The 112,734-nt window shown below is 34.7% G+C and overlaps 1 protein-coding gene across 21 annotated transcripts; it reads left to right on the top strand.

Moving 5' to 3' along the window:
• Positions 1–18,493: 18,493 nt before the first annotated feature.
• Positions 18,494–110,945, top strand: PCM1 (pericentriolar material 1). 21 transcript variants are annotated; one of them, XM_063077395.1, is made up of 44 exons: positions 18,494–18,836; positions 19,770–19,932; positions 20,568–20,645; positions 27,405–27,496; positions 28,818–28,934; positions 30,687–30,929; positions 32,241–32,510; positions 33,406–33,576; positions 33,761–33,877; positions 40,324–40,501; positions 40,666–40,755; positions 43,381–43,490; positions 45,056–45,272; positions 47,238–47,439; positions 48,374–48,547; positions 49,112–49,269; positions 49,400–49,635; positions 51,596–51,747; positions 51,890–52,019; positions 53,299–53,439; positions 53,979–54,169; positions 55,431–55,634; positions 57,294–57,513; positions 57,624–57,769; positions 58,280–58,470; positions 60,467–60,638; positions 63,132–63,490; positions 69,031–69,195; positions 71,532–71,588; positions 73,997–74,169; positions 74,527–74,658; positions 78,409–78,529; positions 80,004–80,159; positions 80,404–80,540; positions 86,098–86,232; positions 88,629–88,826; positions 90,537–90,596; positions 90,867–91,002; positions 91,298–91,455; positions 95,682–95,754; positions 96,427–96,683; positions 107,287–107,379; positions 107,470–107,584; positions 108,943–110,945. In XM_063077395.1, exons 5-44 carry the CDS (start codon positions 28,839–28,841, stop codon positions 108,966–108,968), a joined length of 6,360 nt encoding a protein of 2,119 aa, XP_062933465.1. In that variant the 5' UTR covers positions 18,494–18,836; positions 19,770–19,932; positions 20,568–20,645; positions 27,405–27,496; positions 28,818–28,838; the 3' UTR covers positions 108,969–110,945. The 21 variants fall into 21 exon arrangements, with proteins under 21 accessions (XP_062933465.1, XP_062933458.1, XP_062933460.1 ...); XM_063077388.1 differs by having other exon boundaries at positions 107,470–107,590; XM_063077393.1 differs by lacking the exon at positions 18,494–18,836 and adding an exon at positions 19,013–19,075 and having other exon boundaries at positions 107,470–107,590.
• Positions 110,946–112,734: the final 1,789 nt, after the last annotated feature.

Below are 112,734 nucleotides of genomic sequence, written 5' to 3'. Positions count from 1 at the left end.
TAAGGGTACTGCAAAATGTTCATGGAAAGATTCGTATCTTTTTTTATTACTATATAATTAATTAATTATTGTTAAGTACTATCTTTTAATTTTATGTTTCTACAAAATTTTGAAGTACCTGTGTACTATTACTACAAGGAGGAGGTGGGGTAAAGAGAGATTTTTTGTTGTTGTTTTTTGTTTTTTAAAGGAGAGATATTGGCAGAAGAAAACTCCCCCCAAACTATACTTAGTAGTTATATCAGAGAAAAAAGAGATAAGAATAAAATGCTATTTTTTTAAAGGAAAATTAGTGGAGAAAAAAGAGCTCAAAGAAATTAAATACAATAGTTGAAATTTAAAAAAAAACTTCGCTGAATGGATTGGAATATATATTCAAGGAAACCTCCCAGAAAGTACAATAAAACAGCAAAGATATGAAAAATAAGAGAGAAAAGATAAGAAAATTACAGATTTAATTCAGGAAATCAAGCATCCACCTGACAGAATTCTCAAAGAGAAGACAGAAAACGATGGAGAGTGAATTATCAAAGTAATAGAAAAATAATTCCCAGAACTGAAGGAGATGGAGTTGAAAGTGCCTATTTAGTACCCAGTGCAATTAATTAAAGAAAGAAAAACAAAACACCCACCCCTTGGGCACATCATGATGAAATTTTGGACAACAGTGAGTGAAAAGATGCAAAAAGTTTTTAGAAGGAGTAAAATCACATAAAAAGGGCTGAGACTGAAAATGGCAGCAGCTTTCTTCACAGGAAGAAAGTCTTAAAAATTTGGAGGGAATTTACATTTTCCTAATGAGTACTCTACACAACCTAACTGTCAAACAAATGTAAAGATGGAGTAAACACATTTCAGACACACAGGAACTAAAAACAGCTCCTGCAATTGCATTAAGTCAAATCCCTTACATATCCTAGAGGTTCTGTTTCTCTACAACTCTATTACACTGAGGCTCCCAAACAGGAAAGCTGAATGCCAGACAAGGAATTTTCTTAATGCCCTTTTGTTTCCTGGAAACCTGCCTCCCAGAACTTTCTGTTCTTTTGCTCAAATCCAGATTCTTTCCCTCTAGGCCTGCTACATGATGCATATAATAAAAGTAATATTGACAGACTTTTGACAGATGCTCCAAAATGTATAAACCTGTATCCTCCCCAGCATACCAGTTAAGATAAAATGAAGTGCTCATTCATGACTCTTCTTTTCAAAGGTTTCTCACCTGTTTGGAATTTTTGTTTCCTGATCATCTAACCAAGTTGAAATTGGTTCATTAACAGGAAAAGTGCAAAAAAGATGTTTTCTTACTTAATTTTGTTTTCCTTACAAAGAATAAAAAGAGCTCTGGCCAAGGAACATGCTTGTTTTTCTTTCGATGTGTATGCAAAAACTTCGGAATTGCGTATATTTTATGCTTCTGAACAGTAACATCTTTCTTATTAAAGAAGAATCTCTCCACATGATCACATCATTAAAAAAAAAACAATTTCAACCAAATAAATGTTAAATTCTAACAGAAAACATTTTTTGCACTTAACACATGAAGAATAAATTCAGCTATATTGTGTAAAAATATGTGGGAGAAAAAGAAAACAAGGGCCCATGTTAAGTAAAACCACATTTTAAAACACGCCTTCAGAAACAAGGAAGATGGGAGATAATAAAAGATATTTGCTTTCGTTCTACTTCTCAGTAATGATGTGTCTCCTTTTTTTTTTGTTAAATTTGCTATAAATCCTTTTCAGCCAGATACTGAAAACCAATCTCTATATATGCCTCTTTGCTCCAGTTTTTAGATTCTTAAAACATTATCTCTTCAGGAAACATTATTCAACTAATTGGAAAACACAGGATGATTCATACTGTTATAACCGTATCTGAAAGTAGAATCCCTAGGGTTGTTAGGTATTCTGACAAAATTTCCAGACTAACACAAAATTTTAAAAGTATACATATGACACAAATGTATTTGCACATTTGAATTTAAAATTTGCCCTTACATTTTATTCAGCTTTTATTATTTTTATTTCTTAGACAAAATAAGACAGACTAAATATAATGCCTGAAGGTATAGTTTCTTGCTTTCACTTCAAAATAACTGTACATGATGTTGAAAAAGAGAAAAGTTTATTATATACAATTACACACACATCCTGATTAATTTATTAGTTGGCCAATATGTGGTTAATTACAAACAACTTACCTTGTTTCATGTGTATCTGAGACAAGAACCCGGCATTTTACATTATAAAATTTTATATTTGCACTTGGATGACTTTACCAATAATTAGAACTCCCTCAAAAAGTAAGGCTAGCTACCAGACTCACGCATGCATGACCTAGAGTATACATCAAAGCGATTCCTCTAAGATTAAAGTGTTTTTTCTTATTCCCCCTTTAGAGTCGTTGAGAAAAATTCTAGAACATTTAGAATAGACATTTTTGCCTGCCTTCAGCAAGCAAAGATTCTGAAATATTAATGTCCAATCTCAGAGTCATCCAATTATACTGGTTTTTTTTGGTGGTTTGCTTTGTTTGTTTATAAGCTAAAAAAATAAACTTCATACAGCCATCTGGAGCAAAAAAATAATTGGATTTGTTGGAGGGATACTGAAGTAAATAACAGAATCAATGACAGACTGATGCAAACAAGCCAAAGGAAGGCAGAAATAAGGACAGCTCCGAAAACCTCATCAAGAGGAGTTCTTAGACTTATTCTGTAGTATTCAGCCCTTAAAATGGTTTTGTTTCAGTGGAATTTTAGCCTCTGTGTCTTTCCACACAAATTCCAAATCCCTGGGAGAGGAAATCCAATTAGCTCAGCCACCTGTATTTCAGTGCACTCTTACGTATATGAAACCTACGTATCAGGGCCCACCCCTGCTCCTGACAAATGAGGCTACTAGAGGAACTGTTGGGAGCCAGGAGGATTCCCTAGTATGTGCCGTTCTCCTACTACATAATTGGGAAATTTAAGGAAAAAAGAAAGGGGAATTTATCCAGTTTAATGGAAGATTGCCTGTTTTAGTAAAGATACCTGGCAAGTCTAACATCTTATCTCCCATGACAATTTTTACCAATGAATCAACCATATGTGCTCTTTTGCTATTGCTGCAATGTGTATATTCCAGTCACCTTTTTGTTTGCCTTTTCCAATAATTTCTATGTACCCTGAGTGAAATAAACTTTCCTTGGTCACCAGCCCTTCCTCCTGCCCATACCCTTAGGCTAGATGTTCTCCTGTGAATTTACTTCTTTTAACATCACACATCACTGTATTCTGTACTGGAGTTCCTGTACTCACTAAAGGAAGTTTGAGGCTTGTTTTTCTTATTTCTATATTCACAACATTCAGCATATACATAGCATAAAATAGGAGCTCAGAAATATTTATTGTCCATGTGACAATAAAATTTTATATCTATCAGCAGCATATAATATAGGATTCAAACTTGATAACTTACATGAAGTGGTTGCTCCAAGAACAGAAACACAGAAGATATGCAATAAATTTTTATTCCTTTGTCTTGAAACAAGGTTAGGACTGTTTAATTTGGTCTGTAGAGAGTGAGGCAGCAATATATAGATTTTTAATAATACAGAGTCATTTTTGAGATGTGGAAACAGTGAATATTGATGCTCCTAAAATCATTTGACTAACATTCCTGAATTTATTTGTGCTTTAATACAACAAAATATTTATATTCCGATAGAGAAAGGTTAGAGAAACTTCTGCAATAATCTATAATGGAAGATGTGTTAGTCTGCTTTGTGTTGCTTTAACAGAACACCTGAGACTGGGTAATTTATAAGGAACAGGAGTTTATTTGGCTCATGATTCTGGGGCAGCTGCGTCTGATGTGGGCCTCAGGCTGCTTCTACTCATGGCAGAAAGTGGCAGGCAGCCAGTAGGTATAAGCAGATCACATGGCAGAAGGAAGCAAGAGAGAGAGAGGGGAGGTGCCAGGGTCTTTTAAACAACCAGCTCTCGCAGGAACTAACGGAGTGAAACTCACTCAGGACCCCCACCCCACTAGAGAGGGCATTAATCCATTCATGAGGGATCCACCTCTACGGCTCAAACAGCTTCCAACACTGCCACATTGGGGATCAGATTTCCACGAGTTTTGGTGGGGACAATACGTCCAAACTCTATCAGAAGATCTTGTAGCAGAACAAAATTGTTACAAAGAAAAAGTTGAAAAGGTGATAAAATATGTTTTAAAATCATCTGTATGAAAGCATCAGGGAGTTACCGAGGGAGCCAGAGCTCAAGGAACCAGATTATGAAGAGAAAAAAAAGTTCATTGAAGCATTTAGTAACCAAGCTGCACAAGACAAGACACTAAGAATGTAATAAAGCAAATAGAAAGCAGAGTAGAGTTTCAGCAGCCCTTGATGGTGAGAAGAGAGAAGTTAGACCTTAGGATCCTTCAAGGAAGAGGAACCACATGAAATATCCCAGACTGTTGGGACAACTGAAGGGCCACATTTAGGATAAATGGGATAAACCAGAAGTAGAGTGAGCCTTACAAACCAGCCTCAAATTACTTCAGTCCTTGATTGGACCAAGGTTCTCTGTCCTAAGCTGCCTGCTAGAGGATAGGCATTCAATCAGAAATTATTAGGCATAATAAGAAATAGGACCAAGAAAAAAGAAACAAACCTGTATGTAACCTAGTTATTGGTATCAATGGGCAATTTTCAGATTTTAGAAAAACTGTGATTAATATGTTCAAAGATAAAACAAAACAGCAATAATGTCTTTTGCCACTCATAGTATATAGAAATAAAATGCACGACAACAGTAACCCAGTAACTGAGGGATGTAAATGGAGTTAAGGTGTTCTAAGGTTCTAACAATGTTTAGGAAAAATTGGCAAAAATACTAGTTTATATTAGACTGTAGTACGTCAAGGATTCATGTAACAATCCCTGTGGTCATCACTTAAGAATAGTTAATAGAGGGAAAAAATGGGGTAATAACAAAAAATTACCCCAAAGAAGAAAAGTAGAAAAAAAGAAACATAAAAAGTGAGACAAATAGAAAATAAACAGTAAGAATGTGAGGATTTTGTGCTGTGTCAACTTGGCTAACCTAGAACTGTTTGCTAGAATCTTCTTCCTTATATTGTTCTGAGTTAAAAGAGTAATTTATGTGACATTTGGAAGGCAGAAGTGAAGCAGCAGCCATTATTTCCTGGTAGTCTTCAGGGTTGGCCTCTGTGACAATGTGGTGCCAGTAGATTCCTGCTGGTCCTTACTCCTTTCCTCCACATTTACCTCTCCTTCCTGACTTCCAGCTCTGCAGACCAACAGAGTGACTCCAGGTCTTCCAGTAGACACAGATTTCTCCAGTCCCCTTAGTGGTCCTGCTCAGAATAGCTGAACATGCCCGGCTTTCCATATTTTCCTGCAAGCTCTGACCTCTCCGCCTGTGCCAATGCTTCAAGAGAGTGGATTAGTCATTGCTGTGGTTTGAATGTGTCCCCTCCAATATTCAACTGTTGCCAATGTGATAGTATTAAGAGGTGGAACCTTTAAGGGTGATTAGGCCATGAGAGCTCTTCCCTCAAGTATGGGATTAGGTATCCTTATAAAAGGGCTTGGTGCAGGGAGTTTGTCCCTCTTGCCCTTCTGCCTTCTGCCACGTGAGGACACAGCCTTCCTCCTCTCTGAAGAATGCAGGCCTCATCAGACACCAAATGCCAGTTCCTTGATCTTGGATGTCCAGCCTCCAGAACTGTGAGAAATGAATTTCTCTCCTTTATAAATTACTCAGTCTGTGATATTCTGTTATAGCAGCACAAATGGACTAAGTTAGTGATTTTTTGTTGATTCCCCAACCTCCCTTTTCTAATCTGTTTCCCCAGATCTTCCCATACAAATGGGAATACTCATAGCTCCCAGTTACGTTTACATGTAACAGTTACGTTACAGGTAAATTGCCTAAATATGCCAATTAAAAACAATGCTGCTAAAATGATCCTGAACAGGAGCAAAGTTAGAGGATTCACACTTCTGGACTTCAAACCTTACTGCAGAACCATAATAGTGAAGGCACTGTGGTATTGGCATAGGATAGATAGACATGGAGATCAGTGGAATAGAATTAAGAGTCTAGAAACAACCCTCACATTTATGGTCAATTGATTTGTGACAGGGGTGCCAGGACAATTCAACAGGGAAAAAGTAGTCTTGTCAACAAATGGGGCTGTGACAACTGGATATTCACATGCAAGAGAATAAAGCTGGACCCTACCTCATGCTATATACAAAAACTAAAAATGGATCAAAGATCCAATGTAAGAGCTAAAACTATAAGACTCTTAGAAGAAAACATATGCATGACTAGTTGTGACCTTGGATTAGGCAATGTTTCCTTAGATATGACACCAAATCAACATAACAAAAAATAATAAACTGGTCATGACCAAAATTAAAAACTTGTGCTTTAAAGAACACCATCAAGAAAGTGAAAAAACAATCCACAAAACAGGAGAAAATATTTGCAATTCATGTATAATAAGGAAGTTGTACCTAGGTTACATAATGAACTTTCATGACTTGATAATAGAAAGACAAATAACCCAATCTAAAAATGAACAAAAAGAATCTCAGTAGATATTTCTCCAAGGAAAATGAATAAATGGCCAGTAAGTACATGAAAATATGCTCGATGTCATTAGCCATCAGAGAAAGGCATATCAAAATCACAATGAGATATCACTACACACCCACCAACACAGCTATAATCAAAAAGACAGATAAAAGCAGGAAAAAAAAGTGTTGGCGAGGATGTAGAGAAATTGGAACCCTCATACACTGCTGGTGGAAATATAAAATGACACAGCCACTTTGGAAAATAGCCTGGCAGTCCCTCAAATGGTTAAAGACAATTACCATCTGATCTAGCAATTTTACTGTTAGGTGTATAGCCAAGATAATCGAAAACATGTCCACACAAAACTTTTTAAGCAAATGTTCATAGGAGCATTATTCAGAATAGCCCCAAATCAGAAGCAACCCCCAAATCCATTAACAGATGAATAGATAAATAAAATGTGATGTATCTATTCGATGGAATGTTATTTGGCAAGGAGAAGAAATTATGTACTGATACATGCTACCACATGGATGAACCTGGAAAACATTATGCTAAGTGAGAGAAGCCAGTCACAAAGGACAGCATATTGTGTGATTCCATTTATATCGAATGTCCAGAATCAGCAAATTTACATAAAGAGAAAGTAGCTTAGTGGTTGCTTAGGGTTGAGGGGGTGGAATGATGGTGGGGTTTCTTTTTGTGGTGATTAAAATGTCCTAAAATTGATTGTGGTGATGAATGCAAAACTCTGTGAATATACAAACAGCCATTAAGTACACACTTTAGATGAATGAATTGCGTGACATGACATGTTTACTATACATCAATAAAGCTGTTTTTAAAAAATATTTTAAAAACCAATACTGCTTATGCATCATGTGTAATTTTAAGTACTTAGAGAGGCTGAAAGTAAAAAGATGGAAAAGATGTAGTGTTAAAGCATTCAGTCTCTAAGTTCCTCTTCCAAACAAAAAAACCCCCAAACAACAAAAAGCTGGTATGATAGACTTTAAGGAAAGAAGCATTACTGTAGATTAAAGAGGATAAGGGATATATTCTATAGGGATAAAGCCATCATAAGATAAAAGTAGTCTAAATTTGCATGTGTACTCATAACATTACTCCAAATATATATAAAGCAAAAATAGGCAGAAATCCAAAGTCATAGTCAGATTACGTAACATACATCTTTCAGTAATTGATAGAAAAATGTTCTGCATGGCACAAACTAATACCTACAAATATCGTTCACTTACATTGGCTGTATATCCTCCCTTTCTTAATATTTCAAAATATTCCTCATAAAATAACCATCCTGCAAAGTAATGAAATGGCATTTTCTTCTACTGTTAATTTCTCCCTTGATCTAACATTAATTATCTTAGAACTTGAAGTGTTTTCTGTGCTATGTCAGAGGTCAGCAAATCTATTGCTCACAGGCTAATAAGTTGAACCCACTGCCCGTTTTATATTTTTAAATAGTTAAAAAAAATCAAAAGAAGATTAATGTTTTTTGATATGAAAATAATATAAAATTCAAATTTCAGTGTTCATAAATAGTTTTATTGGAACATAGTCACGCTCATTCATTTACATATTGTCTATGGCTGCTTTCATTCTGCAACCATAGTTGAGGTAGTTGCAACAGAGACTGTATGGCCCACAATGCCAAAAACACTTAATATCTGGCCTTTTACAGAAAAAGTTTGTCAATCCCTGTCTTACACTGTTCTGTTTCACCTATTGTTAGGGTTTTACTTCTTTACTTATCTAGATCAGGGGTAGAGTCTTGGATAGCCCTCCCTGCCATGCAACATTCCCAATTTTTAACCCTGGATATTTTTAGTACTCTTCTGATAAAGAGAGCATTCTGACCTCTCTTAACTGGTTAATCTGAGTTCACGCATATTTTGTCAGTTCTCCTGTGACCTTAGAATGTTTCTCATGGAAGGAGAAATGCAGTGTGGGAAGGCTTTTTGTATAAAAGAGCAAAAATTACAGCATATACAGCTGTAGATACTCTACATAACACAGTGAATTTAATGTGTATTAATTTAACCCCAATCACATTGAATACTCCTTTTCTAGCCCACACTCATTTGCATGCATATGCCAAATCTAGTTATCACCTGCAAATCCCCTTATATCTGTGAGAAAAGACACTTTTCTGGCCCAGAGTTCATATTTCATAAAGTCATTCCAGATTCTCCCTTATAATCATGGCAATTATGAGTCCTTATTTTATATAATTTCAAACAGGGTTTTAAAAGTAAAGGCTGAGGTTTAATATTAATGCCTTTCTAACATTTTTCATGTGAATTAGGAAACAAAATCTATATCAGTCCATATTTCCATATTTTTGGAACCTTCCCATCTAATTACCTGATTTTTCTCTTAATTAACAACCTACATCTAGTTATACTTAATACTTTTCTGATGTAAGAGTTGTGGGAGGCTAGGAAAAAAGATATAAATTATTTTCATTGCAAGATGGGGGAATAGACGGTCCACAGTGTTACCCTCTCCCACAAATCAAACAATTTACAACTATTAAAAAGCAACGACAGCCAAACTGGTACCGGTAGAACTCAGGGGAAGAAGAGCAGAGAACTACGGAGTTCATGAAGTCAAGAGAAGCCACAATAAGGGAAAGAAAGGACCACTGACACCATTTTGAGCCCTGACAGCTTCAAGCCTGGCTCTAGTGAGCACACGGAGTGAAAGCTGGAAAAAGCCTCAGCTGTGCCTTTCCTATGAAGTTGCTTGGAGGTGGCAGGGGAGAAGAGGGCCTTGGTGGCCTCCAGGCCAGCAAGACCAGTAACAGAGTTCCCATGGACCTACATAGGAGCAAGGAGCCACAGACAACAGAAAAAAGGAGTCACTCAGAGGCCATCGCAAGGGACTAGTTCATGGCCCATCCCATGGGAAGTGTTTGGAGTATGGGCGGTGTGGGAAATGGGTCCACTGAAGGAACATTGGGGCACAGCATGGACAGCTGATCTGCCCTCCAGTCAGCACAGGACCACTCAATGGAAATGGGTCAGGAATATAGAACTTCAGGGGGTGCAGTTTGCTGAAAAGACTCAGGCCCAGACCAGAGTTTCTACACAACCCAGGTGTGCCAGAATTCACAAAACCCAGAAGTACCTATGAAGTCAACCATTAAAACCTGAGCTGCACAAAAAGCCTTCCCCAGGGAATCAGCAGTAAAGCAGCAATTTAGCTCAACCACGGCTCAAGTGCTGGTCCGCACAGGAAGTTTCTCCATTTTAGAAGTAAGCAAAGGACAACAAATTAGTTCCAGTACAGAGTTTAAGTGGTGATAACAGTGAATAGTCCAACACAGAACTGAAAGAAAAAATGAATTACCCATAAATCAAGACAAAGTTTGATATTAACTAGTAAAGGTCTAACACCACCAAAGAACACATATTAAACCTAGGACTGGAACCCCCCCCCCCGGGGCTCTCAAGCCAGGGAGGGGGAAAGGCCAAGGTCCTCAGCCATGCCCCGTGACACTCACAACCATCCCAGTGACAACCACTGAGCTGCCACAGGAATCACCCTGGCTCCCAAGCTGGGGTGGTGGGGGGCTGATAGCCTCAGCCATGCCCCACCAACATCCTCAACCAGCCCAGCAACAACCACTGAGCCACCATAGGAAGTGCCTCGCGTCACAAGGACCTCAGTAATGCCTCCCCGACATCCACAACCAGCCCAGCAATGACCACCAAGCTGTTGCAGGAACTGTCCCAGGCTCCCAAGCTGGGGCAATGGGGGGCAGAGGGCTTCAGCCACACCTCTGACATCTGCATCCAAGCCAGCAACAACCTAGCAGCTGCTGGAAGCCCCCTTGTTTCCCCTGCCGGAATGAGGGTGGCCACGGGCCTCGATCAAGTTCCCCTTCCTTCCCCCTCTTCTCACCCTATTTTCCCTCCCCTTTCTCTTCGCCTTCTCCCCACCAACTGCTCCGCAACAACATCTTAGAATGAGGCATGGAGCCAGGGGAAGCCAAACCCAGCTGCAATTAGGCAAGCTGCTACCACCACCCCAGGGCCCTGCCAGGACCTGAGGCATGGAGTCAGTGGAAGCTGAACCCTGCTGCAACCAGGTAAAGAGCACACCAAAAACACCATTTTCATATGTAGCCCTCCATAGCCACCACAATTGCCATGGCTGCCACAAAAGTGGCTAGTTTCTATAATAGCAGTCACAGTCACTGTGCAGATGACATGCCAGACTCTCAACTTCATTGACACAAGGAAAGGCACCAGCAGAGACCAAAAAAAACAAAAAAGAAGAGGTCCTCTCTCTCCACAAAGCACACTCCAGAGTAATAGAAGAAGCATCTGGCTTATGATAATAGGGGAGGACTTGATCCCACCTGTCTCAGCGCTGGACAGATCATCTAGGCAACAAACCAGCAGAGGAACAGTTAATCTATCAGATGGAGAGAACAAATCTATAGCTATTAGAGTGGGGAGGGGGAACGGGGAAGGGGAGCTGGAAGGAGGGAGAGGTAAGAAGAGGGGGAAGGGGAGAGATTGGATAAGGGGCATAAAGAATAAGTATGATTAGGGCTGGCCTGAGGCTTACTTGGGAGAGTGTGGTGCTGATGGCACCAAGACCAAGGGTTCAGATCCCTATATAGGGATGGCCGGTTAGCTCACTTGGGAGAGGGTGGTGCTGACACCACCAAGTCAAGGGTGGAGATCCCCTTACCGGTCATCTTTAAAAAAAAAAAAAAAAAAAAAAAAAAAAGAATAAGTATGATTTGTAACAATGAATATACTAATAAAAATAAAAAATTAAAAAATAAGTTATTTTCATTGTAGGTTTTTTTCTGGTTATTCTATATCTTTCTTTAACCTCCTCCAACTTTGTATGTTCTAAAATACATTCATTCCACACAGATCTATACTATTGCAGCTCTAACCAGATTTGCAATGAATACAGGAGATAACATTTACTCCCTAAGAATACATACATATTCTTAGAAAATATAGAAAGAAGTATATAGAAACTACAGCTCTGCAGAATTAAGGCCACATAAAGATGGATAAAATGCAAATATGGATGGAATTATCAGAATCACAAGGATTACATTTATTGAACTAGTGATTTTTGAAAGGAAAACACATAAATTGGTTATGAAGGAAAGGGCAGATCAGACTGGTGTAAACATTAATATTGGGGCTGGCCAGTTAGCTCAATTGGTTAGAGCGTGGTGCTGATAAAACCAAGGTCCAGAGTTTGATCTCTGTACCAACCAGCTTCCAAAAAACAATCAAAACTTAGAACACTAATATTATATGTTGAGAGGACTAATTAGATATTTTTAAATCTAGTAATAATGAGTCTGAACTAGGCAGTAATGAGAGATGTAATGGCAATTAGATTTAGGGAAAATGGAGCAAGGTGGGAAGAGCCTTGAAACATTATTTATGCATGTGGATTGATTTGATGTAATTATATAATCATTAATAGATTTAATTATGTATGTTAACTTCAGGGTTTTTAGCAAAAGAGGTACATAAGAAAAATCATAATTAATATGGTTTTCTCAATGCAAAGACTAGATCAGTGTTTCTCAACTGGGAGTGACTTTCCCCTCCCCCTGACCCTCAAGCCCCGGGGGATACTTGGCAATCAAAGTCAGGAGACATTTTTGGTTTTTACAACTGGGGAGGGGAGTACTATAGGCATCTAGTGGGAAGGGGCCAGGGATGCTGCTAAAAATCTTGCAATGCACAGAACAGCCCCCCCCCTAACAAGAATCACCCTGCACAAAATGTAAATAGCACCAAGGTTAAGAAATTGTGCACTAAATTAAGGCAGATAAGTAACAGTGCTTAAATTTAACCAAAAGGTGTTAGAACTAGGGCAGAGGTCTCCAATTAGAGCTTATTTGGCATGACCAATCTGTTCTATCAAGTTACCCACAAAGCTAAGTTAAAATCAGTTATATTCTTTTAGGAACGTGTCAAAATTATTTTTTACATTCTTTGCTTAATGGGGTTTGTGTTTACACCCATCAATGTGGATGAATCTCAGAAAAAAGCACGTCAAACAAGAATATATTCAGTATATCATTTATATAAAGTTTGAAAACAAGCAAAACTAAACAATATATTATTTAGAAATATACATAGTTACATGAAGAAAATGAGGGAATGATAACACTAAATTCAGGATGGTATTTATGTCTGCAAAGAAAGAGAAATGAGTTTGGAGAAAAGCATGGGAGATCCAAAATATTGATTATATTTTACTTTTCAGGTTAGGTGGTGGGTTCTTGAGCATTTCTTTTATTATTGTACTTTATACGTTACATATATATCATATTCTTTTGGGTGTATCTAAAATCACATAATAAAAAACAATTATAAAATTCCATTATAATAGTAGGATAGTCTGGGCCGGCCCGTGGCTCACTCGGGAGAGTGCGGTGCTAATAACACCAAGGCCCCGGGTTCGGATCCCATATACGGATGGCCGGTTCGCTCACTGGGTGAGCGTGGTGCTGACCACACCAAGTCAAGGGTTAAGATCCCCTTACCGGTCATCTTTAAAAAAAAAAAAAAAAAAAAAAAAAAATAATAGTAGGATAGTCACTGGAGATTTTTCCTTTAAGTTCTACTACCATCTGCAGATTAAAACTAGGTATTGCAGAAAATTGCTTTTTCAGAGATCAAATTAGTGAACAACAAAATAATTGAACTCTGCAAGGCATTGAGGATATAAAGAAATACAAATGGCAGGGTTTCTCCTATATCCATGCTTACACTACGTTTTTGGATAAAAAAATATACAGAGCACATTAAAAAGATAAACAATATACTTGTAGCACAAAATGTTATACTGTAAGTACTATCTAATGTGTCCTACTAAACATCAAAAAAGAGAAACAAATAGTATTTTACACATCATGACAACTGATTTACTTTACATTAATCAAAATCCAAGTTCCTTACTTTATTCATTATGCTATTACCTTAGGCCAGGCCTTAGTTACTTCACGCCAGTGACCATCTTATCTCCTTGTCTCTCCCTTCTCTTCTCTTCCTAGTCTGTACTAAACATTGCCATTAGATTCAAGTCTTAAAATAACCATTTCATTATATAATTGCCCGCTTTCAAAATCTCAGATGGTTTCACACTACCTACAGAACAAAGCCCAAACTCTTCAGATCAGCAAAGGCTTTCTACAGCTTAACCCAACCTGTTAATCAGTCTTGCCTTCTCTCACCTCCCCACCCTGAGATGGGAGGTGCTCAGTTCCCCTGGGTTCAGGTTTCAAGACAAGGCCTCTGGGTTTCAAACCCTTCCCCAAGGTTTCAAGCCCCTCCTTTAGGCCCTCCCCTAGAGGAAAGTTATTGTTGCTTGTTAAACCTATTTTTGGCACCAATACAGGGGAATTGAGACTGCAATGGACTGGCTTATGTAAATCCAGTGACTGGGCATGCTCATTAGAGAGGCGTTATATAATACTAGTAGCCAAGCATGCTCATTAAAGTGGAATTTATCCTTTGAATGACCTTCCACTAGAGGTGCTAAAGAGCACAGAATATTCTTGAATATGTCTGTGCATGTGATAGAATCTGACCAATGAACATGCTCTAAAAAGAGATAACTGAGCATGTGCAAGACTGTTACATAACAGGGAACCACCCCCTTAGCTGAATATTTATTAGATAGTATGAATGTGTATTAGCTAGTGAAACTATAAAAGCTGAATCCTGGCAGAAGGCAGGGTTATTGCTCACTTTTCTGGGGCCAGCCTGTACTTTGCTGGCTGAGGTGTTAAGTTTACTTTTAGCAGATGCTCACTCTCTTGATCCAGCCTGCAGTCTGTACTGAACTCTAAGTGTGTAATTTTTTCTTTTGTGTTAAATTTGGTGTGGGCCCTGTTTAGTTCCTGGAGCTAGGCGGCACTCTCTCTGTGGAACCTCTGTTTCTTATCTGTTACATTAAACCTGTTCTCACTCTCTACTGTGACTCTGCTCTTGAATTCTCTCCTGTGGTGGAGTCAAGAACTTGGTAAAAGGATGGGGGGTGTTGAGACCAGCTATTGGGCCTCCGCAGTCCCTTCCTCTGACATCAACCCCTCACCCTGCATGAATCCTTACTTCAACCTGTCTGGTTTCTTAATTGTCCATTGCTTATTCCATTGCAGATGTATTGTCTATATTTCTGGTGTGCCGTGTTTCCTTGAAACATCATTCTTCCATTTAGACCCTCTCTACATTTTTAATACATATGTTAAGTTGTTCTCTCAAATGTGGAAAACTGAAACGCAGTTTCAACGTAGATCTCTTAGAGTCACTCTTCTGTTTCCTGTCTACATTTCCATGCATTGCTGTAAATGTAGAAAAATCCCCACACTCGTGTATACACTATAGAACTTTGTTATCCCTTTATAGCACGCCCTTAATGATTAAGATTGTACCAAAAGCAGACATCCTATTTTGCCCAATACATCTCTCAACATAGGAAGCGGCTGTCCATTAATAACAGCTCTCGAAGCATCCTGTTTCACCCCATACATTTACCTATATAAACCCCAGCCCTCGGTCGACTGGGAGGCAGTTGGAACATTACCCTCTGTCTCCCAGTCCACATCTTCTGAAATAAAAAGGCTTTCCTTTAAGTTTTGTCTGGCAAGTGCTATTGGTAATCCTATAACATCAAGCACTTGGACCCACACAGGTCAGGGATTTCCTCCACTAAGTCTGCCTTTCACGTGTTAACATTGGCCTCTCACATGTCTGACAGTGAAGGGGAATACTAAAGGACTCGTTCGTTGCCATTGCTGCTCCTAATTTCATCCTACATAGAAATCCCTGGAGCTATCATTACCTCTGAGACAATACAGCCTTATTTTTTTCTCTTAATGACTAAACCATTTACTGTCTGTATCTTTTATTTGGCATAGTCATACACTACTGATACTAAACTGATTCATTTACATAATGTTTGTTTTCCAAATTAGATATTAAATTTTTGGATGCCAAGGATAATTTTACACTTTTTCATTTTTTTATTTCCTCTTTTTCCTGCTAAGATCAGTAACGCCCATATTTGAGTTTGAGGACCCTTTTTTAATGTAAATTTTTTTCAAATTCCTCCCACCACCAGACATAATAGTATTGAAATTTTTAGGGTCTATAAATTCAGAAAATTACCAATAGCTACTATAATTTCACTAATGCTTTTAAATTCATTTGAATTGTTTTAATAACGGCTTCTACATGCATTAAAAAAATACACATATAAAATAAAATGATGATGATACCGAATATTTTGGGGACTTATAGCATGATACCGCTTTTTTCTATGCATTTTCTAATTAAAAAAAAATTTTTTTTAAATTTTTTGGTGGCTGGCCAGTATGGGGGTCTGAACCCTTGACCTCAGTGTTATCAGCACCACACTCTACCAAGTGAGCTAACCAGCCAGGGTGCATTTTCTATTTAATAAATTTTTAAAAATTCATCCCCAAATCAGGTAGACCTCAATTTAAATTTAGTCTTTACCATTTGGAGCTGCTAGAACTTTAACCTCATTTGTAAAATGGGTTGGATGCAGAACCAACCTTTTCAGGATAGTTGTAAGAATTAAGAAAATCATAATAGATGAAGTGCTAAACACCGCACCTGGTGTGAAATAAACACTAAGAAAAATTTCAAATAAATCTCTTTAAGTTAGGCAATATTATTATTCCCTTCCTCTCGTTTCATAGATGGAGCAATTGAGGCTCAGAAAGGTTAAGTAACTTGTCTAAAGATCTCACAGTGGTGGAATTTGGATAAGTCATTCCAGACTGCAATAAACACCTAACTGGTTAGTTGCTCTGTGCTCTGAGCCCACACGACATCTTTCTTACAATACAGAATTTATTTACAACACACCATATTTCCCAATCCTTCTCTGAAATATGAGCTCTTCAAGGGTAGGGACTATGTTTTTGTTACCTCAGTACTTAGCAGTATTAGACACCCAGAACATACTAAAAAATGTATGACAAATGAATAGTGTCAACTGGGTACAGTAGCAAATTGCAGTTGGCTGGAAGGGCTTTGTTTATTTGAATTGTGTAGTGAGATGCAGTTCTACTAATTGGTTATGTGAACAATTTCTCTTGGTAATTGAGAACGATTTGTTGCTGTTATTGGAACACAGAAGCCCATTCATCATTCCTCCCTACCTTTATTTTGCTTAAAATTTTTTTTAATTCCATGATTATAAACTGTCTAAAAGTAGAATGACCTTGCCCTCCACTAAAATCCACTGGTGTTTTAACTCTTCTGCTAGGCACATTGAAGGTCTTAATTGTCACTTTATCAAAATTTTTTGCTTTTGTTTTAAAGAGAGAACCTGTCCATTTACTAATCTTAATAGAGCTGCTGACAGAAGATTAAAAATAAAAGGAGAATTCAGAGACTAGAGGTTCAGAGAAAAATTTCCCAAGATTACATTGATTAAAATCATCTGGTTCTTGTTTTAAAACTAAGAAATTAGTTCATGTAATTTATTCCATTAATAGCTCAAAGAAGAATAGTGGTCATCTTGATTAACCAGAAGAAGCAATTCTTTATGAAAACTCATAGTAAAATATTAATATTTTTTATTAATGTTAAACAACATCTTTCTGAAACCAACTGCTAACATCACACTACACAATGAAACACTAGAAAATTAACATTAAACATTATAACGCCTATTAACATTGAAGACAAAGCAAGATAACCACTATTACCATTATTGTAGCCATCGTATTTCTTCACAACTTCAACCAAAAAAGTCAAAATACTTGAAATATATTTGAAGAAAACTGAAAACTTCTACTGTGAAATACCAAAGACATACATAAAAGGAAAGGTATTTTTTGTTCCTTGAAGACAAAGTTTAACATAGGACATATACATCTTCCACCAAATTTACCTAAATATAAAAAATAACTTCAATAAAAGTCCTAATAATGTTTGTTATAAATTTGATCAAGTATTTCTAAATGGATCTTCCTCTATGAGGCATTAACATATATTCACTACATGCCAAGCACTATATCAGGCAGAGCGATTGCCAGTGAAGACTATGCAGTTTGTATACTTGGGTCCCACTTTCAAAAACATACATCCATACACAAATAGAAGGAGATACAATTAACTGTTAGTAGTAGTTATCTCGGGGTGCTAGAAATTTTGGTGATAATTTTGTTTTGCTTATTTTTACTTTCATTTTTATACTGAAAAAATTACCTGTGTAATTTTTGTTAAAATAATCGCTTAAAAAAAGAGAAAAATAAAATCATCTAGTTTTTCTAGGAGTAAAGTAGAAAATTAATCCAAAACGGCATTATTTAACAATATTTACAATCCTCCCACTGATTAGTTATACTCGTATATGACGTCTGACAAATTATTGAATTCCTGTGGATTTATCTCCTCACGTGTAAAATTAGGGGGTTGGACATAGATTGTCAGGGACCTTTTGTTTCTATCCCTTCGTGACAGGGATGGGGGTAGGCATGGAAAAGAAGAGCGACCCAGGCCGTCTCCTCCTTCCAGCATCACCGGGAGCCCACAAGCCCACCGAGAACCAGAAGGCGCCTCCGCTCTTTCCCAGCGGCCTGGGAGGGGGAGGGGAACCAACCCACTTCCGCACAGGCCTCGAGCCCCTCATTCGGCGATTTTCGCTGGGAAGCGCATAGCATGCTGGGATTTGTAGTCCTGCACATGGTAGCGGGCGGGCGTTTATAACCCGAGGTGGATTTGGCATTCTGGGGTCTGTAGTCTCTGGTTGGTGGTTTGTGTAATCCGTTCCTGCCTAGAAAGCCCGAAGTGACACCACAGACTCCGGCGGGTCACATGACTCCAGACTAGAGCGTAGGTCGCACAGCGGCTCCCGCCCAGCGAGTTTCGCCCCCGCGCGGCCGTTGCCGAGGAGACGGCGCACGTCTCGCTGTGCGTTGCCCCCTCTGCAGTCCCCCCGCCTCTTCTCCCACCACAATGAGATCCTAAGATGGCGGTGGCTGCGGCGGTTGCCGCTGAGTAGCTGCGGCGGTTGCCGCTGAGTAGCTGAGGTAGAAAAGGCGGCCATTGGGCCTTAGGCAGCCGGGGAACTTGTGGACCTTCCTCTTGCCGTCTCTTAAGAGAGGACCGCTGCTGGTGGCCGTGGGGGCTGACCGCCACTTTGCCCTTAGCAGGAGAGGCTGCTTCGTTTACAGGTAATGCCCGCGAGTCTCCAGCCCTTGGCAACCGAGGGCAGCGCGCCATAGGGGCGGGAGAGCAGCGACTCCGGTACCCTTGACGCTGTTGGGCCTGGCCTCGGGCCTACGCCTGCTCTGTCAGCTTCTGGGTCTTGCCGCCTGCTTCACGTTCTCTAGGCGGACGGTCCACCCCTCTCCTGGCACCAACCGGCGCGATTTCCCGGGCCGAGCATCTCGGGCGCGTTGGCGACTGTAGAGTCAGTCCCCTTCCTGCCTCCCCGCTCCTCTCCGTGGTCCTGGGGAGGAGGCCGCCCTGCGTCCCGGTGCTTCAGGAAGGCCCTGCGGGGTGGGGGTGGGGAGGGGGTGGAAGCTGAGCGGGGCTGGGGTTTGGGTTCCGGGGCACGGCCTCGTGTTCTCGAAGAAACAGGCCTTGGTGGACGTAAACCCCTTACTGTGCTTGCGCCCCGCCACCCGCATACTGTGGGGCTGTTGACGTCCATAATTTCGGGTGCAGAAGGGCGGGTGAGGAGCAGCGCGACTCTTCGAGTTTCGGTTGAGCTGTGAGCAGCGGGATTTCTGCTGTCTGTATTTTTAGAGCAGAAGGGCCGGTGGAGGCGTTCCTTACGTTAGCTAAAAGGAGGGTTTATGCTTGTGAAGGGAGTGTTCGTAGCGCTGCCCCCACTCCTCTCCCATTGCCCCTTTTCCTTCCCATACTGCAGATCTAGTTAGAATCAGGGAAAACTAAATGCCAAGTGGGACTTGGGAACGTTGCTTGCGTTGCAGAAACTGGTGTTTGAGGATTAGGTATTAGGCCCCACTAGGGAGGCTGGTCGTGCGAACTTTTCATCCCGCGGCCCACTCTTAAGGAGCTCACTTTGTCTCTGTTTTTTTTTTGTTTGTTTGTTTGTCTTTGGCCGGTTTGGGTCCTTGTCATGTGTCCTACGGATGAAGGATCGTGTTTTGGCGCTGGAAGAAGCGGGCTTTCTGGGCGTCTGTACCACCCCCGCCCCATAACTGCTTTCCAGACTCCGCCTTCTTGTGTTCTCTGGTTACCGGAGTGGGTGTTGTAGAGCTTCGGGTGCACCTGCTCCTTTCTTTCCCTATCACCTTCCTGGTGAGGACCGTTGGACACCATTAAAATATTGAGTTTTTGAACGGCAGATTTATATAGTAACAAGGTTATTTTATAATGTAGTAGCTAGCTTATAAGTGAACAAACAATTTTTTCATTATTGGATATGCAAAGTTCTTAAATTGACAGGAGTTTAGTGATTTGATCAATCAGAAGAATAAACTTTGGCACGGATTTTTTTTATTTTTTTATTTTTAAATTAAAACATTTTTATTTTATTTTTTTGCGGCTGGCTGGTGCGGAGAACCGAACTCAACCTTCGTGTTTTTACACCATGCTCTAACCAGCTGATGGTGTGGATCTTTAAATGGCTGTTTGGTAGGATCTTAGCAGGTTTAAGGGAGTTAAACATTTACATATATCATATTGTTTTTCAAAAGGATTAAGGTAACGAGTTTAAAGTATTGATAAATTGTAATTTCCCTTTTTCGTTGGTTTTCTTTTTTTGTTTTTGGTGGCTGGCCAGTCTGGGGATCTGAACCCTTGACCCTGGCGGGCTCTAATCAGCTGAGCTAATCGGCTTCTAAACGTATTTTAGATGATGAATATCGTATTTGTCATTCTATACTTCATAGTCTAAATAAAGAATTTACTGAAGTGATACATTTTTTTATAAGTCATAAGCAGGCAACAGCTTTGAAGTGTGGAGCAGGAAAAGAACTGTTTCTTAGCTGCAAAAGCGAGTTTCTAAACAGGTAATTTGACATTGTACATATTATTGTCCTTTGTATGATAGTTGAAGAAGACTGTATCAAAATAACAGTGCATGGTTGAGGGCCCTCTGCCTAAGTAAATAAATGTTCTAGATCTGCTGCCCTGTTTGTCATACTTTTTGGTGTGCCACTTTGGTCTTCTTTCATACTTTTGTGGGAAAACAGCCTCGTAATTCCTAATTATTAAATACTGGAATGGTTTATGCGATACCTTTTGAAATTTCTTTGTTTTCACAGAATTTCTTCAGCTGATTTGAGTTTGAATTTGTTCTGTAACAACTGTTTGAATAGCCTCTGTTTCAAAATCCATTTTATCTCAAGTTATTTTTTTCTACAACATTTCTATTAATTGGCTGTTTATTTTTTTCATGATCTCCTCTACTTGTTATATCTATGATTGAAGTTCTTTTAGTTGTCTAGAGTGACTTTAAACATTTGTTTTTGTGCATAGTGCATTGTCACATGCTGGTTTTATAGAGGTATTCTCTGACAAGCAGAGAAAAAGTGCTGGGGAATGTAAGTTCACTGAGGGAAAGTTAAGTGATTGTTTGCTAAGGACAGTTTTGAAATTAAATGACTAAAGGATGAGAATTAGAAGAAATTTTGAAAAAGCATTTAGATGTAATTGCTCTTTTACAATAAAATCTCAGAAAGAAATAGTCTGAATTTAATTCTACTGTTAAAATTTTTAAAAAGCCCATTTCTAAAATTTGTTTAATACAGCCATCCCTCACTATTAGTGGGGGATTGGTTCCAGGACCTTCTAAGGATACCAAAATCTGGGATGCTCAAGTCCCTTATGTAAAATGGCCTAGTACTGAATTTGAATATATCCTATGCATTTCTTCCCGTATACTTAAATCATCTCTAGATTACTTACAGTACCTAGTGTAATGCTTATACATCAGTTCATTTGTGTGGATTCAGTGTAGTACTCGGCATGCAGAAAATTCAAGTTTGCTTTTTGGAACTGTGTGGAATTTTTTTTCCCGAATATTTTTGATCCTTGGTTGGTTGAACCCACAGATGCAGAACCTGTGGATATGGAAGGCCAATTGTATTTTCTCTGTGAGGCCTGAAATGAGACTGTCATGAGAAAATACAAATTGGTAGTTGATTTATATCTTAATTATAATTCTCAGTGTTTTAACTAGGAGACTATAACAAAATAGGACAAGAAAAATGGAACTCGGGGAAAGGTCAAACCTGAGTGTGTGTATTAGAATTTTTAACACTAAAGTGATTGCTGTATAGTAGGTGTTTAGTAAAGTAAAAAGAATTATACAGTCAGTTATAAAATATCTTTTTAGCACATTAGGAAAGATAGATAAGAGGAATAAAAATATAGAATAATTCAATTCACTCACATTGGAAGACCTTGCTTTTCTCACTAGGGGGTTTCAAGAGACGTATAACAATATAGTTATTTTACCAATTTGATTGAGTGCCTACAGTGCGCTACATAATGATTGTAAAATACTGGAGATATGGCAGTGAGCAAAGTAAACAATGTGCCTTGCCTCATGGAGTAAACTTGTAAATTTACTTACTTGGAACTTATTGAAAGTGTTTGTGTGTGTAGTATAGAATCGTATACCTTAGTAGTGTACACAACCAGTGCCATTTGATGACTATTTCCCCACTGTTTGTCAGTTTGAGAGTAGAAGTAGAGAAAGCAGGTAGAGGGGTTTATCCAGAATTGAGCTGACAGAATGGTCAAAGAGTGAAGGAGCTGACGAAAAGATCCTGTATGATTTTTTTTTTTTTTTTTTTTTTAAAGATGACCGGTAAGGGGATCTTAACCCTTAACTTGGTGTGGTCAGCACCACGCTCTCCAAAGTGATCTAACTGGCCATCCCTATTAGGGATCCGAACCCGTGGCCTTGGTGTTATCAGCACCACACTCTTCCAAGTGAGCCACGGGCCCGGTCCCTTGTATGATTTTTTAGGTATGATTTTTTTTGACCATCTAAAGAGGAGAAATTGAGAAATTTCTCAAACGAAACTGTGGCTAAAGGACACATAATAATAGCTACTTATGCGTTTTCTCAGTTTTCATTAGAAGTGCTTAGTTATACACTGTAGCAAGGCTTTCAAAGCAATGTACTGGCTGTTTTATAGTTAGTAAAGGAAATACCCCAATAATGCAACCCTTAGAAAACTTGTACAGATATATAGAATACCAGCTTTGGTTATTTTGTTTCTCTAGTATTTAGAAAAAAAAGTAACTTTTTATTTTCTACATGAATTTATTTGGATAATGAGAATTTCTAAAATCTTGATTTACAGCTGTCAGTTGAAAAATAAGTATTTCCAGAGACAGTTGTAAGTAATTTAATGCTATTCAAGAAATAATATCTTAACTTTAAAGATTTTCAGGAAAATAATCTTTTTTTTCTTGATTTGTTTGAATTTCTTCTTTATCTTATATTCTTATTTCAGAGGTAAACCTTAGTCATACAGTTTCATGGTAATGAACTCTGTGGTATTCTGCGTAGACATATGTAACGTTTCTCCATAGTAAGAATCCTGCAGCAGGATTTCTTCAAAATGATCAGTCACTGAAAATAGCTTAAAATTGCCATAGTATATTTTTATTTTGTATCTTTGTAAGTAAGACAAGGAAGCCAAATAAGTCTGTTAACAATAGCTAGTTTAGTAGGGCATAATATGGGTTGAAGTGTTTGTTTGAAGTAGAATAATTTTATTTTTATCTCCATTCAGCTGCCCATACTGTAATCCATCACCCAGCACCAATTGTTTTTTGACGCTTCAACTTTCTCATCTCATTGTTTTTCTAATAAACCTACCTGGTAAAATGATAAACCTAGATGGATTCAAGGGAGTGCTTATATAGAAGCTGATGAGTACTGCTGGAAAAAAAAAATTGCAGTGCATATTAGTGGTATTGATGAATGGTCTCTGGTTTGAACTGAGTCCTTAGTACTGCCCACCGTCATTTTCAATTCCCTGTTCTTCTCACATCTCTCAGACACTGCCATCTCACTCTCTCACATTTAATGTACAGTCCTTCCTACTTCACATCACTTATGAACTCCTTTGACTTCCTACCACCAAATCTGCTAACCAACCTCCAGCCAATTCCATCCTTTCCTCCTTTCCTTTTGTTTCAATGAAAGAGGTGTTCCTCTGCCTGTCTAAAGCTAATCATTTTTCTTTTGCCCTGGATCCTAATCGCTCTCACTTTCTCAGAGACCACACACTATTTGCTTGTCTCTGTTTTCTTCTGCATCTTCAGCATCCCTCCCACTGTGTGCTCTTTCCCAACAAATTTTAAACATGCTCAAGATTTTTATAAAACTTTCTTCATGACCATCTCTGCTTGCTTCCCTTCATAGACTGATTCCTTAAAAATATTACCTTATGGCTTTATTTTTTCCCCTTCCCCTCAATAATGTGTTTCAGTTTGAGAATTGATCCTCACCACCCTGCTGAAATTTCTTACCAAGGTCTTAACAAGCAGTAACCTCCTTGTTGCTAAATCCAAGTGGAAACTTCTTAGTACTTCTCTAATTTGACAAAGTAACATTTGGCTTCTTATCACATCCTTCTCCTTGATATACTTTTCCCTTTTTGTCACATTCTCCTGGTTTCTCTCTTTCTTTTCTGTACTTTCTCAATGTCTTTTTCCTCTACCTGTCTCTTAAATATGAGTGTCCTTTAAGGTTTGGTCTACTTCTCTTATTCATCATCTCCCTGAGCCCTCTGTTTCACCTCAAGTACTTTTATGAGCGGATGATTTGCAGATCTCTCTCAGCTCAGATTTCTCTGAGAGATCAGTATTTGTCTACTAGACAGATTTAATTGGGTGTACCATCAGCACCTCAGACCCACCATTTCTAGAACTGAACTCATCATCCTCTTCTCTCAACAACTAAAACTTGTTCTTTTTCTCATCACTTTGACTGTATCATCACATACCTAGTTGCTCCAGCTAGAAATCTAGAGTTGGTCTTTTAACTCTTTCCTCACTTCATCATCTCTCACATAATAGTCACCAAGTTCTATTTGATTATTGAAAGTCTTTCTGTTCTTCTAAATATTAATTATTAATAATAATATTAATGTGTTTACAGAGTAAAATTTAGAAGGTAGAGATCTTATATTTGTAATGGTGACTTTGAGGTAGTTAGAGAGGTTGGCATGAAGAGAGAATGCCATGCTATTATTTGTCACCTTTTATAGGGAGAGATGTCTACTCTTTGAGAAATCTTCTGAATGTTAATGTATTGAAAATTGGTCCACATGTATTTTTTTCTGTAGCTTCATACTAATAATTTAACTTCTCTGATAGTATGCCTTTTAAACACATTTGGTATCATTATTATTAAATTATTAAATATTCTATCTTGATGGTAATCAAAATATAATGGACCAAATTTTTTATTTTATTAGTTTAATAGACAAGACTTTTTTTAGTAAATGCTCTTTTTAAAAGACTTTAAAGATATTTGATCTGTTTTTCCCAAATTAATTATAATGTACGGTTTTAAAATTATTTTAGAAACTTATTTTAATAGGGTTCAAAGTCATTGGTCTATAAGTAGATCTTTAGAACAACTGCATTTTAGGGGGAATTTATTGTAATGTTAAAATAGAATAAAATATCTCTCAAAATATATTAATAAATTCATCTTAAAGTAAACTTACTTTATTATTCTACTGATAGAAAGTATAATATACTCTATTTTAATATAAAATTGATATGTAAGATCATTTTTAAGTATCTTAATTTTAAAAAATATTTTAATAATTTTTAAATATCGTAATAATTTCCTCTTGTAATTTATGTTTTAAAACAATTTGCTTTTAGTACTTTTAAATTGGTTGTCATCTCTATTGTGTGTCTATTTCTTAAGCTCCTGTTCTTTAATAATATAGATTATGCCAGTACATCTAGAAAACAGTAGTTGTGAAATGTTTCATTTAAATGAGTTGTTTCAGTTCACCAGACATACCTCTCCATGGGTATTGATTATTTTTAGAAGTTCTTAAATATATTTCTAGTATAAAAAATAATGTAAACTATTACTGAAATATATAAGACAGAGAAAAGAGGAAAAATTGTCACATTTCTGTCCTGTCACCAATAATTGCTTTCATGAAAGCATTTTAGTATAATTTCTTAGTTTTTTGTTTAAAAAAATCTATATACAGTCATAAACCACATAATGATGTTTCAGTCAATGCCATACTATGTATATATGTACGACGGTGGTCCCATAAGATTTTAATGGCTATATTATATAGTCTTGGTGTGTAGTAGGCAATAACATCTTGGTTTGTGTAAGTACACTCTATGATGTTCACACAGTGATGAAATTGCCAAATGATGGGTCTGAGAATGTTTCCCCGTCTTTAAGTGATCCATGACTGTACAGTTTTCCATATTGCTTTAAAAATATTTTATAACTTTTTTCATGTTGTAAAGACAGGCTATATTGTGCAGGCTTCATTATTATGTATTTTGAAGGATACTTAGTATTCTATCCAGTGTATGTAGGACGATTTGCGTAATAGCATTTATTCTGTTTTCTTAGATTAGATATGGAGAAGTAGAGTTACTGGATCAAAAACTCAGTTTTAGTTATTGATGGAGAGTATTACCAAAATGCTTTCTACAAAGATTATACTAGTTTACAATCTCACCATAGTATCTGAGAATTCCAGTTTCCCTTTATTGTCATCAGGATTAGGTAATATGTAATTTATATGAAATTTAGCTAGTTTAATAGTTCTTTAATTTGGACATTATTAATATTCTTATTATTTTACGTTTACTAATTTATTTTGTAAATTGCCTATTCATTCTTATTTTTCCTGTTTTTTAAAAAGTTATTTATATAATAAGGGTATATTTCATATTTCTTTCAGATTTTTTTCCCAGTTTCTTATTTGCTATTTATTCTCAGCATACTTAGAATTCACTTTTATGTGAATAAAGTATGTTGAACTTTTTCTTTTTTCTTTATGTTCTAAATTTATAAGATTTCTGTTTTTCAAGTTCATTCTATTTTCTTGTTTGTCTTTTTTTAATCTTATTTATTTGATTTTCTTAATTTTGTCTATTTTTAGTCTACTATTTTGGTGTTATGGTATAAGGCAGCCTTTCTCAATTGGGAGAGAATTAAGCTCTAAATGCCTAAGGCACATAATGTTTAATGTGAATTAACTGTTATTTGTCTGGAATGGTACTGGGTATATATCATCCTTGGGAGATTGAGAAAATAGTAATGCAAATCATTTTTCTGTGTTCTGAGATTGAGATGAAGCTAAGAAAAGTTGTTAAAGCTCTATATAAACTTTTTTTCAAAAATGTTAGCAAATTGTCCCATCTATCGAATACTTCTACATATAATTATTGTGAGGATTAAGTGATGTAATGGACATAAAGTATTTAGTGTGGTGCTTGGCATATACTAAGCAAAGTAAATGTTACTGTGATTAATTTTTCTTATTAAATTTTTCTAATTGGTATATTTGAGAATTTTTGTTTTGAGGCTGGCACTAATTTAACTATGTATGAGGGTACTTCAGAAAGTTCATGGAAAAATAGAATTAAAAGATAATAAGACTGTTTCTACAAACTTTTTGAAAATTCCTCGTAGACGCTAGGAATGGTTGAAATCATGGATTAGTTTTTTACCCTCCTGACCTTTGTCATTACTCTTTTATTTTTTCAGATATTAAAATTTTTTTCTGACTTATTTATTCTTCCAGGTGAATTTAAGAATTATTTTTTCAAGTTCCAAGAAGAATCCTAGTGGAATTTTTATTGGAATTACATTAAGCCCCATACATTTTAGAAAATGGTATGTTTGCAATATTTAGTTTTCCCACCAGGGAAGATAGTTTTTCTGCTTACTCAAATTTTCTCTTTTATTGTTTTATAGAGTTTAATAATGCTTCCTCACATTTGGCCAAAATTATATTATTCCTAGATAGTTTATATGTTTATCACTATTATAAGTGGCATTATTTTTCCCCATTATATTTTCTGTGGTTATTGGTGATATTTCAAAGTACTCTTGATTTTTTTTTTTTTTAATGCTTATTCTTTATGAGGTTACAAGGCTGCACTCTAACCAACCGAGCTGACCGGCCAGCCCATGCATGTTCTTTATGAATAGCACCTTTTCTCTTTTCAGTATTAATATTTCTGTTTTATATTTTTCACTTTGATAGAACATTTGAAACAGTGCTAAGTTACTGATATGTGGCATTCTTGTTTTGTTGTTTATTTTAGTAGGGTTGTCCTTCATGTTTTGTTTTAAGTATACTGTTTACTATCGGTTCAGTATATACAATACTTCTTTTCAACTCTTTAGAGAATTATTAAAGGAATATACAGTCATTAAAAAAACTGTAAAAAGAAGTATAACTGTAGGAAGTATCAGTGTATTTGTACTTTGTAAGATTTCTCAAATTATCATATCACTTTTTATTTTGAAATGATAAAATCTAACCTATGTAGTCTGTTAGTGTATTATATTATTCTAATAGATATTCTAACATTAAAACACTCATGGGATAAATTCTACTTTTTCATGGATGAGAATTCTTTCAATATTATGCTGTAGTGAATGGATGAGTTAGGATCTTAGAATAAAAACAAGTTGGATTTGTGTTCTTGGCAAAATTATCTAATTCTTTTGAATATTAGTGTTTTTGTTTGTAGTCTAATGGCCTTTCCCTGCCCTTGAATTTTAAATAAAATTATCTCAAGCTCTCCTCTTTTTTTTTTTTTTTTTTTTTAAGCAGCCGGTCAGTACAGGGATCCAAACCCTTGACCTGGTGCCTGGTGTTATCAGCACTATGTCAGCCTCTCCTCTTTTACCTAGTCCCACTTTAACCTGTACAATTCCATACCTAGAGGAAATCTAAAGTCCTACTTAGGTTAATAATAATATGCCTATAGCAGCTAAATCTATTTGTTTGTGATGCGTGGTTGACAGAGCTTCTTTTCATTTCATAAAAATCAGTGTTTCAGTACTGGCTATCCATCAACAAACAAACAAATCACACTAATCAGCGTTTCAGTGATAACTTTATATTGCTGAGTTTCATGGAATGATTTAAAAATTGAGGTTTGTTTTTATGTGTTAAAAAGCTTAGCTTTTACTTGTTTTGCAGAAAATTAATTGTTAAAGCAGTATGGCCACAGGAGGAGGTCCTTTTGAAGAAGGTATGAATGATCAGGATTTACCAAACTGGGGCACTGAGAGTGTTGATGATCGACTCAACAATATGGTATGATATTTTAGTATTGATGGTGTTTTGTTGACTACTAATGTTAAAATGCAACTTTACTCTGACCACATCTAACTCACTAACTCTTTGTTAACACTTGCAGGCCAAGATATTAAGGGATCTTGGGCTATTTATTATATTAGTTGAACACACTGGTTGCAGGTTACAAAAATTAATTTGAGTTAGCTAAAACCAAAAAGGAGATTTATAAGGATGTAAAGGTGTTTTATGGAAACCATATTAAAGATACACAGCTGGGTTTTAGGAGAGGACTGGAAAAAGGAACTAGAAAGTTGTCAAGAATTTCTTTTTTACTATGCTGACTCTGCTTCTTAGTGCCTCTGCTTAACACTACTTTTTTTTTTAATAGACCAGCTTTCTCTTTTCTTTTTCACATTGTATACTCTGGCTGCTCGCTCCATCATTGTAAAGTTTTTAGTTGTGGCTGCAATTATATACTGACTAGGTATCTCTTAGTCCCAATTTGAAATTTTAAAGTATTATCATTCCAATTTGGATTAGGTACACATTTCTTTTCCAGTCTTCTTTGGCCAGGAATGGGTGGGCTAAGTAGTACAACAGGTTGGTAGGAAACCCACACATAGCTTGGGGTGGAGGGGCAGTTTATAGAGAAGGGAGTTTTGTTATAAATGAGGAAAATATCCCAAGTAGTTTTACTATAGTAGTAACTAAAAGATACTTCCACTATAGATAAGGTGGGAATTTTAGACCTTTTTGTTGAGTGAAGTAGGTTATATAAGTATAACTAAGTAAATAAAAGTGTTTTCTAGTTCAAACATTAAACATCTAAAAAACTTTTTGTCATTCCATATCAGATATTATCGTGTGGTATATTTTTGCCTATAAAGGTAATAATAGCTATATTTATTGCTTCCTAAGTGCTAGGTATTGTACTATTTTATGTGTGTTATTTTTTTAATTTAAAAAATTCTTTTTCTCACCACTGCATGTTTTGCACTATTTATATTATATTTAATCCTATTTTAAAGGTGACACTATTTTAGAGATTAGGAAATGGGGACTATGGGAAATTAAATATATTGCCTAGGGTCACACAGTGGAGCATTTCTTCAGACCAGTAATTACTTTAAAAACTAGGTCAATTTATCTTTTTCTTTTTTTTCTCTTTTTACCATATGTACAGACTTTAAAGGCCAGTAAAGGTATCTATAATTTATTTATCTGTTCAGTTTATAAGTAGAAAAGAACAATTTTTAAAAATGCTTTTGAAAATATTCAGATTGACTCCAGGGTTGGGATTTAGGGATTTGTATTTGTTAATGAACTATGATAGGAAAATACAGTTGACCCTTGAACAGCACTGGTTTGAGTTGCTTGGGTCCATTCTATTTGCAGATTTTTGAACCAACCGCAGGTTGAAAATACAGTATTTGAGTGATAGGGAGGGCTGACTTTTCATATCTGTGGGTTTTGTAGGGCTGACTGCAGGACTTGAGTATCTGCAGATTTTGGTACATGTGGGGTACTGAAACCAATCTCCTGTGGATACTGAGGGATGACTACTATATTTTCTAAAGGATAGGCTGTGAAATTAGGATAGATAATGAGGAAAAAATGGGTTAATAGAAATAAAAAATTGTCTCTAAGAGTATATGTTTATGTGAAAAATATTTTGTCATTTTTAAGTCTGACCAAAGTTTTTCAAGCATACCAAATTATTTTCCTGGTTTGATAGAGGCCAGATTAACTTTTACTTTTACTTTTTTAAAGGATTGGGGTGGCCAACAGAAGAAGGCAAATAGATCATCAGAAAAGAATAAGAAAAAGTTTGTAGAAAGTGATAAAAGGGTAACTAATGATATTTCTCCGGAGTCATCACCAGGAGTTGGAAGGCGAAGAACAAAGACTCCACATACCTTTCCACACAGTAGATACATGACTCAGATGTCTGTCCCAGAGCAGGCAGAATTAGAGAAACTTAAACAGCGGATAAACTTCAGTGATTTAGATCAGGTTTGTGAATTATTTTAAAAATTAAGTTATGACTATGGGAAATACTTGAAGTGGATTAAATAATTTGTCTTAAGAATAAAAAATTGAACTGTTTATTTACTTTTTTTTTTTTTCAGTTTCTGTGCATATGGAAAGAATTTTAATCAGTGGTGATAGTACTGTGTTCTTTGGAGGGAAACAAAGCCTTCTAAACTTGCTAAAGACAAGTTTTTCTGGACTCTCTTACTATGTTGTATGACTAACTTAAATGATTTCATTAAGAAACTATATTTTGAATTTTAGTAACTGAATAAAATTGCTATTAAGTGGAAAGACCCAGTTAAGTATAATTATCATTGGCTAAGTTTGGGGTGTGCTGGATTACCTCAATTTAGCATAAAATGTTTTGTACTTAAAATCACTGAAATAAAGTTTAGACCTAAAAGCAAGTAGAAATGATAAACTCTTGACAAATATTTTACTGTCACATCAGTACTTTGCAGAGATAAGCAGGTTTCCAAATATGCATAAAGGTAGATTCAAGTCTGATACGATGATAGTGATGATCATATATTATTTATATTTATTTCCTAATTATTGAACACTTACTGTATGCCAGGCACTGAGCTGAATACTTTTTCAGACAATGCTTCATATAGAGGCATCTTTAGACTGATATGCTGATGTTCATATTAACATTGATTCATTGGTTCCAAAGCCTATAAAAACCCTATAAGGAAGTAACAAATGGCAGTATGAGTTATAAATGTGGTCCATAATCCTTATATTCCATTTAGACTAATCTTGTTCGTATTCATCAATCGAGTAGTCTCAGCAAAATGAAGACTTATGAAGTGCTAATTAAAGTTTGGTATTTTAGGGAAGAAGATATAACAACCACAATTACTTGAAGTTGATACAAGCAAACAGAAAGGACATTGTTGCGGGGGAGGGAGGAGAGGGAGGAGGGAGGAGGGAGGGAGGTTTTGGTAAGGGACAACAGTAATCAACCACAATGTATATCGACAAAATAAAAGTTAAAAAAAAAAAAATGTTAAAGTTAAAAAAAAAATAAAGAAAGAGAGAACTTGGAATTATATCAAATTAAAAAGTTACAGAAAATGAAATTAAAAAGAGTAAAAAAAAAAATGAAGTTTAGTATTTTATTAAAAGAATTTTGTAGATCTGAAGCTCTTTCAAATCTTGCTACAAAGCAGTTTATGCATACCTCCTGAATCCGTGTCTGATGGTGAAACAAAGAACATGATAATTTTTAAAACAAATTGTTGAAAAGTTAATGTCTGTGTGATTTGATTTCTTTTTCACATATAGAGAAGCATTGGAAGTGATTCTCAAGGTAGAGCGACAGCTGCTAACAACAAACGTCAGCTTAGTGAAAACCGAAAGCCCTTCAACTTTTTGCCTATGCAGATTAATACTAACAAAAGCAAAGATGCTGCTACAAGTCCTCAAAAGAGAGAATTGAGTGGATCAGCACAATGTAAAGAGTTGCTTGCTTCTGCTTTAAGTAATGACCTCTTGCAAAACTGTCAAGTCTCTGAAGAAGATGGAAGAGGAGAACCTGCAATGGAGAGCAGCCAGGTGATAAAATTTCTTTTGCTTTTTGTTTTCACAAACCTCAGAGTATAAACACCAAGATTTAAAAAATTGTATTAGGTTACGCACATAGGAATTTTAGGTGGAATTAAAGTAATTCCCTGGTCCTCCTCATTAATCTAGTAGATTTATTTAAAACAAAATAAATTTCTTTTTATCCTAAATGATTGTAGAAATAGCATATTCAGGTTAATTAAGGCTTTTGTTTATATGCCAAATACTGTATTTCCAATTTGTAGTAAAGGGGGTTGGGAACAATGTCATTAACAGTTTTTTGTAAGAATTTTTTTATTTTTTATTTTATTTATTTATTTTTTAAAAAGATGACCGGTAAAGGGATCTTAACCCTTGACTTTGTGTTGTCGGCACCACACTCTCCCAAGTGAGCTAACCGGCCATCCCTATATGGGGATCTGAATCTAAGGCCTTGGTTTTATCGGCACCACACTTTCCCAAGTGAGCTACGGGCTGGCCCAGAATTTTTTTTAAATAGTGATATTATTGTTTTGAAAAGTATTTTCAAAAGTATTTTTAATACTTTATAAATAAATGTTACGTGAATATTAGAATGTTTACATGAATAAGTTTTGTGTGCAGTTTTGTTGTATAAATAAAATTTTTCAGATAATGTAGATTAAAATAATTTTGAAAGTTATTTTTGAATTGACGGCGATTGGAGATCTTAATATTGTCAATTATGTTTTGATTAAAATCTAGGTTGCATTCACATTTTTTGTGTGTATGAATTCACATAATACTAGAAGTATCTTTGGTTCTTATCTTTGAAATAAAATCTGTAAAATTGTTGCTATTGAATTATTCTCAATTTTAGATGTTATGTACTTTCATGCAAATAAGCTGTACAACATTTCCCCTGCAGATTGTAAGCAGGCTTGTTCAAATTCGTGACTATATTACTAAAGCTAGTTCCATGCGGGAAGATCTTGTGGAAAAAAATGAAAGATCTGCTAATGTTGAGCGTCTTACTCATCTAATAGATCATCTTAAAGAGCAAGAAAAGTCATATATGAAGTTTCTCCAAAAAATCCTTGTAAGTTTTGGACCTTTTTAATAATGTATTGAATTATTTTTGTAGTGTGTCAGTGTACATGTACTAATGACATTCCAATGCCAACCCAGAGGAGTTAACATATTTTCAAAAATCGTGCCATCCATTATAACATTTTATTGCCCTTTTTAATAGTTGTATGATTTATACCACTAAAATATTTCAGGCTAGAGAAAATGAGGAGGAGGATGTTCGGACTATAGATTCAGCTGTGGGATCTGGTTCTGTAGCTGAGAGCACATCGCTAAACATAGATGTGCAGTCTGAGGCTTCAGATACCACGGTAAGCGGCTTTTTGGTAATTAAAGTGCTGGAAGTGAAGATTTAAATTTTACCCCAGTTTTCAAGATGATATTTTACAGGTGTGCCTTAATGAAAAGTGTATTCCGGGGAAGAAACCCTCAAATTGTTACTGCTGTATATATTTTTCTATGCTTAAACAGGGAACTTTTAGAGTTTTATTTATTAACATTAAAAGTAGTTTTAATGGTTGATTTGAAAGTTAGTAATTTCTGATTTTCAGCTTATAGAAACATTGTTTTTCCAGTTTGTTTTGTTAAGCACAGCTTTACTAATTTCAGGAAGCATTGAGAAAGTTAAAATTCTTCCTTGCTGTAAAGGCTATAAGTACAGAGTATCATTAGTAATTACGTAGTATATAATCTATTGGAAAAGTTTTCAAGTTCATTTACCTGTGAAGAATCATTTTAAGGGTATTAGGATTTTTCATTTCTCAGGCTTTAGCCTAGTACTGTGCAAAACCAGATGACTGAAAAATTGATATGAACACTAAGTAAATGGGGCAGGATAGAGTTTACATTGTGATTCATTCACAGGGAGAAAAATACTATAGTTTCTGACTCTGAAAAAGAAATTTATCAAAATACTGCCTTTTGGAAAAATAATCAGGAATTTACAGAACTTCGAGGAAAGATTTGTAAAATAAACAGTTCATAGAAGTGTGTTTTGAAACTAGTGTACTTTTAAACATTTTTATTTTAACAGATGTGCCTATGATTATGCAGTAGTAAACTTTATTAAAACCGATTACCAATAAAGCTTTTCTTTTGAGAGGAAAACCATGTATATCTTTTGTTTTTGAGGTATGTTCCAAAACACCAGTCAGCATTAGGAATTTGAGGGTTTGTTTCCTTTTAGTATTGATGTGCATATTTTCTTATCTGCCTCCTTTCTCTTCCCTGCCCTTCCTAATTTGAAGAGGAAATTTGGATTTCCTTTCTTTACATGATTTTAAATGGGAGATACATTTGGAGGGCTTGAAAGGATCTTGCTGTGGGGAAATTGTTTATTTACAGTGGTTCTGGGAATAATTTCTTCCTTACAGCAGAAATGGAAGGGTTATGGCAGTGTGGATTAAAGGAATTCTGTTGGGGAGGGATAGGAAATGGTATAGTTGATAATTATAATTAAATACTAGCATCTAAAGTGTTCACCATGATGAGACTTTCTTTCAAAATAAGTAACATCATGACATTGTGAAAGTCGATTAATATCATGTAGCAGATTAAATACTAAAATGCCCTTTAGCAGTTGTATAACTTGGAAATTGCATAGAATTTGATAATTATACTAAGCAAGAGTATAGTCTACAGAAACTTTAAAGTTTATGTTTACTGCCACTTGGGGGAGGTGAATTGATTTTTTTTAAAAAAGATGGACGGGTAAATTTTCTGTGTTTACAAGCTGGCTTGTATGTTAAACAGGAGTTTGTGTTAAGAAATTAATATGCTACACTATTTAATAAAGGAGGCGTCTTTTAGTCTGAGAATTCAGCTGTGCATTGAGGACAAACTAGGGAATTCACCTTCACAAGAACAGGTTTCAGACATTGACGTTACCACAAATCCAAAAGGGAAAGTTGACAGACCTCCTCAGAATGACAGGGAACTGAGGCCTAATAAGAAATATAGCCGAAAACATGGATTTCCCTCAAAGGTATACTTCACAATATTAATTTGGAAAGTCTCTAAGGACCATCTCTTTTGTTCATGTTTCCTTTTCCTTATTTGTTTTTCTGTTGTTGCAGTTACTCTTACATAGATAAATTATTCACATGATTATTACACTGTAATTTGCTTTAGTAAAATGCTTACCCTTAGTGTTTTTCTTTCTGCTTTCTTCTCTGGATTATATGCTGTCCTCTTTATAGATCGTATGTGGCAGCTGTTTTTAATTTACATTCGCAAAGGATTTGAAATGTAATTCGCTTCATTTTTTTTTCTATTTGGGGCTCAAAATATAATGCATTCTTAAACCTTGACTGTCAGTCAGTTGCCTTTTGTTTTTGATATTTGTGTTCATTAATTAAGGTGGTACTTTTAATTTTTGTCGCATTTCCTCTAGTCATTCATTAAAGAAAAAGAAAATAGAGCAAAGCTATTAACTTTCCTGTCTTTGTAAGAGTGAAATGCTTTTATGTAGTTTTTTTGCTTTATATTTTTGTTGCCTTTAGAAGTCCCTTTCATTCTTTTTTTTAGAAAAATATTTAATTATCTAATTGACTTGTTTGCTGATGTTTTTACATGTTTATTTTAAGTGTTCTTTTAATTTTCCGTGATTTGCATAAAGGCATTCAATTTAGGTTTAAACACAACTATTTGTGCAGTTCCACTTAAAACGGTTTGAATAAAAATAGTATTTGTAAAAGCGCTCATATCCTTTTGGTAAGAACAAAGTATTTTACTAATTGCATGTAGACAAGACTAATTTTATATGTTTTATTACTAGTTTATTACCCTAGGATTAATCTTTCTTTTCTGTTTTGTAGCTATTCTTTGTTTTCTTTTTGTGGCTGTTTAAAAATGACAAAACTTAACCTTAAGGTATTTTGCAGTTTTGTTTTTTGTTTTTTGTTTTTCGGACTTCCACAGAGGACACAGTTTGAAATAAGTTATGAGGATCTTTTATATAAAGTGTTAAGCAAAAGGTGTCCCAGTTCAACAGAAGAGTAAATAAAGTAGCTGATTATTTTAAAAACTAGTTGCATTGGAGAAGAGAAAGTGAATGTGAAATACAATAGGTATCCTTTGGAATTTTTTGTTTTTCTCTTTAAGCTTTCTGAATAATAGTTGACAATAACTACAACATAGTATCTACTAGTTCCCCTTTTTCCCCTAAGATGTTATATTTACTTTTAAAAACCACTTTTCTGTTTTTAAGTTTATTTGAATAATGTCCTTATAAATAAATATTATTCTTTTTGCACTTGTTTTCTGGAGTTTATTCCATTTTTACTGTTTATTCTGGATTGTTAAGGCCATCCTAGTGTAGTTCTGTTAGTACTGTATTCATAAAATTTTAATTTCTTTGGAAAAAAATCTTAATTCTCACCATCTGATTTTTTTTTTTTTCCCACTCTGCTGGGCAGAATCTGTCATTCTCACCATCTCACTCCCATTTCCTCCTTAGAATTCTGTTAGAAGAGTAAGAAAAAACAGTTGAGGTCTTACCTGAGATTCAGTGCTGAAAACAGTCTTGTAAGTTGCAGCTTGATATGAAATGATTGGGCAGATTCCATTTTATGGAGTATTTTATAGACATGACATTTTTGCATAATTTTACAAAAGAAGCCTTCGATTAGTACCCATGCCCTCATTGTTTTCCCACACTCAGCTCTTAGAGAACTTTTAGGCTTTCTTTATACCATGTACCTTTGTTTTGCTGTTATTTTCATCATTTCTAGTTATTTCATGTGAGCTAGCCTTGTGTCCAGAATCAGCTATGCTTCTTCAGAGACTGTGTTTTATACTTCTGTATTTAGAACCCAAGCACATAATTTTGGGGCAGGTGATATGATGTAAAGAACACTAAACTAATGCCCCAGGAACCTGACTTCTAACTGTGACATTGGATAAATCATAGCTTTATCTTCTCTGGACTTATAAGCCCTCACCTTTTATATGAAAAAATTGAAGTACATAATTGTCTGAAGCTGAAAAAGTATATTTAAACCCATGAATAATTATTAGGGGAACCTCAGTTGAATAGAGGAAAGGAAGATGTAGGGTTTCCTGAAATTGGACTGTTATGTATATGCAACTCAGGATTTCGTGCCTAAATTGTTATTTATTTATTCTGTAAACTAAAAATGTAATTGGTGAAAGTGCCTGAAAAAATGTTTAAATAAAAATATATGTTTGAAGAATGAATATAGTCCTAGCTTCCTTTTTGGATTTTTGTTCTAAGCACCCTGTTCTTGGCCTCCTCATATTCCAAGATATTTTTATTTCCATTTTCTTATCGTTTCTTACTTTATATTTCATCGTAGTCCCCACCCCTCTCCCTTGGCTCAGCTTTTTAAAGTATCAGTTTGAAATATTATTTATATGGATACAAAAGATTAAGCAGTACTAAAACTTCACTAATTTTGAAAATTTTTGGGAATTCATTTTTGTATTAGTGAAAAATCTGAAGATAATTGTGCTTACTTTAATAAATAGAATTTTTTTATAGTTAGGGTATCATAGTTTTGCGAAGAAATGCTGCTAACAAGGATTAGAGAATTTTTTGAAAAGTTTGCATTTTAAAGAGTAGAAGTCTATAATATTAAATTGTCTAAGTAAACCCTTTAAAATTAGGTAGTTTTAGGGTAAGCCTAGTCGAAACTATTTTGGGGAGGTAAGATTATAAATTAGGTGGAAATATGCATTCTTGAGGGTTTTATTTCCCCTTACATGACTTTTTTCTTATTTGCATTGTTTCTTTAACTGCCATTTATACTTTGCTAGAGGAGTATTTAATTGATTGTTATCAACCTGGAGAGATTTCTGTGAGTCATTCTATTGAGATCTGTACTTATTTTGATTTGCTTTTACATTTAATCAATGATTTTGATGAAATAACTATGAAATTATTTCGGAACAAATCTGAGAGGGCTAACTGTTGATAGTTATCCTACCCCTTCACATTTTTTTTTTCCCTGAGATGTAAACAATCTTGAAATAAGCCAGAACTAAGAAGATGAATTTTGACAGAAATGAATGTAAATGTTAACAAAATAACTTCACTTATAAAGGATGGCAGAAAACTGAGTAAACAGTAGTTAATTTGAAAAGGGCTTTAGTTTATTAGAAATTCAAGACAATAGAAAAACCTCCAGTAAATTGTGGCTTTGCCAAGATACAGGTAGGTTATTTCTCTCCCATGTTAATGAAATCTAGAGATAGTTCACAATATATATGGCATTGACCATGCTCCTCTGATGTGTACATCAAATAGGCTAACCATAGTCTACTTTCTATTTGATCTTAACTTTCTTTGAGTACTTAACTCTTTGCCATGTACTTTTTTCACTTATTTTACTTATTTACAAGTAACTGTAAAATGTTTTCACAGTTGCTCATCCTTATTCACAGTACTGATAAGGAGTTGCATTTGGGGAGGTAAAGAGAAGAGAGGTTTTGTGCAGTATTGGTAAGGGATTTCTCTTGAGCCGTCTGTATTCTCCACAATGTCTGCAGGAATCATGTTGCATAGGGAAAGTAGGTCGGTGTGTTTTTACTTTCCAAAGAAATCACTGAACTTCCTTATTCTCCTTAGTAACTTTGGAGAAGGAGGGTGGGAATCATTCATTTAAAATTTACATAACTCCAGCAAGAATTTCCTAACAATGCGAATTTAAAATTGGTTATGTGTAACAAAGGTGGAATATTTTATGTAAATATTAGGTAAAATCATTGAACTTTTAAAATATGAGATTTTCTTAAAGGTAAATAAATGATGAAAAATACCATTATGCTATACATTTCATGCTTAATTTAGCTAATAGCTAAATTATACAGCTTATAGCTTAAGCTAAGTTAATTTAGCTTAATTTAGCTTATTGTTTCTGGGTTATATTTGAATTTGTCCCTTCTTTTTTCTTATTGGGTTGGTTACATTTTGAGTAGTTTTAAGATTAACTTTTAAAATTTGATTGTTCCTTACAAGTGATACCTGTTTAATCTGTTCTACTTTTAGATAAGAGGATAATCTCCTAGCATTTTGGGAGAATTTGGAAGTATTTACTTCTATTTTATTTCCTCAGACTCAGCTGAATGGGCATAATTTAAGAGAAAAAAATAGTAATAACATCTTTAATACAAAATATAAAATTTTGTTTTGTTATTTACCTAATAATGTGTTACAATTAAATTAAAACCTTTTCATGTATGATTATTAAGTAAACTATTTTTAAAATTTCCATCTTCCATTAGGAACTAGGAGGTTGGTTTGTTTTCTGGGTTAGTGGTGGTTTTTAAATACCACTTCTAGGAGAGGGGCAGAAAGTCTCTCAGTCTTGTCTTTTTTTAAAAAGATACTTTCAGGGCATTGACCAAGTCTAATCTGCTCCTTTTTTTAAGGGTCTGGATCCTTCATTCTTTTGCTCACTGGTGTGTGTGTGTGTGTGTGCGCGTGTGTGCGTGTGTCCTTTTGCCCTCTTGGCCTTTCCATCTTTTGTATGCCTTGTTCTTTCCTTTTGTTAATTCCTCTTCATGCTAAGTCATTTCTTATACAGTGTTTTACCATGAGAAATTACCTCTCTCTCAACATGGCAGGCTATCTTTATGTCATCATTCTGTTCTTATTTTTTTTAAGTCTATTAAAACTGTATCTAGGGTTATATATTTAATACTAATTTATTATCTGTACATATTTTGCCATTGGTAGTTGAAACACGAACATGAGTTTTAATAGTTGGGTATAAGTGTTGTTGGTCTTATTTTCTAGGCCAGAGATCCTCAGCAGGAATCTATGGAAGAGATAGAAAGTTTGAAAAAACAACATGACTTATTAAAAAGGATGTTGCAACAGCAGGAACAACTGAGAGCTCTGCAGGGACGACAAGCTGCTCTTCTAGCTCTGCAGCATAAAGCAGAGCAAGCTATTGTTGTGATGGATGATTCTGGTATGCTACAGTATTAGAATGTTGTTTTTATAAGCAAGGCTCAATAAATCAATTGTATTGCAAGGTGGATACTTGTTATTATATAGTCAGATCTTGATTGTTGACTAGTTTAGAAACTTTCATGTGAGGCTTACCCTGTCCTGTGCTTTTCTCTGGTTATGCAGAAAAGGTTGCAGGGACAACTCCTGGCCATCATACTGTACCGTGCAGACAGCCAGCTCGCTCTCCTTTTCATCAGAGAGTACCCTTAAGAGGTAAAAGGGACAGGCTGTAGTCTGTTTTTGTACTTCAGACTGATAGGGCTCTTGATGTTTGTATTTTATTAACTAGGATTGTTGTTCTTTGCTTGCTTCCCAAGGAAGGGTTAAAACCTTAAGTGAGGCACTGAATAAATTTATAGAGCATCTTTAGTATTCAAAGTAAGTAGTAGCTCTGTTATTTCAATTAGGTGTCCAGTCATATACACTAGCTACTTTGAACTATATATTCTTCCTGAGACTCAGAAGTGTTCTTTTCTTTCTTCCTTCTTCCCTTATAAAATTATATTGAATTCTTTAGTGTATTGAGTCTAATTTTGAAGTTTGTTTCATCACCTTCAAACCTAAATGTTTTAATTTCTCATAAAGTTGAAAAGATTGTTACTTATTAAAACTTAATAAAACTTAGTTATGTTTTCTAATAGACAGTCCCCACCATCCCATTCTAATAATAATTTATATCCATTGGGCACTCCTTTTTACTAGTGAGTTTAGGTCCTCACTGAGGCTACTCTGCTGTTAATCTGTTTGTCCTGCTGTCCAAACCCAGCCCACTGACTCAGTTGTCTGATCACTGTTATACCTAATTTAATTTTGCATTTTCATAAGGAACTTTGACTTTCAAGTAATTTACTCTTTTTTAATAATTATATAGTTGTGGTGGTCCAAATGCAGTGGGGTTTACAACTAATTGATCACAACCACTTACAGATTTCTTTGTACCTTTTCCAGTCTCATTGCTTCACTTGACTCACCTAAAAATAAGTAAATAAATAAATAGTTGTACGTAGTATAGTGTATAGTAATAATTTCACAGATTTTTGTCACCATTTTTCCCTTGTAAAATCCAAAGTATCGTTAGCTTTTATATTTCTGTTTAGAAAAATAATTTAGGAAATATAATTATCATATTTTAACATAATGACTAAAAGTTTGGTTAGTGACTAGCCTATTAAATATTTTTCAAGTTTTGAGTGTCAGATTTCAAAGACTCACCTGTGATGGTTATATTAATCTCATATATTTACATTTACATCATCTCATTTGATCATCACAGAATTGTAGGTTAGTAGTCAGAGCTTTTATTCGTATTTCCGTTTCACAGAGAAGGAACTCTGACACAGTTTGTGACTTGCCTAGGCTTATACAGAATTTTAGTAGTATCAAATCTCTTGAATTTCTAGGTCAAGGGTCTTCTTTCTGTTTCTGAATATGAACTTTTTTCTTTTAAATAAGCAGGTAATTTCTTTTTAAACAGGAGTTTGAATTTGAAGAATTTCAGCTTAGTAATTTTAAAATAATTTTGCTCCTGTATTTATGAGATTTTGCAGGGGAATACTGAAGAAAACTCAAAATTATAGTATTTTATCTTCTGGTATGTAAGAGAGGGAACACAGTTATGGAAAAGAGTGGTCCTTTCACCATTTAACTAGCAAGTTGTGTATTAGTGATCTGGACTGTAATTTATTTTCAGTGTAGAATTTTGCTAGATACATGGGGTTTCATCCAGCCTTGAAATTCTAATTTCTGAGTGGAAAAGCTGGTATTTACCTTTAAAATAGAAGCAGTTTATAGCCACTGTCTCTTTTAGAGCAGGAGAGTGTAGAAAGCAGTAACTACTATCAAAATTGTTACCAGAAAACTGCTTTAGGAATATGAGGTCATTTTTTTTTAAATTAAGATAACCACAGTCTTTTAGTAAAGGTTGAATATTCCTTATCCAAAATGCTTGGGACTAGGAGTGTTTTGGATTTCAGATATTTTTAGACTTTGGAATATTTACATTATACTTACTGGTTCAGCATCCCTAACCTGAAAATCTGAAACCCAGAATGCTCCAATGAACATTTCCTTTGAGTGTCTTCTCAGTGCTCAAAGTCTCAGATTTTGGAGCATCTCAGATTTCAGATTTTCCTATTAGTGATAAGCCTGTATGACTTGTATCACAAGCAACTACTTCAGTAAATTTAACTATTTTACTGCAGGGGTGAACAAACTATGGCCAGCTGGAATTGGCCCACTGCCTGAAATAAAGTTTGATGGAACACAGCCATGCCCCCCTTTTTTTGTATTGTCTATGATTGCTTTTGCCCTATAACAGCAGAGTTGGGTAGGTGAGACAAAAACTGTTTCTCACAAAGCCTAACATTTACTGTCTGAACCTTTAAGGAAAATTTGCCAGCCCCTGTACAAAATCAGAGTGTGCCAGCATTGATTCTATTAGAAGACATGGAGATTGAGACCTGTCAGAATCAGCTGTGCTTTTTCAGACTACCACTTTTCCCTTCCACTCCCTCAACCTAAACTAACTGATAGAACTGCCCCATCCCCACTACATTGAGTCACTGTTATTAATTGGAATGTAATAGTATCCCTTCTAGAATGTTGGAATAGAAAAGGAACACTATCGTAGAGTTTTGTGATTGTCTGTTTTTAGGTTAGATGGAAACATCTAATAAAATAATTGTTTGCAGATAAATATGAGGGTTACTAGTTTCAAAATATGTTAGGTGAGATTTTTTAATTCTTTCGTTTTTTCAAAATTTATTTTTGGCTTCCCAGAAATTAAAAAAGGTATTTGATTTATTTATATTAATGAATAGTTTTTAATTTTCTTTCCAGCTGTTGCAGAAACTACAGGTAGCGTGTCTGGAGTCAGTATCACATCTGAACTAAATGAAGAATTAAATGATTTAATTCAGCGTTTTCATAATCAGCTTCGTGATTCTCAGGTAACTTTTTTTTTTTTTTTTAAGTATTGTTTTGTTTAAAATCACGTTAATTAGAACAGTGGTTCTCAAACTTTAGTGAGTGTAAATACCACTTGGCATACTTGTTAAGAAATATAGGTTTCTGGTCAGTAGGGTCCACCTGCCTCCAGGATAATTCATAGACTTGGGGTAGGCTTCTCCCCATGTGATTCCAAGTGCTGGTGTTTTGGGGACTATACTTTGAGAGACAATAAATTAGAGGAAAATATACCTTGAATGAAGTGATTAGTGAAATTTTCCCGTTCTATGCTACTAGATGACACATTTTTTCCTCTTAAAGACTGTTAATGGTTATAACCTTTAAGATTTATGTTAGGTTTAAATTTATGTCCTTGAAATATTTTACTATCAATTTTAAGAAAGTTCTTAAATTTAATTTGAGAGTTAATAAGTGTTACAATTTGATGAACTTTTAAAATAATGGTGTAAATGCAAATTTTCAATATGTGGGACTTGGATAGTAAGAAAGGGTGAATTAGTACCTCTCCACTGGAAATGAGTATGATTGAAGATAAAGTGTTTCCTGTCTTCTTGCTGATTAAGTGAAAATAAAAATATGGCCCAACCATCTTGGGGAGTTATTTAGCAATATCTAATCATTTATTTCTAGTAACCCTATTGTGGTCTACTTTAGAGAAAAAAGAGACAGGTATAAGAATGTTCATGGAAGTATTTTGATAATAGCAAAAGACCAGAAATAACCTAAATATTCATGAACAGGAAAATAGATTAATAAATTATATATGTGGGTTAAATTCTACACAACAGTTACAGTAAATGAACCAGAGCAGATGAATAAAGAGTGGAAGCTTAAGGATACTGCTTACCTTGTGTTTAAAAATATGTAAAGAATTACATTTTTTAATGGATACATACATGGGTATTACAAAGTAAAAACATGTATAAGAATGGTAGATATCTAATTTCAGATTGTGGTTACATCTGTAGAGGGTAATGGGATTGGGGAAGGATACATATAGAGCTATAGCTGTATCTGTAATGTTATATTTCTCTTAAAAATATGGGAAAATGTTAAAATTTGACTAAGCTTAAGGGGAGGCATTTATTATATGATTCCCTAAGCCTTAGTTGATTCTTGAAATGTTTCATAATTTTTTTTTTAAATAGAGGAAAATTAGAAGTAATAGGAAAAATTGATAGGTTAAGAAGTTAAAGTTGATGGTGGTAGTTCTAAAAAGATGGCAAGAGAGAGAATGAGATTTTTGAGGGTTTATTCTATATAACATGTGGCATTGATATCACTTAATTTAGTTCCAATTTAATATGTCCAGTGAATATAAGATCACTGTGGGATCATGTGTGTGTATGAAACCATGTGTATGTTATAATAGCACATTAGGAAATAATATGTAATTTGGAAATAGGAAGGGCATATACTTATCCACCAGTACAACGTAGGTACATATTTCTCTTTCTTTATAAAGAATATTTATGCATTTTAAAAGTGAGAATTCAACCTTTAACCTTGCCTTAGTTTTAATTTTTCTTCTTTGTTTTTTTATAAGCCTCCAGCTGTTCCAGACAATAGAAGACAGGCGGAAAGTCTTTCATTAACTAGAGAGGTTTCCCAGGGCAGGAATCCATCAGTTTCAGAACATTTACCTGATGAGAAAGTCCAACTTTTTAGCAAAATGAGAGTGCTACAGGAAAAGAAACAAAAAATGGACAAATTGCTTGGAGAACTTCATATACTTCGAGATCAGCATCTGAACAATTCATCATGTAAGTAAATCTGGTTTAGTAGTATTAGGTAGAGGACACTTAAGTATATATGCCAGCGCGTAATAGTTTTTTAGTAAGTATTTAATGATGAATGAACATATAGTTCCTCAAGAAAATTAAAAATTTTGTAGGGAGATAAGGCTTGTGAAAAGTTTTTAAATAACAAGCCAGTATATGATAAAAGCCAAATAGATGGTAAATCTGTTTTATAATTCAGAAAAGGGAAAGAATAAAGTTGGGCATTGAAAAATTGGTAGGATTTTAAAAAGGGAAAGGTTGCACAGAAGGTAACTATTTGATATTTGGACCTAATAATGTATTTTTTAACATATTCAAAATTTTCCCTTAAGGAAAAACTAATTCAATTAATATTTTTATTTAAAAACCCTGGAACTGTGAAACAGACTTAGGGAATGTTTATAGAAAAAACAAATGTGAGATATGAAAAACTTCTATAGTACATATAGTTGAGTGTAGAAAGTACGCAACTTAGAACCACTGGGCCTATAATATATTTTTTAAAATACATCAATAGTCATCTTAAGCAGCTATTACTATAGGAACTATTTTTTTCTGCTCCAACGGTGTTTTACTTGCTCTGTCTTCACATGTAGTTACTACTGTTCAATTGCTATCCTGATATGTTCTCAAGCCTGGTTCCTGCCTCTTGTCCAAATAGTAATTGGGGCTTGCATTGGAAATTAGAGTCAGTAGGTCAGCCCTAACTGGTCATTGTTCTTCAACAATTCAGCTGCTGTCTTACTTAAAGAAAAGACAAGGGATAAAAATGTCATTTCTGGAGTCCTTGTTCCTTATTATCCACCCATCTCCTGTTTCTGTGCCACTCCCAGAAGAACTGTACTACACCTGCCCTGAAACATACTCCTTTCTTTTTTCTTACCCATGTGAATTTCCTCCTCTTCTAGAGTATAATCCCAGTCATTATCCTTTACAAACATAAGCACAACTAAGAAAAACTTAAAATTCAAAAGTTGTGCTTAACGTGTTGTGGTCAGTTTTATACACGTGAAGAAAGTAGCACTCTGCCCTGATGACTCTGAAAGGTCATTTTTTTCTTAATGGAAAACTGAAAACAAAGCAAAAGATAGAATAGTCAAGGAATATAGTGCAGAAACTACTGGAAACTAGCTACAGTAATTATGGTATTAAAGTAAGGAACAAATAATGGTCCCTCCCTGTGAAAAAGAGATAAGTGACAATAGCTTTGAAGTAGGAGACAGGTAAGTGCAAAGATTCTTAATCTTCATAGATTGCCCTTGAAGGCATATATGATACCTTTGTTTGGTGTATGTAGACAGAAAAGTAATTAAAGTTTAGTTCTAGGACTGTAGAGAATTAGCCATCATCTAACTAGAAAATTTTATTGTCTTGTAATATTTCATGGTGTGGATGTACCACAGTTACTTTTAACACTTTTGCTTTGTCTCCTGGAACAAGAAACTCTTCGTCTTGATGGCCAAATGTAACTCTTCTGGGCTGTAGGTTTGAAAAACAAAGACCTTATCAGATAGGGCTACTCTATTAAAATTTGCAGATTGTGTACTGCACATCGTACACAGTGTCCTTATTTAACTTAACCTAGCGTTTATCAGAATACTTCTCTAGTTATTTTTCCAAGGTAGAATATCATAATTTTCGTCAATTTCCTTTTTGTTTTTTCTTTCTGTTTTAACCAAGTGACTATAATGTAAAAGTGATAGAATCTCTGGAAGAAAGAAGTAAAAATGTGTCTTCTGTGTGCATTTTGATGTGTTTAGTTGTGGAGTATGTTAACAAACAAGTGGCTTAGGTGTAGCCTTAAGTTTCTAAAATTTAAATTTATAGAAATTATTAATGATTCTTACTTTTTTTTTTTTTTAATATCTAAGCAAACTGTGAATAAGTGTTGCCTGATAACCATGTTTGTTTATTTGTGGTAACTGGTAACTTTTTTCTTTCCTGTAGTTGTGCCTTCTTCAGCCTCTCCTCAAAGAAGTGTGGATCAGAGAAGTACAACTTCGGCTGTCTCTGCTCCTGTAGGCTTAGCACCGGTTGTCAATGGAGAATCCAATAGCTTCACATCATCTGTTCCTTATCCTATGGCTTCTCTAATCTCTCAGAATGAATGTGAAAATGAAGGCCATCTAAATCCAACTGAAAAACTCCAGTAAAACATTTTTTACAATTGTTTACATAGCTTAGAACTAAATAATAGGGGTAAATTCTGGGTTTTTTCCTTTGTTGAAAATTCTGGCAAAACTGAATTTATTATGAATGATAAACATTGGTGTGTGTTAAATGTGCCTTCTTTGAGTTGGCCAAGAGAAATGTAACATTGTAACACAGGTAATTTCTGTGAACTGATGTTATTTTCTTGTTTTTCAAATAAAGAATCAAAAGTAGCTAGGATTACAGTTAAAATATTTCTATATGCAAATGGTTTAGAGCCCAGACTCTAGAGTCAGACAGCACTGAAAATTGTATCACACAAGGTTATGCAACTGTGGACAAATAACTTAGCCCTGCTAAGCCTGTTTCCTCATCTGCAAAAGGGATAATAATATGTCTGTTCTGTTCATAAAGGTGTTTTTAGGGTTAAAAAACATTGGCACTGTTCTTGGCATTTAGTAAGATCTCAGTAAACTTAATTGTTATTTTTGGTAAACGTATTACATATATATACTTTATAGGTCTCTATAATTGTAGACAAATTGAGAAACTTCTGTAAATGCTCAATAATGTCTGTATACCTGATTTGCCTGAGAGGTAGTATTTAAACTGAATACTTTACACTTTGATACTTAAGAAACCTAGAAGTATTTTTAATATTGCATTTTCTGCTGTTAACATTTATACCTGCTTCAAGTAAACAGTTAAATTGAAATTGGTTTGCTTATGCTTTTGTCACGAACATAATGCAAGAAAGTAAAGTAATGAGATTTTGAGTATGCCTTATTTGACATTAAATTCATTACTTTACAGTCACACCCTCTGGATATTTGATTAGCTCTAAATTTTGTGCTGGCTACTTATATGAAAATAATGTATGCTTTATTTTGCTATAATGGGTGTTAATATTATATATATATTCTGTTTATCAGGAAGTTAAATGAAGTTCGAAAGAGATTGAATGAACTAAGAGAATTAGTTCATTATTATGAACAAACATCAGATATGATGACAGATGCTGTAAATGAAAACACAAAAGATGAAGAAACTGAAGAGTCAGAATATGATTCTGACCATGAAAATTCTGAACCTGTTACTAACATTCGGTGGGAACTGTTCTTTGTTTTTTTCCCAACATATTTATCCTAACCTAATATTTTATTAGTGTGCTCACTATTTGCCTTTTATTTTAGCTTTTCTCTTGTAAGTCTACTATGAGTGTACTTCAGAAAGTTCACGGAAAAATTTGTGTTATCTTTCAATTCTATTTTTCTGTGAATTTTTTGAAGTACCCTTGTATTTTGGTCTGTGTAATCATCCTTGCCCTGTTTAAAAAAAAATGCAGATAGGGAAATATTGAGTACAGTAGTTAAGTAAATTTGCTGTTTGTTAGGTATGAGATAAGTGAATCATAAGAAGTATCTACTTTAGCATCTTCCTACCCCTTTATTTTTTAGGTGTAATTTTGATTTTTCAGATGTTTTTTTCAAATTTCCAAATAGCACATATGCAGAAGTTAATGAAGAGTAGGAGCCAGTTATTCAGAGTTTGAATTTAAATGGAAAAATGGAATAACCAGTGTTCTTAGTTTGGAATCATTTTAATCAGCAGTTTTAAAATTTGATTTCGTTTTTTATAACCTTCAATAACTTCAGGCTGTTTTCTTTTAGAAATCCACAAGTAGCTGCCACCTGGAATGAAGTAAATAGTAATAGTAATGCACAATGTGTTTCTAATAATAGAGATGGGAGATCAGTTAATTCTAATTGTGAAATTAACAACAGATCTGCTGCCAACATAAGGGCTCTAAATATGCCTCCTTCTTTAGGTATGATTGACTATATTCACAGATAATTTTGCCATATTAGTCTTGTGAAGTAGATTTTCTGGTACTTTTTCTAGTAGATTTTTTAGTACTCTTAAGTTTAATTGATTTCAATGATACATGTTTTCACCAGATTGTCGATATAATAGAGAAGGAGAACAGGGTATTCATGTTGCTGATGGTGAAGATGATGAGGAAGAGGAGGAGGAAGCAGAAGAAGAGGGAGTAAGTGGAGCTTCAGTATCTAGTCACAGGAGCAGTCTGGTTGATGAGGTTCCAGAAGATGCTGAATTTGAGCAGAAGATCAGTAGACTTATGGCTGCAAAACAGAAACTTAGACAGTTACAAGATCTTGTTGCTATGGTGCAGGTAAATATTGTATTTTTAAAATACTATTTGTCAAATAGTATAGTCTTACTTATAAGTAAAATTTGTGTATGTGTCTGATAATTATGTTGGTATACTAGTACACATTTATTTATTATATGCCAGGTTTAAATGCTTAGCACTTTACATGCCTACATCAGAGGTCAGCAAACTTTTTCTATTAAGGATGAGTTAGTAAATATTTTAGGCTTTGTACGTCATACAGTCTCTGTTACAACTTCTCAACACAAAAGCAGCTGTATAGATAATGCATAAACAAATGAGCAAGGCTGTGTGCCAATACAGCTTTATTTACAAAAACAGTGTTTTTTGTTGTGTGGTTTTTGCTCATGACTCTGGCTTTATATCATCTCAATAAATGTGTGACATCTCAATAAGGTTGATTTTAAACAGATCGAAGAGGTGTTAATTGCCCAACGTTATACAACTATCCAAGCCAGAATTTAGAATGCCTGATATCAGAACCTGAGATCTTAACCCACTTTACATAAAAGAAAAACTGTATTGTTGTCTTATTCAGTAAGGCCAAAAAATAAAGTTGGGACTATTCATGTAAATTTTAAAAAGCAGTTTATACACAGGAACGTGCAGTTCCATAACTATGAACATTACTGTATTGACTGATGTGTTTCAAAGACTTAGCTTTTTGCAGTTTACAGACTAGATATGATCTATCTAGAGCAACAAAAAATGATGTAACTTTAAAAATCACTTATTTTCATGTTTTTCATCTGTTATATATCCTGAAGTTTTTCGCAGTGATGTAATCACTACAGAAATATTGTAGAGAAGCTTTCTGAAGTATTAAAATCTGTATGATTTGGAGGCAAAAACTTCTAATGATGGTAACTATAACTTAGATAATATCAGCAGGTGTTACACCTCTGATAAAATTAATGAATGCTTATTTTCATTAAGGTTTGTTTAGGTTGAAAAAAATGGAGTATAAACATTAAAATTAACCACACTTATAAAGGTATGTAAAATGTTTTTTGTTGTGAATGCAAAGCTAAAGTATTATTCACAGCTTCTTTTGAAATGCTACTTACTTTGAATTACTCAGGTAAAAGGTGAATGTGCTCATAATCCTGTTCTCCTTCCCAGAAATTACAGATTCTATTTTGCTAGACCTTTGCTGTGCATTTACATACATCACTATGCATCTATTTAAAAAAGTACATGAAGTTTTATGTTTGTGTTTTTAAAAATTGTATAGTACACCGAGTATTATTTTAAAGATTGCTTTTTTCCCCTGACTCCACAGTATCTTGGAGAACTATTCATGTCAGTATATACAGTTTTATGTAATTATATAGATAAATAATTATGAAATATAGATGTATAGATAAATATAAAATATAAATATTATTATACTGTGTATTTATGTACAGTACATATAATTCTTTTTAGCCGCAGCATGGTTTTCTGTAGTATCAGTGGACCTTAATTTAGTTAATGTGTACTTTTGTTGTTTGCAGTCTTTCACTGTTTAGAAACAATGCCCCACTGAACATTCTTGCACAAGCCTGTGTGCGTTTGTTTTTCAAGATTAGATTTGAAGTAGAATTACTAGTTATAGTTTATTTACGTTTTAATTTTAATGGATACTGCTTAATTACATTCCAGAATGACTGTATTAATCGGTACTCTAATCAATGATGTATGCGAGTCTGTTTTCCCATATCCTTGATTACATTTTATTATATCGATATATTGAGCTTATTTAACCATTACTGAGATTGACTTTTTAAAATTTCTCCTGTTATAAGAAGAACTGTTAAGGGGAAGACATAAACTTGTATACAAACACACACGTACTTTCTCTGCTGCTTTAATTTTTTTATATTAGGTGAAGTTTACTGACTGGTGGTATTTACTAAGATGTGAGTTGGATAATGTCTTTAGATATCAAGATTGTTTTAATATAATGATACTGTTTTAGGATGGTGATGCAGCTCAAGGAGTGATCTCTGCCAATACTTCAAATGTGGATGATTTCTACCCAGTAGAAGACGACACCAAACAAAATTCAAATAATTCTAGAGGAAATGCCAGTAAAACACAGAAAGATGCTGGAGTAAATGAAAAGGCAAGGTATGTTAAGCTTTTGGCCTTCAGTTAATAAAAATTTAGTGCCTGTTACAGAGAAGGTCCTCATTTAGGTACTGTGTTATGTTGTGCTTAGTACTGTCATTAAATTTTATTGGAGTCCCCAAATATGTCAATTTAATTATAGAGAGAAATTTTACGAAGCTAAACTGCAGCAGCAACAGAGAGAGCTAAAACAATTGCAAGAAGAAAGAAAGAAACTGATTGAGATTCAGGAGAAAATTCAAGCATTGCAAAAGGCATGTCCTGACCTACAGGTAATTATGAAATTTATTTCTTTTCGTTTGTCTGAAAAAGATGTTTAAAACCTAATGTTAGCCAAAAGTACAGTCATCCCTTCGTATCTATGGGGGATTGGTTACAGGACTCCTGCAGATACTCTATTCTGTGATGTAAAATCGTATGCTATTTGCATATAACCTGTACTTTAAATCATCTCTAGATTACTTCTAATAAGTAATGCAATGTAAATGATATGTAAATGGTTGTTATACTGCATTGTTTCGGGAATAATGACAAGGAAAAAAGTCTGTACATGTTCACTACAGACACATTTTTTCCCCCAGAATATTTTTTGATCCGCAGTTGGTTGTTTCCATGGATACAGTACCAATGGATATCATGGGGCTTCTGTAATCTTTGCTTTTTTCTAATACCGAGGGGACTGATTTATATCTGTTAATTTTGTGATTAATGAAATGGGTTATGGATGTATATTTACACTGTGAAAGACAGCACATAAGAATTGACTGTGTGATTATTTTCAGTTTTTTACTTATTGGGCTAGCTAGCCATAGATTCAGAACGTGAGTATTTATAACTATTTATTAAAATATTCTGGTTTGAACTTTGCAGTTATGGAGCAACATTTCCATCTTTTACTGGACTAAAATTAATTAACAAAGCCCTTAAGCAACCTTAAGTTATCCAAAGGAAATGATTATGCGTAGTTTCATATTAAATGTATATACTTTTTTAATATACATTTAATTAAGTAGTCCCCTATACATGGGTCTTTGAGATTTAACAGAGAATAAGCTATCTTTAACCATGTCAGCTAATGAGGTGTAGAGTTAACACAGGGAAGGGAATAACAATTCTTTTTGAGATTTTCCTAAAATTATTGGTTTAGTTTTATTCTTCAGAGTTTGTTTTCAAACGGAAGCACGTGTGTTTCTTATATGACTTTATTTTCTAGACTCTTTACCTTTTCTACTTTATCTAATCATTTTTTCCCTTATACTTAATCTAAATAATGTCTAGAAGAATATGTGGCAGAGTTGAGTTGAGTACATTTTCCACAGTAACATTTTATCTCTGTTGTCTCTCTTGTTCCTGAGGGTTACTACTTTAGCCTGTATTCACATTTAGTTTTCTTATGTCAGGCTATCTTTGGATGATGATGGCAGTTAGGGTCTGGTGATAACAGATTAAATGTGGCACTAGAGTCCTAGAGAAGAACTAAAATAACTGCTTTTATGAAGTGAATATAGTTGCTTTAATTCCTCCTAATAGTTTTTACCAATTCTTTTTTAGCTGTCAGCTGCTAGTGTGGGTAATTGTCCCACAAAAAAATATATGCCAGCTGTTACTTCAACCCCAACTGTTAATGAAAATGAGGCCAGTTCAAGCAAACCTGGTTTTGAGCCTGAAGATTCCTCGGTGGTAGATAATGAGGTACTGTAAATTGTACCCTGTTGTTAACCTGAGTTGCCCTTAAGGCACATTTTAAGAAGAGAAACTCAGTATCTGTGAAAAATGTTTTTAAATGCTAGTGTGTTTTGTATCTTTTGGTTGGGGGAGGAAACCAGTTTTTTTCCAAATAAAATAATTATGATGGGGTCTTCAAAATAGTCAAGCTGTTTATTAGTAAATGTTTGTAGCATTATAAGGGGATAGTTGCAGCAAATAGTAATCATTTCAATTACAAAGACCTATCCTTTGGTATTTGATTAATAAGTGATTTATACAAAATAAGTTTTCCTAAATAGTTCATGAAAGTATATTTGGTTGCTACTTATTTTCATTAAGAATTAATGATTGCATAATTTTTTCTTACTCATCACTAAACTATTAACTTTCATGGATATCTTAGTGTAAAAAGGGTAAAATGAGAATAGAAAGGTTTGTTGGTACTTACAGTATTTTTAGCCTGTTATTTTTTAAGGCTACCGAAAATTCAAATATTTACTTGACCGTGATTTTTAAAAAAATAGTTGTGGTCAGAAATGCGAAGACATGAAATGTTAAGGGAAGAGCTGCGACAGAGAAGAAAGCAACTTGAAGCTCTGATGGCTGAACATCAGAGGAGACAAGGTCTAGCTGAAACTACATCTCCAGTGGCTGTGTCATTGAGAAGTGGTGGGTCTGAAAATCTTTGTACTCCTCAGCAAAGTAGAACAGAAAAGTAAGAGTTGTTTTTATCACTACTTTTTAACATCACCTACCTAAGACTTGTTGGCTAGGCCTCATTTCCCCTCTATATACCATGGTACATATCTGCTATTTCAGTGAGGCCAGTATTTAAGTATCACCTTTGTGAGTCATTTTACTGAATATAGCCACTTTATATTCTAAATTCTCATAGCATCTTCTTTCTCTTTTAAATTACTATGGCACTTGATCAGATGGTGATTATACATTTTCTTTTGTGTATAAGCCTTATTTCCTTAGCTAAGTTTTAAGCATATAAAAAGAAAAATGCTTGATATTTTATAGTGTTTTTCTGTCAGGCCAGAAATAAGCACTTTTTTACTTAAATTGAGCATCTGCTGCTTGTAAGGTTGCTAAGGATCTTAAAACATTTTATTATAAACAACATTTAGTTTTTAGGATTTAAGTTGGAAATTTCTGCATTTAGAATATTTCTTAGAGGTTGATCAACTATAAGATCAGTAAATTACTTAGTTATTTAGTAATATTTAGATCTAAAATTTTGAAATCCAGATTTGTTGTGACCTTACCTTTTGGTAACCCCAGATCTCATTTCTGGAACAATTGCTTCGAGCTTCATTCTCTTTCTTCCTCTGAGAAGAACTTTTCCTGTTCTTGGAGTCCCAATATGTATTTTATTGATCAAGGCATATTTACATATTTTATTCTGTTCTGGGCACTGCACATCTATTCTCTTAAGAGTTATTCAGATAGTTTTGATGAGCATCTGGTTTCAGAACTGTTTGTCTAGAGTTGTGCTTTTCAATATGGCAGTCACTAGACTATTTAAGTTAAAATCAAATGAAATTAAAAATTCATTTTCTCAGTAATATTGGCCACATTTAAGTGCACAGTAGCCATGTGTACCTAATAGCTACTGTATTGGATGGCACTAGATGATGTAGTAGATATTTACCACTATTGCAGAAAGTTCTGTTGAACAGCACTGATCTAGGAAACTCACTCAAGGAAAAATTGAGGGGGGTTTAGTTTAGGAAGAAAGTCCCAGGGGATATGATGACTATTTTAATTTACTTGAAGAATCGTTTTATGGAAGGCAAACTAATACACCAACAATAGCAAGAGTACCACCTATCTCAAAGAGTTACTATTATTAAATGAAATTTTGTATACACATATGTATATATGTGTTTGATAAAATGTCTGGCACATAATAGGTGGCAAAGTATTTAGCTCATCTCCAAATGATATCTGTTATGTCTCTTAATCACTAGAACAATGGCAACTTGGGGAGGTTCTACCCAGTGTGCACTAGATGAAGAAGGAGATGAAGGTGGTTACCTTTCTGAAGGAATTGTTCGGACAGATGAAGAGGAGGAAGAAGAAGATCAAGATGCCAGTTCCAATGATAACTTTTCTATGTATCCTCCTAACAGAGTGAATCACAACTCCTATAATATAAAGGAAACTAAAAATAGGTTAGTTTCAGTGTTTTAATTTTTTTTCTTGATTTGAAGAGCCTCAGGTCTTTCTGATTGGCACCAAGCGATTCTGCATTTCTGTAATTCTCCAAAACCAATGGAGTGTCCTACAATTCAACTCAGTTAAGACACTACTTAGAGTTAGTGCAGACCCTAGAAGTTAAGGGGCTTAGTGTCCCACAAGACTTCCCTCACTTCAGATGTCAGTTGCAAATCCGTGGTCACCACGGACGGGTACCTGCACTTCTGTCTAACTTGGCTACAAATTTTGTGGTTCCCTCCACCCCCCCTTTAGGTTTGATAATTCACTAGAACAACTCACAGCACTCAGTAAAACACTTATGTTTACTGATTTATTATAAAGGATTCAACTCAGGAACAGCCAAATAGAAGGGATGCATAGGGTGATATATGGTGGGAAGGTGTGCTGAGCTTCCATGCCCCCTCCGGGCATACCACCCTCTGAGCATTTTGATGTATTCACCAACCCAAAAGTTCCACTGAACCCCATTGTCTAGAGGTTTTTATGGAGGTCTCGTTACATCAGCATGATAGATTAAATCATTGCCATTGGTGATTGAACTCTATCTTTGGCCCCTCTTCCATCCCTGGAGACTGGGAATGGGGTAGGTCTGAAAGTTATAAACCTCTAATGACCTGCTTGGTTTTTCTGGCAACTATCCCCCATCATGAAGCTGTCTAGGGCCCTCGGGGAGTAATCTCATTAGCATAAACTAAGGTATGGTTGAAAGGGGCTTGTTATGGATAACAAAATCTCTGTCATTCAGGAGATTCCAAGGGTTTTAGGAGCTCTGTGCCAGGAACTAGGGACAAAGATAACATATATTTTTTATTATACCAGGAGTGTTGCTTTACTGGATTCCAGCTAGACTGGATCAAGGTTTATAAGTTTTCATCTTTACTCCTATTTAGGGGAATTAAGCAAAAATGAAAAATTATAGTCAATAACAAAGATGTTCATTGCATTATGATAACAGTGAAGAATTTCTTTTTTTTTTTTTTTTTTTTTTGTCTTTTCATGACCGGCACTCAGCCAGTGAGTGTACCGGCCATTCCTATATAGGATCTGAACTCGCGGTGGGAGCGTCGCTGCGCTCCCAGCACCGCACTCTTCCAAGTGCGCCATAGGCTCGGCTCGTGAAGAATTTCTTATGAATAAAAGGTGGTTAAGTAGACATAGTAGTTCCACTTGATGATGGAATGTTATATGACTAAACTTAAAGCCTGAAGAATGGAAAGATGCTTGTGATATAACTATTTTCATTTTGCATATTAAAGGATTATATGAACTTTAAATTGTTTTTAATTTTTTGCTTGTTTTTTGATGGCTGGCTGGTACAGGGATCCGAACCCTTAAACTTGGTGTACAAGGTGGTACTCTAACCAACGGAGCTAAATGGCCAGCTCTGCACACTTTTTTGTAAAAACATAAATGAAAAAGGCTGGAAAGCAGTTAAAAATGATGATTGCACAAGACTAGAAATTCAGAATTTCCCCCCTCTTTTTTCCATACTTGATAATTCCTTTGAACTTAAAAGAATATTGGCCCAAAGGCGAGAGTATCAGGGTTTATTGCCATATTTTAAAAACTGAGTTATTACATACGATGACTTAATGTTTTAAATGTTGTTTTAGGTGGAGGAACAATCACCCATTTTCAGCAGATGGAAATTATCGTCCTTTAGCCAAGACAAGGCAACAGAATATCAGCACGCAAAGGCAAGAAAACCTTCGTTGGGTGTCAGAACTCTCTTACGTAGAAGAGAAAGAACAGTGGCAAGAACAAATCAATCAGCTAAAGAAACAACTTGATTTTAGTGTTAGTATTTGTCAGACTTTGATGCAGGATCAACAGGTAAATTTTACTATGAAAATGAATTTTTTCTTTCATAATCATTATTTTTGAAGCAATACAAATTTTTCTTAAGTCAGCAGTAACTATTGCCAAAATTTTTCTTTCAATAGACTCTATCTTGTCTGCTACAAACTCTTCTTACGGGTCCTTACAGTGTTATGCCCAGCAATGTTGCATCTCCTCAAGTACACCTTATAATGCATCAGCTGAACCAGTGCTATACTCAGCTAACATGGCAACAGAATAATGTTCAGAGGTAATCTGTTTCTTACAGGTATTGAGACTGTATAGTAAGTGCTAATATTGAGTAAGGGTTTTATAGTTAACTTCTGGGAGAAAAGGACATGAGCCAGATTGCATGTTCGGATATTCTCTACCACACAAGAATTTTGTAAGCAGTGATTTGGCCAATGTTCCCTTTTAATACTGTGGACTTGACTTTTGTTTTTAGAAATTAGTATTATTGAGTGATGATAATGCTTGCACTGGGTGAATTGTGTAGTGTGTAAATTATACCTCAGTAAAGCTATAAGCAAACAAAATGAGTTTCTTATAGTTATACTGTCTGACAGAAGTTCTAAGTTCAGTTCTTCTTCCAAAGGTTAGGTTACTGAATTAAGCCTGCTCAGCAAGCATTTGTTGTAGTAAGTATCAGAGCAGTCGGTCTGTTCTGCATGCTACTGAATCATTTCTTACGTATATTCTTTTGAATGTACTTTATATAGATGGTAATATAACTGATTTTTAAATTACTGACTTCTTTCAGGTTGAAACAAATGCTAAATGAACTTATGTGCCAACAAAATCAGCATCCAGAAAAACCTGGAAGCAAGGAAAGAGGCAGTAGTGCATCACACCGTTCTTCTCCCAGTTTATTTTGTCCTTTTAGTTTTCCAACACAACCTGTAAATCTGTTTAATCTACCTGGGTTTACTAATTTTTCATCGTTTGCACCAGGTAGGTGACAGAAAAACCTAAAGAGAAAAGAAATAAATGCAAAGTGTTTGAGAATATTTGGCATATTGCATAGATTTTTAACATCCTCTTTTCAAATGGTAGGAACTGTTTGCAAAGTTAGACTCCTTTCTTCATTAATTCTTTATAATGAAAACTTAAGCTTAATAATATGATTGCTAACAAAATTAAGTAAGCTACTTTTGAGTGATTGCTTCAACTGCTTATTAAGGTGAAAAGGAATTAACCTATCCAGTGGCTGCTGTGTACCAGGTACTTTGTAAAACTTTAGAAGAGTAAAGGTGAATAAAAATGTGTCTTCTCTTTAAGAGGAGCCCTTCAAGGAGTATCATGTCTTGTTATGGAAATACACTGCTAGACTAAAGTTTGAGCCCATTTACCTTAGGCTTTTATTTATACACCCAAGTGCCAGACACTATATAAGTTACTGGGATTCAAAGGTGAGTAAGACTAATCCTTTAAAACTAATTCCTTTAAGGAATTCAGAGTGTTGTGAGGAAGCTAAGAGTGTTAATAAATGCTTATAATGTAGTGTCATGGGTGCTGTAGTGCAAATGTTTGGGGAAAGTGTCAGCAGGTCAGGTTTTTTTTTCCAGAAAATGTGACATTTAAGCTAAAGAATGCATAGATTTATTTCCAGGGAGATTAGAAGGGAAAGGGCTTTCTTATCAATGGAACAACTTAAGAGTTACAAAGCAATGAAATAGTATATCACTTAGGGAATTCAGAGGTAATTAAATGTGGCTAAGATTTAGTAATTGATGTGGCTGAAGAATGGCAGAGGCCTTTTGTGAAAAGTTTAGACTTTATATTGCAGGTAAGAGAGGACCATTGAAGGATTTTGAGCAGGGGATAACATGAGACTTATGTTTTAGAAAGATTACACTGGTGATAGTGTTAAGAAGAAATTGGAGGGAAGGAGCTAAGAGCATAGCTGGTGAGTACAAGGCTGTTGCAGTAATATCAGAAAAATCCTAACTAAGGCATTAATTGGCAGTAGGGGTAAAGAAAAGAAGTAATTGAAAAGACATTATGGAGGTAGAATGAATAAGTTAAGTGACTAGTTATATGAGGTGAATCATTAAGGAGTAGTAGTTGAAGGTGTTTGCCAGGGAATATAGGAGGAGAAAAAAGGTTGGGAGGGGGTTTGTGAATATAAATATCCATATGCCACAGAACATTTTCTTAACAGAAATTTTAAGACAGTGGCATTTAAAAATTTGGCAAGCATTTTAGTTCCTGAGTGTCAGTTAATATTGGCAGCGAATATTTTTGGAATAGGCTTTTAAGTAATTTATAGGAAATTGCATGTGCAGGTCCATTTTGCTGTAATACGCTTAATACCCATGCCAATGCTGTACAAAGACTATTCATTCTTCATAAACTAATTTAGTTTTTTGAAGCCTTCCTGATCCCTTCCTCCCCAAGTTGTTAGTAGCCCCTTACAAATACCTCTGATACATAGTAGTGTTTGTTAAGTGTTTAATCATATTCTACTTTCCCAATGAAAGTAGGGTGGAAAGAACCTAAGCTTTGGAGTCATGCAGACTCGAGATCTAACCAGCTCCTCTATTAATTAGACGTTTGATCTCTAAGTCTATATTCTTACTGGTAAAATGAATATTTTCATGAATATGAAATGTTACCTATTTCATAGTGTTTTAAGTATTAAATAAAATAACGTGTAGGGTGCCTACAGTAGAGTAATATTTTGATTAATGTCAGGTACTATTATTTCTAACTTTTAGCTCTTTAGGGAATAGGTATCATGAGTCATCCTTGTGTCACCAGTGCTTTAAAACTTTGTGAGCTGAGCTGTAAACAGTGATTGAATAAGTGAATATTAGAATATTTTAATTAATGATTTTTTGTTTTGGTGGATTTGAATAACACATTTAATTAAAACTGTCTTCTAATTTCATTTTAAGGCTAAAGGCAGTTCGTTATTGTTCTCTTACCTATTGCTTTTATTTATTAGGTATGAATTTCAGCCCTTTATTTCCATCTAATTTTGGAGATTTTTCTCAGAATATTTCTATACCCACTGAACAGCAGCAACCATTAGCCCAGAATCCTTCAGGGAAAACAGAGTATATGGCTTTTCCAAAACCTTTTGAAAGCAGTTCCTCTATTGGAGCAGAAAAACAAAGGTACTTGATTGTGAACATAATCTGTAATTTGCTTAAATGTTCACTTTTGTGATTATAATTATATGTGTTTGAAAATACAATTAGGGAAGATATTTCTGATTGTTTGGCTTGATAGTGTTGAAGAAAAGAAACTTTTACGTCTTACTTGATGTCTTTTAGGCATATACCTGCTGGTAACCCTAGTACAAGAGAAGTTCAGAGTTTTGATTCAGGGTGTCCTGTGATTCATTTTGTAAGGTTATAATCTGACCCAAAGGATGTCCTTTGGCCTTGATATAATATTTGTCTTTAAGGTTAAACCAGTTCACTGTTTGCTGACTTAGGACTAGAAGCTAATATTAACTGCTAGAGATAATTGTTAAGTGATGGTTCCTTCATTTGATTCATAGCCTCTGGTTAGAAAATTAGTTCCTAAGGCCCATTCAAATGAAATATTGAGTACTACCAGATTATAAAAACAATGTTTTCCCAGGAAGTTTTAAATGATATGTGGTATCAGTCCTAGTGAAGATTTCTTTTTCTCTCTGTTTCTCACATTTATTATGTTTTATTTTCATTTTTTTAAGGCAAATCAAGTGAAGCAATCACATTTTTTTTTTTTTTTTTTTTTATGACCGGTAAGGGGATCGCAACCCTCAGCATGGTGTTGTCCGCACCACGCTCAGCCAGTGAGCACACCGGCCATCCCTATATAGGATCCGAACCCATGGCCTTGGCGCTTCCAGTGCCGCACTCTCCCTAGTGAGCCATGGGGCCGGCCTGCAATCACATTATTTTTTGATATCATAATCTTTTCAAATACAATTCTTAATTTTTTTTTTTCTTTTTCTGGAGGCTGGCCAGTATGTGGATTGAACCCTGGACCTTGGCATTGTTAGCACCATGCTCTAACCAACTGAGCTAGCCGGCCAGCCCCCAAATACTGTTTTTTACTGAAATAGTGTGAAAGACTAGTTGGACTGGCTCAGGCCAGTCATTCTCCAGACATTTTTATAGCTAGGTAAATAATGTTATTAATAAGTGTGTTAATCCAGAAAATGATTTTGATAGCTGGTAACAATCTTATACCCTTTTATTGTTATTTGCTTCAGAAAAAAACTTTTTAGAAAGATGAAAAATTGAGAGGTCAGTTGAGCCTAATATTCTTTCAGATGTACTCTATGATTTTGTCTTTCCTAGTCCTTTCAGGATACATAATTCATGTTACATTTTCCTTTAGCTGTGATTGGGCATGTTTTAGACTCTTAAATCAGCATTTTGATACTGTATAATTGTTTAATTATGAACTTCTTAGGATTATTTTACTTAATTAACCAATAACTCTTAGAATTTGAACTTTGTATTTACCTCTAAGAATCCTATCATACCTCCCTCACTTTGTTGACTTATTTTCTCAGCTGTCCTAACCATGTTTTCTTATTAAATCTTGTGTTGCTCTATAAAAGTATTCTATCATAAGAGGTTAATAGTGTTTGGTGCAGTTTGCATCCAGAAATGATGGTTGAATGAATCTCCATCACAAGCAATAAACATTTATTCAAAGCTTCAGTGAATAGGTCTTCGTAGTGGAAGGTTTCTACTTCATTATCTGTATTTTATATATAATAAATAATAAAAAATTATTCTGGTTCTGCCGTAGGTATTTATATCATTTCTAGGATAAATCTGGATATTATTTTAGGTATTTGACTGACTTCAGATGAGACTTTATCTCCCAAAATCTTAAATGTTATTCCCTGAATTAAATGACTAGGGGTAAGAAGTCAGGTGAAACCTTGTAGGGGTCAAACTCTTGAGTAGGGGTCAGAAAACTTTTTCTGTAAAGGGCTAGACAGTAGATATTTTAAATTTTGCAGGTCATACAGTGTCTATCATAGCCATTCATCTGTGCCATTTTTTGCATAAAAGCAACCATAATCAATATGTAAACATGAGTGTGGCTTTGTTCCAATTGTTTATGGGTACTGAAATTTGAATTCCATATGTCACAAACTATTTTTCGTTTGACTTTTTTTTTTTTTTTTTTTTTAAAAACCATTTAAGAATATAGAAACCATTCTTAGGGTTGCAGGCTGAATTTGTCCTGTGAGGTGTAGGTTTACTATCCTTGTCTTCAGTTAAAGTCTTTCTCATCCTCCAACTTTGTTTTTTCCTTGTATGCCCATCCTCCCTTTATTTATTTATTCATTTATTTACTTTGCTGTCATGAATCACGAATACTAGCTTTTTTATTTGGAACTTTCACCAGTAAAAATGGTTTAGTGAGAGAAGTCCAGAATTAAAGTTTAGAGTAATTTAGTACATTAACCTATGTAAATATATGCATATTTAGTGCATGTTTTTGTGAAAATATCTTTATAGCCTTTTGATGGCTTTATTCACCTACTTTATTCATCTACTCATCAGTAATCTATAAATTAAGTATATCTGGAGTTTTCAGTAAATGTAGAAACCTATAATTGTAACTTAAAAAAACTTGTTTTCATTGGTAAGGAATGAAAAGCAGCCTGAAGAAGATGTGGAAAACAGTAGGACACCATGGTTATATGACCAAGAATGTGAAGTAGGAAAACCATTTATTAAGACTGGATTTTCAGTGTCTGTAGAGAAGAGTACAAATAATAACCGCAAAAATCAAGTAGATACAAGCAGGAGAAGACGCCAGTTTGATGAAGAATCCTTAGAAAGCTTTAGCAGTATGCCTGATCCAGTAGATCGAACAACAGTAACTAAAACATTCAAGACAAGAAAAGCATCTGCACAGGCCAGCCTGGCGTCTAAAGATAAAACTCCCAAATCAAAGAGTAAGAAGAGGATTTCTACTCAGCTGAAAAGCAGGGTTAAAAATATGGGTAAGTATTGAAATTGTTGAATGTTGATCAGTATAAATGTTGGTAACCTTACTAACATGTTGACATATTTAATTTTATTATGGCTTAGATGGGCAGGTTAAGTGTTCTAGACCTACTTGAATAAAGTTATTTTTAGTTACCTTTATAATTTTTTCTTATAAAATTTATCAAATGGGATTTAATGTTATAGATATTTCAAAACATGGCATTCTTGTTTGTGCTTCTTGAAGTTTCTTATGTGTGTATGTGATTACTGTGAGCTTAGAAGATGTTCTGCAAATTTTGTAGGTTACTGAGAAAATGCTAAAATGCCAAAGTTTTACTGTTCTTTCTTTTTTAATATTACGTCTGTTTCTGTCCAACTATTTAGTCATGACTTCTTCATTTAAAAAAATGTGGGCTTCAAATTGATTTCAATCTTTGAATAGCATATAGATTAAACCACTTTTAAAACAGGCTTGCTTTTAGTCCTTCAGGAGCTAACCTTTAGTTAATAAGGTAAAACATATTAGCTTATATTTTATTGAGTCTTGCCATTCAGTATCTTACCAAAGTTCTCTTTATAGTATTAACTGCATATCTCTTTTTTTAAAAAAAAATTGGTTTTCTTTGATTTTTGAGGAGTTTACAGTCATCCCTTGATATCCATGGGGGTTCCAAGACCCCCTGCGGATACCAAAATCCATGGATGCTCATAAATGTGGTGTTTTTGCATATAACCTGAACATATCCTTCTGTATAGTTTAAATCATCTCTAGATTACTTATAATACCTAATACAGTGTAAATGCTATGTAAATAGCTGTTACACTATATTGGGTTTTTTGCATGTTTTTTAAATTGTTGTATTGTTACTTTGTACTTCAAAAATTTTTTTTAAAAAATATTTTTGATCTGAGGTTGGTTGAATTAATGGACCTGGAACCCATGGGTGTGGAGGGTCGAATGTACTGAAGTCTAGTGCTAGGTTAAACATAGTTTTATTAGCTAAAATTTAGAATATTATAGCTAAAGGATCTTCTTCTAGTTTGCAAGGAATTCTTTTTGGCTGTGGCCCTGAGAGGTTGTTCTGAGTTCAAGGAGATAGTATTTGGTGATTAAGAACAAAGTTTCTGTAAGTGTGTAATCAGGGAAGTTTGAGAAATCACTGCAGACTGCTAACTCCCTCTCTTGGAAGTTCACAGTACATCTGAGTATAGTAAAGGCCCTGGCAAATCCTATAGTAAAAAACATACTTGTAAACTTTGGCAGTATTCATCTTAGTCATTTTCGGGCAGTGGACCCTTGAAAAATCTGATGAAAACTATGGATGTAAAAGAGAACGCTTGAACATTTTTTTTCATTTCGGTAGTTAATGTATTCTTGAAGTCCTTGGCCCATTTGAAGAATCTGATTGATGGTTAAACCAACAAATTTGAACAGTGTGACATTTTTCTCAGCACACACATTACCATCCTTAAAATAATTTTCCAGTTACAAAGGTTTGAGAGGAACTGATTTATTTAGTAAATTAATCAATGATCTGGAACCGTTCAACTATGCTTTCTCCAAACTTACTTTTGGTGCCACCAGAGAACACTTAAGTAGATAATGGATATTTTGAGAGAGGCCCTTTGGGTAACTCATATAAATTTTTATTCCCTAGTGCCTTATCCTCGCAAAAATGATTTTTGTCATATGAATACATGAAGAAAAACTTTTTTGTTCCAGCATTCTCTCATTCAACTAGTTAATTTGAGTATGCTAGGGTGATACTTCTTAATCTTTATTGTGTTACATGAATGTCCTTGGGTTCTTGTTTAAGTTCAGATTCTGATTCATTTGGGCTGGGTAGAGACCTGAGAGTCTGGATTTCTAACAAGCTCTCATGTATTGCTGATAGTGGTCTGTGGAATATACCATGAGTAGCAGGGTTTTGGAGGACTCTTAGCCAATTTATGGCTGTGTCTACCTAAGCCTAGAAATACTGGCGTGTTTGTATTTTTTGAAACCCTTTATTCTGAAGAACTACTGTTCGTATATGCAATTCAGCTTTTTTACTTCAAGGCAAAGATTGAGTTTCTGATCTATATGCTCTCTTCATATTTTAATATAAAAATACCCACCAAAAACACACATTCACATGTGTTCAACAGACATTTAAGACCATCTGTTAGAGCCCTACTTTAAGGCATGCACATGTCTTATTAATTTTAGCATGCTTCTCTTTTACAGTTTTGGCTGTTTTGTAGGGTGACTGTACGTATGCCTTTTTAAAGTGCATACTGGGGCTCCCCAAAGAGAATTTTGTGTATGCCACATAATCTGTCTTTCAATTTCAATTAAAAAATCATTCAGTGCTTTTCATGTGATACACTAACAACAATCAAAAGCTTAATTTTTGTTTATGTAAATGTTCTTGTTAGAATAATGTACTTAAAATTTTTTTCTTCGGAGCGTTGTATGCTGTTTATTAAATGAGCGATAGTACTATCAGTTGTATCATTTTACATATTACTTTTGGCAGTCATGCCCTTTATTGCTGGACCTGTTCTATGTGAAGATCAATAGTAATCAAGAAAGTTCTTTTTCCAGTAAGTTTTGTGCAGAATGGATGAGAGTGGCTAGATTTTAGTCTGAGAGACCAACAAAGAAACCAGGAATGTAAATTTGAGATGACAAGAGTCCTAACTTGAATAATGGCCTTAGAAATAGAAAGGCAAGGTTAAATTCAGATAGGATATCACAGAGAATAAATTGACAGTATCTTGGGAACTTATTTGTTATTAGCAAAGCAGCTGCTGGGATCTAAAGGATGTAAGCAGCAAAGCTTTAGGCTCTGCTGGCTCTTTCATACAGTATTTGGGGCAAAGATCAGAGCTCCGTGGTTCTTGGAGAAAGCTATATTGGAGGAGATCCATGCGACCCCTTCCTATTATTGGCCCTTCCCCTCAACTCCAAGTGTAGCAATCTTTTGCCATCTCAAGCTACTAGCGGGCAGGGGTGTTACTGAACAACAGATAGGGTACAATCCTCCTTATGTCTGCACATAGGAGAACATTAACCGTTGCAGCTGAGGAGACTAAGGAGTAGGAAGCTTCCTTTTATTGTCTTTATGGAAGACTGACCACTTGCTAGCCAGAGTATTGCTTGACCATAGAAATAAGACTTCCACTCGTTCTCAGCATGCCACCATTAAAACTACCCAGCATTTGGATCCAGCCGTAAGGGTAAGTAAGAGTCATGCCTGGGCCAGTCTATACATATAAAACATATAACAGCCAGTACATATAAGCCCCAAATTACTGACCTAGAAAATCAAGGGGAATAATTATGTCTTTACACAGCAAAAAGTACTGAATGATAAAATCAGGAAGAAAAAGATTAGAGGCTTAAGAACAAATCTTGGAGATCTGATATACAAGGAGTTCTAAAGGAGAGAAACAGCTGGAGAAGCAATAATTAAATATATAATAATGGGGATGAAGAAACACTTGAGACTATATATTAAAACAGCTAACTGTTGTCTGGCTAGGAAGGGGACACTTATACACCTATTTATAGTCTGGTAAAATTTCTTATTTCCAAGGAAAAAGCAAAAATCTCCTAAGCTTCCACATGAAAGAACAAGCGACATATAAAGAAAAAGAACCAAACTGATATCAGGCAATCTTACTTACCACTTAAGTAGAAGTAGAAAAAAGTAGAAAAACCCGTACACAATCAAAAAAGGACCGCAACTCAAGAATCCTATAATTCAGCGAAGAGATCCTTCACCAGTTAGGATACATCAGTATCTTTTTTTCATCTTATCTGAGGAAAACTACAAAAACAACATGTAAATAAGAATAGAAACCTTTATATATGGGAAGGTAAAGAGGAGAGGTAACACAGTTCAATAAAGAAAATAGATCAATTTCACTTGTATACATTCAAAAGTAAAAATAAAATATTAGCAAATTGAACCTACCAGTGTATCAGAAGAATATTAAGTTTGTCACTAGTGTTTATTTCAGAAATGTAATCATGATTTGTTACGAAGAAATCTGCTACATTATTTATTATATCAAGTTAAAAGGACAAAAATAATATGATTATGGTAGGTTAGATATAATTTGAGGTCTTTCCTGATGAAAATTTAAGATATAAGAAGGCAGTTATTTAAACACAGTAAAGTCTGTTAGATGGTGCCAATCACAAGCACCATTGTAAATCAAAATATTCCAAAAATATTTCTATCAAAATTAGGAACTAAACAAGAATCCCCCTTTACTATCACCATTATTTAACATTGTTCGGAAAGCATTATGACAAGAAATTAAATAATTGGAATAAATATTAGAAAAGGAGAGAAATTTTATATATTTTTTCTAATGGTATTTTTGTATAGACACTGGAAAATAATAGCTACTAGATTTAACAAGGTAAACTGTTAAAGTGACTGGATTGGATATATGTTAAAGTGGCTGGTTAAGTGTGAAAATGATTTTTGTCTATTATAGTAATATCCAATAGAAATGGAAGTGGGAAGTATTCTTATAGTAGTACTCAAATCTGTTGAGTGGAAAAAAACTTAAGGAGTAATTTAACAGGGAAAGTACACAATAGAAAGCTGTAAAATTTTGAAGAACATGTAAGAAGATAGAACAAATATAAATCATAACCATTTTCTTAGATAGGAGCGCATAAAATTATTAAATACCAATTCTCCCCCAAATTAATGAATACTTTGATTCCACTTTGAATTCCCATGGATTGTTTTTGAAATTGAAAAAAAAAAAATCTCAAAGCTTATATGGAAGGACAAATGTCCAAGAGTACTCAAGAAAAGAAGAGAAGCTAAGTAGGACTTGCCTTGCTAGAGGTTTAAACATACTGTATAACGTGTGGCTGAAAGAATAAAAATGGCATTGGAATAGATAAGTTGAACAGATAGAATGTCCAAAAAATAAAACCCAATAAATATGGGGATTTTATATATTGACCAATGTGTATTTTAGTTCAGTGGGAAGAGAATAGGTATAACCAACTATCCATGTGGAACAAAAAAAGTTGAATTCCTAAAAAAAAGGAAAATTTTGTAGAATATATACATATCCTCTGGATGAGTAAGAACTTTTAGACCAAGTCATGTTACATAAAAGATATCAGAAAGGCAGACATTTGACTAATGCTCATTACTATGCTCTCTACTATGGATACTTATATATGTTGGATGCGATTCTTTCTTTTATTTCCTATTACTGAAAAATTATTAACTTGAAGTCTGGTAGAAAATTGGGTTGTATGAGGTCTGCCTTATACTTTGAATTGGGATGTACTTGTTAAGACAGATATCAAAGGACAATAAAGTGTTAGAATTTAGTCTCATTATACCCTGTTTCCAAACGTTATTGCAGAGATATCTCCAAGACATATTATGTACTGTTTTGTATTCTATTTATACCAGTCCTTCATAGCATTCTAAATTGAGTTACCTGTACTACCTCACTATGGAAATTAATTTCCTTTTCAGTTTGAGTTAGTTGCAACTGATAACAGTTGTCACTTTTTTTACCCAAGGGTATGAAAGTGCCAGTATGTCTAGCACATGTGAACCTTGCAAAAGTAGGAACAGACATTCAGCCCAGACTGAAGAGCCTGTTCAAGTAAAAGTATTCAGCAGAAAGAATCATGAGCAGCTGGAAAAAATAATAAAATGTAGTAGGTCTACAGAAATATCTTCAGGTATGTTCTTTTTTGGTTTGCTTTAATTTAAGGAGTTCTTCATCTTTGAAAAGCTGCATTAAAGCAAGTTTTACAGCTGGTCAATCACACGTTTTTATCATGTGGAGGTTTTATAGTAGAGATTGTGCAACACATTCCTTGATATCAAGAAATGCAAACTGGATATATGTTTTGTTGTTGTGATGCTAGTTTTTTTTACACATTTTAATAGAATTTTTTTCTAAACAAAGAATAGTTACATGAATGTGAAACTCGTAATTTGAAATTCTGAAAACCTTAAATTTGAAATTCTGAAAATCTTATCTGAATAAAAGTTAGATATGTAATCATATCACTCCTTGGCTTAAAACCTTTGGTTTCACCATGCCTACGGGATGAAGTATAGATGCATCAGAGATTTGGTTCCTTCCTGCCTCTCCAGACTCATTTCTCACAACCCTCTGCCTTGAAATTTATTTTTTCAGTGGCACTGAACTGGAGTTTTTCTATAACTGTCATGCTGTTTTTCATTTCAACAGTTGTCTTTTCTGCCTTAAGTCCTTTTTGCCCTTTGTAAGCCCTTTTCTCTGCCGGACTCTTAATAAAATTTGAATTCTGGAACCCTGAAAGTGCATCCTAATCCAAGCTGGGATAACTTCCCCTTTCTCCTTTTTGTTTCCATTGTAGCCTGTGTAAAGCTATGTTGTTGCCTGTATCACATTATGTAGTGTTTACCTGTTTAAGTGTCTGTATCTGTCCCTTGGCAGCACATAGTACTTTTTCATATTTGTATCTTAAGTGACATAGTGTAGGCTCTTAGTTAAGTGTTTATTGCATGAATGGAGACGTGTATTTGCCATTTTGAGTAAATACTGGTACTTTCTTGATTTATAAAAATAAGTATATCTCAAAGAAATATGGAAAGGGAGGCAGTAAATGTAGACTCATAATCTCAGTTGTCAATAAGACCCTTGATGAAGATGATAGCAACTACCATTTGTATCAAGCTTTATTATTTACAAATTAGCAACACATTGCATATCAGCCTCATACTGTATGGCTTTATTTCCATTTTTCAGATGAGGAATTGTAGTCAGAGAGGGTACCTTTTCCCCCCCAGCACTTATAAAGGGGTCGGTAATATAAACTAGTACAGCTTTTCTTGAAAGTTTTCAAAAGTTATTCCCTTAGCCCAGTAATTGTAGTTGTAGGAATTCATCCTCGGGAAACAAAAATAAAAAAAAGAAAAATTGAGATTTAGTGTTTGAACAATTGTGATTCCAACTATGTGTAAACAAAAATTTGAATGAAAAAAGACTTGAAGAAAATGCCTCAAAATGTTAATAGTTGTATTATTTAAAAACTCATCTATGTAGTCTAAAACTTTTTAAATGGGTATTTATTACTTTTGTGATCAGAAAACAAACATCACATTTGTTTGTATTTTGAAATGACTTCCTTAAGCTCATATTGCTAGGAAATGGTAGAGCTTAACTTTGAATCCTGGTCTTCTGTAAAGTCCAGGATCCTTTTAGCAAAAATATCAATTCTATTTTCCTGAACCCAGAATTTTACCAAAATTTTATAATTTTCATCTTCTTTCACTAACTAGTGATATTGGAGGTTGAGGAAGGGCACTAAATTGAAAGGCTTAATAAATTATGTATTAGTTATTTAAATAATTAATAACTGGGGCTGGCCAGATAGCTTATTTGGTTATAGCTTGTCCCTGTAATAGAAAGGTCAAGGATTTTGAATCCTGTATTGGCCAGCCACCCCTCCCCCCCATTAAATTAATAATTGGTCATAGTATTTAAGACCTTATTACTGTCACTTGGAAAAATATAATGATTGGATATTGGTGAATTAAAAAATGTTTGAAATATACATTTGTGTATACTTATATATTCCTATTCTAAAAAGATTTATTTTTAGTTTTAACTATTACACTAAAATTCTTTATAACATGTAGTAACACTTGTTATTCTACCCATAATATATGATTATTAGAGTACGGTATATATGACTAATAATCATGCAGTCCTCTTCTCCTCCAGAGTTGTGGGAGGTTCACATTGATGGGTGTGCTTCTAAAAATGAAAGATATAAGTTTATTATGAATAGTCATCATCAGACACATTAGTATAAATTTATAGCAAACATTCTGAGGTTTTTCTCATTGAGATTAATTTTAAATAGAGCATAAACCATACCTTGTGGTAACATTTCATTTCAGGCAAACAATTTTAAAGAAATTTGCTTATTCCTTTTTTTCATTCACTTATTCATATTATAGAACCTGTCTTTAATACGCATACACATTTTATGTTCATCCTTATGTCTGCCCTTTCCTACAGCCCATACTAGGAGAATACTACAGCAGTCTAACAGAAATGCATGCAATGAAGTGCCAGGTAACAATCTGCTTAGTTTTGGTGTCCACTTTTGTTAATATTTTTCCATTTGTCCTAAAATCCTTAGTTTTATTGTTCTGATTTTTTTATATTTAGCGTAGTGTATATATAAGTTATGTAGCTGTTGTAAAAGTGAAAGATAATTCATTTTCATAAAATTCTGAAGCCTTTCATTTATAATTCTTGGTTGGTAAAATTGGCTGCTTTTCTTGTTTTCACTTTGTTAGTGTATGTAACCTAACCAACACATTTATAAGGGTAATATAAACCTTTTTTATGATTTAGTATTTGAAGTTGTTTATTATGTATTTCTTAAGTGGTAAAAACATTAATATTTTTTGGAAACAAATACAGGTTAAGTATCCCTAATCTGAAGATCTGAAATCTGAAATGATCCAAACTCTGACTTTGAGTGCCAAAATGGTACTCAAAGGAAATACTCAATGGAGCATTTCAGATTTTGGATTTTCAGATTAGGGATGCTAAACTGGTAAATATAATGCAAATATTCCAAAAACTGAAAAAAGTCCAAAGTCCAAAACACTTCTGTTCCCAAAACACATTCTGATCCCAAAATAAACCACCAAACAAAAACAACTGTTACATGCAAAGACTATGATCAAAATGCTATTTTTGTTTCTAAAGTGTGTATTTTCATTAAATATGGTTCTGTATTATTTAGAATTGTAAATATTCCTTAACTCCTCCTTCAGCTATACATGAGTGAAACATAAAAGCCTCTTGGGGAATCTGAAGAAGTTAAACAAGGATGCAGAGCTGATAAAGCTGAATATATCAGTTGCGCTTCCAAAAGAAAAGAACTCTGAAGATAGGATAAAAACAATATGTGATCAGAGAAAACTAATACAAGGGATTTTTCTAGCCAAAGCTAATCAGTTTTAGTCCAGGAGGAGAAACTGGCATAAATGTTCTATCTCTCAACTCCAGTAGGGAGGGATGGTGCTTGTATTTGGCATAATTCATTATTTTGGAATACTTTATTTTTTAATGTTATGTAATTTGGAGTGATAACTTTATCACAGAGATATTAAAGACATCACTAAATATACTTAGTTCTTAGAGCTTTGAAATAAATGTTTTCAAAATTGAACTGGCCAAACTTCAATATAGTATATAAATTCAAAGTTTGCATATCAGGTCATATCTTCTTATCTAGATTTTTCCTATAAGCTGAGATTTCTTAGAGACAGTTTTAGTTCCTGCTTACAATAAATGTCATTTTTGTAATAATATATCACATTTGAACATTTTAAAACTACTGAGAGAACTTTAGTATGTTAATTCATTTTATACTCATAACTGAGGCAAGATAGGGAAATTATTATTTTATGCCTGTGGAAATTGAGACCTCAAGATGTTAAATTATTTAGCTAATTAGGGGAAAGTTGTGCCATTAGAGCATATTCCTTTTGCATTTTCTTGTCCCTCTCTTGCAAAAATGAATTAAATCTTTATGATCCTAGTACGTTTATTTGAAAGCACAATATATTAAAACATTCAACATTTTTCGTTCTCTTTCTAAGAAACTTCTCACTGATTTTTGCAGAATTTGAATATTTAGCTACTTGAGGTTCAACTATTGTTCTAGAAATTTCACAGAATTTGATAGCTAGGAAACCACCTGGAGATTTTTTTTCCATAGAGAAATCAAAATGGGAACAATTTCTAATCTGTACTCTTAAAATTAAGGGTATGACATATATCTCTAAGAGTGATAATTCTGTGTTATCAAAAAATATATATAGCAAAATTGTAGCTAAAATATTGATGCCTAGATTCTGAAACTGAAAACTTTAGTTGGGTCACTTCATGTTCTACTTTATACCGAGTATATAAATAAGACATTTACAGTGAAATCAACCTATTATGTTATAGTTACAAATTCAGTTATTCATTAGCATGATAGATGAGATTTGAGAATCAGTAGACCTAACTGGCTAGACCTTAATATAATAACTTTCATTGGCAGCATTCAGTTTGTTTTTATCAACATTAACAAAATTAATTTTTTTTCTGTAATGATTTCATGTTAGCAGAGAAAAAAAATTATTTGCACTTAGCTTATTCTGTTCAAGAGCTGAGTTTCACTGATTATTCCCATGAAGTGTATAAAATTGCCCAGATGTTTTTATATGACCAGAAATAACTGCGGTTCTTAGTAATGCTAGATAATGTTATTCATTCATTTAAACATTTCTTTAATACATAGTATTTATCGTGATAATTTTATCTTGGTAATTTTCAGCTTTTTCTACTTTAAAAGCTTTGTAAAAAATTGTGTTCTGATTTTTAAGTACTTTAAAAGTGAGAATAATGATGCAAGGTTGTAGAATTTTTCAAAACGGTATTTTATCAGTATTAACTTCCTGATCTTTTATATCTTCCAGAAACTGGGAGTGATTTTTCCATGTTCGAAGCTTTGCGGGATACTATTTATTCTGAAGTAGCTACATTAATTTCTCAAAATGAATCTCGTCCACATTTTCTTATTGAACTTTTCCATGAGCTTCAGCTACTTAATACAGACTACTTGAGACAGAGGGCTTTATATGCATTGCAGGTTATCTGTTACCTAATATTCTTTTTCCTATCTGGTTAACACTTTTCTTCATTATTATATCTGGTTCCTTTCTTAGACTGAAGGTTGTCCTGTTCCATATGTATTTTGGTCTGTTTTCTATGTGCTTTCTTGATATTTTATTTAAAACTTTTTATAGCTCAAGTAGCTTTTAAGATAAAGTCTCTTTCTGAGCAATTTTTTCAGTGTTTTATCTTTAATGTTATTTCTTCCTTACACTTAACCTGTGAGAAGTATTACATTTATTTTTGTATCTGCTTCTGCTTTTAAATTTGTAATGTAAATTTGTAATTAAGCATATATGTTTTATATAAATAATTGTCTTATTTCCTTATTCAGGACATAGTATCCAGACATATTTCCGAGAGCCATGAAAAAGATGGGGAAAATGTAAAGTCAGTGAACTCTGGTACTTGGATAGCATCAAACTCAGAACTTACTCCCAGTGAAAGCCTTGCTACTACTGATGATGTAAGCAGATAATGATTGGTGAAATGTAGATATAATTTCAGTGTGCAATAAACAAGTTAAATAGGTTGTTGTCAGATTGTGAGTATACTTAATATATTTGATTTTTAGCTATTTTATTTTATTTATTTATTTATTTATTTTTTGATTTTTAGCTTTTTTTAAAAAGCTGAGTATAATGTATTACTTTATTTTGAGGGTGAAGTATAAAACACAATCAAAATATGGCAGCAAACACCAAAAATGATGTATAAATGATAGATTATGAGGTCTAAAATAGCCATAAGTACATCTCCATTGTCTGACATAGGGGCTGACTCTTAACAGACATTTAGTAAATATATGTTATGTTCATTCAAGACAATCAGTAAACCAGACAGCAAGTAGACCACAGTAAGAACCCTCGAATAAATAAATAAATTCAAGATAAATTGGGTCTTTGGATAAAAAAATAAAAATAAAAAAGCCTAGACAAAAGAAAGTCATATAGGACAAAAAGGAGCTTATTTTATTCTAATTGATGGAGAAAATTTTGACCAAAGTAAAAAGGACCTAGAAAAGGAGAAGAATGGTATAAATTCAGTAAACTATGTCTTCCAAATAGCACATAGTTGATTGAATGACTGAATGACAAAACTACTTTGATATGGAGGAGGCAATGTGCTAGGTATTTGGAAATCACCTGTTTAAAGGCTCAGACCTTGATTCTATTGTAAAAGTTTATGTGACCCTAGGATAGCAAATACATATGTTTTTTACAGCAACTTTAGCACCTGGAGATCCATGGGTTAAGAGTGCAATAATTAATTAGCAAATATCTGCTATACGTAGAGAGTTAGAAGCACATTACTATTACTGCTCGTTGTTGAAATGTGGTAACAAATTAAGTTTTTTCTGAGAAATAGTATTTTTCTTGTCTGTTCTTCAGCTATAGTAAATTTCTTTACACCTATTGAGACTTTTTCTTAATTTTTGCTTTTTAACTTATACTCGTGTTTCAAACAATATTTCCCCAACTCATCTTCTCTGCTTAAAATGTTTCTCTACGAAGTTCTAAGTCCTGTACTACTATGAACATAAACCTGTGTTTAAAAACTACATGATTTTGACTTTACAGTGTCATATATAAATTACTGTAAGTACTTGCTACTTTGGATTAATTGTTCTTACAACTAATGAAAATCATGTACTCCTTTTTGTGGGAATGAAAAATGGTCCAGCTGTATACATAAAGGAGGAGATGTAAAGTTATATTAAGATTTATTGGGCATTGAAATAACTTGAGAGAGAGTGAAGAGTCTTTGTTCTTAGCTATATTTTTTCAGTAATTTTATATGCTTAATGCCAGTGCTTCCCTTTTTATCAAAATTTCATACAGGCAGCATTACTTCCATTTATGTTAAAGGATTTGAGCTCATTTGTCTTCACCATTAATAGTAAATTTTGAAAATTGACCAACGATTTAGGATAAAGTTAACCTGACGAGGTTTTAAAGTTAAGTAAAATTTAAAGATACTGTACTCCTTGATAAGTAGGGACTTGGCATAAATAACTGTACTTAGCATTATTTTTCAATAACTAAATCATTTCTTTCATTTTTCTTCCAAAATTTAAATTTAGCATTAATGTCAGTATCTCTTTTACTAAAGCTGTTTAATCAGCAACAGCAGCACAGCATCCGGTATTCATTCCCACAGATCTAGAGCAGCACTGTCTAGTAGAACTTTCTACAGTGATGGAAATGTTTTATATCTGCATTGTCTATTACAGTAGCCATTACCTGCGTGTGGCTGGTGGGCACTTGAAATGTGGCAAATACCACTGGAGAACTAAATTTTAAATTTAATATAAATAACTACGTGGTTAGTGGTTACCATATTAGACAGATCTAGAGTGTCATTCTCCATGCTTCTAGGCCAAGGTTCTTTGAACTCCATTTATGGAGCTTTTATACATATTTGAGGGTATGTCAGAGTCTTGCTCAGGGAAGAGAGAAATAAAAGTGAGAATAGGCATCAAGGAGGATGGAGTGGAGGAATTGAGGTTTAGGAAGAGGAAAAACACTTTGCATCTTCTACTTTGTGTGCTAATAAAATGGTAAAAGCACATCTATCTTCAAGTCATACTCGGAGAAGCAACAAAAATGGTTTCCCGATTTCTTAAAACATGTTCCCTACTGCCTGAGTTCCCTTTAATCAAACAAAATCTTTCATTTTATAATTGAAGATAGAAGACTTAAAAAAGATCAGTAGATAGGAGAAGGAACACAATTGTGGAATGTTTCAGTCAAAATGTAAGTGGAAACCCCACCCCACCCCATCACACTCTACCCCAAATTAATTTGAAATGACTTATAAACTAAAAATATGAAACTTCTGAAAGAAAACAGAACAAAATCATCATGACCTTGACATAGGCAAAAATTTCTTAGAACACAGAAAGCGCTAACTATAAAAGAAAAAAATTGATGTTAGACTTTATAAAAATAAGAACTTCCTGCTTTTCAAAAGATCTTGTTAGGAGAAAATAATCCCAGTACATATATCTGACAAATGCCTTGTATCTGGACTATATAAAGAACTCTTACAACTCAATCCTAAAACAACTCAGTAAAAAATGGGTAAGAGATTTAAACAGGCACATCATAAAAGAAGATATAGGAATGGCTAGTATGCAAATTAAAACCACACAAGATACTACCTCACACCCCCAGGATGGCTAAAATGAAAAAGATGGACAATAAGTGTTGGTGAGAATGTAGAGCAATTGGGATTTTCACACTGCTTATGGGAATTTAAAATTGCACAACCACTTTGGAAAGCAGTTTGGCAGTTTCTTATAAGTGTAAACTTGGCATGTGACTAAACAATTTCTCTTTTAGTAATTCATCTAATGTAAATGAGAATATATGTCCACAAAAATACTTGTGCGGTAATGTCCATAGCATGTTTAGCCATAATAGCTTCAAACTGGAGCTGTAATATATCCATACAATGGAATACTATTCAGCCGTTAAGAAATACATGACATGGATAAATTTCAGAAACATATTAAGCAAAAGAAGCGAGACACTGAAGAGAATATGCCATATGGTTCCATTTATATGAATTTCTAGAACCAGCAAAACTGATCTACACTGATAGAAATCATGAGTGGAATGTGGAATCTCCATTGACTATATAGAAGGGTATGAAGAAACTTTCTGGGCTGATGGAAATGGTCTTTATCTTTAAGGGAGTTTGTTACATGAGTGTATACATTTGTCATAACTCATCAAACTGCAGTTAAAATGGGTGCATGACAAATGTAAGTAATATTTCAATAAAGTTGATTTTTTAAAAAGAATGGTGCTGTTATGGTTTTCTTCTGATATGAGACAACCAGGTATAGTAAGGTACTAGACATTGTTAGAGTTTGGAGATAGGAGATGTCCCTAAAGATGTAAGAATAATTTAAAATGTTAACTGCCAATTTAGAATTTAATCAGTAGCTGGTTCTATGTATTTTCAGCTACATAATGTCAAATGTTCTCCACAGTTATTTAATATTTTAGTGTTCTCTGTGACTCTATTCGACCTTTCATAACTGCTTATATCTTGTTTGGATGGCATGCTCGTGTAACTTATGAATATCTATCTCTTTTACGTGTATATAGTTTTATGCAAATACTTAGTTTCCCTTAGATCTTTAATATTTATCATAAAATTTTTAAAAGAAATATTAGTGATTTTTGTTTGTTTTACTATAACTTAGGAAACTTTTGAGAAAAACTTTGAAAGAGAAACACATAAAATAAGTGAGCAAAATGATGCTGATAACACTAGTGTCATGTCTGTATCTTCAAATTTTGAGCCTTTTGCAACAGATGATCTAGGTAAGCAGAATTTTTTATGGTCTTAGAACATGACTTTAAGTTGATTTAATACAGTCTTTGAATTGCATTGATGAGAAAGCAAAAGTCTAGAAAGGGAAGATGTGGTTGAAAGAAGATGGACTTAAGTATCCATCAGTCTAAATTTAAGAATCTTCTGTTAATTATCTTTGACATTGGGTGAATCATCTGACTGCATATTGTAAAGAAATGGGTATCTTATCTACCTTGCTGTTTTCTTGTGAAAAGGAGCATAAATAATACTTAAAGGAGTTCAGAAAATGTTAATTTACTTTTCCTTAAGGGAAGGTCATTCTTTAAGGTCATGCATTTACTTAATGTGAGAAATTTAGGACTCATTCAATCACATTTTCAATAAAAAATTTAACTTCATAATTTCAAATAAGAACTCAAATTTCTTAGCATAAATAACCTGTATTGATAAACCCTAGGTAACCCAAAGTCATGACACTTTTTTAAAAAAAAATCAGCAGTAAAACAAAAGAGGCTTAGAGGATTGCATAACTTGAAAAGGGAATAAACTCGAGTCCTAGAGTTAGAAAGGAGATTAGGGAAAAGAAAACTGTATAGGTACCTGATACATTTTCTAGGCTGTGGCCTATTGAAAGATACTCGAGTATTCAGTCCTCTAGGGCACTTTTGGTGAAATAATCTAATGTTTCATTATTCTACTGTTTGTTCATATGATGAGAAGATTATTTAAATGATTTCAAAGGCATTTTTCACTACAAAGAAAAGGTTCAAGCCTTGACAAAATAAGTCTTTTGGTTTATCCTGATCATCAAGGACTCTAAGCCCTAGCTCCCATCTGAGTGAATACTTATCCCATTATAGAGAAAAATTACTCTTTGGCCAACCCACTTCCCCCTAGGTTGTCCCTCTCTTTCTGAGTGACTTTGAGTCCTACCAATTTTATTTCATTTCTGATTTTTTTTCTCAAAACTCTTCATGACTATCTTTGTTGAAGTGGAAATAGGTTGGAGGAAACTTATGTGGTTAGCGTAAATTTGTGTGAGAGTAAGTTAGGAAATCTCATTAATTGGCCTTTTCCTTACTTTATTTGCTCATGTTAGGTTGATTGTTTTCATAAGAATGTGCACGACATTTTAGAATTTGTTTTCTTTGAAATGTTTAAATGAAACAAGATGATGTAGTGAAATAAATATGGGCTTCAGAATCAAAGTTCAAATCCCTGTTTTTACATTTAACGGGCTGTGAAACCTTGGTCAAGTTCAGTTCTCTGAAAATGAGAGTGCTGTCTACTTTATATAGGGTTATTTTAAGATTTAAGTGAATAAATATGATGTATATGGAGTGCCCAGCTAGTATAGTGTCTGGAACTTGTTAAAGCTAATTTTTCTTGTTTCAGATGGAATTTTTTTATTAATACATTTTGAGGAACACATAAAACAGTTTGCTTTTATGTATTCTACAAATATTTTTATTCCAAATGCAGGTAACACTGTGATTCACTTAGATCAAGCATTAGCCCGAATGAGGGAATATGAGCGTATGAAGACTGGGGCTGAAAGTAACTCAAATATGAGATGCACCTGCAGGATTATTGAGGATGAAGATGGTGCTCCTGCCACTACTACAGTTAATAATTTAGGTGTGTTTTTGGATTGATGAGAAGTAATAGTAGTAGTTTCATATAAAAAATTAAAAGCCATACCTGATATATAAGTGTGGTTTTATTACTGCTTTCTTTTAATTGTTCGGGGTGCTAAAACTACACAGATATTTCTTTGTATTATTTTAGCAGAAAATCATCAATTTAATAAATTTCTTTAAAATTTTGCATAAATGCACATCATAGGCTTTGTTTTGCTAAAATATTTTCTTTTTAAAAATAGAAACTCCCATTATTGAAAGTCATAGTTCACAACAACCTATAAGTGGAGTTTCTACCATCCCATGTCCTAGAATTGATACTCAACAGCTGGATCGGCAAATTAAAGCAATTATGAAAGAAGTGATTCCTTTTTTGAAGGTAAGCAATACTTTTTTTTTAAAACAAGTAAACTTTATGTGTTTTGTTTTTTAATTCATACAAAAGTTCTGGGTTTATAATAAATTCTGAAAATACAGGTAAACAAAAGAAAAAAACTGAAAATCATCCATGATTTTATCACCCAGAGATAGCCCTACCAACGTTTTGTGAACCTTTCTGTAGTTTTGTACATGTATATGTGCATTCTGCTTTTTTACTTATGAAACCATAAACATCTTTCTGGATCATTTTTTGAGTGTGTATTTTTTAGTGGTTACGCAATATTCATTTATTCAAAAATATTTATAGAATGCCTACTTTATGCCAGGTTTTGTGGACATTGTGGTGAACAAGTCAAGGCCTTTGCTCTCATGGAGCTTATGTGCTAGGATGGGAAGACAGACTAAAATATCAGAAGAAAATAAAAAACATATAAGTAAATGTATATCAGGTAGTGATATGTGCCATGCAGAGATTTAGAATTTGGTGATACGATGGTGTCTACTTTAGACTGGATGGTAGGGGAAGCTTCTTAAGAGGGAACATTTAAGCAGAGGTGCAGATAAGGAGCCAGCTTAAACCAAGATCATTCCAGACAGAGTAAAAAGGCCTTAAGGTGGGAATTAGCTTGACATGTTTGGAAGGCCTGTGTGGTTGGAGGAAATTTGCATGAGATTAAGTTGAGGGAGGCACAGGCTAGTTATATAGAGCATTATAGGCCGTAATTAGAAGTTTGGACTTTTTCTGACATTTGAAGGCAAGTCCTAGAAGATTTTAAATGATAGAAATAAAACTGGTTTGTTTCTGGAGAATTGATATATAGAGGGTTAGGAGTGCAGTGAGATCAGATGAGAAATGATAGTGACTTAGACAGAGGTGATGGTGATGGAGACGGGTAGGAATAGATGATTGGGATGTGTTTTGGGAATCGACAAGGTACTATTAATGGTTAGGGTGTTGGGAGATAAGAGAAAACTGGCCTGAAGGAAGTAGGATTTACTGAGACAAGACTTGGGAGAAGAGGGAGGTCAAAGAGTTTTATTTTGGATTTTAAATTTGAACTTCTTGTTAGAGAACCATATAGAGAGGTCAAGTTGTCATTTGGCTATTCAGCTAATGCCAGACACAGCTAATAGGGTAGTTTATAGCATAAAGATGATGTTACCTAAAGCCACGGTGCTATATATGAGAATAGAAAGGAGCCTAGAACTAGGGTGCAGGACCAGGAGATCCAGCATTTAGAAGTTGTGCATAAAAGGAAGAACCAGAGTTGACCAAGAAGGACTGCCAGTAGTTATGTTGATTGCTCCTATGAGGGTTGAGTACTCATAGAATAGAATTTTTATTAATTATTTTACTAGTCCCTGTTGTTAAACATTTATGTTTATTGTAGTTTCTTTTTCACTGTTATAAGCACTTCAGTGATTTAGCTAAATTTAAAAATGTATCCACTATTATTTCTTTAGAAATAATCCTCAGAATTTCTAGCTCAAAGGTCATGAATATTTTTAAAGCTTTTGAGACATTGTGCTAAATTGTCCTTTAGAAAAGTTAACCAATTTATATTCCTACGAACAGTGAGAATGTGAGACTGGCAAGCAGTACTTTAATTGTGTTTAAGAACATTGAATAGGGCAGAAAAAGAAGTACGTAAGAAATGAAATGTGAAGACAGGACTTTTTTCTGAGATGGTACTCTTTACATTCTAATTTAAAATGGACATTTTAAAAACTAAAAGTGTTTTCATTCAGATATGGGAAACTGCAAAATACGTTGTCATTGGGATCATTTCTTACAACTGACTTGCATTTTAATTTCTTTGTAAGACGTTGAGAACAGGGAGTTGCTTCCATACGCTGATATTTCTTCCTTCAGTGAAAAGTAATTGCTCTGGAATATTTTAAGAGAAGAGAGATCTTCAAGAAAGTAATTGTAGAAACTGCTCTCTCTGAAGACACAGCTGAGTGTCTGACTTTTTAGCCAAGAGGAAAGATAGGGTCATCTGACTCTGCCCAAAATATTCCAAGTAAATATATAGAAACAGCCTTTTCCTGGGCAATTGCAACAGCTCCTAAATGGTCTTACTGTCTCTGTTTGCTTCCTCTTCTAACCTTTCATTCCTACTATTGGTGGCTCCTCCTGGGTCTTTACTTCCCCTGGTTGGGGAATGGGTTGGTAGTGACTGGGACTTTTCTACTGAACTCTATTTGGCTGTTTTGGGTTTCTGTACTCTCTGAGGGCTCCAGGGCCCTGCATATATCTCTCTCCAGGTCATGGCAGTCACATGGGTTGCGCAAGTAGTTGTCTCTCCTGGGTTGGGCCATGGGGATGCAAATCTGTGGTCTCTCACCTCTTTCCTGTGGCTCTACTTGTGACCCTTCTTGGGTCCCACCAGTAATGTAGGAGTGTTCCCCTTTCTTTGCATCCTTGCCAGCATTTGTTATTCTCTATCTTTTCAATAATAGCTAGTCTAACTGGGGTGAGATGTCTGTCTCCCCCTACTAAAGTGTAAGCTCCATAATGTCAGATTTGTTTATCTGTTTTGGTCACTGTCAAAGAATGGTGCCTTACTAGGCACTCAGTAAATACTTATCGAATGAATGAATAAGTAAGTGGACCCTCAGATCTCAACTGTGGTTTTCAAACTAATCAAGCTCTTTAGACTTTATAAAGTATTGTTTGGAAATAACTGGCCTGTAGGGTAAAGATCAGATTCATCATTATTCATAAAACATTTTGAAGGCTGGTCCTAACCTCTTAACTGTGTCTTCCCCCATAACTTGTGTGTTGACATTTTGTAAAAAGGCACATTGCCCTTAGTATATGCCCTTCACTCCATTCTCTGTCAATTAATCTTATTCTTCAGGAGCCAGTCCAAATGTTACTGCATGTCTTTATAGGCAGAATTTTTCCTTCTCTTCACTGTTTCTGGATACTTGGTTCATGCCTTCACTATAGGACTTATGACAAAGGATCATAATTTTTTGCATGTATCTCCCCACTAAAATAACATCTTAGTACTTAAAAGGACTTCAGAGACTGGGTAAAGGGAACGTGAAGAGATAAGACATAAATACATCAGTTTTACCAATTGTTCTGTGAATTTATCTCCTATTTGTAAATATATATATTCACCTCCCAAAAAGGAATATATGTGTTTATAGTTGTATAAATTGTAAGAAAATATTCTTATAGATAGGTATTTATTTAAGAATTTGAAACCATTACCTCAAGTGAATTGACTTAAATTATCTAAGTTATTGTTTGCTTTTATCTTAGGCATGAAGTGTTGCCTTTTTTCTTCTGTGTTTTTATTCTGTCATGAGTAATACAATAAATACTTGTAAACATATCTTTTAAAATTAAATTAGGTATATTTTTAGGAACATTTATTTGATATATACAATTATTTTCTAAAGAACAAAAACTCTAAATGATTTAGCTTTATGCTTAGGGAATACAGTCTTCAGTTAGGAAATTTATTGCATTTACTTTTTTGTATCTGATTTGATGGCAGAGTTAAATGAATTGGTATATAGCTCTTTGTTCAGAATTTATTAGATATAAAAACATTTAATTCTTGGGCAAAATATAAATCACTTTGAGAGTTTATAAAATTTTTAGAAAGTCATGAACTTAAAAGAATTGGAATAATTTTTTTGAAAGTAATAATCTATCTTAAGTGTCTAAGATATTAGGAAATATTAATGATATTTTAGCTGGCTAAAGTCTTCTGACACTTCATTTAACAGGTAGGTACTCATATTAACCTGTTAAGAGCTACTAGAATTGCTAGAATTACTTAAACTACAAAACTAATCTTGTCCACTTCCTTAAAACTAATCCCCTTTGTTTCAGCTGTTAGCCCTGATTTAAGTGATATCATTAAATAAGGATTTCCTTATTACATTTAGCATTTCAGAAAGCTTCTGAGACCAACAAAATGAGTATGATCTGATTTTATCTATATTTAGTTATTATGTCTCATTTTACTTCAGATCTTGACTCCTTTTTTTTAGGATTATAGAACTCTTGTTAATCTCAGCATCAAACCCAGTCAACTAAGCTAGATTTTTTGACTTTCTTATTCATCTGCTACCAGTGAGTCAAAAATCAATTCTTCCCCTAAAAGCAGTCAATTTTACTTTCTGCTCTCTGGTAGCATAACCTTAATTTATATTCTTATCTTTTGCCTAGACTTTCTATCATAATAGATATGAAGTGAATGTTTACTAAGCAGGATCATATGCAAACTCCTTAGCTTTCAAGAGGCTTCACTACTGGATCTGGCATACTTTTCCAGCTTAATGTCTTGCTTTCTGTGTAGGTACACTCACTTCAAATTACTCAGCATTTCCTGTCCCTGCTGTTAACTTTTTCACATATTGGCCCTTTGTACAAGTTGTCCCCTCTATCCAAAATGTAAAACACCTTCACTTTTTTCTTCCTGGCTGAAATATTAACTTTTTTAGAGATATTTATTGTTGCCTCTAATATGCTAGCTATCACAGCTCCTTATAGCACTTTATTCAGGCAAGTGATATCACCTGTGAGCTAGCTCCTGTTATGTGATGAAAGTCTTTGCAGTTAAAAAAGTATCAACTGCTAAACAGCACAGAGCTATTAGTGATTATTTTTGTTTCTGACTCCTCTACTAGTATTTGTCCCTTTGAAGACAGAGACTATTGTCTTTTTTATTGCTTGCCCTGACACATGAATTTTTTTTTTTTAATGAACTTAATAAGAAGGGACCCTAGACATCATCTGGTTTGAACATCTCATTTAACAGATTTGTTTAGTCAGTAAAACATAGAATTGACCTGAGAAAAGGTTATAGGATCTGCTTAAATGAATTTAGTAACAGAAACTGGATTAGAACCTTCAGATTACTTTGTATAGATAGGGACTCACCTCAGAAAGTTAACCATGATTTGGGTTATTTTGTAGCTCACACATGCTTCTAAAGGAAGATTAGGAAAAGACTTTCCTGCAGTGGCTTGTTAAGAAAGTTAGGGGATGATGTTGACCCTCAAGACATCCCGTAATATCTAGAGACTATTTTAGTTGTCAGGACTGGGGGGTGGAGGGGGTGCTACTGGTATCCAGTGGTGCTAGACATTCTACAGTGCATAGTATGTCAGTAGTACCAAGGCTGAGAAACCCTGAGTTTAAAGATAATAGAGAGGAAATTGGGTAGAAGGTGAATATGGTTATACGAGTATTGAAAAGTAACTCAACTGCAAACAGGAAGATAGGCAAAATGGAAACTATGGCATGGGTAGTTTTTAAGGAACAGAAGGGAAGTAATGAAAAGCATTGGATCAGCCAGTTTTTTTTACTGGCCATTATTATTAGCTGTGGTGGGTCAAAATTGCCAAAACCTCAGTGTGAGTAGGATGAGAGTTTGGCTGTTCTTAGGAATAAATATTTCAATATATATGTATATCTGAAAATTGAGAAGCATCTATTCAAGAAAATTAAAATTGCATATCATGTGGATAATATTTTTTAAACAATAGGTAAGTATATATCCTAACCAACTAGGATTTTTTCTCAGGAACACATGGATGAAGTATGCTCTTCTCAACTTCTAACTGCAGTAAGACGCATGGTTTTGACCCTTACCCAGCAAAATGATGAGAGCAAAGAGTTTGTAAAGTTCTTTCATAAACAACTTGGAAGTATATTACAGGTAACAGTTTATACTTATATGCCTCACCAATATGTACCATCTGGTTAGGATTTTTTTTCCCCTCCATTCTCTGGCATACACAATTTATTTAGGTGCCTTCTGTCCACCATTCTAGCATTCATTTGGGATGATGTTTTAATACTTTTTAAGGCTACTCTTTTCCTTGGCTTTAAAAAAATTGTACTGGGACCTGTCTGTATCTTCATTTATATCGATTATCTCTAAGGCCTGTCCCAAATTTTATTGGTTTGACTTTTCTCCTACCCAGTATTGAAATGTTTAGAAGTATTCTGTGATTTTTTCTAAAATAATTTTTGACTAATCTAGGAAATATTGGAAGCCAGAAACCAGATACCAGTTGTAGAGATTTTTTAGGCTGTAACGGTAACCTTAAATTATGTTAAGGTGATGGTTCTCAACTAGGGGAGATTTTGCCTCCCAGGAGACATTTAGCAGTGTCTACAGACATTTTGTTTGTTATAGCAGGTAGGGTAGAAGGAGGTAGGAAGGGAAGAGGGGAGGGCAGGTACTGGCATCTAGTGGGTAGAGGCCAGGCATGCTGCTTGAACATCCTACAATGTGCAGGACAGTTTGCCACAACAAAGAATTATCCAGCCCCAAATGTCAGTAGTGTCAAGATTGACAAACCCTGTGTTAAGTAAGGATATCTTATTTGCTCCATATAATAAACATTTTTACCATTAAATTAACCTGAATATTTTTCTGTTGGGATAGTTCAGTGATATGTATTGTTACTCCAAATTAGAAATTACAATTTTCTTTTCATATTTATTAGAAAATTTACCTGTGAAACTTTGCCTTGCTTCCTACTCCTTTGTTTTAAACTGGTTTTAGATACAGAATTATCTAAATAAATACTTTGTCTGTTAACTTTTTTAAAACCCTGGGCTTGATGCAAATTTATTACTGTAATTTTCCATTTTGTTAATATTAAGACTAACATAAATTCAGTAATAGTTTCTAAATTGTCCTGGCCCTATTTAATCTAATAGAACTAACACATAATTTATAAGGAATATAAGACATCTATGGTGTTGTAGATTGTAGGAATCCTTTAAATAGTATTCACTGGCAAAATTTGCTGGAGGAAAACTGAAAGACTGTGGAAAAGATCATGTAAAAATATCTGAAGTATTAAAAATGTTTAGGATAACTGTTAGATAAATGAATTTTTATATATTTTGCTAGTTTATTCCTACAGAAAAAAATAACTCCGTGATAGAATCAACTTGAAAGAGAAATTATTTATACTTTAAACACTTCTTATCAAGATCATGCATCTCTTCCTCAGTTTTGCCTACTATTATAATTGTGGGGAGATTCCAAAGCATTAATTTGGAAATAAGATTTTTTTCTAAGTCTAAAAATTTGACTGCTTTTCTTTCCCTTCATTCCTGATTTTTTTTTGCAAGGGGGCATTCATGAACAATTAAAGTTAATTTACATTAAATGTTGTCCAGAGTATTGAAAAGTTTTCATGAGCTAGAGCTTAGATTACTCTCTTCTACTTTTTTCCTTCTGAATCCTGTTTGAGAATTTTTTTCAAAATGCACTCAGCATATATACTTCTTTTCATGATTGTACTAAATAAGGTAGTCTTTTGGGGGCAGTAGGGGCATTGAACATAGTTTTTAAAATAGCATAGTCGGGGGGAGGGGTGGAGAGGAATGGGTAAAGGGGCATGAAAATCGAGTACAATGTATTTTGAGAAGTAAAATAGAAAAAAATTAAATAAATAAAATAGCATAGTCCATATTTTTTAGGAAGAAAGAAAAAAAAGTGGTTTTATAAAGAGTGTGTAGAACATAGCAGACTTGTTCATTTGATGATGCTGCGTTTCAGTTTGAATAGAGCTAAAGTTTAATTTTAAACTGATTCTGAAGAAAAATTTAAATTAGAATGACTGGTTGGCTTTAAGGGGGAAACTTTAAAAGTGCTGTAATGGTACTGTTTTTAAAAGACCTTGTACTTTCCTCTTATAGCACTTAGGCTTTATTACAGTAGTATATATGTATTCCCTGTGCTGTCTGGAAACTTTTTTGGGATTAGGAATCCCCTATCTTATTTATTTGGGCCTGGCAATTATATAAAGAAGGGACTAATGGATGACTATATGCTATTTTCCTCCCCTTGTGTATACTGTTTAAACAGGACTAGGAAGATTCCTTAGTAATAATAGTAATATTCTTTAGTAATATTAACCTGTTTTTCCTCAGTAGTATTCATCATTAGTTTTAAGTTTTTAGTACTTAAAAGTAATACATTTGTTTTTCTCTAGGTAAGCATTTAATTTAAACTTTTTAATAATTTGTATTGCTCTATCCACAATTGAAGTATACTGTCATCTTAAAATTATTTGGTTTATATTTGAACAGGATTCACTGGCAAAATTTGCTGGCAGAAAACTGAAAGACTGTGGAGAAGATCTTCTTGTAGAGATATCTGAAGTGTTGTTTAATGAATTGGCTTTCTTTAAGCTCATGCAAGATTTGGATAATAATAGTATAACTGTTAAACAGAGATGCAAAAGGAAAATAGAAGCAGCGGGGGTGATACAGTCTTATACCAAAGAGGTAAATAACATTCATTTTGATTTTAGGGGCAGTTATAATTATCACGTAAATATAGTTTTTGATCATTATTAATCATATTTGACCTCAGCAAAAGGTTAAGTGATATTAGTTAATCAGATTATAAATCAGTATATATGCTAGCCACATACTGAATCTCAGGCACAACAGCAGTGGCTAAAGATCAGGAATGAAGACAGGAATTGATGCTAAATGTATATTGTCAGATATCCCGTTCACAGTATTTTCATTTATTTAGGTCTCCAAAAGGGAGACGAAGACTGGAAACCGGTCCTTGGCCAGCGGCCTGTCGTGGCTGTTGCCAATCCCCATAGATTCTCCAAGAATATAATCACCCAGAGGTCACTCCCAGCCAGCACACATGTTTGTTTATTAGTTGAGGCTTTGATTTCACATCCCTATAATTTCTTCTACCCTGTCAAATTAGTCTTGGTCACATGTGAAATTGGATGAGTTTGTTTCCCCTCAACTTGAGGCATACCAGTAGGCTGCACCCTTTTCTTTACCTTCTGATCGTGAGTGGAATACCAAATCAAGTCCCAAACAGAAAGAGAGAGCCATTCTTCTTTAGAATCTAAAGTAGACAGAGTCAGGTATTACACACTTTTCATGATGTTTATACTCTAGCTATAAATAATTTCAGATAATTGCAGCCATTACCAAGAGCATGAGGAAAATAAAACAGCATAATACCGTAATATATGATTTGACAATAATACAACATACCATAATATATGATCGGAAGACAGTCTCCTTTCAATCTACTTTAGATAGGTAGTCTCATGAGGCTCTTTGAGGGGTGAAATATGAACTAAGACATGAAAGACAAGGAGTTCATAATGAAGATGAAAGGGAAGAGCAATCCTGCATAGAAAACTAAGTTTAAAGACTCTAAGGCAGGATTGAGTAGTTTGGAGAACAGAGAGACAAACCCAGGGAGGCAGGAACATATTAAAGTGAACTATAAGAGATGAGCTCACAGAGGTAGGTAAGGTGAAATTCTGGGGCCTTGGAAACAGTGTTAAGAACCTTTTATTCTAAGTATGATAGAAACCCATGGGAAATTTTGAAATGAAGGAATGATATAATCTTATGTACAGTTTAAAAAGGTTTGTCTGGATGCTATATGAACAGGGATTGTAGGAGAGTAGAGATGGAAGCAGGTAGACCAGTTGTGAGGCTTTTACAGTGGTCCAGGTAAGAAATGATATTCTAATGTCTTAGATTATTGTGCACCAACAGGTACATTTTGATAATTGAATCAATAAGGCATTCTAATAGTTTAGAAGTGAATAATGAAAGTAAGCAAATGCTGGCTCCTCATTTTCTCACTTGTGTATCTGGGTGATTGAGGTACCACTTAATGAAATTGGGAAGATTGAGATAGGAGAAGGGAATCAAGGTTTTTGTTTTTGACTTAGTAAACTCAAGATTACACTTATAACAGGCAACCTCAAAAAGTTTGTGGAAAAATGTGATAAGAAGATAATATGAATCTTTCCGTGAACTTTTTGAAGACCCTCCAGTGTTGCTTTTTGTTTTGTTAATTTAAGAGATTTAAATAAAAGAATTGAATTTATATTTCTAAGAATGCATTCAGCTCTTTGGATGATGGTCAAAAAATGCATCATTTATTAGTTTACTGAGTATCTAAGTGTATTGCTAAATTTTGTTTAATTGATTTGCTTATAGGCCGAAAGCATTCTTGAAGGGGATCATGGCTCACCTGCTGGAGAGATTGATGAAGACAAAGTGTGTGCTATTTAATTTTTACCTAAGAATAATGCTTTTGAAACAAAATATTACAAAATTTTAAGTTTTTAATGTTTGAGAGCAGAGTATAGCAATTGTTCTTTCTTCTGACAATCCTTTTTCTTCTTTTGAAAACAAAACTAGACTATCAAAAATGATTTCTTTGTATTTTTTAGTAGATAATGACCTTATTAATTTTTATGATAGATTTACTATATACCTATAAAATGTACTTTAAGGAATTAATTATTCAAATGTATTTGTGTCTAGGACAAGGATGAGACTGAAACAGTTAAACAGACTCAAACATCTGAGGTGTATGATGGTAAAGGTTCCAAAAATGTAAGATCTGATGTTTCTGATCAAGAGGAAGAGGAAGAAAGTGAAGGATGTCCAGTGTCTATTAGTAAGTTTAAAGGCTATGTACTTTGCACACTAGTTCTTTAAAAGTTAGTTATTGAAACAGTTAGGTGGAATGTTACTAGTATCGAATTAAGTGTCAGAGAACTTTGGTTTTGAATTCCAGTGTGACTGACTAAACTACCTGGCCTTTCTGCACCACATTTTTCTAGAGCTTACTGTTTTGAAGATGTCTGATATTATATGTAAGGCACCTGGGCCATGCAGGAATGCAATAAGTGGTTGCTATTGTTAAGATTAAATGCTGAAAATTACTAAAAATTATGTATTAATCACCTTAGGTTTGTCTAAAGCTGAAACACAGGCTTTAACTAATTATGGAAGTGGAGAAGATGAGAATGAGGATGAAGAAATAGAAGAATTTGAAGAAGGCCCTGTAGATGTCCAGACTTCACTTCAGGCTAACAACGAAACTATAGAAGAAACTGAACATAATCAGGTATTCCAGTGTACACCGACACACCTTCTGTCAGTCTTATTTTAATTACCGAGAACAGATCCTACTGAAAGATGTCAAAATTTACAGCTTCCCCATTCTCATTTTCTTTTTTTCTATATTTAAACTTTTTTCTTTAAAACTTTCTATTTATATATTATTATATGCATAATAAATGGATACCATAGTATGTATATTATTCATAAATAAATCAGCATACATAATGGAGGTGTGTATATGTGCTGAAACATATATATTTTTAAAATTTATTTCTTTTTATTTTATTTTTGGCCCCACAACAAGTCTTAATACATTTAAAAAGACAAAGATATGGAAAGTGTATTCTCTGACCAAAATAACAAAAGGAAATTTAGAAAATTAACAAATTTATAGAAATTAAACAACACTCTCCTAAGTAAACAATGGGTAAAAAGAAAAATCACAGGGAAAATAGAGAGTAGTTTAAGATAAAAGTCAGCACAATATCAAAATTTATAGGATGCAGGGCTCATGCATTGCTTAGAGGAAAATTTATACTTGTAAACACCTATATTAGAAATAAGAAAAATCTCAAGTCAGTAATATAAACTTCTATCTTAAAAAAATAGAAGAGCAAACTAAACCCAAAGCAAAATATAAGTAGGAAATAACAAAGATTACAACAGAGATATATGGAATAGGGAATTAACAATAGAGAAAAATCAACAAAACAAAGTTGTTTCTTGAAAAAGATCAACAAAATTTGCAAACCTTTATCTACACTGACCAAGAAAAAAGAGAGAGGATGAACATATTAAAATCAGAAATAAAGCAGGGACATGGTAGAGCAGTTCCTTCTTCTATTATGCTGAAGTGGGCTTTGAGGAGAGAGACATCCTCTTTTTCTAGTCTCCACTGGTCACTCTTCTTGTGTCACTGCAGTTGAGTGTCTGGAGGGCTACCTGCATGGTGGCCGTGGCTGCTGTTGTGGCATTGAGCCATTTTTGCAGCAGCCGTGGCTGTGGTGGCAGCTGTTGTGGTGGCTGTGGTGGACTACCCGCATGGAAGTGGTGTTTTTAGGTTTCTCCTTGCCTGCTTCCAGGCAGGGGATGCTGTCCTCAGCTCCAGCCTTGGACCCCAGGGGTTTTGTTTCTTGCTTTCCAGTGGAGGGGGCTGCCCTTGACTCTACCCTAGGACCCCAGGTGTGCTCTGTTTCTTGCCTGCTTCTTGGCTGAGGGGGCTACCCTAGGCTCCAGGCTAGGATCCCTGGCAGGCTCCGTTTCTTGCCTCCACTTCATTTTCATGAATAGAAGCCCTTTAATATGCTTTTCAAAATCTGAAACAGTAGTTTGTTTTATATTCAGGAACGTTTAACTTTATTTTATTTTTTTGGTGTCTGGATTGAAAATGTTTAACTTTAAAAGCACTTTATATAACAAGTTTTAAAAACTGTGAGATTACTTTAGAAGATCTGGGTTTTTAATTAGTCTTTAAGTTTTTCTCCTAGTTATATGGAAATAGTATGTAACAAAAATAAAATCGTTCCATTTCCTATCTCCACTTCATCCTGCCCCAGAAGCAATACTTTGAACAATTTTTTTCTGCTGTTTACTTTGATTTTTCTGAATATGTGTGTGTGTGTCTCTCTCTTTTGGTTAAATTTATGTTTAACCAAATATTTAGATTTAACCAAACTGTATAAATATTACTGACTGCTGAGTCAAGTAAATATTTTGTTGCTTAGCCTTTTGTACATTTTTCTCCTGAATCTAATTAATTGCCTCAATTTTTTACTTAATTTTTTTTGAAAATTAAATATACCCAAGTCTTTGCTATACCCTCCAATACCAGTATACATCTCCCAGTAGAATTTTCTACATGAACTAAATTTGTCACCTTTTTTTTTAAAACCTCGTTCCTGGAACATTCCCTGTCCCTGCTCCATTCTAGATTTCTCTGTTCTTTAGATCTGCTGAATAGACCAGCTTGGGAATCTTTCTTGTCCTTTTTCTTTATCAGATCTCTGTTTCTGGAATCCAGTCTTTGTCTTTCTTTATTTATTGCATAATTTTAGTGGAACACAAATTCCAGTAATTCTCTGAAAAAGGACATATAAAAAATAAATATTTTTAGACTTTATATGTCTGAGAAAAATCTTAATTCTTCCATGTTGAAAATGTTTTTCCTCAGATCTTGAAGGCACTGCTTTGTCTAGTTTCCAGTGTTGCTGCTGAGAAGTTCATTGCCTTTCTTAGTTCTCATCTTTTGCGTGATGGTAGTACCCCCTTACCTGCAGTTTTGCTTTTCATGGTTTCAGTTATCTGCAGTCAGCCAAAAATATAAAATGGAGTAAAATGGTCCAAAAATATAAAATGGTAAATTCCAGAAATAAACTATTCATAAGTTTTAAATTGGGCACATTTGAGCAGCATGATAAAATCTTGTACCAACCCGCCCAGTAAAGCATCCCCTTGTCCAGTATATCTGCACTTGTTTAGTCACTTTTAGCTGTCTTGGTTATCAGATCAGCTGTTGTGGTATTGCAGTCTTATATTCAAGTAACTTTTATTGTAATTAATAATGGCCCCAAAGTGCAAGAGTAATGCTGGTATATTGTTAAAATTTTTCAATTTTATTATTAGTTATTGTTGTCAATCTATTACTCTGCTTAATTTATAAGTTAAACTTTGTCATAGGTATGTATGTATAGGAAAAATATAGTATATACAGTCATATGCTGCATAACAGTGTTTGGGTTAAGACCACATGTATGATGTGGCTATTCCATAGAGCCTAGGTGTGTAGTTGGCTATACCATCTAGGTCTGTGTTTAATATTGGTCTGGAATTAATACTACCAGATGTTATTAGTTCTCATGGGTTGATCTTCTGATTTTTCTCCTGTCTTTTTAAAATTTTCCAGTTGGTTTATCTTTTTGTTTTACTTTCTAAGAGATTTCCTTTACCTCTTGTACAAAATTATTTTTATTTCATGTTACATTTTTAATTTCTAAACACTTTTTCTTTTCATTGTTATGTTTTTGTAGTGCCGTTATTTCATGGAAGCCATATCTTCTCTTATCCACCTGGAGGCTTTCTCCAAATGTCTGCTGAACCTTTGGTTGTTTATATTAAAGAAAGAAACAATATTATATTATATTTTTGGTATATAAAGATATACCAAAAAGCTGGTTGGGGTTCTTTTGGGTATCACCCTAAGGCATTTGTGTAGTCACTGAACTTTTTGATGGAAACTCTCCCAAATGTATCTATTGGTGTTTTCTTTTTTCTTTTTAAAAGATGACCGGTAAGGGGATCTTAACCCTTGACTTGGTGGTGTTAGCACCACGCTCAGCCATAGAGCTAACCGGCCATCCCTATATAGGATCCGAACCCGTGGCCTTGGTGTTATCAGCACCGCACTCTCCTGAGTGAGCCACAGGCCGGCCCCTCTATTGGTGTTTTCTTTGGGTTGGTTTAGCTTCTCCCAAGAAGGGTTCTCCAGTCTCTTCCTGCTTGGGGGTATATATGCATGGCTGCTGGTATTCTGGAGCTAGGTGTGGGAATGAGGCTGAGGGTACCACCATTACACAGACTTGCACTAAATCCTTCTGTTTGCAGTGTCACACTTTATTGTGTCCTCATCCATGCCTTATGTACCTCACCCCTACCCGCAGTGGCCCCCAGGTCTGAGGCTTACTAGTTCAATTTCTCTAAAATATAACCTCCCATTTTCTGTTGTGGTTGGGGGAGGGAACTTAGTTGTCCACATTTTCCTTAAACAGTTCTAAACAACCATCACCAGCTTCTGCCCCATCACTATACTCTTTCTTAGATCTGATCTCATACTTCCAGTTATGAGGTGAATCTCAGTTTTTATTACCTCCCTGCTAAAGGTATTTAACTTGGTTCATCTTTCTCTTCTTGTGCTCAGTTCCTCTCCCGCTCACTTAATGTCTACATATCGGTGTCTTTTAGTTTTACTTAAGACAATCTGAAAAAAATAATGATAGTGGGATCTGTTTTATTTCAATTCTCTATTCTGTGGTTGTTTAAAAAGAAAAGGAAACCTTTTTTCTTAGCCATCTTGAAATTGCAACCAAAGCTTTCTTGAAACACTTTTAGAAGTTATTTTTAAATTCTATTTGTATGAAGTTCTTGGGTTGGACAAAAACCACACGATAGTAACTATCTTCTTTATAGTGACCATGTATTTTAGGTCATACTATTAAAACAGGTTTCTCCTTGTAGGTTCTACAACATGACTTTGAAAAAACAACAGAAAGCAAAAATGTCCCATCCGAACAAGAACCGACTACTAAAGGTAAGAAATCTAAATAAGTGTTAAATTTTAAGATTTTCTTAAGTGCCCTTTATGTGCTTAAAAACTAAAAAAATGTAAATTCCTAGCTACTTAAGTTTGAAGGTACTTTGGACCTGATGCAATCTTAATTCTCCCCATAAATCCTTTGTAGAAAACATAGAGGGCTTTGTTTCCACAAACAGCTGTTAAAGAAAAGTTGAAAAATATTGACCGGCACAGAAAATCTGCAAGTAGTGTCTTTAGATACAAATGTAGGGGATTTAAAAGAGAAAAAAATACCCATTCCTGGGCCTCACTCCTGAAAATCCTAATTTGTTAGAAATTGGGTAGATTTCAGGAGTATAATATTTAAAATGTCCCAGGTGAATCTATGAATCTGACTAAATAAATTTGGGAACCATTGATAAGGAATCGATAAGGAAAATTTGTAGTTCCTTTTTCTCTTGTGGGGTTTTTTCTTTTGAGCAGTTGGCCAGTAAGAGGATATGAACCCTTGACTTTGGTGTTACAATACTGTGCTCTTACCAACTGAGCTAACCAGGCAGCCTTCTTTTGTGTTTTAAATGTTTTGATTATTCTCATTCATGCATATTATCATCATTTAGTGTAATAGAGAGTGAAATGTAACAACTATGGCATTACACTGATGTTAAGACTTTCTTTTGATGACAGATGACCAAGATAAGTCTCCAGTGAAACCCTCTTACCTCAATATCTTGGAAAATGAGCAACCTTTAAATAGTGCTGCCAGTAAGGACTCACTTACTGTTACTGATTCATCTAAACAACCTAACCCTTTGCCGTTACCTTTAACTGAAATTGCAACCGTAGTGCCTAAAGACAAAGAAGTTAAATCTGCTCAGGAAACTCCTGAAAGCTCTCTGGCTGGAAGTCCTGATACTGAATCTCCAGTGTTAGTGAATGACTATGTACGTATCATTTGCATTTCTGAATATTTATGCTTTTCATTTCTGTGCGTACTTCTTCATTTTCAGGTTAACGTTTGCAGCATATAAACCAAACTCCACTTTGTGTTTAGATTTAGAATCTGTTGGAACATTTTTACTTCTTATTTACTCTTATTTAAAACTTCAGCAGAAGGGGGATAATGAATTAAGATGACCATCTCAAAATCTAAAAGCTGTTCTGCTTTATGTAGTTTTGAGAAGAAAGAGATGAGTTATAGGTGGCAACTTTGAAAGAGTTCATTTCAAGTTCAGATCTGAATTGATAATGATACATGAATCATTATTAATCTCGTGCACTAGGCACTCTTGACTTCTTAACGATTTAGAACATTTCATAAATCTTTGATGGACCTAGAGATACGAAATATCATTTGGGATATGAAATAACACAATTTGACAGTGATAGAGTCCTTATCTCTATACAGTGAATGATGGAAAGATATATTAGGAAATCTGTGCTTATAGTAGTGTAAAAGCAAAATTAAATGAAGACTAGGCCTGAAAAATTTATGAGCAAACAAAGACAAAGGCCTTATAAATAGCCTTAATCTTGCTTGAATTGCAAACATAAGTGAAACTTAGCTTGGATCATTTCTGATAAATGCTTATCTTAGAACTAAAACTTAACCCCAGTCAATCATAGGCAGCCAGCTAACATGATTATATGACTAGAGACTTTCTAACAAGGTACTTTAAAAGGGGGCAATTTTGTAGTTGCAAATCAGTCAAATAATTTATTTTGCTTCCACATTTTTCCAATAAATGTGGTTTATTTCTCCAGAACCAAATTGTGCCTCAAATTTTTTTTTAAGTTTGGTGTCAGAGTTGAGGTTCAAAGGAGACCAACCCCATGGCCCTCAGGAGCATTGAGACACCAGGCAAAAGGTACCCACTGAGCCCATTATGTTCTCACTGATTTCTCTCTGCATCTGAAGGTGATGGGTAACTCCCTCTTGGATTTTGAGCTTCATAATTTGCGTCCTGAGCTCTCTGAGTTTATTTGAGTAATTTTATTTCTGTTGGATCCAAAGGTCGAACTGGGTGTTTGACAGGTTGAACTGGGCTGGGTCAAGTTGGAGGCCTCAGGTGGGTAAGTTTTAGAAGGACAAGTTATTATGGGTTTGTCTGCATCTAAGGAGTCTGGGACACCAGCACATTTTATGTTGAGAAATCCTGGACCCCAAACCTATACCTTTCTAGAGAAATGGGTACACTTTAACAGAGTTGATTTAAAGTGATGATGGCCACAGTGAAGGAGTTTTCATTTAGATAAGATGGTTTATTTATGTGGCACATCAGAGAAGAAGGGATCCCAAGCACCTCAGAAACAACTGAATGCATTTTTTATTGGTATTAAGAGGCTTTTGAAAGACTGACTCATTCCAAAATTGGCCTCTCTAAAACACTCTTTACTAAAGGCAAATAAAACAAATGAAAAGCTTAAGCAATAAATTGACGATGAAAATAAAAAGAATCACATGGTGACTGGTGTGACTCTGGGCAGTTCCTCCTCTTATCCTCTTCGACCTCATTATTCCGAATCCACTAACCCATTTGGTCAATTCTCTTCTTGCTCTGAACCTATTAATCTTTTTGCTCAATTACCCTTTCACCCTGAGGATAATGAGGGGAAGGGAAGTTAGGCTGATGCCTTACAAAGTTAGGTTCTCAGAACAGCTAGGGTTGTCTCTTATAAGTACTTTTACTCCATCAAAAACTGAACTTGGAGCCATAGCAAAAGAATTTCCAAAGCCAAGGAAAAGTCACAAAAATTTGCTAAGGAATTTAGAATTTTCCTAGAAGCCTATGACTGTGGACTTTCTGATTTGTATCAGTTTATACACATGATATTAGGACCTGGGGAAACACATACATGGATGACTAAAGCAGGATGAGATAAGCCTGAGGAAAGTATTGCTGACCCATCAAGAGCTACTTGTAGGGATGGCCCCTAAGATTCCAGAAAAACCACTGAAAAACTTTTAGAAGCTATCTCCATTGTCCTCCCACAAAAGATTGACTAGTCCATTATTCAGTCATATAAACAGGAAAAAGATGGATCAGTTTCTGCTTACAGGGCTAGATTGGAAATCTCATTTGTTAAGCATTCTGGTCTTAAAATATAGAAGAGAGAGTATTTCCTGCTGGAGCTGAAATGGCTCTTCTGGCCTTATTCATTAATGGGTTCGAACCAGAGCTTTGGTGACTTGATTAAAAAACATAAGATTGGGAAGAAAGTCACTGATATGGTTGAATTGGTTACCATAGTTGAACATTTTGAGAGAACTTTAGAACAAATCAGAAATGAATTAAAAGAGAAAAAAAGTTAAATGCTGAAAGAAAAGAATCAACAAGCTAATAAGCTCATGTCTTTATAGCTACAACAACTACAAGAACAAAGACCAAGAGGCCCTCCTTGTACATATTACAACTCAAAATTGAGAGGTCCTAAAGAGAGAAACCCTGTGCCTTGAGGTGTTTGCCAGCGTTGTAAACAGGCAGTTGGCAAAATGATTGTCTGTGTAAGTCCTCTAATGGACCTACCCTTTTTGGCCTAGACTGTTTCCCCACTATAATAAATTCCCAAGGGTTTGACTTTTGCGACAGTAATCAACACTAATGGAGCTCTGAAGGATTCACCAGTAAATTACTTCAATAAAATACCTTAATTAAATATGGGGAAACTAAGACCAAGAGATTAATGGGCAGTCATGTGTCGTATTGGTAGATACCAAAGCCATCTTACTCATTTTAAACCCCATGCTAATAAATCAACACATCTCTTGCAGTGAAGAAAATATTTCCATGATGGGGGTTTCAAGTCAAGTTCAGAGAATTTTCTTGTCTGAACCAGTCCAGATAACTCTTGGACCATTCTCAGAAAAGCATGCCTTCCTGTTGTGACACCATTCTGGTAAATTTACTGGGATGAGATTTGCTTTCTAAACTGAGAGGACACATGAAGTTCTCTTCAGAGGGAGAAACAATCCTAGAGTTTCCTGACCTTTCTGAACATGTTCCCTACAAGCAGGAACTGATAATACTGAAACCAAACTTACATTGATTCTGACCTTTCTAAAAGACTCAAATATTTGTGGTCTTCTTACTCAGCTGACATAGGGAAAATTAAAAGTGCTGCACCTATATAAATTCAAATAGACTATCCTAAGCCATTGCTTGAATTGTCCCAATACCCTTTAAACTTAAGAGGCACTTCGAGGACTTTCACCAGTTGTAGAGGATTTAGTAAAAAAAAAAAAAAAAAAGGACTTATAATTCTTTGTACTAGTCTCTGTAACACTCCAACTATACCAGTTAAAAAACCTAACAAAGTTGGAGATTTCTTCAAGACTTATGTGCAGTAAATAAAATTATAATTCCAAGATTTCCTGTGATTCCAAATGATAGCACTTTGCTATCTAATGTGTCTACAGTGATAGATCTTTGCCTTGCCTTTTTTAGTATTTGAGTTGATAAGGAGAGCCAGTATTTGTTTTGTCTTTATCTGGAAAAACCAGCAGCACACCTGGACTGTAATGTAGGTGTAAGACAGGGGTTTGCTGAAGCCCTGTCTTATCTCAGGCATTACATCAAGACCTGTCAACCTTACAGTTCCCTAGAAATTCCACTCTTATTCAATAGGTAGATGATCTGCTATTATACCAAAGAAGACTCTAAAATAGATTGATATTTTCTCTTAACAGCAGTTAGTTTAGTAGGGCCGTAAAGCCTCCATGGAAGAACTTCAGTTCTCTAGAGAAATGGTCTATTATTTAGGGCATGAACTGACTGCAGAGGGAATTTCCCTGTTACCTGAAAGAATAAAAACAATCTAAGGATTCCCTAGGCCTACAACTAAAAGACAATTAAGAGGGTTTTTCAGTGTTGCAGGATACTTTAGATCTTGGGTCCCAAATTCATGTCGGCTATATGAACTTAAAACTCTGTCTCAGAGCCTTTGCCATGGGAAGATAATCATGAACAAGCTTTCAACCAAATAAAACTGGCCTTAAAACAACCTCCAGCTTTAGGGACTCCCAAATTATTCAAAACCTTTTACTTTGTTCACAAACATGATAATCAGGCCTTGGGAGTCCTTACTTAGGAACATGGGGGAAGACATTGACGCATTGCGTATTATAGGCTATAGTTAGATACCGTGGCCAGAGCATATCCAGATTGTCTAAAAGCAGTGTCAACAGCAGCTAAATTGGTAGAAATCTCATCTGACCTAGTATTAGGGGAATCAACTTTACCTTTAAGATCAACATGCAGTCAAAAGCTTACTAAATTCTGATCAGACCCAGCATTTTTCAACAAGTAAACGAACATTTTGCCAAAATCTTTCTATCACCTTGTAAAATTAAACCCTCCATCTTAGATATTTTGATCTGTTTAACCCTGCCACGTTGCTGCCTCTGCCTGAAGATGGAGAAAACTGTAACTGTGAATGTGGTATCACAACTATTGACTCTTCCCATTAACTTATGTGAAACTCCATTATATAATCCTGAATTAATACTTTTTGTTGATGGATCTTATGGCAAAAATATAGAAGGAAAATACCAAACAGGATATGTTGTAACAATTTAGTATAAACTAATAGAAAAGAGAGCTCTTCCACAGTTTAAGTTAGCACAACCTGCAGAATTATGTGCTCTTACTAGGGCTTGCCATATAGTCAAAGACAAATAAGTTAATATTTCCATAGTATTTACATATATCTATGCCTTTGGAGTGTTTCATAAGTTTGGAATGTTATAGAGACAAAGAAGCTTTCTTACTTCTAGTGGAACCCCCCTCAAAAATGGTCTCCACATAGATGAGCTTCTTTCAGCTGTTCTGCTACCCTAAGTTGCTATTATTAGAATTGAAGCTTGTACTTTTTGGACTGAACCTGAATATCAAGAAAATGCATTAGCAGACTTTCATGCCAAGTCAGCTATAACTGAAATTGTTAAAGTATACAATTTGAATGAACTCCATAAAGTTGATCCAAATCAAATCACTTATGATAATTTTTTCAGTAAACAATGCTGTGTACCTGAAGTGAAACAAAAATGATATCTAAAAGGATGCACACATAATGCTCAATGAGGACTCAGTGAAGGCCTGGATGGCCACCTGGTCCTGAGTTCCTAAAATTGCCATTATTGGAGGCTCTGCACTCCAGAACCCATCATCATGGTTTAAACAAAATGGTACAAATTAAAGAGTACTAGTGGGATGATTGTTCTAAAGTAGCAAAAATGGCTTATAACCCGTATCTGGCTTGCCAAACTCATAATCCAGAAAGACCCTTAAGGTTTCAAGTGGTATGTTTCCACCACCTGCTGGACCATTTGAAAATCTGCAGATGGATTTCATTCACTTGCCACCTTCACTGGGATATCAATATATTCTTGTTATTAGTGTTCCTGTTTTCAGGATGGATTGAAACTTTCCCTTGTAGAAGGGCTGATGCCACAATAGTGGCAAAAAAAATATTAGAAAATGTGTTTCCTTTGTGGGGCATATCTGGAGAGATCTCCAGTGATAGAGGAACTCATGTTTCTGGACAAGTTATACAACAGTTAAGTAAGATTTTACAAACCCAGTGGCACTACCATTGCCCTTGTCCTCAATCTTCTAGAAAGATTGAATGGACAAATGGTATCTTGAAACTAAAATGAGCTAAACTAATGTTTTACTGCTGGCCTTAATGGCAGTTAGATCAATTTCTGTGGGAAAACACAAACTGCCCCTTTATGAAATAATTACTGGAAGTCCTATGACTTTTAATAGTAGAATCCCATGTACCCCCTACACTTGTTAGCTCTGATATGACTTAGTACTGCAAGTCCTTGATACATTATGCCAAAGTTTATTTCCATCAGGTTAAGGAGGCTTTCCATGAACCACCTACTGATGATATCAAACCTTCCATAACTTAGAACCTGGAGAGTGGGTCTTTTGGAAGTGGCACCAGAGAATAACTGCTTTTGAACCTCATTGGAAAGGACCATACCAGGTTCTTCCTACAACTCACACTACAGCAAACTTGTCAACCTACAGTTGACTTAAAAGTAAGCATGTCCAAGGCAAAGCCTTCCTTAGAAGCAGACAGTGTCATGAAGTAGACAGCTTTCCCAAGATGATGGAACAAGACTTCATTCCATTGACTAAGACTTGTTTTTGTTTTGCATTAACACAAAATGTTCAAATGTTTACTTTTGTTAAGAACTTTCACTACTAAAACCAAACATCATCTAAGGTCTGCTGTTCAAAGTATAGCCAGTCTCTAACCAAAGCAGTTGCTGACTCTGTAGTCATCTAGATAAATGGGAAGAATTACAACTAATATTAGAACCTGCTCCCAATCACACATGGATGAGAAGTTCAGGAACCTGGCTTTATGAAAAGGTTTGGTATCCTTCCGTTGGCAGATCAGTTGATATTTATGATCAACTGAGTTGGCGCCGGGAAGAAGCTATAGAAGCAAAGTCATGGCCTGTAATTACTACTGATTTCATTATTGGTTATCTCTATGCATAGAAAATTAGAATTGAACTGGGCCTAATCTAGGCAGATTATAGAGGCACTGGACTTCTATATATAATGACACAGATATAAAATTAGAACATGACCATGATGTCTTTGACGATATCATTAGAAAACTCTGAAACTAGACATTGATTCAGTGGGAACTCTGGAGGCAAGTGAAATGCCTTTACAGGTCTACTCCATAAAATAAATGATAGCTTTGTTTATTGGATAGATCAATACTTGGGACATATTTGGAAAGGGAACCAATCATCCTTATTTGGTGACAGTAAACATGGGTTACTTTATCAAATACATAGAAATGTTTTTTGTTCCTACTCCAGTTTAAACCATAACCATTCAACCTAGCATCGTGCAGATTCAGATATGAAAAAGAATAACCGTGACATTTATATCACTCATTTGGTGGGTAAGGGGATTCACTTTGACCCTTTCTCTTAATAATATTGGATTATTATCTTGTGTGGTAACAAAATATATAAAGCCTTTCCACTTAAATGGTCTGGATGTTGTGTTTTGGACTATCTCCTATCTAAAATGACCAGATATGACTCTAAATGCTAGTGAAATCTTTAACTTAGGGTCATTTGTACATAAAGTGTACACACAAAACAACCTCGTTGGTCTCCCAAACACAGTCAAAGGAAGGAATTTTGGATATCGTTCTTTTGTAAGAGCCCTTGTTCTTCAGCTGGGAGTGTCTGAATTGGAAAAATCACTTATTAATATTTCAGCAATTCTTGGAAAAAGTTTTAATGATAACTTTGAATTCTCTTTAAACAGTATAATCTGAGATGGATAATTTGGCCTCAGGGGTACTCCAAAATAGAAGAGTTGTTAATACTTAGGGAGGAATTTGTGCCCTAACTGGCAAAAAGTGTTGTTTTTATGTTAACAACGTCAGGCACTTTTGCCCCGTATTTAAAAAATCTTGAAGAACAAATTTGAGTTTTTCATCAGATAAGCGCTGCCTCCTCCTTTGATTTCTTCAGTTTGTTAAATCTTGGTTCCTGAGGATCTTAGAGGGATTTTTCAATCCTTGGCTATTATTCTCCCTATACTTATTGTTTATTCCCCTGATGCATCATATACCCTCAAAGATTTTGCATGCTTTCCAGCAGCCACTCACACATCAAGTGTTTGCCATCGGACTCAGGCAACTGGAGGAAGCCAACACTAACTGTGTAACTCTTGATGGCAGCTATGTGACTCTGACCAGGCTTGAAAAATTCATGAGCAAACAAAACCAAGGCCTTAAAAATAGTTTTAATCTTGCTTAAATCGCAAACATAAGCAAAACTTAACTTGGGTCATCATCTGATAAATGCTTATGTTAGAACTAAAACATAACCCCAGCTAAGCGTGAATAGCCAACTAATACATGATTATGTGATCAGGGACTTTTCACAAGGTATCTTAAAAAAAGGCAGTTTTGTATTATAAACCAATCAAATAATTTCTGTATTTTGCTTCTGCATTTTCCAAAAACGTCCTTGTCTCTGATGTTTTGTCATTGAAAACTAAACTTCTTTCGGTCTGGTGCTCCCAATTCTTAAGTTGTTTCTTACTCAAATGAACTTCTTTAAAATTTTATTATGCCTCAGATTTTTCTTTTATAGTAGTATATAGATAAGTTTAGTTTTACTCTGTAGCTTTGGTTTAACTAAATTCTAAAGCAAGTAAGTTATTTTTTGGATCCTTGGGTTGTATATGTTTTGTATACTTTACTTTCTCTTATCAGCAAAAATGAAGAGATTTATAACATTATTTGAACCAAGACAAGTATTTTTAGGTCTAAAGAATATGCTTCACTTTTTAAAAATTAAAATTCAAGTTAGATTATAGAAGCTCTTTTTTTAAAAAAAATTATTTTTTACATTCTAAGATGTTGCAGAGCATTTGGGGGGAGGGGGAAAGGGAGGGAGGAGGGTAGGAGAAAGAGAAAGGGGGGTGTGGTTGAGACCCATGGCACCTGCCTCATTCTGGCAGGGGAGCCCAGGGGGCTTCCGACAGTGGCTTGGTTGTGGCTTGGCTGGAAGTGGACTTTGGAAGGAGGGGCCATGGCTGAGGCCCTCAGCCCTCCTCTGCCCTGGCTTGGGAGCCCAGGATGCTTTTGGTGGTAGCCTGGTGGTCAGCATTGAGCTGGATGTGGACGTTGCAGGGACGTGGCTGAGGCCCTCGATGCGAACATGAGGGGAAGGCATGGCTGAGATCTTTGTCCTCCCACCACCCTGGCTCAGGAGCCTGAGGGGCTTCTGGCCCTTCTAGGTTTTATAGATGTTCTTTGGTGGTGGTAGACCTTTATTGGTTAATATCTGAACTTTGTCTCTAATCTGTGGGTTTTTTGTTTTTTCCTTCAGCTCTGTGTTGGATTATTTGCTATTCCCACTACTTAAACTCTGCACTGGAACTAATTTGTCATCCTTTGCTTACTTCCAAAATGGGGAAGCTTCCTGTGGGAACCAGCATTTGAGCCCTATGGTTGAGCTAAATTGCTGCTTCACTGCTGATTCTCTGGTGAAGGCTTTTGGTGCAGCTCAGGTTTTAATTGTTGACCATGTAAGCACTTCCAGGTCTTGTGAGGTCCCGTACCTCTGTGCTGTGGAAACTCTGGTCTAGGCCTGTGTCTTTTCAGCAAGCTGCACCCCCTGCAGTTCTGTATTCCTGACCTGTCTCCACTGAGTGGACCTGTGCTGATTGGAGGGCACATCAGCTGTCCATGCTGTGCCTCAGTGTTCCCCTGGGGGGCCCATCTCTCCCACTACACTGCCCGCATTCCAAACACTTCCCACGGGATGGTCCATGCGTCTGGTCCCTTGTGGGGTCTCACCAGCCTTTGAGTGACTCCTTTTTTCAGTTGTCTGTGGCCCCTCGTTCCTACCTGGGTCCACGGAAACCCTGTTAGTGGTCTTCCTGGCCTGGGGACCACCCAAGGCCCTCTTCTCCCTTGCATTCTCCAAGCAATTTCATGTGAAGGGCACAGCTGCGGCTTTTACCAGCTCTTGCTAGGTGTGCTCACCAGGGCCAGCCTTGATGTGGCCGGGGCTGGAAATAGTCAGAGTGGTCTGTCCTTTCTCTCATCATAACTTCCGCCTTCATGAACTCTGTAGGTGTTTCTTCCTCTTCCCCTGAGCTCTAGTGGCCTTAGCTTGGTAATTTGTTGCTTTTTAATAGTTGTAAATTGGTCGATTGTGGGAGAGGGCAATGCTGGGGACTGTCTATTCTGCCATCTTGATCGGAAGACTTAAAGAGGCTCTTGAATTTGAATTTTAGGTAGGAATCCCTACTGAAGGTTTTTGTACAAGAAAGTAAGACGGTCAAAGTCATTGTCTATGAAGATTAATCTGATGACTCTATAAGGTGTTGACAAGGAAGCTATGTTAGGAAGCTATCATATCAAACTTATTATATAAGTATGAAATACAAGCTGAACAAGAGTGGGTGAGAAATATTACAAGAAAAAGAAAAACCTAAGGTTTCTACTTGGGTGATTGGTAGAGCTATTACTATTAAAAATCAGAAGGGAGAACTAGGAGAAGAAAAGAATTCAACTTTAAGAAAAACAGTTTGAGGTGATCACAGAAGTGAGTTACTGAATTCATACCTCATCTTTCTAATTGAGCATCAACAGAGTTGCTGTATTGAACAATTTGTAAATGTTTACTTATGTTCTGCTGGATATAGCTCTCATGCGTTCTGTAAACATATTAAGCAACAAGAGTTGTTTTTTATAATTATTTTAATTCTCTATATAACTACTGTTACTTCTCTCAGCCAGTGTAAATGGACTTTTTTTTTTTAACAAAACAGAAAAAAAAGACAGTATGCTTACAGCTGCAGATGCGTAGCTCTTCCTGTGAACTCTAGATTTCTTCTGTTTTCATAGAACTGAATATAGAAGAAAGCCAAGTATGATAGAATTACTGACGTATATAAGAATCCACTTTATTTCTTGGCGTGGATGACTTTGGTCTAGATCCAGAGATAAAGTGCATTTTTTTTCATTAAATATATCTTACAGGAAGCAGAATCTGGTAATATAAGTCAGAAATCTGATGAAGAAGACTTCGTGAAAGTTGAAGATTTACCACTTAAACTGACAATATATTCAGAGGTATTTGGCTCTCTTTATTTAAACTTGTCTTTATTTGACAAATATTGTTAATATGAAAAATGATTGGTATGTTTAATTTTCATTCCAAAGGCAGATCTAAGGAAGAAAATAGTAGAAGAAGAACAGAAAAACCATTTACCTGGTGAAATATGTGAAATGCAGACAGAAGAATTAGCTGGAGATTCTCAGACACTAAAAGAACCTGGTAAAAGTAATCAATTTTAATCATATTGAAAATTATTGAATCTTGATACTACCATATTACTTGATTTTAAATGTGCTACTAGTACCTGGGAGAGTTAAGCCAAATATTGGAAAGGATGCACAATTCTGTAAAAATTTTAGTTCAGCCACTTAATTATAAATCAGTTTTGTCAGATAATTTTCTCTATTTTTAAAATCTTCATTTTTAGTAAAATAATTGATGTATGCACATGGTTTAAGAAACGTACAAAAAAGTTAATGGTAAATAAATAGAATCCATTTTCAAAAATTATTGGCTTTTAGTTCTTTTGGAGGAGACCCAGTATAATTGTAAAAAAATTTCATAATGTTTACAATTCAGATAACATCTCCTTTTTCCCCTATGACAAGTGTGTATTTAGACCAACCTCCTCTCCTCCTCTGTGTTCATATTACTTTTAGTTTTTCTGTTTTTTACCTTCGTTATTTTAAACACATACATTTTTCTAGTTTCTTTACCTTTGGTCATTACCCCTCCACTGCTCCTTCCCCGCCTTCCTTTCACTTTCTCTGTACAGTTTTACTCATATTCTTACATTATTAAGGGTATTACAGTAAACACACTTATATTTTATTTTTGTAACTATAATAATTAAATTTTCTATGCTTTTCCTGGGGATTATTCTATATAAATATTCATTGTAGAGCCAAGTGATAGTTCCAGATTGTCTTCTTTATGATTTTAATTGCAGAACCCCTAGGCCACTAAGAGATTGTTTCTTGCATCAAGATCATAGGATTTTTTTTTTTTTTTTTGGTTATTGTCCATCAGTTATTCAATTGATTAAAATCATGTATGGTTTTTTTTATTGTTTTTGTTTTTCCAGGAAATGGGGTGAGGAGAAGAGCAGGCCATTAGATATCAAACCTTCAGTTAATTTCTCACTTTTCAGCCCAGTTCTGCCTCTCAACTGCAGCCTTTCATAGTGTTTCTAGGCTGCAGCTTCCTCCCCTCTTTCAGTATGCCTCCATCTGCTTTGAGTGTTCTGGTAATTTGTTGATATCTCCTGTTCTTTGTTCTCTCACAGCCACTAGTCTTTTGTTGGTTTAGATTAGTTCCTTTTTGTAGTTATTTTCTTTTTTTTCTTCTTGGGTTTTTTTGGGGAGTCTGCCTTCTTGAAACAGAAAGTCACACCTATGCTTTTTTACTGTGTATTATCTATCAAGGCGTTGTTTTAACAAGATAAATTAGGGTTTCCTTTAAAATAATCTTATTTTAAAAGTAAAAGCTTTAATGGGAGACAACCATGTTAAAGTAAATTCTAGTAAGTAATGTTTTAATTCAATAAGTACTTTATAAGGCATTATTCTGTTTTTCAGAAACAGTGGGAGCCAGATGTACATGAGATGTCTTCGGAGGCTCATCTAACTCTCTCTTTACCTAGTCAGTGCATATATGACATGACACTAAATAAACATCTGTTTTGATCTGTATAAAAATGTAAATTTGTTTGACACTGCGTTTTTGATAGGTGTGTTAATTTCTGCCCATGGCAGTTTAAAACATCAGAAACTTAATTCTGGATAGATTTACGACTTGATACACTGTGGTGGTTTTGTTTTTGTTTTTGTTTTTGTTTTTTTTCTTTTTTTGGTTTTTTTTCCCCCATTGTGTTGTTTGGTAACGTTAAATTTAAAATGTAGTTTTAAATAAAGTTTGGACTTACCTGTGAAGTATGTTTTTTGGAAATTATGTTGAATTCTATACAGCAAGTCACTGTTCTATGTAATTGTAGGCTATTCAGAGAAGGACAGTGGTCAAGAGTTAGAGACATATGTTATTTATTCTAAAGCCCGGCCATTAGGCCAGTCTTCCAAATAATGCAGATGTTGCTGCTGTTGAGTCTTATGTTCTTTTAGATACCTGCAGGTCCTGTTCCTGTGCAAGAATAGGGCAGGTTATAAAGGTATCCAGGATACCTGGAAAATTATTGTAGAATATATATATTAATAATCCATTCAGATTGGATAATAAAGTTTAGAACATGTCAGTCATATGTAAAACTTACATAATTATCTATTAGATAAATATTTTCCAGAATTTCAAATTCTATCTACATTGCCTTCGTCTAAAAATAAAAAATTAAACTTCATGTTAGTATATCTGTACAGACAAGTAACATTGTGATAAATTTTAAAGAAAAGCTACATTTTTTCAAGTAGGGATAAATAGAACTAAATTTATGTGACAGAACATTAAGATTCTGTATGCCTTCAGACAAACTTGCTTTTGAAATGTTTAAAGAGCACAACATAGCAGTTGCTTTTATGTGTAGTGAGGGAGAGAAGCAGGTTAGCAGATGAAGTGTTGAGTAAAGAAAATGTATGTGACTTCATCACTAAGTAAGTCAACTTTAAAAAGTGATTTACCTTTTTCTCCCAAACTTGCCATATACTCAGTAAGGCTTCAAAGAGGCAGTTAATAACGAATAAGTCAACCTTACAGATTCTTCCTTGAATAAAATATGAAGGATTCGTTCCAAGTAGTCTTCTATATTTGTTAACAGTTGACTGAAACACCCCATAAGAAAAGAACTTGGTTGGTAATTCCTTTAAAATTCTTGCTTGAAACCTGAGTGTAAAACTATAATGTTCAGTCAGGGAATATTAAATGAGGATTTCCTTATGAAGACATTCACTGTATTGCTACTTTATTTAAATTGTGTAAGACATATATCTCCGACTTTAATAAAACCTACTCAGAAAACTGCCAATCCAGAATCAGGAATTCTTATCCAGTTGGCTTAACTTCAGGGAAAATGGAACAATAAGTTACATCATATATATACACCCAAGACTCTAAACAGAAAGAGGGAAGAAATCCAAAAACTTCATTTTGGTACCAAGCCTTACATATTGTGGCTGTCTTTCTCTCTCTCTCTTTGCATGCATATTAAAGATAGGTACAGTGGGAGAATTGTATTTATGTCTTAGTTATTACCGTAGTACCTATGAACCCTGTCAAACTTGCTTATTTGACTTGTGTTGTAGCTGCTGTTATCTGTTATTTTTTTATTTTAGTACATAATTCATTTTTAAAATACCTAGGGCTTGAGAGCAGATAATTTATTTAATATGTTTTCACTAGTAAATATTGCTAAATGTTTAGGCATTAAGCATTTCTGTTTGTCTTAATTTTTAAGTTAAAACTTTGGTTGGGGATAGAGCAAGAAAAGGTCCAAATGAGTGAGAGAGAACCCAAGCAGGTTGAGAAAATGTCTAAAAGAATAAGCTAGCCAGACTGGAGGTACTCTTTGTACTTTGTAACAATCACTTTGGGTAAATGCTTTTTCACTGTTAATAAAAGTATATCCTACATACAACCCTGGTTGCATTTTCATTTAATTTGACATACTCATTTATGCTTTAGAATTTATTCCAGAATCTTGGCTCATTTGACAGTTTTAAATGTTATTCGAATATCCAGAAAAGATTTGTTCAGCTTGAGACCATTTTTCTTACAGTGAACATATGCTATATTATTTCTTAGTTATATTTATTTTTTATATACTGTTCTAAGAACGTATATGTTAGATATGGTGTGGTAAAGTCAGTGAAGCTACAGAAGGAAATGAGAATGAGACTTGGAAGGAAGAAGTTTATTATAATAGGTCAAGGGGTGGGGGTGGTCACCACATGCCACATTGGGTCATAGGGGAAAGCAGGTTTTGATCAGGTGGCCGAAGACAGTAGTGAGGAGAAAGCTGCGCAGAACCTTTATTGAGGTTTCCTGGGAATGGCAAGGCAGGACAGAGTAAACAGTTTAGGATTAGCTACTTTGAATAACTCCTGTGGGCTTTGGGATACAGGGGTGATCTCTAGTTGCCTCTTACCGTGCCCTGGAATGATTTAGGGTAGGGGAAATAATAGCTTTGTGTGTGAGAGTTAGATAAGTAGGTGGTTGGGGGCATACGCTTGAGATTGGTTGGTTTGTATGAAAGACCTGGTCCTGGCTGAGATCTTTGCTAGCCCTGGGAGGAGCAGTCTCTCCCTGAACAGCAAGCTTTTTAAGGTGTCAAAACGTAGTAAAATATAGAAAGTAAAAGGTGTGATTAATACATATACTGTGTAGAGAACATTCTCATATTTACAGAAAAATAGACTGACTTGTTTCTTGTCCAACTTTCTTTAATATAAACAGCTCCTCTGTCAAAGGGATATTGGTTCTGGATTTTACTTACCTCACTATACAAATATAATTGCCCAGTAGCCTTGACTGGAACAGCCAGCATTTGCTGTTGTTTTTGTTGTGCAACTCTGTTACTTAACATTCCCAATCTTTACATGTCTGGTTTCTTCCTCAGATTCACTGGTATCACTGGCTGGCTCATTTTCTGAAAATTAAGGAACAAAGGGAAGCTCTAGGCCTGCGGATGACTCTGATGAATATGTACACGTTTGAGCAATTTAAAAAAACTAATCACAGCATAGTTTCCATCGATGGAGTTGTATTATTTTTCTTGGGGTATTTTTCATATGTAATTTTTAATTTTTAGTAGCAAATTTAAAAGGGTTATATTGGTTATATTAATATAATTTAACATATTCCAAATATAATTTATAAACAGGTAATTATGTAAATAATTATTTTGCATTTTTTGTTATAGTTCTTTGAATTTTAAATTAAAAGGTTTAGCTACACATCTGCAAATATTGTCAATCATTTATATAATTGTATGGCCAGTACATTTAACATAGTAAGTTTTTTAAAATTTTTATTTTTTTTAATTGCAACATTGATTGTACCTATTTATGGGGTACAGAGTTATATTTCAATGTGTATACAGTGTGGTAGACAAATCAGGGTAGTTTGCAAATTCATCATTGCAGAAATTATTTCTTTGTGATGAGAACATTTAAGCTCTCCTCTCCTCTAGCCATTTGAGAACATACAATAAATTATTGTTAATTATAGATGTCTAGCACTACTGTATACCTCTAGAACTTATTTTTCCTATCTAGCTGTAATTTTGTGCCCACTAACCAACCTTTCACTATCTCCCCTCCTTTTAACCCCCCTCTCCCTTCCGCTCTTGCCTATCTCCTACCCTTCTCAACCTCTAGTAACCACACAGTTCTACTCTCTGCTTCTAAAAGTTCAACTTATTTTTT

This window comes from Cynocephalus volans, chromosome 13, assembly GCF_027409185.1.
Source record: "Cynocephalus volans isolate mCynVol1 chromosome 13, mCynVol1.pri, whole genome shotgun sequence".
In the NCBI taxonomy this organism is placed as follows: domain Eukaryota; kingdom Metazoa; phylum Chordata; class Mammalia; order Dermoptera; family Cynocephalidae; genus Cynocephalus; species Cynocephalus volans.
Note: the sequence above shows the minus strand (reverse complement) of the source record. Positions and strands in the feature narration are given on the sequence as shown.

What these genes read in the sequence shown, in the direction of transcription:
- PCM1 (XM_063077392.1), top strand. Translation starts at nt 28,839, where the DNA reads ATGGCCACAGGAGGAGGTCCTTTTGAAGAAGGTATGAATGATCAGGAT. An exon ending in CCTCGGTGGTAGATAATGAG is followed by an intron (nt 53,440 to 53,978) that starts GTACTGTAAATT and finishes TTAAAAAAATAG; the next exon opens with TTGTGGTCAGAAATGCGAAG. An exon ending in CTTTGATGCAGGATCAACAG is followed by an intron (nt 57,514 to 57,623) that starts GTAAATTTTACT and finishes TTCTTTCAATAG; the next exon opens with ACTCTATCTTGTCTGCTACA.